The 142,117-nt window shown below is 42.8% G+C and overlaps 9 protein-coding genes across 24 annotated transcripts in view; 7 read left to right on the top strand and 2 right to left on the bottom strand.

Annotated features, from left to right (window-relative positions):
- The first annotated feature begins 4,346 nt into the window (after window positions 1-4,346).
- On the top strand, window positions 4,347-8,099 carry LOC126581377 (uncharacterized). The gene is made up of 12 exons (XM_050244978.1): window positions 4,347-4,417; window positions 4,484-4,573; window positions 4,644-4,842; window positions 4,908-5,075; window positions 5,171-5,268; window positions 5,327-5,442; window positions 5,503-5,689; window positions 5,764-6,007; window positions 6,082-6,353; window positions 6,421-7,067; window positions 7,155-7,488; window positions 7,556-8,099. Exons 1-12 carry the CDS (start codon window positions 4,363-4,365, stop codon window positions 7,840-7,842), a joined length of 2,697 nt encoding a protein of 898 aa, XP_050100935.1. The 5' UTR covers window positions 4,347-4,362; the 3' UTR covers window positions 7,843-8,099.
- A 568-nt stretch (window positions 8,100-8,667) lies between these two features.
- On the top strand, window positions 8,668-12,023 carry LOC126576137 (uncharacterized). Its single transcript, XM_050237284.1, has 11 exons — window positions 8,668-8,695; window positions 8,763-8,964; window positions 9,037-9,204; window positions 9,278-9,372; window positions 9,447-9,601; window positions 9,675-9,858; window positions 9,920-10,166; window positions 10,233-10,498; window positions 10,570-11,255; window positions 11,332-11,662; window positions 11,743-12,023. The coding sequence occupies exons 1-11, from the start codon at window positions 8,668-8,670 to the stop codon at window positions 12,021-12,023; spliced, it is 2,643 nt and encodes an 880-aa protein (XP_050093241.1).
- On the top strand, window positions 11,902-55,222 carry LOC126571963 (zwei Ig domain protein zig-8-like). 3 transcript variants are annotated; one of them, XM_050230896.1, is made up of 9 exons: window positions 11,902-12,026; window positions 17,459-18,082; window positions 43,316-43,384; window positions 51,054-51,406; window positions 51,673-51,789; window positions 52,095-52,188; window positions 52,334-52,461; window positions 54,236-54,404; window positions 54,482-55,222. In XM_050230896.1, exons 3-9 carry the CDS (start codon window positions 43,318-43,320, stop codon window positions 54,583-54,585), a joined length of 1,032 nt encoding a protein of 343 aa, XP_050086853.1. In that variant the 5' UTR covers window positions 11,902-12,026; window positions 17,459-18,082; window positions 43,316-43,317; the 3' UTR covers window positions 54,586-55,222. The 3 variants fall into 3 exon arrangements, with proteins under 3 accessions (XP_050086853.1, XP_050086851.1, XP_050086852.1); XM_050230894.1 differs by lacking the exon at window positions 11,902-12,026 and adding an exon at window positions 16,604-16,813 and having other exon boundaries at window positions 17,446-18,082; XM_050230895.1 differs by lacking the exon at window positions 11,902-12,026 and adding an exon at window positions 16,604-16,805 and having other exon boundaries at window positions 17,446-18,082.
- An 8,183-nt stretch (window positions 55,223-63,405) lies between these two features.
- LOC126571961 (uncharacterized) lies at window positions 63,406-67,145 on the top strand. 3 transcript variants are annotated; one of them, XM_050230890.1, is made up of 13 exons: window positions 63,406-63,486; window positions 63,553-63,642; window positions 63,708-63,909; window positions 63,994-64,161; window positions 64,362-64,456; window positions 64,522-64,673; window positions 64,737-64,920; window positions 65,007-65,262; window positions 65,333-65,601; window positions 65,668-65,925; window positions 66,004-66,320; window positions 66,398-66,728; window positions 66,802-67,145. In XM_050230890.1, exons 1-13 carry the CDS (start codon window positions 63,435-63,437, stop codon window positions 67,080-67,082), a joined length of 2,655 nt encoding a protein of 884 aa, XP_050086847.1. In that variant the 5' UTR covers window positions 63,406-63,434; the 3' UTR covers window positions 67,083-67,145. The 3 variants fall into 3 exon arrangements, with proteins under 3 accessions (XP_050086847.1, XP_050086849.1, XP_050086846.1); XM_050230892.1 differs by having other exon boundaries at window positions 65,668-66,320; window positions 66,398-66,571; window positions 66,661-66,728; window positions 66,802-66,939; XM_050230889.1 differs by having other exon boundaries at window positions 65,668-66,320.
- Window positions 67,146-69,466: 2,321 nt separating this feature from the next.
- LOC126571959 (uncharacterized) lies at window positions 69,467-73,344 on the top strand. Of its 3 annotated transcripts, none has more exons than XM_050230884.1 (12): window positions 69,467-69,533; window positions 69,610-69,696; window positions 69,766-69,961; window positions 70,034-70,198; window positions 70,263-70,357; window positions 70,431-70,582; window positions 70,653-70,836; window positions 70,924-71,182; window positions 71,253-71,521; window positions 71,588-72,255; window positions 72,332-72,656; window positions 72,725-73,344. In XM_050230884.1, the coding sequence occupies exons 1-12, from the start codon at window positions 69,473-69,475 to the stop codon at window positions 72,997-72,999; spliced, it is 2,736 nt and encodes a 911-aa protein (XP_050086841.1). In that variant the 5' UTR covers window positions 69,467-69,472; the 3' UTR covers window positions 73,000-73,344. The 3 variants fall into 3 exon arrangements, with proteins under 3 accessions (XP_050086841.1, XP_050086842.1, XP_050086843.1); XM_050230885.1 differs by having other exon boundaries at window positions 69,766-69,895; XM_050230886.1 differs by having other exon boundaries at window positions 69,483-69,533; window positions 69,594-69,696.
- Window positions 73,345-95,219: 21,875 nt separating this feature from the next.
- Window positions 95,220-107,962, top strand: LOC126571965 (zwei Ig domain protein zig-8-like). Its single transcript, XM_050230898.1, has 7 exons — window positions 95,220-95,286; window positions 104,450-104,802; window positions 105,066-105,182; window positions 105,489-105,582; window positions 105,693-105,820; window positions 107,621-107,789; window positions 107,859-107,962. The coding sequence occupies exons 1-7, from the start codon at window positions 95,220-95,222 to the stop codon at window positions 107,960-107,962; spliced, it is 1,032 nt and encodes a 343-aa protein (XP_050086855.1).
- A 2,989-nt stretch (window positions 107,963-110,951) lies between these two features.
- On the bottom strand, window positions 110,952-114,634 carry LOC126571962 (uncharacterized). The gene is made up of 12 exons (XM_050230893.1): window positions 114,338-114,634; window positions 114,169-114,255; window positions 113,904-114,099; window positions 113,667-113,831; window positions 113,505-113,599; window positions 113,292-113,443; window positions 113,046-113,229; window positions 112,708-112,963; window positions 112,369-112,637; window positions 111,824-112,302; window positions 111,420-111,750; window positions 110,952-111,346 (listed from the first exon to the last, which is right to left on the bottom strand). Exons 1-12 carry the CDS (start codon window positions 114,486-114,488, stop codon window positions 111,066-111,068), a joined length of 2,646 nt encoding a protein of 881 aa, XP_050086850.1. The 5' UTR covers window positions 114,489-114,634; the 3' UTR covers window positions 110,952-111,065.
- A 3,043-nt stretch (window positions 114,635-117,677) lies between these two features.
- LOC126571957 (uncharacterized) lies at window positions 117,678-124,881 on the bottom strand. 9 transcript variants are annotated; one of them, XM_050230877.1, is made up of 12 exons: window positions 124,744-124,881; window positions 124,591-124,674; window positions 121,417-121,612; window positions 121,169-121,333; window positions 121,010-121,104; window positions 120,790-120,944; window positions 120,539-120,722; window positions 120,195-120,450; window positions 119,856-120,124; window positions 119,135-119,787; window positions 118,727-119,057; window positions 117,678-118,654 (listed from the first exon to the last, which is right to left on the bottom strand). In XM_050230877.1, exons 1-12 carry the CDS (start codon window positions 124,802-124,804, stop codon window positions 118,365-118,367), a joined length of 2,739 nt encoding a protein of 912 aa, XP_050086834.1. In that variant the 5' UTR covers window positions 124,805-124,881; the 3' UTR covers window positions 117,678-118,364. The 9 variants fall into 9 exon arrangements, with proteins under 9 accessions (XP_050086834.1, XP_050086838.1, XP_050086840.1 ...); XM_050230881.1 differs by having other exon boundaries at window positions 124,591-124,669; window positions 124,744-124,879; XM_050230883.1 differs by lacking the exons at window positions 124,591-124,674; window positions 124,744-124,881 and adding exons at window positions 121,687-121,770; window positions 121,840-121,977 and having other exon boundaries at window positions 120,614-120,722.
- A 14,655-nt stretch (window positions 124,882-139,536) lies between these two features.
- Window positions 139,537-142,117, top strand: part of LOC126571960 (uncharacterized) — a 4,277-nt gene continuing 1,696 nt past the window's right edge. Inside the window, exons 1-10 of one of the 2 annotated variants that reach the window (XM_050230887.1) lie at window positions 139,537-139,926; window positions 139,985-140,086; window positions 140,153-140,348; window positions 140,412-140,576; window positions 140,642-140,736; window positions 140,802-140,953; window positions 141,021-141,204; window positions 141,291-141,546; window positions 141,617-141,885; window positions 141,952-142,117. The exon at window positions 141,952-142,117 is cut by the window's right edge and continues 487 nt beyond it. In XM_050230887.1, the coding sequence (XP_050086844.1) occupies window positions 139,869-139,926; window positions 139,985-140,086; window positions 140,153-140,348; window positions 140,412-140,576; window positions 140,642-140,736; window positions 140,802-140,953; window positions 141,021-141,204; window positions 141,291-141,546; window positions 141,617-141,885; window positions 141,952-142,117 (1,643 nt within the window). In that variant the 5' untranslated portion in view covers window positions 139,537-139,868. The remainder of the gene's footprint in view (window positions 139,927-139,984; window positions 140,087-140,152; window positions 140,349-140,411; window positions 140,577-140,641; window positions 140,737-140,801; window positions 140,954-141,020; window positions 141,205-141,290; window positions 141,547-141,616; window positions 141,886-141,951) is intronic. The other variant, XM_050230888.1, reaches the window with a different exon arrangement.

Below are 142,117 nucleotides of genomic sequence, written 5' to 3' on the forward strand. Positions count from 1 at the left end.
TCCTCTGACGAGCTATCGGAACAGAATGCCTAACCTCAGCTTGTGGCCCTTGGTAAGCATAGAAAAACCGGAGTGACAAAGGTAAATGAGTGCTATAAATTTTCATTCAAATGACACGACATCCAACATAACTCGCACCGTTCCATCCATACCAGGAAACTCTGATCGGTACTTGCAGCACTTGGGACCATGGAAAACGCCGGCAAGGAAGACAGCACTCGGGTGGTGCCTCGGACGGATGAGTTCGGATCTTGTTGCTTCGTTGGCCTCGGTCTGCAAAGAACGTTTCAAAACCGCACATCATCCGAATGGCAGCTCTAACTGGGTAGCATCCGATTGCTAATGTTTTCAGCCAAGGACCCCTTTACCGGTTCGGATGGGATATATCTGTGAGCTGCAAAGAAAAATGAGATTCACTTGTTGTTGTGAGCAGAAGCATGTCCTGCACGCCACCACTCCATGTGATTAATTATGTTATGGAAATTTATGAAATAAATTTTCATATTTCACCCGTCGTTCAGCATCAATCATAACGGATTCAATGCCATCCGCATCGTATGGACCATGGCTGTGATATGCTCGATCTAAGGATGCGTGTTAAAGCTTTCACGTTTCCGGATTTTACATTTCGGATTATTCCCGAATCCCGGTGTATTTAAGTATGAGTGTATGGTTGATGGAATGGAAGGCGAATGGATGGAATGGATGATCCATTGCTTGAATAGTGCTTTATCGCTGAAAGTGATCCAAGAAGAATGATCTTTTTTAACCAAACGTTTGCCAAAGAGCCTTCCCATCCATTAAATATTTATTTCTCTTCCTTCGACTGAACCTTCAATGAAAGTGACTTCATTTTGCGCCACTAGAACCGCTTGAGAATTCTTTCGATGGCTTGAACCAGGACCAGAACATACGATCATATTTATCATCGCGATCCTGCCACCTCCTTGCCAAACCACCTCCCCCCCCCCCCCCCCCCACAACCAATGGATTGAATTGTTTAACAAAGTCATTTCCATTTCTCTCTGCGGTTGCGCTTCCTAGATTCATAGCAAGCTGGATGCCGGGGCGATGGTTGATGGAGAACTTTCATTTCCTTTTGAGAATGTCGGGTGTTACCAAGGTGACACAGCATGATCGTCGTGCTGAATCGAAGCAACTCAATCCGAAGGTACAAATGACGCAATCAACCGATGCTTTGAAAGCTCTCACGGCCCGACTAAAAGTTTCGCGTATGCGACGGGCGTAAAGTGGTGTGTTTGAACAAACCCCGGAAACTCTACGAGGCTTCGGATCCCTTCTGGTTATCGATGGAAATTTAATTCAGAAATCAATCACCAATACTGTTTTTATGGCTTTCAGAAATCAAACACAGACTGGTGAACTTTGTACCCAGATCCTTATAGCGTTTGCACTACCGTTCCTTTCTTGCCTTAATCGAATCGGCAACAAACGACGACGGCAAGAGGAAGAAATTCGGAATTGGAGGCTGGTTTGAAATGAAAACAAAGCTAATGGCCCGTTTCCTGCTGCCAGTTGGTTGGCTTTAGTCTTGTGACCCTTGATTGGCCTAGGCTTGGAAATAAAAAAGAGAAAAACGGTTACCGTGCAAGAAACTGTAGCGACGGCAAACAGCCAACATCTGGTGCTCGGAGGACCGGTGGCTACACAATTTATTTTTCGTTCCATCTTACGCTTCCAACATCGGTGTGCCCGCCATCCGTTCGCTGATTCGACGCTGAATGTCACGTCCAAGGATGAGATCAATTTGTTTTCGCTTTTCAGCCCAGAATCAGCGCCATTGACCAGTGCATTGCTCGTCTGTTGGAGGACTGGATGATGATCGAAAGGCATGAGCTACACGGTGGCTGGGAAATTGGAGCAATTTGCTTCCAGAAAAAATGGAAACTTTGAATCGCCTGGAAGCTTCTCAATTTGGTCCCCGATTTCTCAATATTAGCTACCTCACCAAATGGCACCACTAGAGAACGACGATTTGTCAAACTGTGCATTGTACTTCTTTTGTTATTCGTTGAGTTTTGATTGATTCAAGGAAAGGGAATGCAAGTATGTTTAAAACACTTTTATGTGTCGAATTTTATCATTGTTGGTTAAAAATAATTCTAACGTGAATTTTCTACAGTAGTCGTTTTACCAGAGAAGATCATACGTGAGATAAAGATTCGCTGCAGCAACACATTTTATAAGAATATGACATAATTCCTGCATGCTTCGTAAAGCAATGGTCGAGAGTATCAATTGGATATTCTTTATTTCAATTAATTTAAAATGAATGAAAGACGAATTTAAAAAAAGATCTTTAATTTAATGCTAAAGATATTTGAGTTTCTTCTTAAACTTTCAACTAGATTCTTTTTAAATAATGTTTCCGATGTTTTGTCTCCTTCATTGTTGAAATAAATGAAGTATACACTGGCAATGGGCAAAATTTACTATCTGTCCGCCTAGCGCTAAGTCTCTTTCGCAAGAAAATAATTACTGTAAACTACGGACGGTGATTTTCTCGAATACGAATCATGCATAATTAGTTACTCCTCATCGGCAGAGAGGCATCTTCTACCGTAGTGACTCAAAAACCGAGCCTAAGAGATGGTGCGCTCAATGGTGAACGAATGAAGCAGGAAAAATATTTCCCTTCCTTCATCTTTTCGACAAGGAAACTCCATGGTATCGTTTCATTCTTTCTTTCTAATGAGTTTTCCGGACAAAAGTGACTTTTGCTTCAACTGTCTGCTGCTGCTGCTGGTTGGTTCTAATGTCACCAATTTATAGCAAAAAGGAACTTGGACCAGCACAGTCATCCGTGGGAATCAGGCAGCAGCTATTAATTGGAGAGCTTAGCGTACTTCAAGGAACTCGTTTGAGGCCCGATGACAGTGACTGTAGGTCGAGCAAATGCGGAAATGTTTAACTTCAACAACGCCGCTCCATGACTTCTGCGACTGTTGGCGTGCATGGTAAAATACGCTGAATACAGGGAGTTTTCTTTTGATGCTCATTAAGCGTAATGGTTACGGCAATGGTCGGCTTGACATCTTACCCAGCGGACTGTTTTGCCAACACCATTTGCTAGCCTGGCCTGGTAGAGTCCGCAGCGCTTGTCGATTGCCGGACAAAATGTATCTTCGTCAACCGATGCTTCCGTCACCAGACCACAGCCGGAACTTTCAGATCAAGTTCGAGGAAAATTCGAGCTTGGAGGAATGCTGAAGAGAAAGTTCTGTCCGGTTGCTTCATCTTTGGATTGTCTGCCAACCGTGACCGTTTTACATTTTATCTACTGCTCCATTGATACTCGCGACATTTCTGCTCTCCAGCCTCTACGCATTGCGACTAGCGCTAATAGCCGCAGCAACATTAATGCTAGTAGCAGAACACTTCCGGTTGGTTGTGCAGCGTGGGCCTCCGAATGGGAAGATCTAGAGCAGAATTTGGTGGTCTGTGTCGATTCTGCTTGTCGTGTCAGTGACGATGATATCATCTGGAAAATTGTGCTCTGCTGGAGTAAGCTAATTGTTAAGCAACGTTTCTTTGTGTTCTTTTTATTATCATATTACGCACTAGCAACGTCTAAGTTTCAAACATACGGCTCGTCCGTCCTTATATATGTTAAAAAAAAAAGTCTAAGTTTTAAATGATGGAGGAACACGGATCATTATAAAGACTCGCTGATCGGACGCAGTAACTCTAAGATCTGTGAGCCCCGTTGCAATGGAAGGGGTGTCGAAGGGGTTAGTGTAGTCGATTCTTTTTTCTGCTATATGATCTATTAGATGTGTTTGATTTGTTTTAAACAAGAAGCTTAACTTAAGATTAACGAAAAATGCGTGCCCTGTCACAACTATACACAACGCACTCACATTCCAAGCTTAGGCTTATCGCACCGCTAAAAATAATGAAACGGACTGATCTGTTTCAAAAGTGGAGTCCAATGAAATACAGAAAATATAAAACAAGTAATAAAAACCAATCTTTTGAAATACCTATGGATATTATCTAAAATAATCTGATTTCCCCATTCTGATCTTGCCACCAATTCATCATCAAAACACGTCGTCGAATGAGAGTAATCACCTAAACCAGTCGTTACGTCTTAGCGGTTCTATACCTGACATTACAATCGTTAATGAAGCACATTATAAAAACCCCCCGCATGCGGGGGGAATGCATCAGTACCGTTATCACCCAGTGTTGTCAGCCAATCGCACTGACCGTGACAAGGCCAAGTTCACGCCGGTCTACAAACCGGTTACGCTCTCGCTGATCGATGCCGGGCGCTCCAAACGGCATTGGTATGGAGAGGCAGATTATCAGTCTCCGTGCGAACTCCGTAGGAGTAAGATGCGTTCCAGCGTGCTTGTTCTAGTGATAGTAGTCGTACTATTTCACGCTCCTAGTAAGTAGATTCATCTGACGCTGGCAATCGTGCGATCAGTTGTATAAAACGATTATTTCGCCATAGCTCATGGCGATCGAAGCTTAACGGCGGCCTTGGCACGCATGCAAACCATTAACGGGGCTATGATGCCAAACATTCGTGAATCGCTTGATGGTAAGTGTTTTTGCGAACAGTGTGTGCATCGGGGAATTTGCAAATGCATTCGGATTTGTTCCTCAACTAGACTGTGCGATGCGTTACTACAAATACGATCAGTACGAACCTGTACGTAAACCCTTGGTACGACCGAGACAAACCGCACGACAGGTTCCTCATCTGGCTGCCATCGGATGGACTGGTGCGATAACGAAGTGGCGCTGTGCAGGAACACTCGTGTGGGAAAGCTTCATATTGACTTCCGCACGTTGTACGGTTGATGAGAAGTAAGATGTGCAGGCAAGGGGGTTTGTTTTGATGCAACCATCAAGCTTCCTTAAAATGCTTCCAGTAATGTGGCTCCCGATGTGGCGCGAGTGGGAGATGTGGATCTCGGCAGTGAGGAAGACAATCAGTACGTCCAGGAGTTGAAGATCGCAGAGGTTATTCGCCATCCGGAGTTTAAAGATGGAGAACGCGATCACGATATTGCGCTGCTACGCCTCGAGACGAATGTGACGTGAGTATGAGAGTGTTGGCCGGAGCACGCCTAGAGTCTAAACGGGAAGTACATGAAAGAGAAACTTGTTCTGGTGGTGTATAATATGTGCTCAGATTGGACTCGACTGTTGTTCCGGCTTGCCTGTGGAATCAAGATGCGGTACACTACCGAGCGATGCATGTTACGGGCTGGCAAACTACCGATCGATCAGGTTTGACTTCAACTGCCTACAGCATCCCTTGCATACACTTAATGATGACTTATTTCAGGGGGATTGCCCAAGCTGTGGAAGGTAGATGTTCGGCCAGCCACTGGGGAATGCAATGGAGCTAACAGTTCCCTACACTTTGCGTGTGTTGAAGGCAGCGAGCCACTAACTTGCTCAGTAAGTAAGCATTTACATCGGGCAAAGGGCAATGAGCAGAACTTAACATTCATTCCGTAGAGCCTCGATGGAAAACTGCTGCAGGTTGATCTGCATCACAACGCAAAGATGACTCCATTCATAGTCGGCATAAGCTCCTCACCGAATGGTTCTTGCGTTCCAAACGGGCCAGCATCTTACACGAAGATTTCATCGTACGTAGCCTGGATTCAGAAAACCATTGAGTCTCGCGGAGAATCGGCTTGGGGTGAGTTTTATCTGCAACACAGCACCTCAGTGCTGAATTGATTTTGTTGTACGGACTTTACTTCCCTTCGGCAGGTTGGAAGTTTAAACCAGCAGAATGTGCCCTGCGCTATGTGCACCTTCGTCAGTATGAACCCAACGTCGTCATTGCCCGGACGGAAACACAAGAAACGGTAGATCCTTCTCGGGCGACGATGCAGATACTGTACTCGGAGGCGGTCGTCGAGATTCGCTTTTTCAGCTTTATTAGCGTCTGCTTCGGCGTCATCATCGATGAGCAGCATGTGCTGACGTTAGCTCAGTGTACCACTCAGTATGGGTAAGCAACTCGCCTTTTGCATCGTAAAATAACGATGATATTATCGACCGGCACTGTTTCACAATATTATGCAGACGACGCGCTAAAGCAGTGCGAAGCGATCTATTAGGGTATACGGAAAAGCCCGTTGTAGACCATTTCAACCATCCCGGTTATATAGAGGGAGAGCATCGCAATAATATTGGCATCTTGAAGATGCGCGATCGATTCGATTTTCGTGACACACTCGTCCCATACTGTATTGGCCATGAAGCGGAACTGCCCCTGAGTGAAGTGAAGGTCGCTGGCCAAGGTCGCTGGGATTTGAATTTCTTCAGCGAGCACAACAAATCGGTAAATGTGTTCCGTAAGTAATGCCGTAATGAAAATGCGAATGGGTGCGAACACGATCTAACGATACCGTTCCTCTGCAGAACCCATGATGGCTCATCTGTTACCCCGTGCAGAGATACTATCGCCAGGCAACTGTTCCTACCGGGACGACATTAAGGTTGGACTTCCGGGGGGGCTTTTCGAGGAACATCTGTGCTATGGTAATGAGCAGTACATAGTGCCAGAAACGTGTAGTCAAGACTTTGGTCGACCGATCGGTGGGTTCGTTGAGCGGTTTGATAAGACCTTCCGCTACGCGTATGCGTTGACATCGTTCGGACAGGACTGTGGTTTCGGTTCACCGGCTGTTGGTGTACGGTTGGCGCACCATGCTCACTGGATCAAATCGATTATGCTGCCAGACTATCGGAAGGATAGTGGATCGGTTTTCTTTATCAATTCGGATTTGCTGGAAGGAGATACGTGTCGGCATGTTGATGGTGCCGGTGGCACCTGTGTAGACGCTAGCCGGTGTCCTGCCATTCGGTACGGTTTCTCTGTTAACCGTCAGGTGGTGTTTTGTACTGGAGCATCGATCGTCTGCTGTCCTTATGAAAATATCGTGAACGAAACGTCAGCAGCGGGAAGAGAGCTGGACGATTGCGCTGGCATGTATCGTGAGGAACGTGACCGAACAGCGGCAATGATGTACAGTAATGGACCCGTCCAGGATGACAATCCACATATGGTAAGAAGTAGATATTCAGTTGGACATTTTCCGAAACAGCCTCTTGCTAACTTACGCGAATGATTTGTCCATACTCTTCTCACTCAGGTACAATTAGGTACAGAAAATTCGGATGGACAGATGCGCTGGAACTGTCGCGGTACAATCATCAGCCGAACGGTTGTTGTAACCGGGTGCCAATGTTTGTTGAGCCAAGGCAGTAAACCAATGGCTGTTCGGTTAGGAATGTCCGAGACGGCATCATCCGTGGAGGTGAAGGAAGTCATCTATCATCCCGACTACACTAATACCACCAAGCAGTTTGATGTGGCTTTGGTTCGGTTAAAGAGCCCAATTGATACAGCAGCATCGGGCAAGTTTCCGGCATGCCTCTGGACTAATCAAACGCACACACCGTTCAAGATGATTCAGACTGTGATCAGTAAGTGGCGTTGGTGTAGTATTTCGATCGAATTGGTAACATTGAGTGCTATTGGTTATCATTGCAGACGAAACGGTCGATGAGTACACTGATGTGACGGCAAAGTACAATTCGGATTGTGCCTGGTCGGCTGGAAACGCCATCAGCCAGAGCCAATTGTGCGTAGCGATGGGGCAGGAAAACAACATCGTTTCCAGTGGGGATCCACTGTTTTGGTCGAACGGCGGACAAGATAATGATCAGCGTGTTGAGTATCTGGTGGGAATGACAAGCTATTCGGCGGCGAAAGATAAATCGATCCATGTGCACAGCCGTATGTCCTGGTTCGCCAGCTGGATCAAGAATATCATATAGATTGTAGACATAAGGTTATCAATTTCTTGAGATACGCATGTTCTTAGAATGATCCGATTTTACCATTTTCAATTAAAAAAAAAATTGCTTGACATAAACGGAGGAAAAAAGGAGCATCAATGTGTAGCTATTCCATGAAGAATAGAATGCCATGATAGAAAGGGGCTAATCTCTGACTATACCTCTGGGGCGATAATATTTTTTTACAACCTAAAGGAAACACCGAATAATCAATAAATAAATGCACGAAGATCAGATTTGACCGACTAACAGGCTCTAGTTGGAATAGTTAGTCGTCGTTCGTCTTTCTCTGATCTTTCCATCGTTTTGTACATCCGCATCTCAACGTATTGGACCATAGCAGAACTGTAGGCATGCGTAAAAATAACTGCTCTCTTGTTGCTTAAAATAGACAAACCAGTTATATGTTGACTCATAAACACTCCGAAAGCCAACACGAGAAACGTAAATATCGATTGTCTGGAGAATTTGAAGGCCAAGGTGTCAATGGATGTCGTCTCTGCATTTGTTGAACACTTGTTCTGCGACGGAAACCGGTTATGTGGTTTTGGGGCAACCGAAGTCGCTGACCGGCAGGTTTAAAGGTAGATTGACATAGTGTTTAGCGTTTCAGTTGGTCCTTAGCCGCGTTGAGATGCGTCCACTGGTAGCTACCGTGAGTGTGTTGTTGCTGGCCAACCAAGGTACGGTGGTGTTTTTTGGTTTGGTTCCTAGCCACGAGTCAATGGTTTTGTTTTGCTTCAAGTTTGGTCCGATCTTCCGGCATCCCGAACACAGCTGAAGGAGCGTCTTCAAGATGCGCTCATGCCAAATGAACGAGAATCGTTGGACGGTAAGATGCTGCTAGTGCTTTTTATTTCCAATTCCTTTCGATGACCGCTGTACTCTTTGTCTATCAGATTGCCACTTTCGATACTATCACTTGGGTGGAGGAAATGCAGTGGCTCCTGCCTTCGGTAGCCCCGCGTTTCTGCGGGAGTTCGCGCATATAGCGGCCATTGGATGGTCGCAGAAGGATGGGCACGTTCGGTGGAGTTGTGGTGGATCGTTGATTTGGGAAAATTTCGTGCTAACGGCCGCTCACTGCGCCGCAGATGAAGAGTAAGAAATAAGGCGATAAGGAAGCTGGAATAACCTGTTCGTGACGGTTATAGCGTTAGTCATCATTTCCAGCAACATAGCGCCCGATGTGGTGCGCCTCGGTGATATCGATCTGTACAACGATACGGATGATGCGTTCGCCCAGCAGTACAGGGTAGTGGAGATCATTCGCCATCCCGACCATCGGTTCATAGCCAAGTACCATGATGTGGCGTTGTTGAAACTTGACCAGCATGTGACGTAAGTTGGGACCGAGGTTCAGTGTGGCGGATAGCCATTTAGCAATTACTTTTCTGCTTCTGTTCTAATCCAGATTGAACGAGACCGTTGCACCGGCATGCTTGTGGAACGAGGAGGAAATTAGATTCCCCGTGCTACAGGCTGCCGGCTGGGGAGCTACTGGTTTCGGTAAGGACTCAACCATTCTCATTGCGGATCCTAGTGATATTGTTCTAAATATTGTTTTTTTTTTCGCTGAGCAGGACAAGCGCAAACTCCGAGCTTATTGAAGGTATCACTCCGGCCCGTTGCGAAGGAGCAGTGCAATCGGCAGTATCAAGCGGGTGATCGTGGCTTGAAGGATGGTCTCAAAGCGGATCAAATGTGCGCTGGTGATATTAGAATGGATACGTGTCCCGTAAGCAAACTGAGTGGATCACGCGGTTCTGATGCACATCTCTTCTATCAGACATTCTTTGCCGTTTATGCAGGGTGATTCCGGTGGTCCGCTAGAGGTGAAGCTACTACACAACAGCAAAATGACCCCCTTTATTGTGGCCATAACCTCGTTTGGTACCGCGTGTGGTCAATCATTGCCCGGAGTGTACACAAAGGTCGCGAGCTACATACCGTGGATACGATCCGTGTTGGAGGCACACGGCGAGGAAGCCCCCGGTATTGTGGAATAAGCGAATCCGAATCCGAATAGATTACCAACATCTTTTTGCATTTTCAGAGTGGAAGTTCCGACCGTACGCCTGTGCACTACGCTATTTGACGTTGCGCGAGTACGAACCAGATGTGGTCGCGAGTAAAACCGACTTGTCAGAGTCGGTGGATCTAGAGAACGTGCATCTGCAGCTCGCCGAACCTACGTCAACCGTAGTTCTTGGTTGGGACACAGAGAGTGCCGACAATTGCCAAGGTGTGCTGATTGATGAAAGTACCGTTGTAACTTTGGCACAATGTACTTCGTTCAAAGGGTACGGACGCGCGCGCACTGGGCAATCGGTTTAAGCGAGCTTAATCCAACACACCTTCACTCACAGGTATCCTCCGACGTACGTGATTGTGCCTGCTAACGGAGACGTTCAATACGATATATCGAGCATTTCTAACCATCCGGAATATCGGAACGGATCGTTGTACAACAATATTGCCATCGTTAAGTTGGACGAACCGTTGAACTTCCACCAGTACCTGTTACCGGCCTGTTTGTGGCCACACTCTGCGCTTCCGGATGATCGATTCGAGTTCCTAGGTCGGGGCCGACGGGATCTCAATGAGCTTTACTTATATCAAACACCGACGATAAGTAAGATGTGACGCGCTAACGGCCTCGAAGAAGGCCGCTCTACAGGTATTCTTTCCACGCTCTACTTACAGACGGTGTGTCAAAGAGTTTGATTTCTCGTGCGGATCTACACCAAGGAGACAACTGTACACTTTCCTCTTTGTATGCGGCTCGTTTAACGACGGGATTGAGCGAGGAGCATCTGTGCTTTGGAAACGAACTCTTTCTGGTGCCGGAAACCTGTGAGCTGATGTACGGTGGTGCGGTACAGCGGAATGTGTTTCGCCTGCAGAAGTACTTCAAGCATCTGTTTGGTCTTAACCTGCTAGGCCGAGACTGTGGGTATGGACAGTCGGCCATTGCGGTACGGATAGCCAGCCACATGGAGTGGTTGAGCAAGATGCTGCTCACCAATCGACCACACGAAGCGGCGAGCGCAGTTCGGTTCTACAACAGTGACTTGGCACCTGGGGATCAATGTCAACTGCCATTTGGTGCCGGCTCTGGCCAATGTACTGAGGTGGAGCACTGCCCAAAGGTCAGCTATGATGTGCAACTAGAGCGACAAGTTTCGTTTTGTGCTAATGCGTCGATCGTTTGCTGTCCGTTGCATCATATACGGAATATTACCCACAAGCTGTCACCTAGTGCTGCCCAGAAGGAGCTCGACGATTGTGCATCGCGATACAAGTCAGTTCATCGTAAGACTTATCTTTTCTATGAAATTCGCGATGACATGGACATGGACGAGACTGGGCGAGACCAGTTCCCTCACGTGGTAAGCATGCTGCCGGTGCTTCGGCATTCACGACAGTACTTAAATTGCTACACCGTTTGCTACCATCGTGTCGCAGGTGATTGTGATATGGCGGACAGTTGATGGAACTCTCTACGAGTGTGTCGGTACGCTGATCACACAAAGTGCTGTCCTGTCGACGGCCGAATGTCTCTCACTGATCGGCACCAATCGGGCGGTGGTGCTGCTGGGATTCAACAGTACCTCAACCACGATTCCGGTGCAAGAGGTCATCATACACCCACAGTACGAAGCGTCTAACCGGCGCAACGATATCGGATTGGTGAAGCTGGAGGGTAAGGTAGAGCCAGCTACGGGCAAAGTACCGGCATGCCTATGGCAGAATCAAACTCATACACCTTTCCGGCTAAAGCAGTTCATGCAAGCGGGTAAGTGTTGAAGACGTTTATTGTCCTGTTGGCTGTCTAAATGTCTTCGGTTTATTTCCTACAATGTGTTCCTACAATAGAGATGCAGTGGCTGAACAGCTATCCAATGTACAACAAGGATTGCGAGAGCTACAAGCACTACGCTAGCCAAAGCATTGAGCCGACGCAGCTCTGCCTCAACCTGGAAAGCGCTAACAATCCCATCGTACCGGGCGAACCCGCGTTTTGGCAGAATGAGCTGGATGATGCGGCCGGATATGTGGTGCAGTACTTGGTGGGATTCGTCAGCTACACGTTTCCGATGGTGACGGTGCACACACGGATCGAGTCATACGTCGACTGGATCAGGAGTGTGCTCTAAACGGTACTGCTCACAGGAAGTAACTTTATTTTTCTAACAAATTTCGCGATGGAATTCGCGACCTTCGATTCGGAAAATGAGATCCTTTTTGCGATTGATAATAATACTCCACGGTAGCCCATGAACTTCATGTTTTTGTAGCTTTTGTTTCGTACAAACGTTGTTTCACTGCTTAACGATATTTTGTTACAGAGTTTCTCGGACAGATGTGTAGCCGGAAGGGGCGGATTTCCTTCCGTATCACGTTTCCGGAGAAACATCGCTTTTGCTCTGCGTCAGCTGCTGACTTGTGTTGAACGCCTCGTTGAACGGAGGCATGTTAATTCCGCAAAAGATACAGAAAACGTTGTCCTACTGTTTGTTTAACAATGGTAAATTTTTGGGCTGTATTTCTATTGTTGTGCATCTTACATTCAGTGTATTGAGTTCTTACTCTCCGTTACATTTGTTTATGGGAGCAAAACTTGCAGCAGCTTCCGGCATTTCACTTCTGATCTTGGTACAGATGTCGACAAGAATGCTCATGGTCATCATATTCAATAAGGATTTCGTAATTCCGGTGTAACCAAGCAAATGTCCGAGCGAAAGGAGACTTGATGCATAGTCAGCATGAAGCATGAATTCATATCAGTACTGATCAAAACAGAACGGATGACAATTCGCTATCTTCGAGAATAAACCAGAAAGGGGGAAGCAGAAGTTAAACTTCGTTGATTCTTCTCGTTTATTACGGTTTCCACGCGTAGTATCTGTCCATCCCTCTTGGTACTGCCCTCGGTTCGGTTGTTTTATGAGTAAGGAATTGATTTCTGGACCTTTTGTTCATTGCTGTGCATTCTGGTTCGGCTGCCTGCCTCGCGTAGTGTCTGTGCCACGATAAATGGCACTACTCCGGGGGGAAGACAATACAATTGCGGGCCAAATGATATCGTTGCGGTGACGAACGTGGGCATAGCAGATTTAATTAAAAGCAATCAAATAGAATCCAACATTAAATCGTGGATACAATTAATCGGATAATCTGGGCTTTTTATGTAAGAAACCGCAACGTTTCGATGCTCCTCGCGCTGTTCACGTTTTGCCATTACAGAGGATTTGTTTGATTGCAGTTTGCGCTTGACCATTCGGCGATTGCGGCCGGCTGAAAGGATTCACTTGAATGTGCGAAGCGCCAATATTCAAAGGCTATGGCGTGGGTTGCTAATGGTTGTTCTGATAACCATCATAGCGCACGTTATCAGTATTTTGCTCCTTAGCCGCCGGTTGTTTGTTCAATTTGTCGACATTATGCTTAGCTTCTCTTATTGAGATACTGTTCATGTGCCACGTGTGTTTACGTTTTCATGTACTGTTGCACCCTAATTCGATGCTTCAGTCTACCCTAATTCGATACGATTAATAATAATTCGACATCATTTACGCATCAGAGATTTTGGTTTCACTCTGGGGACGATCGCGTCGCTATGAGATGAGATGCCGGCTCCAAGAAAGCAAACAACCAACGCTTCCACTGATTTTGGGTACCTTGTATCCACTGGCAGCGTGCTGTGTTTGTGGTATGGTAATGTGTGTGCGAACGGAAATTAATGTCGGCATGTTGGAAGATGTCACGAGGGCGGTTCCGGTGAGATGCTTTGTTGGTTGCCAACGGCGTGAAGCCACCATATTGCCAGCTATTTCGGATAGTGACAGACATGATACATCAGAGCCGACGATCGTGGGCTGGCGCTTGGCACCGGAAGCAAATGAGATAAAACAACAATCTCCCGCCAATTTGCTGCGACAGGACGCCAAGGCAACGTAATTGCTTCACGGCCACAACCAACGAGCATCCTTGAGTATCGTACTTGCGTGAACCGTTTTATTGGAGAAAGGAAGGAGCTTTCACCACTTGCAGCATATATTTCAGACAGAAGCATCTCCTTTCATATGCAACGCCTTCTATATGGCGAATGGGCGGAAATGGCGGTTTGTCGCGGCCAGCACTGCGGAACCTGTGGAATAAAGAAACTGACGCGAAGAAACCAACACGCGACTCTATGGCTTACAAAATACTGGCCTCGATGTATACTAAATTCTACTCCCACTTTCTAGATTTCACTAATTCTAACTCTCCCCACACTCCCACTTTCCGATTCTCCCAGTCAGCCGTTTCGGTGGAATTTCCACTATTTCCGGTGGATCCAACATTAGAACCCCAACATCCACCTATTGTGCGCTAGGTTCGGTAAGCCGTGTCGATTCATACCGATCGTAGAGATTTACGATCGTCCATCATTCGGTTATTAACTTGTCGCTGCATTCTGTTCTCGACGATACATTCATCATCTTAACAAATTCTTTCTTGGCCCAACTTTCCCTTTTGGTTATAGAAAGGGTTCTTGATGACTTCAGCTGAACCCGTGAGCGGTGGTAGCAACATGAACGTTTGACCGAACCTCTTCAATCAGAGTTCATCTGATATGCCTCTTATCTCACGTCGATGGTTTTGACGTTCTCTGGATGTATTGTGATGGCCACCCGTGGACACGTTCTGTTACGAGAAGGATTTATAACCCCGCTTATGTTTCTTAGGCTGTCTGATTAATTGATCGAGCGATCAGCGGTCGAGTTGGATGTAAGAATCTACTCCGATCCACTGGTTCTAATAATTGGTCCGCTTTCTCTCGGTGGTTCTATTTGTAATGATTCTAAAGAATGCATATTTGAGATTAGCATTTAATTGCCATCGAGTATCGTACGTAGCTGGGTCGTCATAAACTTGGGATGCATATTTTGAAGATCTTACTGAGGCGACCGAACATGTGCTGAGCTGGGGTGACGGACGGTGAGGTCGCTTCACATAACCAGAGGTCCCAGTGGCTTCACTTGACAGTGCTTTGAAAACCACTTCTGTTTCTTAAGGTCTTTTTCTCTTGTCTGATGAGCCACCTCTGCTACTAAACTTTTCGCATAAATCTCATTCGCAGCGAAACGAGGTTAACCAAACATTTGTTGGACGAGGTATGCGTTCGTTTATAATCCTTTCGCCTCGTTTCCATGAGCTATTCATGAGGTTGTCTTTTATGTGTTTTGTTGTCGGGGGGCAACAGCGTGTCCAGCTTGAGTTGTATAGTTTCGGGCAAACCGAACAAATTTCGAAGGAGCGAAGTAAGGTTGAAGATAGCGTGGCCGCGATAGTGAGAGGGCTAAACGCTTAGTTGTAAAACTGTTTCTAACTGCTTGCCCTGTCCAGTTGAAGGTCTCTGTGACAACTAGAACCAAGCTCTCCCTCTCATATCACGATGTCATAAGGCACGGTGTACCGGAGTGCATGTTTTGCCATTTCACTCTGTGTCTATTTGGCAACCATTTGGCACAATCTTATTTCCTCGTAATACTCGTAACACATCGACCGTCGGTTTCGAAATGGAAGTTTTGCTCAAAGGACCACGTCCAGGAAATGCGTGCCATGGTTCCGCTCGAATGACATTGGTTCAACAATCGAGAGCGTTTATCAGGGTGTACAGTTTCCTAGGAAGGGCAGCCGTCCTTCGTGTTGTGCAATAATGGCGCCGCATGATGCGTGTGACACTATCAAATAATATTGTTGGTTTTCGCGACACTATCGCTAATGTAATGACGTTACTCGCGATGCGTGTGAAAGCACGAACCATGATGGCCGTTACTCTCCACGAGGTGAGGATAGCGCCAACACTATAAAAATAAATATGTTGTTGTGAAAACATAGCGAAAGTGTTCGATGGGCGTCCAGCTCTTGAGGCAGTTTAAGCTGCTGGATACATAGCTAACACCGACATGGGAGCGATAATTTAATGCAAATGCGATTTTCATGCCTTATTGGGTCCCGATTATAAACATAAACACCCACGTGGCTGTGACGACGGCCGATTTGTCAGTAATGGAAAACAGATAAGAGCTGCTGCTCACAAAGCATCGCATAGAATATCTACCGCAAGGCATACCTGGTGGCATCGAAGATATAGGAAAATTGTGTCACGTGCGTAGTGGATGGCGTTGCGTAGTCAATGAATTCGTCCAACGTTCCAAATCTTAGCTTGGGGCGGTCATTTCACTAGTTTTGGGTTCGCTGTGGACGAAAGCAGAAGGCGGCAGAATGAAAAGCAAATAGCTGATAGGCCTTTGGTTTTCTACAGCACTCAGTTTTGTTGTTGTTACTGGTGTGGCATAAGATTATCAGATCTGTGCATGCAATCTTGCTTCCCTCATGTAGAGAATAGAACAGGAGTAAAATTCATTCAAGACGGAGCTATCTTCAAACGTAAACAAATACTTCGTTCAAGCAATTCGGGATCTCTCCGAAGGACTGGGAGATGGAACTTCGTGCTGAGAGCACTCCTCCATTCACTCAGTGCATTCATAAATCGATAGTAGCCAGGGAGTATTATATTCAAAGGACGTGCGATGAGAGTGAGCTCTCGGGAGGTCCTTTTTTCACTCTCAATCAGCTGTAGCGTGGCGAGCGCGTGCTCCATTTCGTGAGTTTTCCGATTCATGCGAAGCGATGTCTGAGTGTCGACAAGACCGCCGTAGAGCTCAGTTCCCCGGTGACAGCCATTTGTGATGGTTCAGTGTTTGATGTGTTGTTGGAAGTGATTTTTTGATACAGTTTGCTTGTTACGCGACAACCAAAATCAAAACGAAATTCATGTTACGTCAGGAGCGGTGCGGTGAGGTGGACTGTGAGCATCAGATTTTGAGAAAGGCTCCCCTGTTAGTCTGGTTGGGAATTTGTGCCAATTACTTCATCGTTGATCGTAGGTAAAAAGGTAGTTCCGCTTTTCAGTCGTCCTTTCGTACCACAACCAACCGTTTCATCCGCTGAGCAAGTGATTCAAAATCATTTAGCATTCAGAGTGCGTGATTACGATTAATGTGAGGAGAGAGTGCTGCTTCGTGTTGGTGTGAAGTGATTATAATGTTTTGGAAATGGAAACCGTTGGTTGTCGTTAGCAATCCTTGGCATCGTTTAGCAAGGTATTCGTGCATGTTATGGCCACGCATTCGGGTGAGGTGGTATCAATAAACAAGTGGGTTTTTGCGTCTGATCTGCAGTGAAACCAATCAGAAATTCATAGTACCGCAACGTGACCGCAACTGTGAAGGAATAAGGATACAAACGGCCGGATTGTCGCCATGTGAATGTTATTAAACCGGAGCCGCAGCAGCAATTTTATCGCTTCGGACCATTAGAATGTCTCTTCGAATGTCTAAATGTTCAGCTGCATTCTGGTGATAGTGCAAAGTGGATATGTGTCAGGAAGAGAAAGGGTGTTAAAGTGAGGAAACGGAAATGCGGAGCATCGTTGCTCACTTCTCATGCTTGCATGGTTGACGTGTTTGTGCCTGCAGCACTTGTGGAACTCTCGTTTCACTTTTATTTCTTTCTCTCATTTTATAGTATTATCTTGCAGTTGGTGGAGTGATTCGTGTGTGCGACACTGTGGGAACATGTGCAAGTGAGTGACACCACATCCTCCATTCAGCCCTGTGGGAAACAGATATGATATCCCCAAGTGATGTGACGCTTATGGTGCCAACGTTAATCCAATTGAATCCAATTTAATCTGCCGTTACTACCAGTTGGAAGTGGCAAAGTGAAGGAAGAAATGGAAAAATAAAAATAAAGGCAATATGAATTCAAAAGTGAATTTAAAAAAAAAAAGGTTTGATGTGTTGGAAAACCTCTGGTAGCGGGTACCGTGTATGAGTGGGTGTTGTGTGGGTGTTATGTCGAGAGAAGTGTCTGGCACTTCCAGAAGGCGTCGGGTCGGTGGCAGTGCTGCTACCTTCCTTAATCTGCGACATGAATGAGTGCTTCTCGCTGGGAATCGTTCATGTTTCGGTGGTATACCAGAACGTCTGTTACGGTAATTGACAATCTGCGTTGCGGTCAGTGGACCGGAACCACTTGCGACCTACGACCTGAGGCAGAACGACACGCACATTTCCATCCGAGTGACGTGGTGGAAGTATTCAAAGGATCGACAGGGCGCACAAGAAAGATTATAATAACCTATAAGAAAGGATAACATCAGGTAGGTAAAAACAATTAGTCTTGTTTCTAGGATGAATTCACTCATGATCATTTTAATATGGAGTATTTCACATAAATCAAATATTAACAAACGTTTTATTACTTTTCTTACAACAATACTACAGAAAATAAGATGTTGCGATTTGTTTATTATTATACGTGTATTGCTCAATACATTAAAATTTATTTACATTATTACAATGTTTTTCAAAATATATGATTCACTGTTTTATTATGACGAAGAAGAATGTGGACTAGAGCCGAAATAGTGCATCGTGATAAATATTTCTTTGGGGCTTTTATTCGTCTATAGGTACTGGTGGAGATGGTAAACTAGTCTACACGAAAACTAACAGCAGAACTCATGAAAATAGTTTCTCACCATCATTAATAACTAAGAAAAAAACTAGAAATTACACTTCAACGCAGTTTTGAAATGTTTAATTGGTGTAAACAGTTCAAATTAACTCAGTAATTGAAATGTAATGCAGTGATGAAGGAATAAAAACAGGGGTTGATAGCTTCGGTGAGCTGCACCAAATGCATTCTACATTTCACAGAAAGTGTCTCCGTGCATGGGAGATTTGAATACTTATCTGCTATCCAAATAGCCACTATATCTGCCTTAATTACCCTCGCACTAACGGGAATTGTACTTGTTCTATGTAACGCTGCCGCCAACTATACACCGTGGCACTAGTCGAACCACGCGGTGGATGAGGAATGCTGGGATGTAGTTCCGTGTTTTTAATTGGTCGCATGAATAATTTATAAAACCATAGCTGAGGCAGCGGAGTGAGGGTGGAGAACTTGCTTAATGACTGCTTCGTACATGAACCACGCTTTTGAGATGACGCTTGAATTCAAATTTCGCTTTTAGTCCTTGGGTGATTATTTTTCATCGTTTTCGGCTCCCTTTTTTGGAGTAATCCGGAAGGAAAGTGCTGAAGGTATGAAATTTCCGTAGTGAATTTTACGGATCACATATTTAGCGCGTGGCCGCAGCAAAGATGGTGTGAAGCGCACTGGAGTGAGTGAGAATAACGAAACAGTTAACCACGAACGAAAAAATCATAAATATTTATTGGTAGTTTCGGTCCAGCGCTTAGGACGGAGCAGCAGCGTGTGTATGAGATAAATTTACTGGTCCGTACTGGATGAAGATATAAAATCTGGTTTACTGTTTCGCAGAGTCGCGAACACTCTAAGCAGAGTCTATTCTGTCGTTGCGGTACCGGATTATTTAAAATCGGTGCTGAATCATGTTTGAACGATAGCAACCAGCCAATAGCTAGCAAATCGGTTTCCAATATAATAATGATGAACTATTTTAAGCACTCTTATGCTCCAAGGGATACCGTTATCGTAAATTTAATGCATTCCATGCAATGTGATTTGATTTTTATAAACCACGGCAAAAGGTCTCATAATCGTAATGCCTGGTAATGTTAGACCAGCTAGAAATTCTGAGCAATCTCTGCTTGATGAACACTCGATGGTGTTTCACATTATGTAAGGTTGAGAGGATTGAATGTGCTTTGAGTTAATAATGCTCGCTTCATAGCTTGCCGCTGATGTTGAAACACAATTTTGCTTTTAAGTCTGAACGAATGAAAGAAGAAATGAACGAAAAGGCAACAGCTTTCATGTGAATAGGTGTGTTAGGGTAATTGTTTGGATTTTCAATCTTCAAAGGTAAAGTGGATCTGTGGAATTCAATTTCCCATGGAGCCTTACATAAAACATATTAAACACGGTGAGCAAAGATCGATATGAAACGAAATTGTCTTTTCGTTCTTCTTAATTTTGGTCTGCTGAACAATGGCGTTCGAATCAAATTGATGTGAGCATGATTAATGCGCAAAAGATACACCAGTAGCATCCATTATTGAAAGCGATCAGGAATCGCTATCATTTTATCTATCAGGTGCAAGGCGCCTCCATGGCTAAAGCCAACTTATTGCTACCACCCCAGTACCGTGTGTTGTCCATTCACCGGCATTGGCACTGGCAGCGATGAACATGTCAATCGCATACACCATCCGCAGTGCACCATGATCACAATACCATAATCATTCCCCCCAAAGGACGCCAGTGCCATCAATTTCTCGCACCGTTCGCGGAGTACTTTAGCTTTCGTATTGCAATTGGTCGTTGTGAGTTTTTCCAGCCACGTGTATCGTCGATTTTTATGATTACGAGCTGTGAAGGTGAGAGCGGAAAGCGCCGAAGGGTGTTCTTGAGTTTAACGAAGCGATCAGCAAACGATGTCTTCATTTTTCTGCCACCCTGCGCGAAGCGATGTAATGGAACGAGCTCAACAATTCACTTCACGGTTCACATCAAGCGTTGTTTGTAGTAGGAAAAGAAGCGAATGACGCATCCATCAAGCGTGAGTCCACTTTTCGGCCATTTGATGTTCGGTTCGGTTTATGTTCGAACATCAATAGAGACGTATTTCGTAGATTCTTTTTCATTTGTGTTGGACTGCTGGAAAAGAGAAATATTATTGTTTCTTTTGATGATGGTTCTAGCGGAATTGTGTTGGTAAGAAATGAAACTGACGATCAATGTTGTACTTTTGACGCGAGCGGAAGCTCGAGGTCTTTCTCCATTGTGTCACGGTAGCACGCGTTTGACGTCACATTGGACTGTTGAAGATGAAGAATTTCACCAACAGCAGAAACTGTAATAAAAGAGCAAAAGGAAAGGCAGGTGACCATGCTGAAGATGAAAAGCTTGACAGTAAACGGATTTTCTTTTCGGTGTTTCTGTCCCTGTGGTGTGTCCGTGTTGTGTGCTGGTGGCACTTGACAGCATGACCATTGTCGTGGTCGTTAATATTAAAAGCTTGTTTATAAATGGCGTTTCAAGCAAAGCATAACATTCCATATCCGGCTGAGCAACGGCTTGTGACGTAATTTATTCATTCGCTCGGATCTACTTGCTTGGAAGTTGCACTTCCCTGGAGCTTTTCGTTCTTATTTTGCAGGACATTCCAAATGGTGGTATATGGACCGAACTAAAAAACGGGAACAAAATACACCGCCAAGCCATGGTTTAGCGTGGAATTCATGTGGAAGTAAAGCATATCCATCTTGTACCATCATCAACTCTCTAGTCCTCGGTTTTGATATTTGCGTTCTATTTTGAAAATGAAAAGGAGTTTGTCTTGTTTCTCCTAAGCTCATTGCCAATCAATAATGGAAGGACGTTTCCCGTTGGACGATGAGAAGGTACGACAACCTGCCTCGTGATTCGTGTATCGAAGAATGTGGTTCACCTTTTCCTCGTGTCACCTTGACTCTCAGCAATCCATTCCTCTCGCGAAGCACGCTTTTATGTGCTATAGGAATGCGCTGTTTCAGGCATGTTGGCATGCGATTGTGGTGTACACAGAACATTGGCAACACATCGGCGAGCACAACTTGCGGTGCGCACAAAATGTTCGTCAAATGGTGCAGAAGCTGATTGTGGTTCCAGGTCAATCTAAGCATTTGAATTCTACTGCCATGGCTTCGTTGGAAGTCTGCATGATCATATAAATTTAACAATCTGGAGAGCCATAGTGTTCCGCGAGTTGCTGCATGATGTACATTATTGGTTGCTGGTTTTTCCTTTTATAAAACCTGGATTATAATTTACTGAATGCGTACTGATTACGACTATGAATTCGCTTTCATCGGATCTGTTATTGAGGCATGGCAAATTATGGGATGGCACGCATGCTGCAAGCCGAATGTTCCGCAGAATAATTAAGCAGTGGGAATATTTTCACCAGCCACCAGCCTCTACTTGACAATTACGGTTATTCGCCGTACAGTTCATGTGCTAACTTCGCTTCACTTGAGCTTGCTCGAGCTCTCTTCACGGAAGCTGTATAATTAAGAAGTCCGAATAGGTTGGATAAGGTTAATTCGGTTCTCTCTCTCAAAACAGGCTTATTAAAGTTCAAGCAAAGAAACCGTGCGGCCTCAGAATGGACAAATTATACATAAACATCATGCTTCATCGTGAAAGGGCTCTCAAACCGAGCCTATACCGTGGTCTATGGTAAACCGAGCGAGATAGGAGCGTGAAAAAGAAGCAACAGCTAAGGCAGGCATCAGCCATGGTCTATTACTCGTTCAGTCACGCAACAGCAGAACGGGTGAGATCGTTTCGCATAATCGGCTTTGCGGCGACTGAGTAGAAATAGTTGAAATGGAAGGGATGAGCGTGTTTTTTCTTCCCACTTCTTTCGCTTTTCTACTCGAAGCATGAAGGCTGCACTTTGGTTGCACTTGGTGGTACCCCTTGGTGGAAAAGACTCCATCATTGGTTGTTGAGAAAAGTGATTAAGGGAAATTAAATTTTGAGTGGGCAAATATGCCTAGCAGCTGCTATGAGCGGTGGCAACGGTTGCTGTTGTATTATCAAAGGATCCATTCTAGCAACAATTTCGCAATATACAGCACATAGATATGGCGGAGGAGTAAAGCATTACCAACGCTTGAGAAGCTTTGATATTATGATGTTCCCTTCGCGTGTACTGGTTCTTTGAAGAAAGATCAGAATTATTTGTTGTTGGCCATAGCACATCAATCTTGGATCTAAGGATGCGCTGCTCTGCTTGCTCAAAGTGATTGGTACAACGGACAGGCGCACATTTGCCGATATTTGTAATTTTATAGAACGCTCCGTAGTTTGTCAATGGTTTCCAAAGTAAACACAAACTTGACAACTTTGAAACGTTTCCTCTTTCATGTTGAAGTTCAAAAAATGATTCTACTTTTCTTTAAAAAAAACGCGGAATAAACTTTTCCACAGTTTATCCAGACATAAAAACCCTTTATTGAAAGGGTTGAAAGCTGAAGAAAGAAAAGCCGAGAAGCGAAAACGGCGCAAACCAAGAACAGTTAAACGGTCGTAATTGCGAGAACAAATTCAAAACCAAGGGTGAGCAGCCGCAGGATCTCAGTTTGCTTAGCACGGAAAGGCAAAAAAATGAAATAAGCCAGGATCGCAATTTCTTCCGAGTAAAAAGAAGAAAAGAAGTTGCTGCTTTTTTGTCCGCTGTTTTTACCTGAGCAAAATGAACAGTTGAGTAACGGTGGGTGGTATGTTCAGGCTATCCTGGACTTAGAGTAAAACTGTTAGGGTTGACTGAGGTAAAACTGATCAAGTGGTTTGCCAATTTACATGTAAAACTTCACTTAGAACTTATCGAATGATTGAAGCTGTTTCATAGTTTTTAATAGCGGTGACCATCATAGTATCAAATAATTATTGGAAGCTGATTTCTTTAGGCAATGTCTTCAACAGTACACATTTGTTCACTACATCTACCGTAATTAAACGGATCATTACATTCGAATGCATGGAGTAACCAACCATGGTCTACTGTCTAGACAATCGCTTCCACATCGTCCGTTTATCGTTTACATTTCCTTAATTCCTTCTTTCGGAAGAGAGATGACCAAACGGATGACCTCGCAAAAATCAACTAAAGTGCTCTGTTCGCGCTTGACCACCACTAGATTTGCGACCAAGCAATAAAATGCATCATAAATTTCTCTCATTCTTTAACATATTCCCCAGAATGAATCATAAAGCTCCAATGATCGCCGGAAGTCTTGTTTCGCGCCCAATGTAAACGAGAACCAGTGTTCTCCAGTTGTGGCGTAATGGTTGTGGTGTCTAGTCGATAGGAAAAAAGGAGCAAAGTCCATGAAAAAATACTGGAAACATGGTTTTTACTTTAGCGTAGTCGAAAATGTTTGTGTGGAATGCAAGCTGCAATGCCAGCATATTAAGCTGAAGTGTAACGTTCACTGACAAAGAGGCCATATTCAGCGCATAGTGAAAGAGTGTTAGAGAAGGAGAATGTCCTGGGCATTTGTTTTCCGTCTGCTCGCTAAACAACGGACCAAAGGTTCGCGAAACTTGAAATGGTAATCCATTTATCCTGGGCTCGTTTGCGAACGATAATGGTGTGCATTGAGGATTGGGATTTTTAAGAAATTTTGGAAAATCTTCAAACTGCGCTTTGAGTTTCAGACAATCAGGATTGGAGAGCAGGTCTAAGCACATCGTCTCGCCCAAAAAGCTTCTGTATGGCAGTGGAAATTCGAGATAAAGTGTTACTGAATATTTAATGGCATTTATGTATTAGTAATGTTGCGCGGATGTTTCCACCATTAGTCTCACTTGGGTGCATTTGCGTTAACTTTGAGACGAAATAGAATGCTGCAAGGGAATGAGCAAAACGTTCGTTTCATCTTACAAAGCGGTTCCGACAAGAGGTCTCACGATTCTCGAAGGACTGCAATTTGCTTTGCAGCAACTTTGCGATTCCTTCCGCTGCTTTTGGTGTGCAGTTATTGTTCCAGGGCAAAGACTTTTCGTTCTGGTGCTCCCAACTGTTTTGTTTGTTGGTCTCTGTGTGCTGGCTAATAGATGGCGAGACGTCTGTGGAAAGGAAAACTTTTCCATTGAACACTCGAGCAGTAGTCAAGGGCCAGAGTCTGGTCTGCTGTGGCTTGTGGTCGGATCCAGTTGGCGCCAGCTTCGGTTCTGGACCCATAGACTGCAGCGCCTCTGCTATTTTAGTGGCGAACCATTAGTGACAGCGAAAGCCGTTTTAATATTGGTGTGCAAAATACCATTGTTTTGTTCTCGATTCCACTTTACCATCACCGTCTGGAATGCGTTACGCCGAAACGATTTTAATGAAAATTGTTTAGCAGTTGGTGGTCGATGTCTTCGAGAGGCAGTTGGATGTAATATTATGCTGATGTTTTGGATCAGGATCGATTCGAAAATTGTTCCGTTAATTTTAGATTCCAGCGAAGTGTGCACGCTTCGTCCAGCGAAGTGTGCACGATCACTCTAGTTAAAGTGCGGTAAGAGTTAAGATTGATGCAGTTTTTGTCGGATCAATATTTTTATATTTATTTAAAACAGATTTTTTTTGTTGTTGTTGCTCACGATTCTAAAGAAAACTGAGCGATCACTCTAGCTAAAGTGCGGTAAGAGTTAAGATTGATGCAGTGTTTGTCGGATCAATATTTTCATATTTATTTAAAACGGATATTTATTTTTTGTTGTTGCTCACGATTCTAAAAGAAACTGAGCGATCTTGTGTTTCCAAGAAAAGAGGAAAGCGAAAAGGTTGTTTGAATTGGTTTGTGCCTGCGGTCTCAAATTAACCGCGGACCGCGCCAAATTATTTCGTGCGGCCCGCGTCAAGCGGTATGTTGAGTTTGGTCATGATGATGATGATCTGCAATGACAGTAATGCTCGAAAAGTTGAATGAAGAAACATTTTTCAACATATGAACATTTACAGCATAATTGAGATTGATTCCTGGGCTATTTAGTTGATTTATTTATTACAAAAGCCAGAAACTATGCATTTCTACCGGTTACCTGGCGCCTCCATCATAGGGTTTCGGCAACGGAGATACATTTTGTTATCTTTGCAAATGTACTAAATCCTCCATTGATAAGTTTGAGTGATAAATTTTAATTTCTTTAAGAAGCGCCAGCTCTTCTTTTACTGCTATGAAACTTTGAGCAACATCGAAGTTTATCATCATGTTCTGGCGAATATCACATTTTATGAGCATCATATCTCAGCCAGCAACGTGATCTTTTCCTAGAACATTGTTTCTCAAATCACAACAGCCCACTACCTCTTGCAATTTCCATTCTTGCGCATCTGTTCTCTTAACAAAATGCGTTTTTGATAGAGAATCTAACAGAATCTTACTTGACCGTCATCATCAAATTGATTTATCAACTCGCATCTGCCGCAACGAGCATATGGTACTAGAGTAGAGTAAACCTTTGCCCTTCTCCCGCGCATGAAGCAGAAACTCTTGCCAGAAGGTGTACTTATCATTTGTGCCACGTTCAATGCACACAAACATACTCTTTGATGTCGTTCCATCTGCCACGGAATGCTCGTATTAAAAGTTCCAAGAACAACTTATTACGCAACGCACGATTGCAACCTTAGCAGGGAAACTGTAATGAGGGCTTGAAGGAGCAATAGAAATGAAACATTAACATCATGTTGTATGAAGCTAGGCGGAAGCTTCATATTCAACTGCTACTGCTGCTATACCGTTGATTGTGAAGTTTTCCAGGACGATAAGCGTTAAGATAAGTTAATACGATATCCTTTGTCGCTTATTAACTAGAAAAGAAGGAAATTCAGAGGCAATCAAACGATACCTACCGTAAGGGGTTATGAATATTTAGAGGTTTTACTTGAGACAAATTGAATCAGATCCAAGGACAACACTTTTCTAATGGCCTGGAAACCCTAGGGCACACTTTTCTTCGTGGAGATGGCGTTTTGTACCATATTTCTCCATTTTTATTGCATACTAGTTCTCGCCTCAAACTTGTTATGCCAAAGTGTGTTGACTACAGTGAACTGTGTCGTCTGCGCCACTTCGATAGAACAGCATGCATATACCGGAATAAACATAATTCGTATGCTTCCGTCCACGGTTTAGTTTGAAGCGAGAAATGATTTGAATTCACCGGCTTGCGTTCCAGTCGTAAACCTTGTGTTAAGCCAATGAGGTCCCGTTTCGGCGACTTCCGCTGCGCCTCCACCATCGTCCCTGTCCTGTTCCTTCTTTCTGCAAGAAAAGGTGCCAAACGGTTATGCCAGATTGTCCCACTGTCTCATGGGACCTCTTTTGGAGCTTCGCATGGTTTTCTCGCTTCGTGACCGCATTTGGTGACTCTTGGCGCACCAATACGCCAATCCATTTTTCATCCAAAACCAGCGGGGGACTCTTGGTTCTCCAGCAACAGCGTTACGCAAAAGGGAGACGTGCGGAACTGCGTGAAGTAAAGTTTATGGTCTCCAGCGGCTTGGCCCATCCTCGGCCAACAAACTTCAGACCGATTGCAATCGTCTCCCAGAGATAACGCCAGCACGCAAAGCCCATTTGGTTTCACTGGAGGGACTATGATGCTACCGACGCGATGGTATGGTGGGTGATCCAGGATAACCGGCATCACATCGGTGTGAAGCGTGTTGGTGCAAGAATCTTCTTTTATGGTACCCAACGCAGAGGTGGTGAAAGCTCTCTCTCTCTCTCTCTCTCTCCATCGCTGTGTTGTGTTTTCTGTTAAATTACGACAGGTATATAAGTGTGGAAGAAAGAGAAGAAGAAAGAAAGAGAGGAGGAGATAGAAAACAGTCTGAGCAAGACGGAGACCAACTACGCACTGCATGCAACACGCCGTGGGTGCGACGTTGGTGTCCTTCGTTTTTCAGTTCAAAAATAAACTTTTCAACCATCTTGCGCCCACACATAGAAAGCAAACATGCATAGAAGAGGATGGTGGAATGAAGCTTGCGAGAGGGTGCTAATTAAGGACAGATTTATGTCGTGTGTCGACAAACTTTTCTTTATTAAGCTCTCCTTTTGATGGACCGCGCGTAATCATTGGAGGACGATAAAATGAAGCGAGGGCTTAAGGGAACGTGAGGCTGTTATGAGGAATGTGAGGAAAAGCTTTTACGGTGCTTTTGATAATTCCTAGTGCTAATTAGGTTTCTTTCTCGGTATTAATTCACTTTGCGGGATGGTAAGTTTATCAAAAAGTTGACGCAAACACCAGCTAGCTTCGCTAATCGCTTATCGACTTGTGATGACAGAGAGGACCAACGTTTACATTTTACCCAGGAGTTGAGATTCAAATGAAATGCCTCGGTTTAAGTGAGGAAATCTTTCATAATTCTTTAATGACATGTTGGAATAGCACCCATTTGCGTTCTTCGATTCCTTTTAAATCCAAAGTGTCAAATATGACATTGTTCTCTCCGACATTGGCTGCATCCAAACAACAAAATATCATGAAACATCTCAACGACCAACGAAGATAAACGAATTGTGCATTACACGATTGGCCATTGGTCTCTCCACCACTCAGCACAACACTTTCAATGACAATGTTTTATTGGAAACAGGATGGTCCGCATGCAGGACGATGTCATTAAATCACGTCTACCAGTGGACTAGGGCCCGGATCGTTGTTCGTTCGAAATGAAATGTATCTCCAGTAAACACACAATGCAGCTTCACCGTATCCTTTTCATTTATGTTGCTGCCATGTTGAAATATCCGCACATTTTAAAGAAGATACAAGGTTTCTCTTGTTTCATGGGGCGCACGGAAGGTCTGCGATGTACTGAGTGTTAGTGCTGGTTTGACCCCGGTAGCTATAATTCCCGCTGGTTATCATCGGCGGCTGTTTTGGCTTGGAGCGCCTCGATAGATAGCAGGGCGTAATTTATTCCGAAATCCACCTGAAACCATTGGGTATTTTCCGGTTTTTATGGCTTTCTCACACCAATGGAGGGAAACGCGATTTCCAACATTCAACGTGCAACGCCAGGACCGCTGGAAGCAAGATCGTTGGGTCAACTGCATCGTGACGATACCGGCCCTATCGGGTGCCACTGACTGCTACTATGGTGCGTTGCTTACAGAGCAGGAACCCAGTTTTGCCTGTATACTGGACCGATTCGCGTTATCTGTTCTTTGGCTAGAGTGATTTTATCCACAGATTCCATTCGTTAATGGAGATTATACACCAATGATGGTTTCTTCACTACACTACAAATGAAAGGGTAGTAATAATTTCTTAATAACTATTTTATATTCATGATCGTTCATTAGAGCAACTTTTTCTTTCTCTATCACTACCGAAGATGTGAAGTCAGTTTTAGTCCGCATCTACTCAACTTTAACCTATTCAACTCCGTAACTGAACTCGTATAAATGTGTAATAGAACTTCGAAATTCAAGGGCACCATTAATTATCGTAGCTTCAGTTTCTTTCCAGCTATAAATATTATTCTATAAACACCAACGGGCTACCACATCTTTCTCATTCCTTCCATGAAAATCGATTGATAAAACGACGGATCTTCTGTCAAAAATAATTCTGTTTCTGGGACACACGATGGGGAAAGCAAGGAAAGCAGTAAGAGACAATAAATAGAAATGCCTACCGGTCGAGTGCCTTCCGGTAGGTTGGTTGAAAAAACAAATTCTTGAACGGACATCCCTTTGACGTCATTGTTACTGTTGCCACAATGAGTCGCTGTGTTGGGAATGTGTAGCTTCGCCATCAAAGCTGTGACACCATCATAGTGGATAGAGTAAACGGGACGAGTTCCCACACGAGACGAGACACACAGTCCACAAAACGTGAAAAGAAATGATAAGGAAACGATTATGTGATGACTTGATATACTTGAATCTCCGAAGAATTTCTTAATGTATTCCTTAATGTAAAATTTTGTAATCCTCAGCGCTCACTGAATGTATCGTTTTCCCTGTAAAAGGCGCATCAAATGGGTTGTGGCTCGATAATATTATTATTCATGTTCTGAACGGAGTTCAAAGGGGCCGTGCCACGTTTCCAAGATTCCAGTGTTGCAAATTTATGATTTTCGCAAATTTATAGGTCCACTTCAATCGCATGCTGGAATGCTGTATCCTGAATTAGAAATTTAAAATGTTGAAACCATTTCCGTTCCTCCCGGTTCTTAGCATCCGGCAGTCGTTACATCTACTGGCGCATTACTTTTCCTGGTTCGTTAATATTATTCTGAAGTTTTCTATTCTTCATGGCCACCAACGGGTCCGTTCACGCCACCGATCATATTATTCAAATTCTGCCGATTGCTATCAGCCTTAGCGTTCGTTCTACTTCAGCACGTTTGTGGGAAGATTGGAAATTGAAATTTATTCCCCAGCTCATGCTCCCAAACCGATGGAAAATATTTGCTTTTCCTTGGATTCAGAATCTTCGAGGGATTTGAATTGGAAAAAGAAGCGAGTGGAAAGAAGAAGCGGAAAGAATATGAGAAAAAGTACAGAACTCTGAATAAGGATGAAGGTTGTGATTAAATAAAATGACGAAAAAGTAGCTCCATGAAATGCAGCGTTTTTGCTATTGCAGGCCAGCAAGTGTACTCAATCTAAGAGAGTCTGCGATGATACTTTCTCATCATCATCAGCAGTTCAAGATGCTGCTGATCATCTCCTGATGCGGATTGTTATCAGCATGCCGATGAGGATGGTGACGATGGTGTTGAAATCGTCCCCAGTAAGGGCAACACATCGGCGAGTATGCAGTAGATGCAATCCGACTATGCTGATAGCTTCGCCTCCAAGGACAGCATTGCTGGCATACAATTGTCAGAGAGGGGCATAGAATCCTCTGCTTCAGTCATGCAAATTCACCATTTGCATCAACATATCCCGTTCTGCAGCAGTCACAGGTTGAGCGGCAAATGATAGATTACATTGCAGGATGCAAATTGCTTTCCTGACAGCTTGCGTACCTTCCGATGACGCCATAACCCATTGTGATACCCATTTTCCTCTGCATTAAACGTCCGAATAGCTAGCTAGCGTGGTACACACCGAGCAGGTTTCTGTCATATGGTTTCTGGTGCTGATGGTGGAAGGACACAACCGGTTTACCGGTCCGGCATCCGGTGGATCTACGAAGGCGAGGGTTTGGACGACCAGTTGAAAGACAGACGTTAACACTCAGCTGCCTATATTGCCTCCATGCAACGAACTATCGTGTTTGTTGTCCAGTACTCTTGGAGAAAGCAAAGATCATTAAAAGACAATCATTGAGTGTGTGCCAGATGTTGGTTCAATCTACGTGTAAAGTGAGACCAGTGCTGCAGGATTACATCGGTCAGGACAATAAAAAAGGATGTATGACATGCGGCCGTCATCGAATCAAAAGTATTCACATCCTTAGGAAGAGACAGTCTGCATGTTCATTCAACGATGCCACAGTCCACTTCGGTACATGAATGCGTAGTAGCCAGCTGCTGGTTACAGGTCGATAGGCTTCCCCTTTTTCAACTACATGGCATCGCAGTGGCTATAATTCAACAAAGGAAGCAATGAGTTTTCCAGCGGGAATGCAATCTCGGCATATTGATTTACAGGTCTCCGCGGCACATCCATCCCAAAAGGAATCATACTGAAAGTAATCCCTTGCAACGTACTCACTCTAGCCGATCTCACTCGTTTTGCCGATGTTGAAGCAGCCGAACCATTCGAAGGTCCCGGCAAATACTCGGAATGGACGGACCAGGACCAGTACAATAGTAGCGCAGGATCCGATGAGAAGCAGGATGGTTTCCGGTAGTATCCTTGGTTGATGGTGGGCTTCCATTTCATCGCACAGCACACCACAAGTCGAAGCGCAAATCTTGACTTTCTTGACGCGGCGTCTCGGAGCTCACTTGAAATACGATTGTCCCAGAGGCACCAGGGAGCAGTGATGTGGTTCAAGAGGCATTTAACGGAGAGAAGCGGGGAATCGATTTCGAGAGATCCAAGTCATGGTATGCGGCCTCATTCTTCGTCTGGATCATTCCTCTTGGATGCCGTGTTCGTTGACATTTTAGGCCAACGACCGGTGTTTTGAGATATGAAGTACTTCCATGGCCTTCGGTTGCGTTTGTTGTAACCAGACTAAACCATATTTCTGGTTGTTGTTGTTCCTTAATATTGTTTCAACACCGTCATGAGCCGTCGAAACTCTCGGTGAGTAATGGATGGTTAGTCCATCGAAGGAATCCATCATCTATTCCAGTCGATGGGGATCTCAAGATCGGTTGAAACACTATTCCCGGGACGATGTAATTGATATCGCGTTATTTGACATACTAACACTGGGGCTAAGGTCAAATTCCCAAATCGATAATATGTCTCGAAATTCCCATTTTGTTGTCTGGGGCGCTGGCATGCTTAACATAGCCTGGAAAGAGCTATCAACCAGGACCATAAGTGGCAGGAAGTGGTGTGCGGTCTACATACAGTCGAAAAATGCTTCGCTGTTGCTTGCGTTTGCCTCAAACTTTTATTTTTGTTTTTTTAAGCCAGAAAAAGCAGCCGTACAAGCCGCGTCCAAATTGGCCAAATGGACATCAAGGCCTTATACTGTGCGGCCGTCTGTCGCTCTGTTGAATGACGCTAATCGTGACAGCAACAGCAGCGAACTGTAGGAGGAACCGCAATCTGCCATCCAGGCATGTCTTCCAACATTTCGTCGAGCGTCGACAAGAATATGATCCGGATGATAAATGACCACCTCCCACTCGCCCGGTCAGTAGCGTGACTGTAGCCATCATCCATGAAGACAACAAACCATGACACATAGCGTTGTGCCACCAGAGTGCTCCCGGAGTAGATTTGTATTCGTTCAGAGAGGTTTTTTGATTTTACCATTCCCGAACAGAAAATGCCTCATGGAATGGGGATTTTGTTGAAATGGTGGGCGGTAATGTTGCTGTCATTGTTTTCCTATTCGCGGAATATTTTCGAGAGTGCTTATAACGTGCAAAGTTTCCGTCGTCTGGACTTGTTGTGCCGGTATTGTGAAGATGAAATGTTGTTTATCGGACTGATTCATTTTTTTATGTTTCTGCACATCATACCTCAGTCGAGTGATCGTCTATTGAATTGTTTTCCATGATAAAATTGTGCGCTTCGAGTATACAGCAGCAGAGATGCTACAGGGAGCTTCAAATTCATCTGAAGTCAACATGTACTCGCGAGCGAAACGCGAACAATTCGTAATCGTAATTTGATCGGACAGTTACGCGAACAGTAAATATTGAAATGGATGTTTCCGATGAAATTTTACATCGACACCAAATTGCAATTAACATTCGCTTCCTGGAACATCATGCTTCCGTGTTTACTCAAATTCATGGTAGGTGGCAGATTGTGGATGGACCGAGCTGTTTGGAGGGGATGTGAAGTACAAATTGAATTGCAATCTCTGATGTGTTGGATATCGAATTGTTCGTTACGATTCTCTGGACGTCCATACGAGCCGAATGTACATTGTAGTGCTCTTCCTTGTTCAACCGAAATCATGGTACTTATAAGAAATGAGTTTCATTCGCTAAGTCCAACAAGAGCTCTGTTCTGTGTAACCTTGCACTGAAAAATGGAATTGAAATTGTTCATCCTCAAAAGGACCTTTTTGGGATTTGGAGTAAGAACAGGAATTGCTTTCCCACGAATCCAGCAGACATGAATTAATGTGCATTACGTGGGCAGACGATGTAATTAACATTTTTGCTTCAAAACGCAATTATTAACAGCAGAGACGTTTCAGGTGTGCTACCGCTGCTGTCGATGGACCTAGTGCGGTCGGTGTGCGCCGAAAAACGTTTTGAACATGGCTGACAGGCTTATGGTGGTGTTGATGCTGCTGCGTCCCAGTATGTTGGTGCCACAGTGGTCAAGAACCATGGTGGAGAGGATAACTTTTGGGGGCCATAACCATAATTGCCATAAACGGTTGCTATCGGACCCACCACTTATTGTAATTAATTGCTTTAGCACATCGTTTTCCTGTTTTTGCACTTTCCTTTGCCTCCTTATTATTTTACTGAACAACGGCTTCGTCGGTACCCTGACCTAGACATCTCTCTCGCCGCAGTCCGCAAATATGTGAACCCCAGTACTTTTCCAACTCATAGGCAGTCTGTTGACCGGGGATTAGCACCGTGGTGGGAGTTTTATGAAAGATTATATTGCGATGGAATTTCATTACCGGGCACAGTTTAACGGTGAACGCGTGCTGGCCCATTAATGGTTTTTCTTGATGGAGGAGCCGGTGTCACTTATCGTGAAATCGTATGTTGGACGGAGACTGAAACCTGCGCACTCAAAAGGACAGACATTTTAGAAATCTGTATTATTGTACCATCAGTGGCTAGGTAGCATTAATGGAACTGGGATTTCCGGTGAGTGTAATGCTGGTCCTGAGTGAAGGTTATTTGATGTCAACCGGAAAGCACAGTAAACTAAAGAAAGAAAAGTGTCAATCTACTTATGAAGGACTCAGTCCGAGATTTCATCGATACACCTTACACTCATAAAGGAACTGTCTCGAAATGTTGGTCGCTTCGGACGAACGGTGTTTGATTTCTTTGGCGAAAGTCTAATGGACGGGCCTCTTTGTAACGTATTCACTTCTTCTTCTTCTTCTTCTTCTTCTTCTTCTTCTTCTTCTTCTTCGGCCGGTCATTCCAGCAAAAGTGTTGTTTCGCACGTGTCATGCATGTTAACATTAACTTTGCACAGCGTATCGTTCGGTGGTCTGCATCCGTTGAATCTTACTTAAATGTTAGCAGCGCTGGAGAGCTGAACAGAGTTGGCTGAACTGTTTAGGTAGTAAAGTTGTTTTTGCAATAAAAGTTATATTTAGAAAAATACTTTTCATGCTCCCAAAATGTTCTCGTTCATTGAGTTTCAAGTATTTCGATCAAACTCGGTAACTTGCCGATATGAAGGCTTGGCACTTATCAAACTCACAGAACCATTTTTTCTGTTACCTTTTCTGGTAGGACATATTTATACTACAACACCACTCTCACGTGCTACTCGTTATTAAAACTAGCTGATCAGAGTGTTGCACGTTCGACTTTGAACGATTTCGAATCAAATTCCATCTGACCACTGTGAGTCGTAATAAAGTAAGAGTATGTATTTAATGGCCAAAGCCGGAACGAATAAATGGCAGCCAGAAGCGAGGTGGCGGTAAGTTATCTTTGATGAGTTGGGGTTTGATTTATGTTGATTTTGCATTAGGCCTGTGATTAATTTTATGTGACTCTCACTTGAGGCGTGAGAAGTCTAACTGCCGCAAACCACTGAGCATAAAATTAAATTAGAAAATTATACTCAGCAGTCCTGTTATGACAGACGAGTAGCGTCAACAGAATCAATTATCTGAGTCATTTTAGTCACCCGACCAACTCTTAAATTACTCGCCTCACTCTTTAAGAGGCGAGACAATGGCTAAAGCTTTTCTTTAAGGTGGCATGTAGCTAGTATGAGCGGTACTTCTGCTTGAAAACTTGATCATTGACTCGCCGTCTTCCATGGAACGCCCAGAAAAACATGATGTCCGTGTTTTAGACGGCCGGGACCGGTGGCATCATCATCTCAAGAACCGAAAAAGTCGGGAACGTCGTAATGATTCGCTTCATCTCTTGTCGGCTGGACGGCTACCGAAAGAAGCGTGCCAGCGACCGGGGCTGGTGGTTCGTCGCGATAATGAAATGGAATATTCAACACAAAACAGCCAACACGATCACCGTGGGGGAAAAGGCAATGCGGTGGTGAGAGTTGGTGGGAGATTAAATTTAAAACTGTCGTAATTGACTATCGTTGCGTTTCATTGACGCGACAGAAAATTGATTACAAAAATAAATCACCTCTGGCGCTTGGAATGCGCTGGTTCTGCAAGCAGATTCAAGACACTTTTGGTGCCGCAGTAGAAGAGTTTTGATTTCTGAAATACTGACGACATGGAAAGGGGTATAGACGATTTTTAGCTGGAATGTTCATCTATGGTTCTGGTTGAAAGCCGTTTTTCGGATGAATTCGGATCCCAGTCTAAGGGGTTTCAAAGGGAATGCTCCTTTTCGTCACATTTTCTAGTAGGATGCAAATTAAAATGCAAATGTTTTGTAGATAAGAAGCCAACATTTTCTCTGGTGAGAAGTTATTTTAGAGGAATGCCTAGCATTCAAGAAATGTTTGATGAATTTGATGTTTTTGAGTGATAAATATACGACCTGTATTTATGTGGGAGAGTGTTATGATAGATAAATCAATATAGGAGGTATTTTCTCCTGCCGGGGGATTTTCCATTCGGTGCGCGGTGGGTTTGCTATTCTCGTTGATGGATTGCTCGGGTGAATCATTTTGAAAAGTGTTTAACATTGATGTCACTTTCATAAACTCATAAATCGTGTGTTTGGAGCTGATCATTCGCTTGTTTCCCTTAAAATAATAATGTTGCTAATGGAATTATACTTTCACATAGAGCTGAGGAGTTTATTTAAAATAGGTAAAAGCATATTATTTGTGTCATAGTTAAAGGTAAGCTAAACATTATAACAACACATAAGAACCCTGGCATCAAATTGAAACATTATTATTTCAAAATGTTAGAGAAAATGCCAGAGAATAATAGTTTCAAACACAATTTCTAGAAAGAAAATAGAAAGCAGGCATTCATGTACATGTGTCGTGACATATCAGCTACATGTGAGACGATAGTAGGTTATCAGTACGAACAGACACATTAGTAAGGGCGAAGATGGTAACATGGAGCAGTATTCAAAGTACGCCGAGTTTCTACTGTTTCCGATAAGTCACGATGACACCTTGGATTGAATCAATTCGTCTTGCTATTCCCGATCAGATATGCGGTGACGGAATGGCACCGGTCTAGGCAAAACTTATTCATTAGGACCGACACTGTCGAAGCACTTGTCAGTGATGTCAGGCTTCTCTGCCGCACCATTAATTGAGCAGCTTCGCCAAACGTAAGGAAAGTTGTGTGGGAAGTAGCAGAGCTTGCTCGTGTGTTGCTAACGAAATATTGATGGTTTCTCGGTGCCATGCTGTCCCTTTCCAACCATCCCATTCTACTACCGCTCGGCACCTTCATTACTCACGTCGGGCAAATAATTCATGTGAGTATGTCGGTGAAACAAACCATTCGTAAGCTGCAGGCCATCGTTTCTTATGCTGTTGGGTGAGTTCTGGGGAACTAAGGAGAAGCTGGCTGGCAGTGCCACTTGGAGTAAATTATGCAACGCATGTTGGGAAAAGCTTATTTGGGCTGATTTGTTGTCGATTCACCAGCCATTCACCAACCCACTAGCAGGAGCAGGATTCATGGTGTGATACCACATCAGACCAACCTTCAAATTTGTGCTTGTATATGTGTGGGCTCTATCCATTGCTACATTTCTAGATGTTTCGTAGGTCGGCCACTAATATGCGGGTGCACTGTTGCTGGAATAGGATTGCTGATGTTGTGAATGATTTTTACATCTTACAACCGGTTAGCCACAGGACGAGGAACCTTGCGCGGTGACGGGCGTTTGATGAATGTGGCCTCCTGACGATCGGATGCCGTAAATGCCTTCCGGCAAATGCTTATTCAAGGCCCATGTCGTCATTGTGGTGAAGTTGATGTCAATAACAAGGGGAGTGTAGCGGTTCTAGTAGGTGTTAGTTGTGCAAGAACATCGAAACATCCGCAAACCGCAACAGCACGTGTGCTGAATGAGAACAGTGAAATCGAAATTGCTGGTTGCTGCTCGTTTGGGTTTCTGTTTGGAGTCTAGCATCGAATTGCTTGTCATTGTGGCCACACGTGGCAGTGCAAGCAAAAGTAAATATCAATCGATGATAGATAATCATTACTTCACTGGCTGCGAGAAATGATTGATCAAAACGTGACCTCAGCCTCTAGGTCGGAAATGACCGGCAATTGGTTGCATTTGAAGAGACTGATGTAAGTAGTACCAACGATTAAGTAAAAATGCCGCAGTAAAATTGTTAGTCAGTTATAGAAAAAATATCTTGGTCTGCTCTCAGTTCTTCTCAATGATACGCAACTAAAGATGTAGCTCAAATTGTCTTGTCTGTAAATAAAAAATGGTCGCACTTAAATGTTCTGTAATGTTATTAAATTATTTTCAGTTAAATAATAACTATATACTGACTATTGCTGCTTGTATGGGTGATATGCGGATGTTTTCTTGCAGCTAAGGCCTTGGCCCAAATATCTCTATTTTCTAAGTTCTTACGGTACCATCCGTTGTGTCATTAAATCGTTGACCTGACAGCAGTTTAAAGGAACATAAATGTTATTAATTGTTAGATTGTATCGTCCATTCGATGCTCTTGCCTCATAGTTCATGACCACAAAAAACGTGCTGGCTTCGCCGGAAGGCCTGGAACTGGCCCGAAACAAGGTTTCGACGGTTGCTTGCGTCCAAAAGTTTGGTCATTCGAGCGACCGCGGTAGTGTTTATAAACGGTGGTATCGGCGTTGGCACAAACAAATCATGCTAGAAGCCCTTTTAATGCTGAAATTTATGAGTCACATCTTATGCCAACCTATATACCGAGAAGTACTTTCTTCAGGCAGTTTGCGTTTTTGTCTATCGAAAAAGAGAAGGCAGGAATATGACCAACCGATCCATGCTCGGCATGTTATCGATTGTTTTGCCGTGTTTGCGAACCTGCTGTAGATCTTACTCGTTGTAGGATAGTGTAGCTTTCCCGGGGTATTTGCTGTATTGACTTAAGCTTAAAAACTGCTAAAGCTTTCTTTAAAAAATTGAGATAACTTAAACTAAACAACTCAAAGATTAATCTCGATTGATTCTAACCTATAGACTTACTAGTCCTAGTCCTTTCTTTAAATCATTGCTCTAGGTCGTTTTTAACGATTTAAATATTGATCCATTCGATGTAATAACAAGATTGTTTTTCAACGCGATCGATTCAACGGAATGGAGAGAATAATCAACAAACAGATGGTGAAAACGTATAATCCTCTACCTCAAACAACCGGTCCAACTGAAGCAAAATATCGTAAAGCCACCTTAACTTTCTTGATGGTTTCGAGATCAGCAAACCGTTTATATTTGCTGCTGGTTTTGTTTACGTTGGCAGTGAAGCCAGCAAAGGGACTTTTTGTCTTGGAATTTTCGCCTTTACAGTAGCAAACCATCATCCTTGGACATGGAGAATTTTTTGGTGGGCTTAGGGAATCATGATTTTGGGTTTAGTTTGAGTATGTGTGTGTTCTTGTGTGCCCTGGTGTCGTTGTTACCGATCCCATCGCTTCCAATATTATAGCCTTTTAGGCCGTGGACGTTCCGTGGAAAGTTGATCGATATTGTTGACGACTGTTCACCCGTATAGCAGAAGGCACATATCAGATTGAAGGGACATAAATCATTTTTGCAGACCATAACAACGGTGATGTGCGCTGACAAAGGTCCAATCTCATAGCTGTTTTATCTTCATTCAATCATCTTTGGTCAAGGTTGATCGTCAAGGTTGGTTTACTGTTGGTCCTTTGTCTGGACCACACCACGCTAGTGAAGATTTATTATCTTAACAAAACTTCTGCCAAGCCACTGTTTTGCGTTGGCATGATTGGCCTGATACCGCATTTTTACACTCACCGACTGTAGCTTGCAGGATTATGTTTAAATGGACCACAACACTGCGTGTGCGAATGTGTAACTTTCGGTTTATTGATCGACCCAAACGCTGGATGGAATAGGATTCCTGATGTTGTGCGGCAACGATGGAGGCGCATGGTGTTTGAAAAATATGAAAAGATCTACGCGTCGCGTGTGCTACAATGGATTGGTGACAAAACGAGAACGACGTAATTCGTAGATTTGTAGATGGAGGTGTTCAAGAAATCGAGCGGTGATCGGATGTAAAGGATTGAAATTTATTCATGAGGAAAATTGAAAACACAAATAGATTTATGGAAGCCTTGGAGTCTGTATGGGAGCTCTCCTTCCCCTTTCAGTCATTGGTTTAAGGAGCATTTGTAGACGATATGTAGAATCTCTTTGCACACGCTGACATCATCACCTCTCGTAATGGATAAGCTACGATTGTGAGTGTGGAACGGAAGAGCATATTTTCGAGTTTAACTTCGTTCCCAGGGGTTTTGGTGACAATATGACAATAAGTCCTCTTTGATCATTCCATCGCACGAAGGAGGGGCTGTTGAAAGCATATTTCATGTTTATACACGCAAAATTGGAGTGATCTCGAGGTTTTTCGAATCATTTCGCAACCGTTATTGTTCTGACGTATTATTTTTTTAATGCTTTGCATTTTGATACAATTTGGATGTGGTCATGAGAACTTAATACAATGTCCATAAGAAATATTAACCGTTTGAAGGAGAGTCAACTTAATTTTAAATTTTAGGATTAAGAAAAGATTTATCTTCCTTCAGATTCTAATAAAGGTATGAAATCCATTGTTACGACAGCCGACACCTTACGACAGCAATGTTGTTTAATGTCAACATACAAATGTACCTCTAGAAATGCTACTTTTTACTTGCAATATGTTCTGCCTTAGTTGTATCCCTAATTTAGTATTTTTACATAACATTTTCACGTAAGTAGAAGAAGATTACGAAGCGACGACGAGCAATAAGCGGCCTATCGGAATGATGCTGCAAACAAACTATTTCTTGAATAAAAAAGGAGTACCACTTTACTTTTAATTTGTTTCTATAGTTAGGATATTAGTTCAAATACACTTTCATCAATATTTAGGAATTGTATTAATAACTTTTTAAACTACGGTTGGACAGAAATGCAAGAAAACTTTAATTTGTTCTACAAAAGTAAAGTGAACACAGCTTTAAAGTAAAAGCAAACTCTTGCTCGAACGGAACCATCTTGTACCGGCCACTCGTTCTTCGATTTGCTTGTCTATCTTCTTCGTTTTGTTTCCGCTCACGAACGCTAACCATGTTAGTAGAGGAAGGAGCACTTTGCCTCCAGGCTTTTGCAGTTTAGGGGCGGTCCTGCTAACTGTGCGGTTCGATGGTACTGCGCTTACTTTGAAGCTGTTTCCAAAAGAATTTTCAATTTCCTTTTTCAATTTGCATCCGTGTCGTGTATGCCATGTGCGGTTTGATCACACTTGATAAAGCCCCGTCCTGTCAGCCACCTATAGAAATGTTGACACTTCTAGGACTGTCGCTTCTATCTCAGGCCCTGCTCCATTTGGTTTTATCGGCATTCTTTGTTAGTTTCCCTCGAACCCTCGACCTAACGGCACCGTAGTTGTGTCCAGTTGAAAAACTGCAGAATAGTGTTGCCTTATGTTTATGCAAATATCGTTTGCTTCCAGTATTTCTGGATCGATGTGAATAATGTCTAAGGTTTCTAGAAACATGCAAACACAAACCAAATTACTTTATGTGCCATAACTACTACTGAGTTCGAAAGAGATTCATGTTGTATAAATTAAAATACATAAAATATTTTACTGGTCTTTGTGAAAGTGTATAAATTATTACTTATTTCTTCCCATGAAAACTCAAATTTAAACGTGCAATATGATAGGGATTTAGTTTTTTATAAAATGCAATGGTCGGCACAATTAAAAACTAACATTCAAGCATGAAAAATTAAAAGTTTCAGTCGTGTATTTGAGATCGCTAGGAGCGTGCAATATGTAAAACTCCTAGCGCAAACTGTAACTGTATGAAAAATCTTAATTACTTACTTTTATACTTTCCTTTCTAATTAGAATCGTCATTTGATTATGAGTCGGAGTTATTTCAAATCACTTCTTGATGAGTTGATTCTATGTCCTGCGACCACGCGACCATGGTACGGAAATCAATTTTGCCAAAGTGAGCGTGTTTCGATCGTACCGTGCGATGTCATAACTTAATGCCGCTGTTTGACGTATACCGCCTCAGTACTGTATTTCAACTAATTTAATTAGCACTAATATCCGTGTTCCCGCTAAAGCAGGCAGCATCGCTGTTAGTAGTTGTACACCCCGCGCTGACGACATCATTAAGATCAGCACTGTGCTGATGTTGTTGCTCGTGGAAGCATCATCCCCAATTTCGCTAGCTAGACTGCTTTATATTGCCGCATTATTTGAACAACGCGGGAGGGAGATAAATTTTCCATGAATTTTCCATCAAACGCCGTGCGCTTCTCAGTGGTGCCTTCGGGGAAGACTGTGATGGAGGCACTAAGAGCTTCTTGCTTCTACTTTCGGTAAATACTTCTGACGCTGCTCAGTGAAGGTGCTGGTGCTGCTACTTCTGGTGCAATGAAACAACGAGGACGGCCCTGATCAAAGGGGTGTTGTGGTGGGACTCTTTTGGTTTGTTTTTTCTTGCTAACCTGCATTATCTCCAACTGCTCGGGATGAGCGAAAAGTTTCAGTTGGTAGAAGAGGGCGTTTCATGGGGGTGTAGATACGTGCATTTGTTTGGCAATGTAGAAGCGTCGAGACGAGCAACGTGTCCTGTTTTGATCACGAAAGAGGATCAATCTAAAGTTATTACACCAGTAGCTTCGGAAGATTCTGTCGATTTTCTTTTCTCGCATTGACTGGTAGCACCATCACTCTTCTTGAATAAACCACGCGAACTGAAGTTACGACTTGAAAATTATCGAAGCGGGAAGAGTAATGGTTTTCGGGAGTGCAAAAATTCTTCTACCGAGATAAGCAACGGCTGTACGATACTGATGTGTATCGCCGCAGGGCACGTTAGAGATTATTTATTAAACGTTGGACTTCTTGCTTGATTTGGGGAAATGTATCTTAATATATTATTGAGCGAAATGGCGCCCTTCATACCTCCCTCAGGCCTTTGAAAATAGGACTTTAAACTAAAATACAATGTTCAAATAGGTTGAAAACTGTTGCACTATTTTTAAATTAATACCATGTTTATGTTAATATTGAACGGCATAATTTTGAGCGCAATATCACCTAATATTCAAACGCCTTTGGCGTAAGCTTCAACCAGAACCTGCTGTTACGAGGTTGAAAGAAAGATCCACCGAAAGACGTAAAATGCTTTCCTCCGGCACTGCATCACAAATGACAAAATGGCTGCATCCTGTCGCAGTGTGTGGCATCGTTAGCTTACAGACTAACCTGTTTCCAGTGTCAATGAAAAACAAGCAGACATCACCGACACCGCTCCCATGTGAGGCTCAGCGGTGGGCATAGTATGCAAGCCACTTTCATGAACACCAAGTTTGTACCGTACCAAATTCTCCATAGGCACTGTAGGGGTGTACATTCGTTGTCGGAGCTCATTGAATCGAGAAAATATGAAGAACTGCAGCCAACAAATATTAGTTCAAGGGACCTATCTTCTCTGGTGTGTCTGTGATATAGGTCAATAGGTCGTTGCAATGCTGTGTGGGACACACATTTTCAGCTGGAGGAAGATGCTCAGCAATAAATCATTCATCAGCCATCCCATCGTGGAATTCAAGAAAGGGTGCGAATGCAGCCGCCACTGACGAGTGATGACCGAGGTCCCGGAAGTATTTGTTCTGCTCTTGAAAGTAAAGCTTACCGGAAGGTGAAGGTTAACAGCTCGGAGCAGTTGCTGTGTAGTTCCACTGATGCACAGCGTACCTCGGAAGCTTTATTTGTTTTATTTCCTTTTTTCATTTTTTTCAATCGCACACCATTGGCGGTTGTCCTTGGTTTGGTTGATGCTTCGTTTTCATACTTTGAATGTCAATAGACAAATTTATAATATGATGATTTTAGTTCTATAGAAGCGCTGAACGTTTTTTTTCTTCTCTTTTTAGAAATGGCTCAACAGTTGAACCGACATTTAATGAACGTTTTTCTCATTTTCATCGTGTATCTGAATCAAGGTAAGTTGTGAATACGAAACATGTTTCACTCATAATCTAATTCTTAATTCGACCAAACCAAGTTAGAACATATCGATGTCCCAAAGCTCTTCAATTACATAAAACAGTCGCTCCGTGGTGGGTCCATCTGCGGGTAAGGCAAAAAAAAGGTTCATGTATGTTTTTTTGAACCGAACCGAAAGACATTTCAGTACCACGCACAGTCAACATGTAGGTGATTACCGTTTGGGAGGGAATTCAATAGAAAAACACGATTCAACGAAAAATGGTAACATGGGAGCCCCAATGTTCTCAGCATGCCTATGCTTCGTAATTCAATGACCAACCGACCGAGGCATGGAAAAAAGGGTGGAAAGTAGGGTGCCTTGATCAACATCAGCGTATCATGAAAGATTCATGCTGCTGATTCCATGCGTGATTTTGGAATGCTCGAAGGTCGAAGAAAAAGAAAACTTGAGGGCGAGCGCTTCGCTTGAAAAGGGTTTTCAATATGTGTTCTGCAACAGAGGTTTTGTCCTTATCACATACTACTTTCAGTTTTTTTTATTTTAAGCTGAAACATGGTCACTTTTGTTGTGAGATTATATATCGTACTTTCATTAGGTATCTTCACTTTATCATACCTTAAACCGAATAGAAAAAAACGGAGAACCAAACCTGCTGGAGGATGTACTTACAAGCATCACGAATGAACGAGTGTACTTCGAAGGGAGAGTACCTTCATCCAACAAGACATCCTCGGGCCTAATCTTGTTTTGCTGATGCCCCATGAGGGTTGTATGTCCAGGGACCCTTGGTTTGGATACTACAATGTACCACATTTTGATTTATTAGCTTTCTCATCCACCATCTCTTCCTCTTTTAATTTCTCACTCTTCTGCTGGATTGAAAAGGGAAAGCAATGCTCCGGCAACCGAACCATTGCGTTGGGTTCCGCTGGCAAAACTGAACGGTGGTCCCAACGGATGGTACCTTGTTGGAGAACGAGTGGCTTGACACACAACTCCTGGATTGCGTAGTAGAAGAGAAGAGCGATTGCAGTATGGATTCGGTCTGTAATCGTGGAGAAGTTGTGCTCGTGGACCGTTATAACGTCCCACTTGGTATCCATATCTTCATTCCTTCCAAAACATCCATTAGAAAGCGAATGACGCACTAGGAGGCTGGTTTGCATAACCGATGGGTAGTTAAACGGGCTGCGCGATGCTTAATTGTATTAAATGCGATTTCCCTTGGGCCTACGCTCGCAGGTCAAAGCGCGTTGGAGCGGAAATCACTCGCCCCATTCGTCAATGTCAATCAACGTCCACACAACAGCGCCTGATGCCCACGCGGTGTTGTTCCGCGGTTCTGGACGCGTCATATAGAGATACGCCTCTGCACGCGCTCAGAACCGAACTGACCTGGGCATCTACCTTGATGGGCTTGGACGGTTAGTCATTAACAGATTCGTCCTTTCCAACAATTCTTGTATGGTCACATAAAGGGCGAATCGATATTTGGACCATCAAGAAATAAATATATCGGGTTATTGTAGGCTTTTGAGCAGAATCTAATCCGCGACTATCAGCCAATTATGCTTCTTGTGTTGGCCAATAATTTACCGTGTTGTCCTTGAATAAACTCACATGCGAACGACTTCGGCTAGATCTACATTTCTTCTACATACGGAAATTTTGATCATACCTAGTGCACCAATCCGTCTGCCCCTTTGTTCCGATAGCCTTTTCCCAGTAAAGCATACGACATGAAACAACAAAAAAAAAATCCCACGATTCCCACGATTTGTTCTGTTCGACTTTAGCCGGTTGTCACAGCTGGAACACTGCAGTAGGAACCGTTGCTCACTGTTTTCGAAGAACCAACCCCAAGCCAATCCGAAAAGCAACATGCTGAATCAGTGCGACGAAGCCGGAAGGACAGACGACGGCTAACGTCTGCATGGAACAAGTGATTCGATTCCTTGAATGGGTCTAGGTACTCTGTGCAGACGAACGCAACATGAATGGAAACGAATGACTAGATCACGGTAACCGGTCAGCCGGACGACAATCATTTTTTTTTGTGCTCTGCGTTGATTAGCTTTTGCGGTTGTTCCTGACTTGCTGTGATCCATCTGACGACCAGAGGGTTGCAAAATGGCATCGGCAACGCATAGAATGTGAGATGAAATTCCGGAACGAATCGCATTTTTGGAATGATCAAGACAAACCTGGAACAGAATGTTAGCTTCAGATGTTTTTTTCTTTCCGTTTTCATGTTTTCAATAACTGTCGTCGTTCAAATTGAATTTTCAGATAATGATTCGCAACACCTGAAATAAGTATTCTATGGAAAGTAACTAAACTTTTGCAAAGAAGAGCATGAGTTCCTCACCAAACTGACGACGTTCTTATCTCGCGTGTCTTATTGGTGTCATCGCTTATCGCTCTTCACTCGACTGCTCCATTATATTGTCTGATGTGTGATCCTTTCATCCTTCCAGTCAATCAGAATACAAAAGAGATAAAGCTTGAAGAAGACACTAACCACAAGAATGCGAAATTGAATTCCATCATCCTCGCGATGCCGGATGTTGCTTCATCGCCTTCGAGTTTGATGATTCCAACGGCATGAGCATATGGGCCGCTGTCAGCTTGGTTTCAGAGTGGCGCTCCTGTCAATGGCATTTCAAGCGTTTATGGTTTCGGGCATTCAAGCTCAAGCGGCTGTTGGATTGAGGAAGTGCTTTCATTCCACCAACATCCTCTATTAGCTTGGTTGGTTCACCGTGGATGTGATACGGAAGTTGCGATCCTGTGGGTACTTTGTGTAATCTTTTCTCGTACTTCCGAGGGCTTTACACTTTTGGTTCAGAATCTGAGCCGGGGGATTCATGTCACCCTGAAAAAGCATAGATTTAATGGCACTTCACTTACCCGTTTTAGCAATGCCCCGCAAACGATGACAGTGCTCCATAAAACCCCAAGAGAGTAGCTCCACTCTCATAATAAATTGAAAATTTTGGGAATATTCAACATCATGTGAACTGCAGCCGCGTAGGTGGCGTTGTTGGCGAAAATGAAATGTCCCGCGGCACTCAATGAGCGTGAGAAATCGCAAATGAATAGCGTGCAATGCTGTAATTGAAATAAAAATGCCCCATTTACCTCACATTGGCAGAGGGGATTGCCCCGAGGGTGTTCCGGAGCCCAAAAGTGCTCTCCGTGGGCGTATGATTGAAACATTACATTGCCTGCGGGGATAGCATGGGTTTTATGATCCAGAAGAAATCAAAATGGAATAAAACCCTTTGACGTACACATATCAGACATTTTATGTTGTGCGAAGCGTTGTTCAGTTACATTGTGTTGAGCGTAACATTGAGGGAACGTTTGATATTGGTCGATAAGCTGGCCATCACGTTGAATACATTCTTTTGTGGGGGGAGGTGGGGGGGGGGGGCAATGGAAAGGCGGGAATGCCAGTTTGTAATTAATTTTTGAATAAATATTTACACAGGCATGTGGTTTGATTACATTGTGGCCATTGTTTGCATTGTTGTATTGTTTGTTTATTGAAGAATCAAAGTGTATGGCCCCATTTACGCCAAAAACGGGTCTGAAAGGAGCACATGCCGCAATCAACTTGAAATGATAATGACAACGAAATTCAGCGAATGCCGAGGCACCCTACATTTAATACCGGGCCCATCATATCTGTAGCCCATCATAGTCAATTTCATGGAAGAAAACAATATAGATAACATTTTTGTTGCAAACGAAGAAGTAGAGATGGAAGCAAACAGGACTGGATGGCGAATTTCCGAAAATCGAACGACAAATAAATTGGTATCGGCCTGGCCAAACTTGACGAACAAAGGGAGAAAAGTTTATAATCACCTTTATTACCTATTACCTCAGTAAGCTAGGAGTTTATTTTTTAGACTATAAACGCACAGTCTGATTACTTTTTACCAAACAGAACCATGTTATTGGACTACAATTTAACGATTTTGACTTCTCGTCGTTGAAGGCAACAGTTTGATTGGACAAGTTGGTAGATCAAATCGATATTCTTCACTATCAACAAGGTGCACGACCCAAGACTACCCCTTTGAATGGTCAGCAGGCATGCTAACGATGACCCTTCCCCAGGTTCAGAATATTCATGAGCATCGCAGAAATATGCGCAAAGCATATTCAACGGACGCCACGGGTCGGTGAATTTGTTTGCAATTCCTTTGCATGGAACCAAAGGCAAAAAATGAAAAGCTTCGTGCAAACTGATCCTGGCTACTAACAGGCGATTCGGCACAGAAACCCGAGATGAAAGGTCGGTTGGTTTTCGTAGCACACCGATTTCCACGATGGGGTAGAGGTTATTTAATGCTGCATCTATTAATGCTTTGCTCTAGTAGGATTTGAATCGGAAATTTGTTAACTCTTTGGTGTGTTTCGGTAGAGGCGGTGCATTTGTTTAAATTTCTAGATCAAATTGGATGTAAGAAAAGGGATCAAAAGGTTTCAGCGAAACCCTTCCAATCGAGTGGAGCACCCAATTAAGAATCAGGACAGGATGTGCTATACCTTTTCATTACAGATTGGCTATTTATCGCGAAAACACCAACAATAATACAGCCGCATCGTGTTGTATTTCATTTATTTCTTCACACAATTTGAATTCCGCACCAAATAAAATGAATCTAAACGCTTCAACTGATCTTATTTTGAAGGAACAATCGATGATTAGTAAATCCTTTCATTTCTTGATAAATGTGTTCTTTGTCAACGTCATCTTTGGCAGCGAGCTGTTTAGTTCTTAATTGTGTGCTTCCTGAACAGGACTACCAAGAAACGCTAACTGCAGTGGTGGAAGGATATTATTAATTAGATGATTTTATCATCATTTATGAAGGATATTTTATCATTTTATCAGTGCACCCTAGCCATCTCCTCATAATTTACGCCCTAACAAGTCTGATACAAGCAAGTTCAGGAGTAGGAAGAATGAAATGAAATTGGGAATCGCATGCCACCCAGTTCTATTCGCTACACCGGGGCAGATCAATGGCATTTCTATGGATTTTGCGTTTTCTATTCGTTGCTCCTAGCGTCTCGTTCGGATCGTTTGGATTCGTTGGTGCGTTCCATAGGAGCATGCAATCAAGCCACTGAAAACACAATAAATCATGTTGTTTCATCATATTTTCGTAAGAACATGAATTCAAGTGGAATTTTTCAAATCTCGCTCGGCCCTCTAATAATTTTGCCACCCTTATGAAAACACCATATTCTTCGGCAAATTCTACGCATATGCATCACGGGTTATGTAAATGAATCAGGGAGGCATAGATAATAGAAATCATGAACTCAGCCTCAAATCTAATGCCAGACGAGACTCATTCGAGCAATACCTCTTCGATAAATAATTCATCATCAGCCATTAATCGTTGGGCCGTCGTCGCAGCTGTTTCATTCACAGCGTTGTGATAAGCTCCAAATAGCAAAACCCACGTTCCTCGAATGGGCGGCACCGTGAAGCTGTGATCCCTTAGTTGGAATGAGGCTTCGTTTTCACATAAAATTTAGAAGCCCTCGAAATCGAGCGACCAACCGAGAAGCATTCTTGTGATTTGAAACCGACACATTTCACCTGCCACATTCATCGACAACATTCATCATTTTAATCAAAGCCCTAATATGTTGTTAACGTTCTGCAATCGAAAGGAGAAATTGGAAATCTATTTTGCTAATTAACAGCATATCGATTAGGAAACAAATATTTTCAATTTGATTTGGAGTTTTTGAAGGGTATCACGAAGGCAATATTTTTTCAAATTCAAACGTTTCTGTGTGTCAGCCATCTCTATCAGTTATATCAAATCCTTTTTATTTCCTACCTTTCGATTTGCTTTACCTAGCTTTTTGACTTGACGACATAAAACTTCTTATCCCTCTATGAATTCAAGTGTCTGATTTTTTTTTAACATATATAAGGACGGACGAGCCGTATGTTTATTAACAATTAACAAGTAGTGGGGTAGGAAATTTCCTTTACTACCCATCGCCATATCCCGGGCTTGCTCGGTTGTGTATAGGCTTAATAAGCCTGCTTTCGCGATCTGGTGGTGCCGAGTGCCTCTTTCGATGTGCATTTGCAAGAGGTTTTAGGCTGTGTTGTAGGAGCTATTGGCAGGCCTTGCCTGCAGTTCCATCATCGTGTCACCAGCCGTAATTCTGGGATCGAGGCTCCGCAATTTCTAATCCGTGCATTCAGCGGTCCTTCAAGCGTTGCGGTCTGTGGGATCAGATAAGAAGCCGGTGTCGTAAGTTTTGTGTGTAGTTGTCAAGTGTCTGATGCAGTCACAGAAAAAAACCGTTGAAACATATCCGTGTCCCCAAATCTAATGTCTTGCACTCTCCGAAACTCTGCATCTTCTTCATTCTCCCACGAGCCAATAAGGCTGGAACAAGGAAAAACGAAATATAGGATCAAGTCTCAGGTGGTTCAAGTATTGAGCCATCCTTTCCACCTTCTCCTTCTTTTCGATATAACAAAGCGTGGAGTAATGCCTAATCCGTATTTCATCCCACAAGCGGCTCAATCAATGCTTTATTAAATCGCTGCCATCGTCAACCACATCAATATGGTCCACATGTGGACTCAGATATGATGAGTGATTTATGGGCCTTATCGCCAGCATCAGGTGACAGCACAACGTTTTCTTCACGTGCTTCAATCGTGGGTTTCCTGTATCCGGTAGCTTATTACTACTCTTCCGTTTGTGGCCGACTATGCTTCCATTCCTTTTCGTCGCACCACCACTAGAAGTTTGTTTCGACTACAGATGAGAACCTGAGCAAAGGATGTATGATGGATTCCAGGTGATAAATTAATTCTCGCCTTCAACGTGCGACACGATAGTCACACACAAACATAACATGAAGCGCCGAGACAAGGCTAACCGATACACGGAGACTCAATATCGCAGAGGTGCAAGCGTAAATGAAGTGTCTCTTTTCATATCTGTACGAATCGCACGCACTGTTTGTTGCCTTCACGATGTGTCGCCTTCAATGTTGCTCGAAGCTATGCATCCTCTGGAGAACAGCATCCGGTATCGCCCTTAGTGCGTTGGAGGCTGTTCCAGGATAGAGATTGTCACTTGTGTTTCCGGGAAGTAATTAATGAGGAAAAATGGCTTAAGGGTCTCTCCGATGGCTTCGTGTGAAGAAAGGATGAGTGTATTTTTGGAATAGGAAAAAGGTTGAACAAAGTGGTTGTATACGTTTTTGATTAGCCAGCAGAGACGTTGGGAAGGCAGATTAGCCTTCGAGTTGCTCGTTGGTCTGTCTATCGGATCGAAGGGCGATGGTCTGTTCGAACTTTGTTCTTAGAGGTGTTCTTTGGTCGAGGTGTCTGCGTGATCAATTGAACGACTTCAGTGTGATCAATTGAACGACACAGCATCTAGTAGGATATAGTACTGTGCTCGAAGTTTCTTTTTGGTAGTCTTGTGCCTTAAAATATTTTCACTTGAGACAGCAGAAAAAGAAAGAGTAAGAGAAAAACTATTTCATATTCATTGCTTCAAACAGACCAATCTTTTGCATGTTTCTCATTTTAATTTTCCTAACATCTTGTGTTTTCCTTCTTCTTCTTCTTTTGATTTTCTCTCTCTTTTCAGGGCTCAGCAAATCGTTCCAGAGCTTGTCTGAGGAACAGTTCCTTTTGGAGCTGAGTGAGGATCGAGCAACGATGGATGATCGAAGGCCAACCCGGCGACCATCGTCACAACACCGGAGTCGGCCACCGTACCTCGGTATCTACGGTAGTTCCGGCAAAATCAGCCAACAGTTTCATCCCAGCGCAGCGGAGATGAGCGAGAACGAAAGTTACGACTCGGACGAGAGTAATCGGTTAAGGACACCGCTTGACCGAGGTCCACACTTTGATCTATCCGCTTCGAAGAACATTACGGCGCTCGTCGGCAAGACGGCGTACCTCAATTGTCGCGTCAAAAATCTGGGCAACAAAACGGTAAGTCACCGGTTCGGATATCCAGGCACATAACGGTCAAGGAACATTCGTGTACCAATTATGACAAAGGAAAATTGGGTTAACCAAAGAAGGAATAATATGACAAATGATGGTATATTGTTAGCGAGTCTAATGACTTCCGGTGAAGGACTGAAATTGTAGTAAACCTGTTTCGGCAGGATGCTGCGTCCTGTTTATCGCAATTTATCCATGAAGTGATTTGGTTGTCCTGCAAAAAATTGTCAACGATCTCACGCTTTCCACAGGTTTCATGGGTGAGGCATCGTGATATCCATCTATTGACCGTTGGAAGATTCACGTACACATCCGATCAGCGGTTCCAGGCGGTGCATAATCCCGTGCACGATGACTGGTCGCTTCAGGTAAGTGCTGCCACCTCTAGGGCTCTTCGATTCTTTGTTTTTGCCAGCGTTTTATGTTCCATTCTGGTCAACCGTAATCCAATTTCATCCATTACACCTTCTCTTTTGACTGGCCACAAACGATGTGAAGGTGCAGGATTTTCTGCATAGCCATTGATAGCATGTTGCACCTCATCGATCATTCACTGGTGGTGGAATCGTTCTCGAGCAAGCGAAAGCTTTGCATCTGTCTACCATATTATGTTTTATTTTGTTTCGAGTTTAATGCTGCACTCTTTAAAGTCTGTCGGTCGTTGTACTTTTAGATTCGATATCCTCAGAAGCGAGATACGGGAATGTACGAATGCCAGATTTCCACGACACCCCCGGTCGGCCACTCGATGTACCTCTCTGTTGTTGGTAAGTGTGAATTTTACCATGGAGCGTTACGTCCTACCATTACTTCCGGTATCACCACTTCTTGTGGGACTTATCATAGTGTGAGATTCGATATACGATGTGCATATATTTTTTCTTTTATTTTCTCTCTCGGTATACACAATAGAGCCCATCACCACCATAATCGGTGTACCGGATCTGTACATCAACACTGGTTCAACTGTAAACTTGACCTGCATCGTACGGAACTCACCCGAACCACCATCAACCATTATCTGGACACACAACAATCAGGTGAGTGTGGGATGCACTTCACTTTCGCTTTGTGTTTTGAAGTATTTGTGGGTGTTTTTGGAGTGCTAGCGCTTCTGGACTCACGTGTTGCTGCATTCATTAGGAATGTGTATCTTTTTTTATTGCTTTTTGCATAACAAGTGCCCGCTTACGGTTCTTCAGATTGTGGTGGTGGGAAATTCTGTTCATTTTACGGATTCATCATCACAACATCGAAGAGCATGAAGAACTCGGTTGGAGTAGCACCACCTTGTTGTAGCAGCATTTAGCAGTTAATAGTAAAATGGGGTTGATGTATCAGGGAGAATATCCATGAATTTTAACATGATTTGATGAGTGTTGATGGGCAACACTCTGTGCAAAAGAAACCGTTTGTTGGAATTTATAAAAATCAATACGTTGATAGTCTAGCTGAAGCAGCTATCATAATTCCGTTGTGCATTTTCCATTAGAAAGAACAAAAAGCACTCTCTTACTGTAGCCGCAGTTTTTGCGCTTGCCAAAATCATTTAATCCTCTCCTTGTTTTTCTACATAAAACATCAATGCAGCGTCGCATGATCACCGCGACCTTCCCAATCTATTTTCTGCATCAGTTTTTTACCATCTTTTTACCAGTTTTTGGCAAAGGAACAGATCAGGTCGATAATGCAATTGACATCTCTCGCGGCTCGTACCGAGAGCGCGATAGAAAATGAGGAAAGGTGCGCGATGAAAATGCAAAGCGCGCCAAGCTTGGTCCATAAAAAGTACCAGTCGAAGGCACTCTGCCCGCTACTCGCTATGCATCACAGCGCAGCTGACAATATTGAAGTTGCCAGTTTGAAAAATGGATCCTTTAATGCACGTTTCAGTGAGGGATGCCCAAACGGGATCGTGGGTACATGTGTGGGTTGGAAGCGATGGAAGCGATGAAGCGACTCTTTCCCTTAATGTCCGCTGTGAGCAACACAGTCCGTTGGTCTACTTTTCAGCAAAGCTGCTCTCGCAGCTGGTAAAGGGTTGCATAACATCATGCTTTTTTTTGTTTTGGGTTTCTCCTTGCATTCTGTGTATCTGATGCAGATGTGCTCAAAGATAGTTGAGCAGCTGGAAAAAAAACATTGTGCAGCATCAGAAGCGAGCATCGGAACAGAGCTCAGTGTATGGTGAATCGATGAAAGGGAGCAGCAGGAATTCATGCCAACGTGATTTCAATATCAATTTTACGTTTGCACTCGCGCCACCAATCGAATTCCAGTCCTTCGGTGAGTTTGCATATGTGCTTTCATATCTCATGGCTCCTGCTGGGTCGTATGCTAGATAAATTGGAACCATGCAAGCTGTTTTATTTAAAATTTAAAGGGCAAGGTTAAGTAAGTGAATACGACGATTCTTCCTTTTTAATACATCGTTGTTATTGATTTTTGCAAAGTTATTGTTGATGAAAGTAAGGGTTGGCAGAGGGTAGAGTCTCTGCCTTGCTTCTTCGGAGTGAATTCTATTCTTTGTTGTATAATAATTATTCAATTCAATAATAATAATAATAAAAATAATTGACATAAAATGATTTCAGGTCTTCTTAATACAGCCATGGCAGTATGTGCTTAATGTACCATAAAATAAAACCCGTGATGGAAGTCACATAACACTCATACTACCTAAATCAATCTACTGACCTGTTATGCTAGTAGATAGTGTAGATCAATCGCGAATAATCGATTATGATCTCTGTGTGATCGTGGTCGTAAATGTCAACTATTCATCCTTTGATTAATTCTCTTATTTCTTTTCAGGAGATCAACTATGACTCACCAAGGGGAGGCGTTTCCGTCATCACGGAAAAAGGTGAAACAACCACCTCCTATCTGCTCATTCAACGTGCTTGGACAACCGACACAGGCAAATACGTTTGCTCACCATCGAACGCGGATTCTGTGACGATCAATGTGCACATCTTGAACGGTAAGATGTTCTTCTTTTTCATTTTTGCACTGTTTTTTAAACTTCTCTTCGTCGTTCTGCACCATCATCCCCTCCAGGTGATCATCCTGCTGCTATGCAGCACGATGGCCAGCTACGGATAGGCGATTCCATCAACGTGCTCGTCCTCTGCTTGATCAGCTATTTTCTTGGATGCCGATGAAAATGGATGTAGCTGATCATCACATGACATCACAGCAACGAAGGGAGTTTCGGATCAAACAGTTCAAAGAGAGACTGTGCCCATTTAGCCCTAATTAAATGGAATGTCATTTGATGATGACCAATAATGAGTGATTGAATGAGTGCGTATGAATGGATGTATGTGCGTGTGTTCGTGGAATAGAATAATATAATAAGCACTCAAAACAGTATCTTTGACTAGGGAGCATTTTACCTGATCGAATCATGCCGAGGAAGGGACGGCTCATTAGCAGAGTTAAATTGAGGGAACTTTATTCGCCGCAGAAAATCAGTATCATTGGTTTTGGGGGTTTCCTTCACTCTGGCATACGAAAATCAAGAGCTATGTCCTGAAAGTACAGTGAGAGTAAATAGCTTCATTATGCGGTTTCAATTGGTTCGGTTTATTGGATTCCAGGAGGGTTTCAACTAGTTTTTGGTATGGAGTTGATGGTTAATTTGTGATGATGATTAATTTTGAGTGCGAATGAATGTTTTTTTTAAATCAAATTTAGCATACAATGCTACCGGACAGACAGAGCATATGATTATTTTTATTGTTAATGTTCCATGGCTAATCAAATAAAATGACAAAAAAAATATGTTTTGAAATTAATCACCGCTCTCAATAAAAACAGTTTGATAATGTGCTGAACAATCGGATTTCTTTTTTTATTATGTTTACGCAGGTATGCGGTTTCGTCGCTGTTTCAACCAAAACACTTCAATCGCATTTAGTTTGTGAATCTTTAATAACTATTCAAACATAAATTTATAAACAGCGGACCTAATTAGAAAAAAAAATCCTTCAGTTTTGTCTGATATTTTGTGACAAGGAATTGAGATTTGAAGAGGCACGATGGGTTCGTCGAATAAAACCGACCACACATCACCGACCGACCCCCGATTTCATCCCTGCAGCCTGTAATATAACGTTTATTAAGTATTAAATAATAAATTGAATCTAAAATCATAACCCAGGTGACAGTAGCAGAGCAGAATGGAAAAGATTCTGAACGTAAGTAGCATGAGTATTGAATGATGACATCTGCGTAATCTTGGATGTCGGTTGAATCTATTAAAAGTGAAAATGTGAACTAATAGACCCATTTCCATACGCACTGATAGAACATTTGTGTTCTTGCTCATTCGAAATCGCATTGGTCAAATCACCGTCGGCAGCACGCGCGCTGTCCGTTTGCGTGCCATCGATCTGCGCCGGTCGTTAACTTCCTCGTGCACATTTACACGATCCTAATTTTAGTTTCATCCTGTTTTCCTATCTTGGATCCGTCGACCCTGCACATGTAGCTCCAGTTGACAGTGGTGGAGGGTACCCACAATTTATTAACAACAATCGTCGCGTCGGGATTACGAAAAGATGATGATGGAGGCGCCAGGTAATATTGCATACTTTCAGGGGTGTATAATAGAAATTGAAATGTTGAAAAAAAGTTTGTTCAATCAATTTTTCCAACGCCACTATCATTGCAGTTATATTACCATACTTCAACTTCAACATTACATTCCAAATTACATAGAACATGCAATGAATGACCAATGCGCTGCCTGGAGGGACGTGGAATGCACACGTTTCGAAGTCGACGCATTACTTAACCCATTTACACAGGAAAGACACATGCGATGCCATACCCATACCAAAGTTCCGTCGATGTTGCCTTCAGGGAACAAATAGATCCACATCACATTCATGCACTTTCTGGAGGCGTTTAAAACTGATGATGTGGCAAGAAGCAAACAACGGAAGTTGCTTAGGGTATTGTCTTTCATGAGAAACATCATCTCTTGAGGTGTCGACGATGGGGTTTTGACGTGCATGGATCTATCAAAAGATTATTTTGGAAACCATTGATTACTGATCTGTGGAGGTCGCTCTACCGGCATGTTTGTGTTCGTGTTGTCTTTGAAGATAGGAAATGAGGGATCCAAGATGCTTCATTGGAACGGTTGATCAAGTATACAAATTCTCACCTTCTGGGCATTCATCCTTACCACAACATGCTGGTAGCTGGAAGGCTGCCATGCCATCACTCCGGGTTGCTTCTGAAGGAAGGAGAAGATTCACATCCCATCGAGGCGTATCTAAATCGATTACCAATCTTCTGCCATCGACGTTGAAAGAAGAGCATGAAATCGGTGGCTTACAACCGAATATGTCTATTATGTATGAGCATCTCTATGTCGCCTTTCATGGGGAAAACACCGCTGAGCGACATTTGTATTGTGGACGTGCTGGACGAGGAACAAATTGTATATTCTCTTTGATTTGCTCACCTTAGGCTCCATTCGAGGGAAACGTTAAACAGTCCCGAGAGGCACGTTCGGATTCCGAATCCAGTCTATCGTAGAATCTCTTCCTCAAACCGCTGGCGATGGGGTTTTGTCTTCTTTTACGGCTGGAGCAGCTCCCAGTGGGACGCAGCATGTGACTAAAGTGCCCAAAACAACAAAAGTGTTTTGACGAAGAGCCTCTGCAATGGTCCCGCATCCCTGCTTAATTCTATTCACTTGGGTTCTGGAATAACAATAAGATGTTTCCATCTTGTGAATAAGCCTGCCTGTCGTCAGTCTGTTTTTATTATTTTTTGTTACAGGACGCAGCAGCGTGTGTATGACGCCTCCGTTGGTTGGACGGGGGGCGCAAGGGACGGTTTTGCTTTTCATCAGTTTTCAACCTTCAACCGGATTAGTTCTCTTCAGTGTTAACCGTTTATCCCTTCGGCTGATAGGGTTTCGGTTCGTATGAGGTGTAAAACACAGGTGTTGCTTGGACAAGTCTGGAAGACATCACGAGGGAGTAGAATGTAGATGGCGATTTCTTTGTGCGACAATGTGCTTAGCTCCACGCATCACACCGAATAGGAAAGTTCATGAAAAGATTAGACAAAGATGGAAAACAAAGCCGTGACCAGGCCTTTGTAGATGACCTTAAAAATGCATGCCAGCGAGAAATTCTCTTGATTTTCTGTATGCTCTGGGGTGCTCAATGGTAGGAGGAATCCGTGTGAATTCATGAAACGATCGACGAAGAAAAACGAATCGACAGAATATAAAATCAGGAAGCTTTATCTCGAGTCCTGGGCCTGTTTTTCTACATCTATCACATTCTCAGCATCTCAAATCAAAGTTCTAGATAGATTAAGGCGTTTAGCTGGTGGTGACGGTGGTTATGCTGCTGAGGATTGTGAGTGTAAGCATTGTACAGCTCCGTTTTTTTTTGCTTTAACTCAGAGTATATTACAGGGATTTAGACAGATGGTTCACCAAAAATACTAATTTCGCACCGGAACTGAATTTACTTCCGGAACTGAATTGTTTTTTCTATTCGAGACCCAGGATGATGGTATACAGAGAAGCAGCATTGGCTTTTCTGGACTCAGGACCATTTAGAGATTACGGAACACATCCGTAGTTGGGGATCAAGTGGGACGAGCAACCCTAACTTTGCCGTACCTATTTTTGGCGTAGGTTGATTCAGTGGAGGATTTCGTTGCCTTGAGGCCACTGAGAAGAGAGGAAATTGGATTATAAACTAGTTTGTAGACGGACCTTAGGCAAGGGTTAATGGACCAGTTGGTGAGGTGAGTAGTGCTGTACACACTGTGCTAGATGGCTTGGTGCAACATTACTGCAGACGAAAATTGAAACTTATCGAACGAATCCGCCGCAAAACCACAATTGCTGCCCGCTGGATTACATACACCATGGCTTAGAAACCATAGTTCTAACTAGAAGCAAACGAGTGCTGTTACCCTTCCTTAGTTTCTACGTTGAACCTCACGGAGCCAGTTCCGGGATCCTTACAACTTTGGTGGTTAGACACTAATAACCGCAAAGCGTTTCGCTATAACATTATCTCATGCCAAATATAGCACGCTTCACAGTAATTCCGGACATGCCCTTGCATTAAAGAGTCAAATTAGGTGCAAAGGCTATGCTTTCGTGTGTCAGTAAAAATCAAATGTTATGAAAATATAAGCTGATGTGCCTGATTATTCGAACGACCGTATATTTAATGGGGATCTGTAGTTATTTGTCCCAATGCAGGTGATTTTGAATGTAATTAATATGTTTCATAACTCGATTTTTATGATTGAGCCACGAACACGTTTTATTGAAAAACGGTGTACAGTAGCAGAAACAAATGTAGCATAGACAAGCAAGGTCGTGCTGGAACTCCATAGAATGAATTGCACCATGAAAGTTAACTTCAATTTTCGTATCGTCTAGCTATTTGTGAGAGGGGATTCCTAGTTTCAGATAAGTTTTTTTTGTTAACTGGTATTCCGTTTGTTATATATAGTCGCCCTTTACCAATGGCACCCCTTTATCAATCGCCGTGGTCGGTGGTGGCATCGAATGTCCCAGCGTCCCAGCTTTCTCAATGCGTTGATGTGCACACTTTATGTTGCGTCCATTTTGTTGAACTCACCGGAGCATCTCTAAGGAGTTTTAGTTTTAAAATGTGTTTATCAAAATGATGATGATAGTTTATTATATTACTCGTTGAAACTGTAAGCCTCTTATCGTAATAACAGGAAATAAAATTAGCATCTATTCTAAAAGACCATACAGTCCACGTACATTGACATTGGCGCTCAGACGTATCTGAACGAGGACAAGGGAACGAATGGTGAATGCAAACGACACAAAGTACAATGTTTCCGTTCCATTTTAATTTCCGCTCTCCTTCTTTTGGTCCTTTTGTTGTTTAAAAAGATTCCTCCCTCAATCCATCTCACATTTGCTTCTTTGCAGCATTTTGTACCCACCGTAATCTAAACATCTGACAACAGTGATGCAGTGATGCTTCTGCTTCCGCTTTTGAAATTAGAAGGAAATGTTTCCGGCAGGTTAGCTACATCCTTTCCGCTGAGGGATTGCTGGTTTTGAGTTGAAATAAAATTACGATCTCTCGCAGTGCTGGTGCTGCACATTATAGCGCTATGCTGGACTTTTAATTACTACCCCGTAACGGACGTAAGCAGCTTATATACAATCACGACATCTACATCACAGGCATCCTCATTCGGTATCATGTGGTACATCCCGGGTGACACGAACTACCCTTGTGTGATGATGTCAACGGATTCAGATGAGAACACTTTATGAGCATCATCGAGCTTTCCTATATTTGTTCCGGGACCTGATGCTTCGGGTCCTGGCATGTACAGAACAATAGAGATTGGCGAGATGATAGGTGATGTTAATTGTTTTGTTTATTATATTTCCCGAAAAGTTCTGTCCATTGCACGTCACTTCCAATGCTATTCCAGTGCCCGAAGGCCGATCCTGCCCCGAAGCGTCTCTCTCCGTGACGAGCGGGATCCAGAACGGGAGCTTTTTGGTTGTGACTCGCTCTATGTTGACAGTATCCTTTTTCACCGCCCTTTCATCCACAAGCGTGGTCATCGTGGTCTTTATGAAAATATTTAATTTTCCCCCAACGATGGTAATGAGCATTGTTCACCGACGCATTGACCACATGGTGATGGTGGAAGTGGAGGTGAGGGTCGTGTTGGGGTGGATTTCTAATTATTATTTCAATCTTGCCCATCCCGTACCCTTCTACGCCATTTGTCGCTTGTACACGAACAATGTGTGTGGACCACAAGTGTCCGGTTGAGGCGAGTGTTCGAGACCGTGTTATATTACATGGTTGTCATATGCAAATGAGTTTCTGGGTTGGATTGGACTCATGTTAATGCTGTTGCCAAGTTAGCCATACGTGTCTGTCGGTGAACAATTTTAGGATACTTCATAGATCTTGGTTTCTTCGAACAGACTGATACTGACATGCAGAATGTAAAGCAGATAATTAAAATCAATACAATTAAAGATTGTAATGTTTGTGAAAAAAACGGTTGTCCAACAAATTAAGTTGAACTTATTATCAAAAATAACGGATATGGCTACGACAATATGTAGATTCAAGATGATTGTGTTGTTAGGAGCCAGTTCCTTAAATTGAAAGTGTTTCTTTCATAGAACTGTGGCTCACCTTTTTTACTGCTTCAGAGGGTTGGAGAAAATCAAGTCAATTAACGACAGTATCGCACCTTATTTCTTCTGTTGTCCAACCAACAAGTAGCTAACATACCTTAACATGTTATTAATCTCCTGCGAGGATATTATTTTGAAACAACAACATGACCAACGATGGATGTCTTGGTTGCCTCGAATTCTATGATTTGATGGAAAAATTATTGGCCAGTGGGTCGGCTTTCCTCGCGAAAGCTTGAGATCGTTTCATCTTAATTAAACCAAAATTCTGTCCGACTATCGAATGGATCGAAGGACTGGTACCGTTCAAACATTGAATTTACTTCAACTTTTTAGCTTTTGTTTCTTAGGAAAGAAATCACACATGCCATTTTCACACGAACATACACAGTGTCCTGTTATGAGAATAATAACAGAATAGATTTCAAGCAACAATGCTTCTGTTCGTTCCGGTATCAGGAATACTCGCAACAAACAAGAATGGAACAGCATCGTCCTTTTGAAAAATCCAAATCATCATCCTCACCTCCCACCCTTCTACATTCCTTGCTGACGGTCGATTGTCAAGCGTTCAAGTGTTAGTTTGAGCAACAAGAAGTCTGTCTAGATAGTGAAAGTGCATCCTGTTTTTAAGTCGTTTCTGGAAATTAAATGCGCTGTTTATTGTTTTTATCACGTGCTGAGCTCTAGTCCCGGAGTTTTGCCCAAGGTGACAATCGTGATGTGATTGTGTGCGGAGTGTTCCGTACCAAGGGCTCGAATCGACTGCGCTTTCTATTGCCGATCATTGAAACGTAGGAGGTCGTTGAGAATGGGAAATGATATACCGCTCTGGGACATTTCTGCGACATTTAATCGCTAAACGAGCCAGATTTGGGTTGATATTGCTGTCGCTGCTGCTGAATCCAAAGAAAAGCAATAAACGATGGTGACGAAAGAAGTTTAAAAATGTTTGAGCGGAGAAAGGTATGGGCCAGAAAGGGTCTGAAAACGTTCGTGCTTCACTCGATTGCGAGCTGCTGTTTCCCAAGAAATCTCAACCTCTTTGACAGAACAACACACCATTGAATCATGCGAGCAACTGGCAGGGGTGACAACTCAATCGATTGATCGTCGCATAAACCATTTGAAGCCCAACCTTCCGTACTTGGTCTTAGTAAGGATTGTTTCAACTTCTCAACACTTGGTTTACTTGCAAGTGACAGGCATTACGACGAAACCATTTACCTTTACCTACCCAAAGCGGGACCAATCTAATGCTTCGGGATTGAGTTTTAATTAATTCTTATCCTTCGGGGGCGCAAGCATCAACCAATCGACGTGGTAAACCAGTTTCATGTTGCAGTATACTGTTGCTTGAAGCTTTCTGTCGCTGCATCATGCTCCGTTCGTAAGGGAACCAACAACTGACGCCCTCAGGAGAAGATGAAGTAATCAGCAAAACTAACTCTGTCGGAAGGTAGCACAAACATTGAAAGGTGCATTTTGAGCAATTCTTTACCGTAGCGCTACGGTGCAACTTGGGTAAAACTACTCCTTGACGTCTTACCAGTACTTACACGAAGAAAAATGCTCCAAGAAGATTGGTTTTTGGAAACTTTTGCGAGTGAAATGCAACGTGAGTTTGCTTACTTCCTGCCTTTCCCTAACTGCAAGGACACAAGCACACTCGGCGCATGGATTGCCGGCGGCAAATGAATCACATAGAGCAGTTGTAGTTTTGCCTCACGTTTGCTAACGAGATTGGTGGTTCTAACATTTTCTGTGTATTTGAGTGTATTGATTGATAATTCGAGTTTGGTGACCATGTATCATCGCCGCACTGAAATGAGTATTAATGCGATATAGTAATATTCGCGATGCACCAGGTGCGTTTAATTAGAGTGGAAATGATTCGTATGCGAATTAACACTTTTTTATCAATCGTCCATTGTATCTTGGGAAAGGATTTCAATGGTCTTATTGAGTTAGTTGTTTTGAATATGTTTGGTTAGAAATGATGAAGAGCAGCGCTATCCGGTTACTTCGTCTCCGGTTTGTATGACAACTGTGACCGTTTTACATTTCATCCCCTGCATCTCCTTCTGGATACTCGCGGCAACAGTCTACAGAAGAGCTGTTACAACCGCAGCAGCATTATCGTAGAAAACTTCCGGTCGTTTGAAACGAAAGAACTATTAGATGGAATGTGGAGGTTCTTGCCAATTTTACTGAGCAAGCCAGTGTCGAAGGTATCGTCAGCACAATGCTACACTTCAGTTTACAATGAATGATTGTTGTAGAATGGTGTACGCACACTGATAATTAAACTACCACTTCATTCGAAGAAAATGTACAGTCTCGTCCTTCCATCAGACTAAATGAAACGGTAGCACCAGCATGTTTCTGGAACGATGATGAGATCCGCTTCAAAACAGTGGAAGCAGCTGGTTGAAAATCTATTGCGCAAGGTAAAACACGTATATGCTACGTGAGCGGGAGAGAAGCTTCTCTCTTGCGTTCACGGCAATCGAGGAGTTGATTACTGGTAGATGATCAGAGACTTGTCTCTCAATTCCGAGCCTCTGTTACTTTATTTAAAAATGAATAAACTGAAGCAATAAAGTTGTACAATGATCGTATAAACGCATACTAAGTGGAACTGATAATTTGCTTGTAGTGGTAATGAACCTTGCAAAAGAGAGTATTGAGAGCCAGATGCACTGTGACAGTCGTCATCTCTCGATGGCCTTAATTGAATAACAAATATATTGCAAACGGGTTATCGGACCGGTTAATCTCAGTGCAGTTCTACCGCTTCTAGCAATGGGATCGTCATTTTGCTCCACGCTTTTGCTTGTGCTAATCTGTGTGATTGGTAGGTATAAAATGTTCTTCGCGGCAACGGCGATCCATTGTTTAAGTGTATTTCTTCAACGATCAGTCCAAAGCCAAATATTGGATTCGAACTTCAACATCAAGGAAAATGAACCTGCAGACTTAATTTTGTCAAATCAGCCTCAGTCTCTAGACGGTATGGATCACGTAGATTTGTACTCTATCGATTTTTATAACGAATTTTAATCTTTGCGTTGGTAGACTGTCATTTCAGGTACTATGAGTTTGGCAAATCATGGGCCATTAAGCCAGCGTACGGTATTCCCGCTTACTTGCGCGAGTTTGCACACATGGCAGCCATTGGGTGGTTGCAAACGGATAACACAACAATGTGGAATTGCGGAGGATCATTGATCTGGGAGAATTTTGTCTTAACGGCGGCACACTGCACAGTGGATAGCAGGTAAAAGTTCACAATCGAAAGTTGATGAAAAAATACGTAGCATGATGGAGACATCGTTTTTTTCTGTTAAAACGATATTTGCAGCGACCTCCCACCGGATGTGATCAGACTAGGCGACATAGATCTGTTTAATGATTCAGATGACCACTACGCACAGCAGATAAGAATAATAGAGATTATTCGGCATCCGCAGCATCGCTTCAGTGCTCGTTATCATGATTTAGCTTTGTTGCGACTTGAACAAAAAGTTGTGTAAGTAAACTAATGTGTACACAGAAGGATTGCGCGGAGAGCACACAAAACTGTAGCATTTGGTTTCATCGGTATTATTTGTCAAGTGTTACACAATCAAGCGTTACACTATTTACACCTTCCCAGATGGCCTATCTGGACAGAGTCAGGACGCTACATGAAGTATGTATAATATAAACCCATTTTTCTCTGTCCGATAGACTACATGACACGGTAGCACCAGCATGTCTGTGGAACGGTGATGACATTCGCTTCAAAACGCTGGAAGCAACCGGTTGGGGAGATACCGGATTTGGTAACACAAACAAGGGGCTATGCAATGATTAATAATTCAGCGAAGAAATTGATGTTTCATTACAGCTCAGTCAAGAACACCGACACTGTTGAAGGTGCTGCTTAGACCGGTTGATCGAGACGAATGCAATGATCACTATCAAAATATTAGAGGATTCCGTGCCGGGTTGCATGATTTTCAAATGTGTGCAGGGCATGATCTCATGGATACCTGCCCGGTAAATAGTATTTGGAGACCAGCTGAGTAATTTAACACTTTCTGATTGTTTCACGCTATTCAGGGTGACTCCGGAGGCCCTTTGCAGGTGAAGCTACTTCACAATACTCGTGTCACACCGTTTGTCGTAGCTGTGACGTCATTCGGTAGTGCATGTGGCCTTTCAGTACCTGGTGTGTATGTTCGAGTTGCCCCCTATATTCCGTGGATAAAATCAATACTGAAGGCAAAAGGTGAAGATGATTCTGGTAAGTACACTCCGCCATGTATAAACAGGCAGTTAGCATCTGCGAATTGATGATTAAACATAAAACGGAAATCTTTGGGATACAAGATTGGTTTCTGGAGCCTCAGGCATGTGCGCGGAAGTATGTGGATCTACGTGAATACGAACCAAGAGTAGTGCTGTCGAAGGATAATATGCAGGAGAACCTTGACCTGAGTAAAGCGCATTTGCATAGGGGTTCATCGCAGCAGTTAGTCGGGATTCATTGGAACAGTCAGCCGACGAATAGCTCAAGCGAATGCTATGGTGTCATCATTGATGAGACTACTGTCCTGACTCTTGCTCGCTGTACTATGGTCAATGGGTCAGTTGGAATAGTGGACCAGTTGGAATTAGTGTGATAAATACGAATAACGATTGTTTGACATTTCCAGATCAGAACCAACGCACGTCACATCTGCAGGGAACAAAACCAACATCATCACCAATAGCCATAAACATCCCGCGTATGTAGAGAGCTCATTTCGGAATGATATCGGTGTGCTGAAGGTGAAGGAACCCTTCGAGTTTAATGACGACTTTACACCTGCTTGTGTCTGGACCAAAGAGAGCTTCCTTGAACCAGCAATGGAGGTCTCGGGTAGAGGTCTTCGGGAACTCAATGAATTGTATACAGAATCAGCACCCGAGATTAACCGTACCTGTGAGTATTAGTCAGAAATCTAGCCCCAGACGCCAGATCATTAACAGCTCGAATCCTTTCCATTAGCTATGCTGAATACAGTGGATGTGCTGGGTATAGTCAATGAGCAGAACGAAACCAACTGTTCATTGCCCACACAGTACGCAGACCGGTTGCCAAATGGACTGACACAGGAACATGTTTGCTTCGGAGCAGAACCGTTCCTCGTACCCGGAACGTGCAACCAGGCATTTGGAGGGCCTTTGCAGAGAGAGATGTTTCGCTATGGGCGAAGCTTGATGTATGTGAACGCCCTGAACCTGTTTGGTAGAGACTGTGGATTCGGTGAGTCAGCCGTAGCCGTCCGTCTGGCGCATCATAGACGATGGCTAGAATCAGTTCTTTATCCTTCGAAAAAACCAGAAATACCAGATGACTCGGACCAGGTTATATTTCTGAACGAAGCACTGGAGGAAGGAGATAACTGTACAGCACCGAACTATGTCCCCGGTGTTTGTGTAAACGTACGTTTCTGTCCGAAAGTGGTGCTAGACTTTAAGAGTCGCCGTGAAATGCATTTCTGGAATACGGGGTCGCTGGTATGCTGCCCGCATCGATACATACGCGAAGAAAAAAATGATGATGCCGAGGAGATAGACGCTTGTGAACGTCATGAAGATACAAACATCGATGAAGAAGAAGGAAGCGAAGACTACAGAAGTGCATCGTTATCGCATGTGGTGCGTATTGCACTCTGTACATGACAGCGGACTTATTTCTGTTGTTCAATAGTAAAGTTCGTCTCTAATCTTATTAGGTTTCAATCGTTTGGCAATATGGTAATGAGGAACGCATCTGCAGTGGAACAATCATCGCAAATCGAACGGTGCTAACAGCTGCGAGCTGCGTAGATGCTTCTGCTCTTCCAGACTATATTCAAGCTGACCATCCTTCTCTAGAGATGCAGTTGCGGATGATCCCGGCAGAAATTGTAATACACCCGGAATTTGATAACTCAACAAAGACTCATAATCTGGCGGTGATAAGAACAATAGACATAATTGCTGATAATGATTTTAGGACGTCTCGTGCTTGCTTATGGAGAAACGTAACGCACACACCATTCATGATGGAACAACTCGTTATAGGTGAGATTTACATAATAAGAAGTTCTGATTTCATTAGCAATCTGACTCAGCCGAAAACCTCCAACAATTTTAGCTGACATTAATCTGGACACGATGCAGGCCCATCTGAAGTACAACACCGACTGTCGGCGTGCTCTGGGACGTGTTCTGGCACCCTCCGAGTTATGCTTGCAGATAGTGAATTTGCGCAAATTAAACATATCGCTTGACGATGGAATGCCAGCATTCTGGTTGAATCGTAATAGAAGATATCTGGTTGGAATAGTTAGTCGCCGGTCGTCTTTCTCTGATCAATCCATCGTTCTGTACACTCGAATCTCATCCTATGTCGATTGGATTAAAGCGGTACTTTAAGTATGTAACGAGAAAGCTGAATAGAATTGATCTATCATTGCTGGACTAGACGTATCGCTCAAATTTATTGATTTTTGAAAACACTGAAAGGTCAATGCTAATACGACAAACGAGTTATCGATGGACAAGAGAATCGATCTGTTGGTATGATGTTTACGCCTCCCGACGAAATCATGCCGCTTACGTGATGTTATCTCTGTAAGTCACTTAACACTTAAAAACTGGATGCAAACGTTGTTAAACAAATAATTTAATTGTCTTATTGACCTAAGATATTAAAACTAGGGCCGCTCATGTTTTAGCCATATCGTAATGTTGATCGCTCCTTGTGTTTCCACAGCGCTCCCTGGCCATAATAAACGGCACAATAAACGACGAGGGCAAATACAATACGCAATTGGAGACTGGTTGAAATGAAAACAAAGCTAATGGCCCGTTTCCTGCTGCCAGTTGGTTGGCTTTAGTCAAGTGACCCTCGGTTGGTCTAGGCTTGCAAAGAGAAATGAAAAAGAGAAAAACGGTTATTGTGCAAGAAACTGTAGCGACAGCAAACAGCCAACATCTGGTGCTCGGAGGACCGGTGGCTACACAATTTATTTTTCGTTCCATCTTACGCTTCCGACATCGGTGTGCCCGCCATCCGTTCGCTGATTCGGCGCTGAATGTCACGTCCAAGGATGAGATCAATTTGTTTTCGCTTTTCAGTCCAGAATCAGTGCCATTGACCACTGCCGCGCTCGTCTGATGGAGGACTAGATGATGATCGAGGGCCAAGAGTTACACGGTGGCTGAGAAATTAGAACAATATGATGAAGATATGCGAATGATATCAGCGATCGCTGTTCTAGAAGAATCATCATGAAGTCACATATCATAGCTACTACCGTTGCTGCTCGTTATGAAAAGCCGCGAATTTGTAGCAAAACGCAGCTTTGGTTTGACGGGCCATCTGAATGAATCTGCGAATAAGCCAGCTATTAATTGGAGCTTCAAGGCACAAGAACAAAATTTAACCGGAAGGTTTTCCAAGGCCTGATGCAGAAAAGCAAAATTAGTAAAACGCGAACACGGGTTGCCGTTTCCATGGCTATAATAATTCTGACCTAAATTATTTCATATTTTGGCTGTCCTTAGAACACATATTCTTGATTCCTTCAATCTTCTATTCTTACATTCTCCGTGACCTTCGCTTTCCTCCTCCACACAGCCACGCATGCTTCACTTATCGCCGTTTGACCTTTTCTCCGTTTTTGGTGTACGAAAATAATCAACTCGAGTTGTTTCGTCTTATCGGTAACAAGGAATCATTGGACCCAATAACGTGGATTGTTCTTAGTTAATCGCATTGTACGCGGTCAAGTTCAAACCAGTCCGTAAACCACTCGCGCTGAGCGATAATCTCCGGGCCATAAACCGTGTGTGTTTGTAGAGTAGAACATCAATCTGAAATGTGCACCTTACACGAAGATTTGATGGTGGGTGGATAGAATTTGGAAGGCGTTTCCCGAACGGAAACACAAGAAGCAAGGAGACTCTTTTCATTTCTTTCTCTTTTGGGGATGTAGGAGGTATGTTCAAGGTGCGATATGATCGATTTAAGTACGCCAAAATATCCGTTGCAGATCATTAAAACCATCATTGCTGTAGAATGACACACGGGAAAGGGTTGATGGGAATAGAATTTCTTGGGCGAACAGAGTTAGTCGGTAACACAAACTCAACACCCGGTAGCTTGGGTTGATAAGACTCCTTATCAGCCAGGCTGGCTCTAATCTGTGTATAGCACGACGCGTTCCGTGCGGATTCACTATAACGCTTCATGGCCGTTACGCATTATTGTGCTAAGCGATCGCAATGAATATATTCTATTAACATGTTAGTGTTAGTCCGCTGTTCCGTTGGGTGAACGAGTTAGATGATATTGATAACGGTGAAGCACTAACATTATGTCTCATTAACATTATACCGCATTAACATTATCATATCTATTGGTGGTAGATAAGCAAGTTATGAAATAGAGATTTATGATACCATCTGCATGAACCACAACTAATTCGCAATTCTTTCTGTTGCTCAATGCAAGTCAAAACTAATAAATCCAATGGAATAGAAATTCCGGCTTTTCCCCGGAAATCCCGGTCCGGACACAATCACGACTGAATGAAAAAAATAAAATCGCAAGACAACTGACAGGCAGAATGGTAATTTCATACAGTGTAATCAAATGAACAGTGTCCAAGCTTGCTCAGTGATTATAAATACATAAACTTTGTCTATATATGATTCCAGCGAGTATGCATGTGTAGTGGTATAAAAGAAATCATTCGCTGAACCTTCTTCTTCAGACAGTGTCTGCGGCTCATCTCAGAGTTGTTTTGGAGTCGAGAGCGATGGCATCATCGTTCTGTGGTGCTACGGTAATCGGTTTGCTAGCTCTAGCCCTAGCAGTTGGTAAGACTATAGACTTCGTCTAATTTGAGGTGCGCTTTGAAAATTGCACATTTACTGTAGTTCCTCTTCGAAAAAGTTCAAGGCCAAAAATTGCTGGCGATGTTCGATGATCCCCCTAATGCGGATGATGTGATTGTTTCAAATGAACCCACGTCTCTTGACGGTAAAGAACGGTTGCAATTGCATTTAGTTGATTTTTAATTAAAAAAAAACATAATCAACGCTTTGTTAGACTGCCACTTCCGGTACTACGAGTACGGGAAACAGAATAACTCAAAACCTACGTCTGGCACAAGCACCAAGTTGCGTGAGTATCCACATATGGCAGCCATCGGATGGACACAACCGGATAAAACCATCAGGTGGGATTGCGGAGGATCGTTGATTTCGGAGAAATTTGTCCTAACAGCAGCTCACTGTTTTGCAAAGTAATCATCGTTTGAACACACAAAATAATATGGAAAGATTCTTTGTTTTACCCACTTTCAAATCTTTTACAGAGTTTGGGCAGATTTAATAAGATTAGGAGATATTAATCTGCCTGATGGATCAGATGATGAGTACGCACAACAGGTAGGAATAGAGGATATTGTTTTTCCGAAGGGCCATACTTTCAAAAATTATTATTTTGATATTGCTCTACTGGAACTGAAACACAATGTTGTGTAAGTAAACTGATAAATATTGCGTACGATTTGAAGCACAGCTATATTCAGACGCTTCCAACAGATTAAATGAAGCCGTGACACCGGCTTGTCTGTGGATCGATGATGATATCCCTTTCGAAAAGTTTACTGCTACTGGCTGGGGAGACACTGGACCGTGTAAGGCACGCATATTCTGTTGATTGAACTTTCTGTAGCTATCTATGATGACAGCTTAATTTATGATTTCCAGACCTACCGAAAACACCAAATCTCCTGCAGGTGTTGTTGGGCTTTATTGATATAGACACATGTAACAAGTCTCACCAGAACAATAAGTGGCTTCCTGGTGGATTGCATACCAACCTCATGTGCGCCTCAAATGACACACAAGACACGTGTCAGGTAAATATGATAAGCCCAAAGATTGACTCCGATCCGATCCGACTTATTCCGATTATTTCACACTGTTTAGGGAGACTCCGGTGGCCCTTTGCAAGTGAAGTTGCTTCACAACTCTCTTCTCACACCGTTTGTGGTAGGTGTGACTTCGTTCGGTAAGCCGTGTGGGATGCTTGTTCCTGGGGCGTATGTTCGCGTCGCTCCTTTTTATGAGTGGATAAAATCGACACTGAAAGCAAGGGGTGTAGCTGATGCGGGTAAGCTTACTTCCATTGGCTCCGTCAATTTAAAATCGGGACATGAGGGTGACGATTGATGATGCTATGCCGGCCTTGAAATTTCAGATTGGATTTTGGAGCCTCAAGCATGTGCGAGAAATTACGTGAAGTTTCGAACCGAATACGAATTGAGAGTGGAATTGTCCAAGACCGCCTCAAATGTTAGGCTGGACCTGAATAAATTACATTTGTATAGAGAATCATCGAGACAGTTGGTCAGAATTCACTGGAACAACACGGTAATGAATAGCTCAAACGAATGTTATGGCGTCATCATTGATGAGACTACTGTCCTGACTCTTGCTCGCTGTACTGAGGTCAATGGGTAAGCGGACTAGCTACACTTATATTGTGATAAATACGAGTAACGATGCACGATTGTTTGGAATTTCCAGAACAAAACCAACGCACATAACATTTGGAATGAACAAAACCAACGTCATCACTCATACTCATAGGAAAGACTCGTTTAAAGAAGGCTCTTTTAGGAATAGTATTGGGGTTCTTATACTTGCGGAACCCTTCGAGTTCAATGCCAATTTTACACCAGCGTGTGTCTGGACCAAAGAGAGCTTCCTTGATCCAGAAATGGAGGTGACGGGAAGAGGTCTTCGTGATCTCAATAAATTCTTTATCGACTCAGTACCCGAGATTAACCGTACCTGTGAGTATTAGTCAGAAATCTAGCCCAAGACGCCGGATCATTAACAGCTCGAGTCCTTCCCAACAGCCTTATCGAATACAGTGGATGTGCTGGGTATAGTCATGAATCAGAACGGTACCAACTGTTCATTGCCTCAACAGTACGCAGATCGGTTACGAAATGGTCTGACACAGGAACATGTTTGTTTCGGAGCAAAACCGTTTCTAGTACCCAGAACGTGCGATCAGGCATTTGGCGGGCCACTACAGAGAGAAGTGGATCGCTATGGACGCACCTTGATGTATGTGAACGCCTTGAACCTGTTTGGTAGAGACTGTGGATTCGGTGAGTCATCCGTAGCCGTCCGTCTGGCGCATCATAGACGATGGCTAGAATCAGTTCTTTACCCAAGAAACCCCCTTCACTACCCGAGAAAAATCGAAATCGCGAAAAAACGACAACCAGTTGCGTTTCTGCATGGTTCGTTTTTTGAAAACGACGACTGTACTACACCGGAGGGACTACAAGGTGTTTGTGTTAACTATAGGTTATGCCCAAAAGTGACTGATGACTTTAGGAATGGTGGTGACGTGAAACACTGCAATACAGAATCATTGCTGTGTTGCCCGCAGCGATACATACGAAATGAAGCAAATAGTGAAGCTCCGTCGATAGACTCTTGTGAAGACAGTCGTGGTAATATCGATGAATGGCAAGGAATTGGCGGCAACCAAAGGGCATCATTTTCGAATGTGGTACGTGTTGTATTGGGAGATGTTTATGAACTTTTCACTGTCGTTTATAAATAACAATTGTATTCGCTATCATTAGGTTTCAATCGTTTGGACAAATGATGGGGAGGAACGCCGCTGCATTGGAACGATCATTTCGAGCAGAACCGTACTGACGGCAGCAACCTGCTTCCATGCTTGGAAGCTTCCATCGCAAGTAGAATTACTAAAGTCAACTGGGAGGGTCCGAATTATTGTGAAAAAAGTGAAAGTTCATCCGGAGTTTAATAACAAGACGAAGAAACATAACGTGGCGTTGATCAAGACAAAGGACACAAGCAATCAGGAAGAGTTTCTGAAGCCGAGCGCTTGCTTGTGGAGAAACACAACGCACACACCATTCATGATGAAGCAGCTCGTTTTGGGTAAGTTGGTCGGCAGCACTCATGACATAAAAGAATGTGATTACCTCGAAAATTGTATTTATTTGTAGTTGACCAAATCTACGAAACTAAGGATGCCCATTTGAAGTACAACACCGACTGTCGGCGTGCTCTGGGACGTGTTCTGGCACCCTCCGAGCTGTGTTTGAAGATAGTGAATTTGCGCAAATTAAACATATCGATTGACGATGGAATGCCAGCTTTCTGGCTGAATCGTGGTAGAAGATATCTGGTTGGAATAGTTAGTCGTCGATCGTCTGTTTCGGATCGTTCCATAGTTTTGTACACTCGAATCTCATCTTATATCGATTGGATCAAATCGTAATTGTAGCAATGCGAAGAAAGCGTTTAATAGAATTGGTTGCTCGTTACTAAATGAGACATATCAGAGGTTTTTCATTATTATTTACAAACACGAAGGCGAGCTCTCGGTTGTCGAGAGAATGAAGATATAATGCGTTAAGGTACAAGTTGCTTGCAGAGTAGGAAACGCCCATTCCTAGCTAGTGCTATATAAATCTCAATTAATCCTTTCATATAGATATCATCGGTTGGGGGATCAGCAAGATATGCTGATAATGATAGTAAGAGCCTGAAAGACTCAGAAAATTGTGCGTTGTCTGCAAAAAGCTGGAGCCCTGAAGCAATATTAATAAAATTATTAACAAGCCACCACATTTAATTAAACGAACAATAGGTATTTTATTTTAACTGAAGATTTTTACTGCGCGATCGCGCTAGGTGCAAGATTTGCCAGGAGGAAACGATCACACGCCATAAGTACCAGTCTACCCTAATTCGATACGATTAATAATAATTCGACATCATTTACGGATCAGAGATTTTTGTTCCTCTCTGGGGACGATCGCGTCGCTAAGAGATGAGATGCTGGCTCCAAGAAAGCAAACAGAGTCTCTCAACCTCTCTTTGGTCTTGCTTTCCTCGCATGTACGCATCTCGGACGCCAAGACGCCAACGGCTTGAGCTGCCTTGACGCAGCTGTACTGTTAGTGGACCAACGCTTCCACGGATTTCGGGTACCTTGCATCCACTGGCAGCGTGCTGTATTTGTGGTATGGTAATGTGTGCGTGAACGGAAATTAATGCCGGCATGTTGGCCAAAGTCACGAGGGCGGTTCCGGCGAGATACTTTGTTGGTTGCCGACGCCGTGAAAGCGCCATGTTGCCAGCTATTTTCCATAGTGACAGACATGATACATAAGCACCGACGATCGTGGCTGGTGCTTAGCACCGGAAGCAAATGAGATAAAACAACAATCTCCCGCCAATTTGCTGCGTCAGGCCCCAAGGCAACGTAATTGCTTCACGGCCACAACCACGGGGCATCCTTGAGAATCGTACTTGAGCAACGCGTTTTATTGGAGAAAGGAAAGAGCTTTCACCACTTGCAGCATATATTTCAGACAGAAGGATCTTCATTCATAACCAGAGGTACCTGTGGTTTCACTTTACAGTGTTTTGAGTGTTGTTGGCGTCGTCAGCTGAGTGAAGCTCGAAGTTGAGTACTCGTCGAGAATTATCATGATAATTCAATTTTCGAGCAACTGATTTTTGCAACGTACGCTTCGTGCTACACAGTCCTATTCCTCGAATGAATGTCTATATTTAAGCACATTCAGTACTTTGAAATACAATGTTTTTACTCCTTTCAAAAATCGTGAAATCACAAAAGCTTCTGTGAATGTTCCTCCTAGCTTTCACCCTGCAAATCGTCTCCGTATCGTGAGCGTATACGTATCCATTAGGGGAGCCGACACGTGCAAGTAATTGTTTCCGTGCAACGGGCCATAAATCAGTTACATAACCGGATTGGGTGAAAAATTAAAAATAACACTCCAGTTGCTATTGCATTTCATGTTGAATTGGTCTCAGTTTGAAACCAGCATACCTCAGCGTCATTAAACTGTAGTTCGTTGTAGCGACGTTGTTGAGAACTCCCCTTAGAAAAAAGCTAGCAAAAGATGCAAACGTCAACTGGCTTTATAGTCTCAATAGCTCGCTTGCTCGATTGCAATAAAAGTCTACCTTCTACAAGATTGACCGGTCTACATGAAGTGGATCGTTGACTTAAGGTAAAAGTGAAGCGTCCGAATGATACTGACGATCAATGCTATCATCATCGAACCTTTCTGCTTGCTGCAAGTTTTGTCTATTGTGTCTCGCCGTATTTATGTTGCCTCAGCTCGCCTTCGAAAGTCACAAAAGGATGGACAGTGCTGTTATCGATGAATTAGCTGCTCTAGAATGATTGGCGCTAAATGAACATTCATAAAGTCTCTGAATCATAAAACATACCCCTGAATAAATTGTTACGAATATGATGTAGAAAGCTGAATGCTTGGCGTATACAACCTTTAACCTAAGTTAAATAAAAGTAAGCAAAAGTAGTTTTATCATTGTTTTGTTAGATAACTGTTTGCATGTATGTTTTATTAGTTTCCTGTTCCTTGTTGTACTTTACCTATGAATATGATAAACATCAGCATCAGAAGCGCATTGTATTGTTTGTTACGTTATAAGTGATTTTAAATACAATTTAATTTAATTTACATGTTATGCCCCGCTTATCTCTCCATTATTCGGAATGGTAGAGCTATGAAGCAAACTAAAAGAAATAAATAACGAAATCCAGATTTTTCTAGGAACAACATTCAAGTCCTCATTTTGGGTGCTCCGTCTCGTGTGGATTAAACTGATTCATTTGACCTACCACTGCGAAAACGGTCACGGCGAAGACAAATTGTGTTTCTTAAGGTCTTTTTCGCTCGTCTGTAGAGCCGCCTCTGCTACTAAACTTTTCGCATAAATCTCATTCACAGCGAAACGAGGCGAACCAAACATTTGTTGGAAGAGGTATGCGTTCGTTTAAAATCCTTTCGCCTCGTTTCCATGAAGCATTTATGAGATTGTCTTTTATGTGTTTTATTGTTGCCGAGCAACAACGTGTCCATCTTGAGTTGTATAGTTTCGGACAAACCGAACAAATGGCGAAGGAGCGAAGTAAGGTTGAAGATAGCGTGGCCGCGATAGTGAGAGGGCTAAACGCTTAGTTGTAAAACTGTTTCTGTCTGCTTGCCCTGTCCAGTTGAAGGTCTCTGTGACAACTAGAACCAAGCTCTCCCTCTCATATCACGATGTCATAAGGCACGGAGTACCGGAGTGCAAGTTTTGCCATTTTACTCTGTGTCTATGGTTGCCAAGTCTTATTTCCTCATAATGCTCGTAACACATCGAACGTTGGTGTTTAGGTCAAAGGACCACGTCCAGGAAATGCGTGCCATGGTTCCGCTCGAATGACACTATGCCGGGTTCAACAATCGAGAGCGTTTATCAGAGAGTACAGTTTCCTAGGAAGGGCAGCCGTCCTTCGTGTTGTTCAATAATGGCGCCGCATGATGCGTGTGACACTATCTAATAATATTGTTGGTTTTCGCGACACTATCGCTAATGTAATGACGTTACTCGCGATGCGTGTGAAAGGACCATGATGGCCGTTACTCTCCACGAGGTGAGGATAGCGCAAACACTATCAGTAGGTATAAATATGTTGTTGTGAAAAGATAGCGAAAGTGTTCGATGGGCGTCCAGCCCTTAAGGCAGTTTAAGCTGCTGGATACATAGCTAACACCGACATGGGAGTGATAATTTAATGCAAATGCGATTTTCATGCCTTATTGGGTCCCGATTATAAAAATAAACACCCACGTGGCTGTGACGAAGGCCGATTTGTCAGTAATGGAAAACAGATAAGAGCTGCTGCTCACAAAGCATCGCATAGAATATCTACCGCAAGGCATACCTGGTGGCAACGAAGATATAGGAAAATTGTGTCACGTGCCCAGCGGATGGTGCTGCAAAGTCTATGAATTCGTCCAACCTTCTAAATCTTTGCTTGGGGCGGTCATTTCACTAGTTTTGGGTTCGCTGTGGACGAAAGCAGAAGGCGGCAGAATGAATAACAAATAGCTGATAGGCCTTTGGTTTTCTACAACACTCAGTTTTGTTGTTGTTACTGGTGTGGTATAAGATCATCAGATCTGTGCATTCAATCTTGCTTCCCTCATGTAGAGAATAGAGCAGAAATAAAATTCATTCAAGACGGAACTATCTTCAAACGTAAACAAACACTTCGTTCAACCGACTTGGCATCTCTACGAAGGACTGGGAGATGGAACTTCGTGCTGAGCGTACTCCTCCATTCACTCAGTGCATTCATCAATCGATAGTAGCCAGGGAGTATTCTATTCAAAGGACGTGCGATGAGAATGAGCTCTCGGGAGGTCCTTTTTTCACTCTCAATCAGCTGTAGCGTGGCGAGCGCGTGCTCCATTTCGTGAGTTTTCCGATTCATGCGAAGCGATGTCTGAGTGTCGACAAGACCGCCGTAGAGCTCAGTTCCCCGGTGACAGCCATTTGTGATGGTTTAGTGTTTGATGTGTTGTTGGAAGTGATTTTCTGATACAGTTTGTTTGTTACGCGACAACCAAAATCAAAACGAAATTCATGTTACGTCAGAAGCGGTGCGGTGAGGTGGAGTGTGAGCATCAGATTTTGAGAAAGGCTCCCCCCGTTAGTCTGGTTGGGAATTTGTGCCAATTACTTCATCGTTGATCGTAGGTAAAAAGGTAGTTCCGCTTTTCAGTCGTCCTTTCGTACCACAACCAACCTTTTCATCCGCTGAGCAAGTGATTCAAAATCATTTAGCATTCAGAGTGCGTGATTACGATTAATGTGAGGAGAGAGTGCTGCTTCGTGGTGGTGTGAAGTGATTATAATGTTTTGGAAATGGAAACCGTTGGTTGTCGTTAGCAATCCTTGGCATCGTTTAGCAAGGTATTCGTGCATGTTATGGCCACGCATTCGGGTGAGGTGTTATCAATAAGCAAGTGGGTTTTTGCGTCTGATCTGCAGTGAAACCAATCAGAAATTCATAGTACCGCAACGTGACCGCAACTGTGAAGGAATAAGGATACAAACGGCCGGATTGTCGCCATGTGAATGTTATTAAACCGGAGCCGCAGCAGCAATTTTACAGCTTCGGACCATTAGAATGTCTCTTCGAATGTCTAAATGTTCAGCTGCATTCTGGTGGTAGTGCAAAGTGGATATGTGTCAGGAAGAGAAAGGGTATTAAAGTGAGAAAACGGAAATGCGGAGCATCATTGCTCACTTCTCATGCTTGCATGGTTGACGTGTTTGCGTCTGCAGCCAACATTAGTCGGCGCATCCGGTTTGGTCTGAGCCATTGTGCAGCACTTGTGGAACCCTCGTTTCATTTTTACTCATTCATTTGTCCTTTTTATTGTATTATCTTGCAGTAAGCGGAGTGATTCGTGTGTGCGTCATCGTAGAAATGGTGTCAGTGCGTCTGTATTTCCTGTAGCATGAACCAGATGGAGCCCTCCATTGGCACCGCACGATAGGGATATGATATCTTAAAGTGAGGGCACATTTTTTTCGGCCAACGTTAATCCTATCGGATCCATTTTAATCCACCGTTACTGCCAATTGGGAGAGGCACAGTGCAGGAAATTAAAAATTAGAAGCAATGTTAAATCAAAAGAGTCATGGTTTTAAAATATTTATATAGTGGTTTTGTGTTGGAATACCCGTGATAGAAGCAAAAGAGTATGTGTGGTGTTATGCTGAGAGAAGTATCTGGCACATCTAGTAGTCGTTTTAGTGGAGGCCCTGATGCTATGCCGATCTACCTTAATCAGCGACAAGAGTGAATTCTTGTCAGTGGGAAAGGGTCGTGTTTCGGTGGAGTAGCAGCACGTCTGCTACGGTAATTGACAATCTGCGTTGCGGTCAGTGGACCGGGGCCAGAGGCGACCTACGACCTGAGACTGAACGACACGCACATTGACATCTGGTGGTCGTAGGAGAGATATTGAAAGCTACGCCAAGGCGCGCATGAAAGAATTGCGTACATCGTATAAAAGAATAATATCAGGTAGGTAAAAGTATAGGAGATGATAGATCGTTAAGTTTAAAACCTCTATTATAAATGAAAAAAAGGAAGATAAAAGCAATTTTGAAAATGGAGTTTATAGAATCCTTGGCGTGAAAAAGGCTGACTATTTTGTTTTAATTCTTGAATTAATAATGCTCGCTTGATGCTGCGCCACTTTGTACCGATGCAAGAAGAGATTTCCTGTGAAGATTTGACTGAGCTACTGATACAAACGAACACAATGCGGTGTGCGGTTTGATATGAGCAAACAAACAACATTACCAATGAAGGTTGAACGAAACGATTATTCCCATCAAGCGGATGGAGAGAGAGCGAAATCAACCCAAAAAATCTGCAAAAAATGGCATACCATGCGCCTCCATCGCTAAGAGCAACTAGATCTCACCAACAGCACCGAAGGTTGTCCATTATCATTACGCCGGCGTCATCATTGACATGTTCATCGCACACACCCTCCCCAGTGCACCATGATCACAACACCATAATCATTCCCCGAGGGCGCCGTGAACATCAACTCCATGCAGCATGTACGGTGCACGAAAGCTTTCCACTGGGTCGCAGTGCAATCGGATGTCGTGAGTTTTGCGAGCCACGTTTATCGTCGATTTTTATGATTACGAGCTGTGAAGGTGAGAACGGAAAGCGCCGAAGGGTGTTCTTGCATTTAGCGAAGCGATCAGCAAACGATGTCTTCATTTTTCTGCCACCCTGCGCGAAGCGATGTAATGGAACGAGCTCAACGATTCACTTCACGGTTCACATCAAGCGTTGTTTGTTGTAGGAAAAGAAACGAATGACGCATCCATCAAGCGAGAGTCCACTTTTCGAGCATTTGATGTTCGGTTCGGTTTATGTTTGAACATCAATAGAGACACATTTCGTAGATTCTTTTTCATTTGTGTTGGACTGCTGGAAAAGAGAAATATTATTGTTTCTTTTGATGATGGTTCTAGCGGAATTGCGTTGGTAAGAAATGAAATTGACGATCAATGTTGTACTTTAGACCCAAGTGGAAAGTGTAACGTCCTTGTATGCTTGAGATCTTCCTCCATTGTGTCACGGTAGCACGCGTTTGACGTCACATTGGACTGTTGAAGATGAAGAATTTCATCAACTGCAGAAACTGTAATAAAAGAGCAAAAGGAAAGGCAGGTGACCATGCTGAAAATGAGACGCTGCACCAGAAGATTCTCGACAGTAAATGTTTTTCTTTTCGGTGTTTCTGTCTTTGTGCTGTGTCCGTGTTGTGTGTTGGTGGCACTTGACAGTATGACCGTTGTCGTTGTCGTTGCGTGTTTATGAATGGCGTTTCAAGCAAAGCATAAATTTCATATCCGGCTGAGCAACGGCTTGTGACGTAATTTATTCATTCGCTCGGATCTACTTGCTTGGAAATTGCACTTTAATCCCAGGAGCTTTCCGTTCTTATTTTGCTGGACACATCAAATTGTGGTGCCTGAAGCGAAATAAAATGCTGGATTAAAAAACCGCTTTGGTTCAGTGTGGAATTTAGGAAAGCATATCCATCTCGTTTCATCAACAACTCTCTATTCCTTGATTTTGATATTTGCGTTCAAATTTGAAAATGAAAAGGAGTTTGTGGTGTTACTCTCATTGCCAATCAATAATGGAGCATCGAGGTATCGTCAGTTTCAACCGAAAATAGGTCGTCTCCCGTATGACGATAGAAAGGTTCAACAATCTGCCTCGTGCTTTGCTGTTCAACTCAAGCTGAAGAATGTGGTTCACCCTTTCCTCATGTCACTTTGTCTCTCAGCGGTCCGCACCTCTCGTGAAGCATGCTTTTATGTGCTATGGGAGTGCGCTGTTTCAGGCATGTCGGCATGCGATTGTGGTGTACCCAGAACATTAGCACCACATCGGTGAACACAACTCGCGGTGCGCTCAAAATGTTCGTCAAATGGTGCAGAAGATGATGAGGTTCCAGACCGGGCGCAGTATTTGACTCCTCTCAACATTTCTCAGGTGTAGAGACGAAATGGCTGATGGTAGGAGGGAATCTTATGAACCAACACTGAAGAGATGACAAGGATAGCATAAAGACTCATCAATAGCTGGTAATGGTGGGTTCGATAACATCCATTACTGCTCTTCTTTTACGATCTGCTCGGGAATGATTAAAACCATGAAATCGAATTCGTTAGTTTACCGTTTGTTAGTTCAAAATATGACAAAGAAATTCTCTTTAATGTTTTCAGTAGTTATTCCAGAAAGTCATTAACAACATCTGGTCAACGACGTTTGACTTGCTGCCGTTCATTAAACAGATTGTTCACCTGATTATCGCATTGATTAACGACACCAACATCGTTTGAGAATGAAACCAGCTGTCAAGCTCCCCATGAAAACTCAAGGCCGCAAGGTGATAAGAGCTTCCAGCGAAGGTGGCAATGACTTAACACAATCAGTGCTCATTCTACCACGCAAGTGATGGAAGTAATTGTTCTCTGATTAAGCAAGCCGCTTCACGAAGATGATGATGATGACGATAATAGTGATGATGCTGGATGATGAGGAAGGTCTGCTTCTTTCTAGCCGAGATTGCCATAATTGGTTTAGCTTGTCGATGAATGCTGCCTTCCACAATCGTCTGTCAAGGGCATTTCAGTGCCGAGGAATGATGTAGATGAATCGAAGGTTTATCTCTTCAAACATCATGCGCTTGGTGTCGTTTTCAATATCTTCGAACTGGATGTTTCTTGCTCATCATGGGAATCAACAAACGACATTTCAATTTTTAAAATCAAAATGAATTGAGGAGCGGATGGAGTTCGAATGGGTGCGTGGTTTTGTAATTGAACTTCGTTTGGGGCGTAGTTTAGTCCGGGAATACCAAGAAACCCGAACACTATTTTGTGTATACTATGGAGCCTAAATGGCTTTTTAGAGAATTCAAAAGAGAATAAGTCTCCCTCTAGTTCATTTAGAAGTCTGCTCGTTAGGCGACGCAAATTGTTTAGTCTTTTTTTGCTTTTTTTTAAAGAAACTGTTTTCCCGTTCCAGTCCATACAACAGGCATGGAAGTATTTCACGTAATGCAAGCTAATCTTAGGTTTAATTTTCATTCCCTCGCCACTTGTCATCTGTTATCACAAGCACGAACTCAACATACGCATCCTAATGGAATCGGCGCAGGTGGAAAATATTCTCCTACTAAAGCTCTTCTTGAAAAATGTCGTTACGTGCCATTCAGTTCTAATGCCAACTGCTCACTCACGCGAGTTTGCTGTTGAAGCTAAGTTCAAGCCAAGTTCTGAGTGAACTCAAAATGGACAAATTATACCAAAACATTGTGTGTCTCTGTCGAAAGGCTCTTGATCCGACCCAAATGCTGAGGATTGTGGTGGACCTCAACTCATTCAAATGCAAGGATGTTGCGGAATGCGAAAAAAAGATTATGCTTAAGCAGCAGCTAGAGTAAGCATGAGCCATGTGGTGCAAGTACGCAGCTATAGGATGGGTGAGATCGCCTGACGCCGTGTAATCTGCTTTCCGACGGAGGAACAGGACTAATACTTTCCCCGTTGAGTTTGTGGGCACTGTGGAGAATGATCTGGATTTTTCTATTTGCACCGCCTCAAAAATAAGAATGATTTATTTTTTGATACATACATACCTCTTGTTCTCGCTCATAATGCTGTCCAAATCTGTCCAGACAGGTCCTTCGGAAGAAACACGAACAATGCGTTGACATGTCCCAAAATTCATTCAAGTGCTTCGCTCAAGCTAGACGATGCCACACTATAAAATGCATCATAAATTTCTCTCATTCTTCAACATCTTTTCTAGAATGAATCATAACGCTCCAATGACCGCCGGAAGTCTTGTTTTCGTGTCCAATGTAAGCGAGAATCAGTGTTCTTCAGTTGTGCACTTGAGTTCGCTCGAATTATTTTTCAAGTGGAGATGGCTGCTGGGTTCGGTGGGTTGTGGTGTCTAGTCGAAAGGAAAAAGAAGCAAAGTCCATGAAAAAATAGTGGAAACATGCTGCAAAGTGCAATGCCAGCACATTAAGTACAAGAGTATCATACACGTACAGAGAGGTCATATCCAGCGCATAGTGAGAGAGTGTTAGAGAAGATCCCGGACATTTGTTTCCCATCTGGCTAGACATGAGCCATGAGTCATGGGCCATTGTTTCCATGTTTTCCGTGATTGCCGTTTCGTCCTTCTCCCGTTTCCGAAGGCTATAATGCTGCAGCAAGTAATAGACGCAAGTGCTCGCTAAACAACGGACCAAAGGCTCGTGAAACTTGAAATGGTAATCCATTTATCCTGGGCTCGTTTGCGAACGATAATGGTGTGCATTGGGGATATGGAATTTTAAGAAATTTTGGAAAATCTTCAAACTGCGCTTTGAGTTTCAGACAATCAGGATTGGAGAGCAGGTCTAAGCACATCGTCTCGCCGAAAGAGCTTCTGTAAGGCAGTGGAAATTCGAGAAAAAGTGTTATTGAATATTTAATGGCATTTATGTATTAGTAATGTTGCGCGGATGTTTCCACCATTAGTCTCACTTGGGTGCGTTTGCGTTAACTTTGAGACGAAACAGAATGCTGCAAGAGAATGAGCAAAACGTTCGATTCATCTTACAAAGCGGTTCCGACAAGAGGTCTCACGATTCTCGAAGGACTGCAATTTGCTTTGCAGCAACTTTGCGATTCCTTCCGCTGCTTTTGGTGTGCAGTTATTGTTCCAGGGCAAAGACTTTTCGTTCTGGTGCTCCCAACTGTTTTGTTGGTTGGTCTCTGTGTGCTGGCTAATAGATGGCGAGACGTCTGTGGAAAGGAAAACTTTTCCATTGATCACTTGAGCAGTAGTCAAGGGCCAGAGTCTGGTCTGCTGTGGCCGGTGGTCGGAACCAGTTGGCGCCAGCTTCGGATCTGGACCCATAGACTGCAGCGCCTCTGCTATTTTAGTGGCGAACCATTAGTGACAGCGAAAGTCGTTTTAATATTGGTGTGCCAAATACCATTGTTTTGCTCTCGATTCCACTTTACCATCACCGTCTGGAATGCGTTACGCCGAAACGATGATTTTAATGAAAATTGTTTGGCATAAGGTCGTTGACTGCATCGAGAGGCATTTGGATGTAATATTATGCTGATGTTTTGGATCAGGATCGATTCGAAAGTTGTTCCGTTAATTTTAGATTCCAGCGAAGTGTGCACGCTTTCGGCGATCACTCTAGTTAAGGTACATTAAGAGTTAACTGTTCTGTAATGTTCGAAAAGTTGAATGAAGAAACATTTTTTTCAACATAGCAACATTCACCGCATAATGGAGTAAGAGGTTCTTGAGTTATTCAGCGATTTAAATTTCTATTACAAAACTATGCCATTTTACCAGTCACCTGGCGCCTCCATCATCTGGTTTCTGCGACGCTACATTTTTTTTCTCTGCAAAATTTTGTATTGATTGTAACACCTGAACATTTCATTGACAAGAAACTCAACTTTATTTATGAAATGGCAGCTCTTCTTTTATTCCTATGCGATTTTGACCCATGTTTTTTATCACCATGTTGTGGCGAGCGTCACTTTTTATGAGCCATTTCTCATCCAAGAAGGTTATCTTGTCGTAGCACATTATTTTTGATGTGACATGAGTCTATTCCCCTTTACAAAAACCTTTCCAGTGCATCTGTTGTTGAAACAGAACGTGTTTTTGATCCTTTCATCTAAGCTGCTCTTAGAATCTTACGTGAGCGACAAAGTCAAATTGATTTATTAACTCACATCTGTTGCAACCAGCATACGGTATTAGAGTGCTCTTTCTCGTGAATCACAGAACCTTGCCAGAAGGTATATTTATCATTTGTGCCACATTCTATACCAGCCTTAACAGCCGCTCCAGCTGGCACTCAGTCAACATGACGCAACAACTGTAGCTTTCTCAAAAAGCAACTATAATGTGGGTTGGAGGGAGCAAATGAATCATCCTGGTTCATGAAGCTGAGCTTAAGCGTCTATTGCAACTGTTACTACTTAAACTTTAACACGTTTACTCACCGTGTTCCGAGAAATGGCACCAACACGATAAACGTCTTGGGAGACGGTGGGATAGCGTGTGTGTTACTGAACTTCATCTGTTTTCTGCATCAGACCTGAAATAGCTAGCTCGAGATGAAGAAAGCAAGGAAGCGAACAATCTTCATCGGGTCGCTAGCCGTAACTTTATATTTTAGGCAAAATTAAGGGATTCGAAAAGCAGAGTTGGGAAGCAAACGAGACCTTCCGAGAAGTGTGTTTAGATGTTAATATTTTGCTTGAGACAAAGTGATACCGTTTTGAGGGTCGCACATTTCATGCAATCATTATTCTCTAGAGTACACTTCGCTTCCTGGAGGTACGTTTGATGCTTGCGTCTCAACACATTTTTATCCATTTTTATTGCAAACTAGTGCTTGCGGCAAGTGTCGAGTGTTACTCTTTGGTGTACCGTACGCAGTGAACTGCCAAACAGTTTACCTTTTGTACCAATCGCATCACTTCGTTCGAGCGCCAACAACAAGCCTATACCGGAATCGAGTCTTTCCAGCCCCGGTATATTCGAAGCGAGAAATGATTTGAATTCACCGGCTTTTGTACCAATCGTAAACCTTGTGTTAAGTCAATGCGGTCCCGTTTCGGTGATTTCCGCTGCGGCTCCGCCATCGTCCCTGTCCTGTCCCTTCTTTTCGCAAGAAAAGGTGCCAAACGGTTATGCCAAATTGTCCCACTGTCTCATGGGACCTCTTTTGGAGCTTCGCATGGTTTTCTCGCTTCGTGACCGCATTTGGTGACTCTTGGCGCACCAACACGCCAATCCATTTTTCATCCAAAACCAGCGGGGGACTCTTGGTTCTCCAGCAACCGTGTTACGCAAAAGGGAGACGTGCGGAACTGCGTGAAGCAAAGTTTATGGTCTCCAGCGGCTTGGCCATCGGTTCTCGGCCAACAAACTTCAGACCGATTGCAATCGTCTCCCAGAGATAACGCCAGCACGCAAAGCCCATTTGGTTTCACTGGAGGGACTATGATGCTACCGACGCGATGGTATGGTGGGTGATCCAGGATAACCGGCATCACATCGGTGTGAAGCGTGTTGGTGCAAGAATCTTCTTTTATGGTACCCAACGCAGAGGTGGTGAAAGCTCTCTCTCTCTCCATCGCTGTGTTGTATTTTCCGTTAAATTGCGACAGGTATATAAATGTGGAAGAAAGAGAAGAAGAAAGAAATAGGGGAGGAAATAGAAAACAGGCTGGGAAAGACGGAGATCAACTTCGCACTGCACGCACCACGCTGTGGGTGCGACATTGGTGTCCTTCGCTTTTCAGTTCAAAAATAAACTTTTCAACCATCTTGCGCCTACACATAGAAAGCAAACATGCATAGAAGAGGATGGTGGAATGAAGCTTGCGAGAGGGTGCTAATTAAGGACAGATTTATGTCGTACGTCGACAAACTTTTCTTTATTAAGCTCTCCTTTTGATGGACCGCGCGTAATCATTGGAGGACGATAAAATGAAGCGAGGGCTTAAGGGAACGTGAGGCTGTTATGAGAAACTGAAAAGCTTTTGCGGTGTTTCTGATAATTCCTAGAGCTAATTAGGTTTCTTTCCCGAGTTTTATTCTGTTGGAGTGGTGCTGAGTTCATCAAATTCGAGGAGAGTAATTCAAAAGAATTGCTTCCGCTCTCCTATCGAAAGAGGAGCAGCATAATGAACGATGCATTCAGTTAGAGATTTTACAAGTGACAATGATGTTGCTGATCTAAAACAGGTGCAATAGACTGGGCCTGTACCCGTATGAAAGGAAAAACAACCTTTCTAACTGGATTATCACGATGTGATGTGATGTTGTTTTATGTGTTATATGTTAATTTCACTTGACTTTCGAGAAAAATATTGCACAAACGAATTGCGCATTACGCGATTGACTATTGGTGTCGCCACCACTCAGCACAACACTTTCAGTTACAATGTTTATGATTTCAGCAACAATGACAGTTTTATTATAAACCTTCTCCTTCCCTACTCCACAGTCAATCTGGAATAACTGTGCGTTATACAGCTTCAAATATCATTATTTCCCAGACAACATTTCCTATAGAGGCGGGTCATTGTCGTGGCAAATTATCAACTTCTTTCTACCCATTAATACCATAACATACCACGATACCCAAAAGGCCACCGCATCATACTCATTCCTGCCATTACGCTCGAATGATAAAATGGCAGATATTCTGCTAAAATAATTTCTGCTTCTAGGATACACGGTTGAAAAAACCCGGAAAATAGTCGAAGAGCATACATAGAAAAGCTAAAAGGCCACCAACCTACGTCAGTCTGGATGGTCAGGTCCAGTAAGTTGGCTGAAAACCCTAATTCTTGAACGGAAATCCCTTTTGACGTCATCATTATTGTCGACATTTAATGAGTGGTTGTGTTGGGAACGCTTGTGTCGTCGGCCCCACCGAGGTCACGTTGTATGCTGAATTGGGATAGTCCCCTTCGTTCTTTAGTGTGGTGGTGCCTTTTGAGCCCAAAAATGGAGACTGAAAATGCGTGTTCCGGTAAACGCTTCTCTGGTAATTTGCATCAGCTTATGTATTCTGACTTTAGTAGCGGTCTTTTACACATTTTATTTGTTACTTTGTACACGTTCTATTACGATGATAGGATGACCAAAGGTCTAACGATTCAACGTTTGACCAACGAGGACAACATTTCATTTTCATGCGATTACGAGTAAGAAGCGAGTTTCGAAATATAAAATCCTCAATCCATTGTGTTCACTGGTTAAAGGGTAGGTCCTCAAAGCGTGAAATGAAAGAACAAAAAATGTATTTTGCGAATGGAATGCCGTACCCTGAATTTGCGTTTTAAATTGTCGACACCATTTCCGTTCCTTCATGCTATTACCATTCTGTTGTTCTTACATCTACTGGTTTTTGCTTTTCCTTTTCCGATAATACTATTCTGAACTTTCCTTTCATCACGGCCAACATCACACCACCGATCATATTACTCAAATTACGTGTCGACTTACAGCATTTCTGTTCGTTTTACTTCAGCACGTTACTTGGAAGTTTCGAAATTGAAATTTATTTTCCAACCGACGCTCCATGACCATCGGCAAGAATTTTCTTTTCGTCGGAAGTGGATCGATATCGTTAAAACAAATAAAACAGTGCATGAGCGCGAACAGAATGGATGGAAATGACGATAAAGTAAAGAATAAGAAGATCTCTGGAGTGCTTTCTTAGTCAGAAATTATAGTTTAGCGTCAGTGTTTGGTTTAAGATAATCCGGCAGGCCAATTTTCCGTCTTTGCATCCGTCGTTCATCATGCTGCAAACCATTTTCTGACGTTCGTTGTCACCATGCGATGACAACGATGATGATATTGAAATTGTTCCCTAGAGACAAGCACAAAAAGGATTATGAATTATGATCGTCGCATGACGGCTACGAAGAGTATTGAGCATTCAGATCGAACGTACGGGTACAAAACCGGTTACATCCAACGGCAGTGAGTTCCAATTTAGTCATGCAGCCATTTGCATTAACATATTCCGTTTAGGTCGGTCATACGGCAGCACCAGTTTCGCTTGCAAGACAATCAACCGGTACGCCACTTACATTGCAAGATGCAAACAGCTTGCCTGACAGCTTGCTACCTTCCGGTGTCGCCATAAACCATTACTCTACCCCCCATTTTCCTCTGCATTAAACATCAGAATAAACGCATTGATTCTGCTGTTGATGGTGGTTGGACACAACCGGTCTACCAGTCAGGAATCCGGTGATTTCCGTCGATTCAACCGGATATGCGTATTGTCATATGCTATGGCGAAGGCTTGGACGACGAGTTGAAAGACAGACGATGTCACTAGGTTAGGTTGCAGAATAAGCAGCCATGTTACGAAGCAATCGCCATCGGTTTTGTTGTCCAGGACTGAGGGAGATGAAGGAGATCATTAAAAGACAATCATTGAGTGTGTGTGAGTTCATGGTAGAATCTTTGTGTAAAATGAGTTCAGTGCTGCAGGAATACGCCCGCAAAGACATGAAAGAGGAGGTATGACATGCGGCCGTCATCGAATCAAAAGTTTTCTCCTGATATCCTTAGGAAGAACCAGTCTGCATGTTCATTCAACGATGCCTCAGTCCACTTCGGTACATGAATGCGTTGTAGCCAGCTGCTGGTTACCGGTCGAAAGGCTTCCCTTTTTCAACTACATGGCATCGCAGTGGCTATAATTCAACAAAGGAAGCAATGAGTTTTCCAGCGGGAATGCAATCTCGGCATATTGATTTACAGGTCTCCGCGGCACATCCATCCCAAAAGGAATCGAACTGAAAGCGAACTCCCTTGCAACGCACTCATTCTAGCCGATCTCACTCGTGTTGTTAATGTTGAAGCACTCTATTGCCGGTTCCCCTACCGGCAAGGGTTCTTCTTCGGATTTCGGGCGTCAATTTCGAGGAAAAGGCTGTTTTTGAACTCAGCTCTGGGCCGCGCTAAAAAGCGTGCCTGCCTCCAGTCGCTGACGCTATTCGACTCAGCGCCGGCGCTTTATTCTTAATTTTTTACTCTCACTCTCTCTCATTTGTCAGGTGAGCTACCTGTGGCCGCTCACAGGCCCTACCGATAGCTGTCGCTACCGGTAACACACTCGAACCATTCGAAGGTCCCGGCAAAATCTCAGAATGGATGGGCTAGGACCAGTCCTACAGTGGATCAATCCGATGAGAAGCAGGATGGTTGCTGGTAGAATCCATGGCTGATGGTGGGCTTCCATTTCAACGTACAGCACACCACAAGCCGAAGCGTAAATCTTGACTTTCTCGACGCGGCGTCTCGGCGCTCACTTGAAATACGATTGTCCCAGAGGCACCAGGGAGCAGTGATGTAGTTCAAGAGGCATTTAACGGTGGGAAGCGAGAAATCGATTTCGAGAGATCCAAGTCATGGTATGCGGCCTCATTTTTCGTCTGGATCATTCTTCTTGGATGCCGCGTTCGTCGACGTTTTAGGGCAACGACCGGTGTTTTGAGATATGAAATACTTCCATGGCCTTCGGTTGCGATTGTTGTAACCAGACTAAACCATATTTCTGGTTGTTGTTGTTCCTTAATATTGTTTAAATACCGTCATGAGCCGTCGAAACTCTCGGCGTGTAATGGATGGTGAGTCAATCGGAAGAAACAATCATCCATTCCAGTCGATGGGGATCTCAAGATCGGTTGAAACACTATTCCCGGGACGATGTAATTGATATCGCGTTATTTGACATACTAACACTGGGGCTAAGGTGGAATTCCCAAATCGATAATATGTCTCGAAATTCCCTTTTTGTTGTCTGGGGCGCTGGCATGCTTGACAAAGCATGGAAAGAGCTATCAACCAGGACCATAAGTGACAGGAAGTGGTGTGCGGTCTACATACAGTCGAAAAATGCTTCGCTGTTGCTTGCGTTTGCCTCAAACTTTTATTTTTGTTTTTAAGCTAGAGAAAGCATCCTGACAAGCCGCGTTCAAATTGGCCAAATGGACATCAAGGCCTTATACTGTGTGGCCGTCTGTCGCTCTGTTGAATGACGCTAATCGTGACAGCAACAGCAGCGAACAGTAGGAGGAACCGCAATCTGCCATCCAGGCATGTCTTCCAACATTTCGTCGAGCGTCGACAAGAATCTGATCCGGATGATAAATGACCACCTCCCACTCGGCCTATCAGTAGCGTGGCTGTAGCCATCATCCATGAAGACAACAAACCATGACACATAGCGTTGTGCGACCAGACTACTCACGAAGTAGATTCGTATTCGTTGAGATAGGTTTTATTTTATTTTACCATTCTTCAACAGAAAATGCCTTGTGGAATTGGGATGTTGTTGAAATGGTTGGCGGTAATGTTGCTGTCATTGTTTTCCTATTCGCGGAATATTTTCGAGAGTGCTTATAACGTGCAAAGTTTCCATCAGGACTTGTTGTGCCGGTATTGTGAAGATGAAATGTTGTTTATCGGACTGATTCATTTTTTTATGTTTCTGCACATCATACCTCAGTCGAGTGATCGTCTATTGAATTGTTTTCCATGATAAAATTGTGCGCTTCGAGTATACAGCAGCAGAGATGTTTCAGGGAGCTTCAATTTCAGCTGAAGTCAGCGAGAGAAGCGTGAACAATTCGTAATCGTAATTTGATCGAACAATTACGCGAACAGTAAATATTGAAATGAATGTTTCCGATGAAACTTCGTGCTGAAATCAATTCGCAATTAACATTCGCTTCCTGGCACATCATGCTTCCGTGCTTACTCAAATTCATGGTAGGTGCCAGATTGTGGATGAACCGAGCTCTTTGGAGAGGATGTGAATTACAAATTGAATTGCAATCTCTGATGTGTTGGATATCGAATTGCTCGCTCGATTCTCTGGACGTCCATACGACCCAATCGTACATTGTAGTGCTCTTCCTGGTTCAACAGAAATCATGGTACTTATACGAAATGAGTTTCATTCGCTAAGTCCAACAAGAGCTACACTGTTCTGTGTAACCTTGCACTGAAAAATGGAATTGAAATTGTTCATCCTCAAAAGGACCTTTTTGGGATTTGGAGTAAGAACAGGAATTGCTTTCCCACGAATCCAGCAGACATGAATTAATGTGCATTACGTGGGCAGACGATGTAATTAACATTTTTGCTTCAAAACGCAATTATTAACAGCAGAGACGTTTCAGGTGTGCTACCGTTGCTGTCGAATCAAAGATCTATCGTGGTTCGTGTGCACCGAGAATCGATTTGAACATGGCTGACAGGCTTCTGGTGGTGTAAATGCTGCTGCGTCCCAGTATGTTGGTAGCCGTAGGGGCCGCGAAACATGGAAAAGAAGATTTTGATTATACATGGAAATGGAAACGGCATTCAGCTTCAACGGCGTGATACTCTTGCAACTATTAACGGTAACTTTCGGGTGCCATGATTGCCATGAATGGCTACTATTGGACCCTCCACTTATTGTAATTAATTGTTTTAGGACGTTTTATCTTCATTCAATCATTTTGGGTCAAGGTTGATCGTCAAGGATAGTTTACTGTTGGTCCTTTGTTTTATTAACACACCACGCTAGTTAAGATTTATTATCTTAACAAAACTTCTGCCAAGCCACTGTTTTGCGTTGGCATGATTGGCCTGAACCGCATTTTCACACTCACTGACTGTAGCTTTCAGGGATATGATTAAATGGACCACAACACTGCGTGTGCGAATGTGTAACTTTCGGTTTATTGATCGACCGAAACGCTGGATTCACATACAGCAACGATGGAGGCGCATGGTGTTTGAAAAATATGTAAAATCTACGCGTCGCATGTGCTACAATGGATTGGCGACAAATCGAGAACGACGGAATTCGTAGAGCTGGAGATGGAGGGTTTGAAGAAATCGAGAGGTGATCGGATGTAAAGGATTGAAATTTATTCATGACGAAAATTGAAAACACAAATAGATTTATGGAAGCCTTGGAGTCTGTATGGGAGCTCTCCTTCCCCTTACAGTGATTGGTTTAAGGAGCGTTTGTAGACGATATGTAGAATCTCTTTGCACACGCTGACATCATCACCTCTCGTAACGGATAAGTTGCGATTGTGAGTGTGGGACGGAAGAGCATATCTTCGAGTTTAACTTCGTTCCCAGGGGTTTTGGTGATAATATGACAATAAGTCCTCTTTTATCATTCTATCGCACGGTGGAGAGGCTGTTGAAAGTTGGAGCGATCTCAAAGATTATCGAATCGTTATTCAACCATTATTGTTCTGGCGTGATATTCTGATAAATGCTGCGATCTCCAAAGCAAGGAGAATGTAATTGTCATAAAAATATTGTTTTATCTTTGTATTGTAAATTTTTGAGTCGGACATACATAATGAATCATTAAAATTTTGCAGAACATTGAACAAGGATCCATGTGAACGAGGAATTGGACAGTATATCAAAAATGGTATCTAGCAGCAGCAAGATATCTTCTTAATCGCTGGTCTTTACACTGCTTTTTGTTGTGGTCTTATTTATTTCCTTTTCCATTTGCTAGTTGAGGCTTCTATGCCATATGCGCTGCAATCAAACTACGGCTGCAAAGCGCTGTCCTTTCAGACGTCCATCGAAATGTGTACATTCCTATCGTTGCCGCTTTGATCTTGTTCGTTCAATGGTATCCCATATTTCCGCTCCATTTTGTTCTATAAACATTCTTAGCTAGATTAACAAACCCTCCAACAGCAACCTTCATATCTTAGTGCAATGCTTAATTTTTTATTGATTTGAACCACCAAGAACACTTTTCTTAGGCATCCACTATCTGCACAGACATTGCTGTTCTTGTACAGTTGAACGAATGTGAAATACCGCTGCCTTATGCTTTTGCAAATACGGTGCGGTTATGGTTTAGTTCTGCTTATCCAACATTTTCTTAGGGTACCGGGTAGTCGATCGGGGGGAAATAAGGTTTGCCATCTCTACACGCGACAAACGAAATGTTTCGCTTGGCATAAGCGTGCTGTCCATGTGTGGTAGGCATATGCATTTGCTGCACAAAACTAGACGCGTAACACGCCCAGTACCGGACGTGAAAGAGGATCGGACTAACGTTTTCACTCAGGATTAACGATAACTCACTACGGTTATTCAAATCCTTAATTCTCTGATACCACCAGACCTTGAATAAACTACGCGAACTGAAGCTACGACTCGAAAATTGTTGAAGACTTTTGAGTTCCTTACCATACATGAGGCAGATAGCAGGAGCCGTATTAGTATAAATATACGATTGCATTGTTCTTGAGTATCGGCACCATGTTGAGGGAGAAAGAATAACTTATTTCGTTAGTTTAGTGCCACATTTGAGATATGGAATGGATGCGCGGTGCTGATGTGAGTTGGATCGTTGGGAGAGAAAGAAGGATATTTATCAAACATTGATTTACAGTTTGGCTATTGAAACCAATAAATAAGGGGTTTGAATCACTTCATTGTATCATTTTATTAATAGAGGCTGCTTTCAAATATATTGATAGCATCATTGTTCCGAACACAGTTACAAGCTTTGGCTTGCACCACTTTGAAAACCAATGATGCATTGCATAAATTTGATAAATTTGGTCGTAACATATCATGTATAATCAACAAGAAATGAAATGAGTACTATAAAGTAAAAATTTAGTTTCTTTATAAATTTTTCGTTTTACAACAAGCAATAAGCTAAGCGTAAAATGTTTTATCATAGTTCACATTATCTACATCAGTGAATTTCTACTGCTTTCGTATATACTGTATTATACTGTAGCAATGTTGCATAGCATGATGCTGCCATGACATTATTTACCACTATACAAAGCGGTCAAACATCCGAAGCCCATGATTGTGTTAAAGATTATTTTCAACCCAACAGCCTTAACGTGATCTACCTTCCTATCTTAAATGATAGTAAAGGTTTGCCCACGTTCCCGGCCAACCGTAAATTAGCGGTTGCCACAGTGTCGTTTACGTTCTCATGCATCATGCTACGCAGAGATGCTACGCACCAGAGCTGGTACCTGCTTTCACCGGGTTGAAAGATAATCCACCCATCGGAAGCATAAAACATCGTTCTGAAATTGCATCACAAATGACGACGTGGCCGCATCGTGTCCCAACGTGCGACATCCTCAGATCGCACGGCTTCACGCAAACCTTCGTGCGTGGTGTGCCTTGCGACGCTACGATCACGCTCACTATTAATGAGTTTCCGGTGTGAATGTGAAATGTGCAAACACCACAGCGACCGCCGTGGGGACGAACTGTGTCACCAGCTCATACCAGCAAGTGCATTCCGAGTCCTCGGTAAGCTCGGATGCGGCGGGCAAACGTTGTCAGTGCTCATCGAATCGAGAAAATATGAAAATTGCTCCAACCACGAACCGAGAACCAAACTGCCAGTCTAAAGGTCTCAGCACCACATGTCACTCCCATCTCCGATGTAGTTTTTTTCTAGGCAAGAAGTGTTGGTTTATGGTCTGCTCGTAAAGTTGGCCCGTAAAGTTGGTTCGTCGCTATGCTGTCATACATAAGGGAAACCAGCAACCAACGCACTGCAAGTAGCAACTGCTCGGCAATAAATCATTCAACAACCATTTCATCGTAGAATTCAAGAAATGGTGCGAGTGCAGCCGCCACTGACGAGTGATGACCAAGGTCCCGGAAGTATTTGCTTTGCTCTTGAAAGTAAAGCTCACCGGAAGGTGAAGGTTAACAGCTCGGAGCAGTTGCAGATGCATCGGTGAAAGCACAGTGTACCTCGGGACCTGAATTTGTTTTATTTCCATTTTGTCATTTTTTCCAAACGCACAAAGACTGTGTTGTTGGTTCTCCTTTGTAGGTTTGATGCTTCGTGTTCAAACTTTGGATGTTGAGATGATTGAACAATAGACCTGATATGAGGATTTTAGTTTTTTAGAAGCGTTGATAGTTTTGTTTTATTTTTTTTTCTCTTTTCAGTAATGGCTCAACAGTTCAACCGACATTTAATTAACGCTTTTGTCATTTTCATGATGTATCTGAATAAAGGTAAGTTGTGATTTGTATTCAAAAATACAAAGCTAGAACATTTCGATATCCCAAAGCTCATCAATTACATAATAATGTTGCCCCATTGTTAGTTCCTTTGCAGGTAAGCCAAGAAAAAGGCACATGCATGTTTTTCTGAATCGAACCGAAAGACATTTCAGTACCACGCACAGTCAACATGTAGATGATTACCATTTGATAGGGATTTCAATAGAAAAATTCGATTCAGCGAACATTCTGACATGGGAGCTCCAATGTTGAACGAAACGGTACGGAACAAAAAACGAGAGAAAGCGAGGCCACCTCGTTCAACATTAGCGTTTGATGAAAGATTCATGCTGCTGATGGTTGAAATGGTTTTTCAATCTGTGCAGTGCTAAGCCCTTCTCACTTACTGCTTCGTTACTGCTTTTTGGTTTTGTTTTTACATTCAAACATGTTCTCTTTTGCAGAGACATCCTGTTCAAATGTTTGTTTGATTTTCATAGGAAAGCACGCGATAACGACGAAAATTTGGGTTTCAACAAACTGCAACGATGGTCATTGATAAAATGTTGTTTCTCGTGTCGAAAATCTATTTATGTTACATTCCTCATTCTGTCATTTGACCACAACTGAGTTGAGCTGTTCACTACTCCTACAAAATTCGCTGAAAAAATGGTTCATCCGTCGCATCGGAACTGGAAAGTGGATGTAACGCGCATGGAGAACACAACCTTCCGACAAGGCAACTTCGGACGTAAGCATGTTTTGCTGATGCCAATACCCCTTGTGCGCTGTAGGCCTAGGGGCTTGTGGTTTGTGAAATGTACCACATTTTGATTTATAAGCTCTCTTATCTGCCAGCTCTACGTTTTTCTTTCTCTGTATCTTTTTCCATTTCTGTCTTTGACTAACATTGTAAATGGAAAATGTTAACGCAACCAACACAGAGCCTCGAGTACCAATGGCAAGGCTGAACGTCGGTCCCGGTCAGTGTTGATAGTTAGTAAACTGACGAACATGCTCTCGATGGCGAGGTAGAATAAAAGCAGGGATTGGAGTTTTGATAAATAAAAAGTACAGAAGTTCATAAGAATGAGACCAAACTGTTGCGATGCAAAACAGCAGCGATCTGTTTGAACAAAAAAACTCAATAAAAAGTGAGGGTCTTCCGGTTAAGGTTTGACCGGCAATTCTTTTTCGATGTTAATACACCTCCAAAATAAGTGAAGAACGTATGGCGTAGCAGATATTGCTTTTAGAAACTACATCGTTCTTGTTTGATTGTTTGAACAATAAACAATAAACAATTGTTTGTTTGCGTGGTTACACTTGACTTTACGTTCAAAGTTTATCGAGCCCTCAATAATAGACTCCAACCATTCGTTATGCTCGAGCTGTATCATCGAAGCCTCGTTGAGTTGAGGGAATGTTATCAGACGTGAAAAATGTAAAGCATCAACTGGAACCGTGTGTTTCATGATATTCGTTTGAAGATGTTCGGAGGCTGCCGATATGATTCCCGGAAATACCAAGTCCTCAGAAAAACAAAGGCAGACAGTTTCCGATTAATAGAAGTAGCTAGAGTGATACACTGTTTGATACACCGACATAGTTTTAAAAATGATTTGATACCAACAAAAACAGTTTCGTAAGACAGCTTAAGAGTCCATGGTAGGCTTTCTATCAAACGCTATCGCCATCAAAGCGAAACAAAGGCAGCGAAACAGCGCACCAAATGTCAGCCATTATTCTCTTATGCTGCTGAACCGACAGACAACGTATGATGTTCAAGTGTTGCCGTAAACCAATTCACATTCAGTGTGCAACAAACGTTCGCAAATAGCGAGCTGTTCAATAGCTGTTTGGGTTGCTCTGCATTTCTCATAACTGAGCATAGAACGGCATACCAACAAGGGGAGTCTTCTTATTCCATTTGTCCCGAATGTCTGACAGACGTCTGCTGCTCTGGTCGAGCCTTTCCCTGAAAAACCTACGCAACGAAACAAAAATATTCTAGGAACGAATCGAAAGCACATGCGTTTTAACCCTCATCGGTTCTTTGTATGCGCGCGCATACAATTTGGTCCGAAAAAATCAAATTATCCAAAAACGGCTCGATGAAATTTTCTGAATTTCTTCAAAATAGATTTATTTTAATCATAGAATAGAAATATATCACTCAAAAATTTTAGGCATGTGTAGTATCGCCTGAGCAGAAATAGTTACGAATCGGTTCCTGTGTATGCGTTCGCATACACATACGTCCACCATATGTATTTAGCCGAAAAAAATCATTTTTGAAGCTCTGAAAAAATGATTTCAGGTAAAAAACATCTCTTGTCAGATATGGTGAACGTGTTGCTCAAATTTCAAACTGATCGAGCAATATTTGGAGCTATGACGCCGTTATAAACCTTCAAGCGATTTCATGGTTGCATCCGATATGATGATCTAGAGGAATGTTTGATTTATGATAAATTCTGATCGATCAGAAATGTGTTCTAAAGGTGCAATAATAATTTGAACACTATCTACAAACCAGGAAAAAATGTTACAGTCGATGAACAGTTTGTTCCATTTCGTGGATGGTCTCCGTTTCGTGAATATATTGCATCAAAATCTGCCAAATATGGCATGGCAAATTTGGTTTATGTGTTTCAAAAGATGGTATGCACACAATACACAAATTTATAATGGTCGTGATCGATACACCACTCCCAAAAGTAACTTAGGCCGCCATTGTTTTGTGTTTTGACAAAAAAAGAATGTCCGATCAAAGTGTAACTTGCGACAATTTCTATTTCATATGATTTGGCTGAAGAATTAAATAAAAATCGTATGGCTTTGGGAACGATTACTGAAAATAAAAAACCAATTCTATTAGCCTTGGTTGATATGCGCACAAAGCTATTATATTCTACTGAAGCTATGTATGACCACAAATTACTAGCCATTATGTTGCCGTATATCCCCCGTCATTACCAAGTTGTTACTTTGGCGAGCATGTTCTATAGTGCTGTGGGTATCAACAATCATGAAAAAAGAAAAAAGCCAAACTTAGTTGAGTAATTGCAAGAAGACTAAAGGAAGAATTGACACCATGGACCAATGGGCTAGAACCTTTACTTGCAAATGAAAAATAAATCGTTGGCAAATGGCTCTGTAGTATGCAATATGAGTATGCTATTATTACGCTCGCCGAATTGTTTTCGGACTGAAAAAAAATAAAAAAGCATCCATAATATTTGTCGTCGGCTGTTTATCGAAACATTGGGAATGGCTTTTGTTGATTCACACATAGTAAGACGCAAAACAAAACCGACTGATAGTGATGCTGCTAATGTTTCTCATAATGTTCGTCCCATTCGCCATTTGACACCAACACCCAAAATCGGCCGTTGTCAAGTCTTCACATACTAAACTAACCAATTTTTTTTTGCTGCACGTTGTGAAAGTGTGCAAAATTTGATTGTGCTAACCATCGACATGATATTTGCAAGAAATGTGCCAAAAAAATTAGGAAACACTTGAATAATGTACTTTTTCACGGTTTTTCGCATTTTTCTCAAAAAACATGATTTTATAATTGCCAATTTTACTACAGTATTTTAAGAATTATTGACTTGTAGTAATTTTTTTTCGATAAAGAACATTCCAATGAATAAATAAAAAATATCAGAAGTGATTAGTTTTAGTTTTGGATTTTTTGGAACAGGTTGGAAAAATGAGTGTATGCGCGCGCATACAAAAGAACCGATTCGATGCAATTCTGGAGGGACCGATGAGGGTTAACATAACGTCCATGTGTTCGGTTCGTCATGCGGTGGCTGTCGATTTTTGATCACAGCACTAGGGACCGTTGCTAAATGTGTTCCACGATACGAAAACCCGGCCAAGCCGTTAAGCAACATGCTGAATCAGTGCGAGGAATCCAAAAGGACACAAAAGGACTCACGACGGCTGACTTCTGCATCGGACAAGTGATTCGATTCCTTGAACGGGCAAACTATGTACCCAGAGCGAACGAACGCACAATGAATGGAAATGACAGAAACCACGATAAGCACACAGACGGACGGAAATTTTTTTTTATGTACTACGTGTAGAAGCTTTCGCGGTTGCCTCGCGGTTGACTTGTTATGATCCGGCACAAAAACAGAGCAAAAACAGAATCGGCAGCGTCCAGACTTTGAAATGAGATTCCGGAGCGAATTGTATTTACAGAACAATCAAAACAAGTATGAAGGCGTAGAAAGTTGGCGGACAATGTTGCGCCTAAGCTAACCATCATGGATGCTTTTGCCTTACAGTTTACTATTGTCCTATCCGTTATTGAGCTTATTACAGTAATTGTGACCATTCAAATTGAACATTTTCAAAGTGAACCCTGTTTAAATGATTCGCGACAACTCAAATCCGCTTCCATACTTTTGCGTTCCAAGGGACACAGATACACATTTGTTTTTGTTGTGCTGGAGTATGAGATTCTCACAAAAATGTCGACGTTCGCATCTCGCGTGTTATCGGTGTCATCGCCTATCACCTTTCACCCGACTGCTGCGTTGTCTGATGTGTGATCTTGTCATCCTGCCAGCCACAATGTGAAAGAGATACAGCAAGCAGAAGCCAAAAACCATGACCTTGCGACTGGAAATTGAATTCCACCATCCTCACGATGTCGGATGTTGTCTCATCGCCTTCGAGTTTGATGAATCCAGCGGCATGAGCATATGCGTCGCAGCCAGCATGGTGTCAGAATGGTGCTCTTGTCAATGGCATTTCAAGCGTTTATGGTTTCGGGCATTTATGCTCAAGCGGTTGTTGAAGTCGGAGACAATGTTTTTTATTCCACCAACTTCCTCTATTAGGCTGGATGGAACGATTTCACAGTTGGTTATGTGTCGAAAGTTCCTCGGAAAATGCGAACGTGCAAGTACTTCGTGTAACATTGTGTCGTATTTCCGTGGGCCTACACTTTTGACTGAGAATGATACACAGTAACCGGTACAGAGAAGCACAGATTCAACGGCATTTCACCTAGCCGAGTTAGATAATGCAGCTGAAACGATAAAAGTGATTCATAAAACTCCATAGGAAGGTACTCGGAACACACGAGAAGAGGTGAATGTTCGGAATTTTCAACATTAGTAGAGCTGTAGTCACGTGTATTGTTATTGACGGAAGTGAAATATCCTGGGTCGCTCGCTGAGCCCACAGAATCGCGAATAAATAACATGCAATGTTGTTATTGTTATAAAAATGCTCCATTTACTTTTCAATGGCGGAATGTATTGCCAGGAGCGAGTTCAAAAAGCAACAATACTCGCCTTGCCCTCTCGATATAAATGTTACATTCCCCGAGGGGAGATGGCATCAGCTTTATGACTGAAAAGAATTAAAAATTAATGTTAACGTAGTGGAGGGGTTGTTTAATTAACAGTTAATCTGAACAAATAGAATGAATTCACCCAAGAACACAAAGATAATTTATAGAACACAAAGAAAATTTGTAATTAATTTTGGAATCAACATTTGTACCAGCATGCGGTCTGATTGAATTGTGGTCATAATATTTATCGCAAGCTGCAGGCAGCCCTGAGGAATGGATTTTGTAAATTCTGCGCTGCAATTTACCGTGCACAAATGACACGAGTGCGTGGTAGTCATCGTTACATTGGAAAAGGTATTTTTTTACACTCCTTTCCACTACAACAGCAATGTCGATCACAAAGTGAAACGAATCTTCACATTTGTTAACAGTTCTACATGGAAAGTTCAAATAGATTCACCAGGTATTGTGAAGTCCATTGGTTATACTAACGGTAACGATTTAACTTTGCATTTTGGGTCAATAAGTGAACCTGAACGATAGTGAAATGAATCACTGATAAATAAGATGATTAAAAACTCCATAACCAGTTCTTATCTGAGAACTCATCATCGGCAACGAGCCATTTCGATGCTTTATTTTCTGATTCCTGACTTGACAAAGATCCGATTTACACCTTGTCCCATGAGGTCGAAGATTTCATTTTCGGCTAACGACCGCCAGAGACACTCATTACAGCGGCCATAGATAACGTTAATTAGATGCTTCTATCGGTTCCTCGTAATTATCACCTAAGCTGGTTCAAATGGAGCATGAGGAGGAATCGAGGGAAATAAATTAAATTTGGAATTGTATCCCCAATCCATTCACTGCTCGGGGCAGATAAATTGCCTCATAAAAAATGTACGGATGTTCCGTCGAATGTTCTGGCTGTTTTGGAAAGGGAAAATCAATATCGAAAATGGCAAAGCAATAGGTTTGTAATTATGATGCATAAGCGATAAGCGATGAAATCACCTCCATAATTTCGCAAACGTGATAAGATGCCATTATGCCGTAAAGTTCCCAGTGCTGTGTACTCGATTGAATCCCTCGCAGATCGATACTTTTCCCCAAAAACCCATTATTCCGATGTTTTGCTGTCCAGGCCCAGAGGAATATCTATTCCGGTTCAAGTGAGGGAATGCTCTTATTTTTCTTTTGAGTTTCCATTTTCATTCATTCGCTTCTTATTTCAAAGTACGGTGTGCGTTAAAAAACGATTGAGGAGAACACAAAATATCAATTTAAATTCGAGTTTCCAAACATGTAAAACGGAGATGAGGCGAGGAATGTGCGATTAGAGTGCTTGAGAGCTGAAAACGGTTTCTCGTTTCTTTCTTTTGTCCTAAAGCTCTCGCGTGTCTCGCATCCGATACGCGGAAATTTGCTCCATCAAGGGTTTTTCACGCATCTCAGCGAATTCATTCCTCAAGTGAAACGGGGGCGCCAGGTTTTAGGCACAAAAATATCCGAAATGAAGAAGTACTCTTTAGGCAAGGAAATGACTGGGGGTAGGGGAGAAACAGGACTGGAAGTATTTTGGAAAGTACGGGGAGATCAGTGTGAACGAGGCGTTTCGTTAGCATCATTCGAGTTCACTCGTGCATTCCATTCTGCACTCTGTATATAAAACACAAGTCCGTCTTTGTCGTCTTTCAAAACTGCGCAAAATCGAAAAACTGTGTTTTGCTCTGACAAAAGGATCATTTTTATGATAATTCTGGGAATCTCCTTGGGTGATAGCAATCACATTGAGTATCATTTCATTCTATTATTATTTGATGCAACAATGGTTTCAATTGGAATGTTTCAAATAGCGATCGACTTCTAAATAATTTGGATAGCAAAATGTATCGACCACATCACGGTGTACTTATAAAAACATGATATGCTTCTGCGAACAGAAAGCACATGCAGCATTAATTATGCATGTGAGAGAGGAAGAGCATAGATAATAGAAATCATGGAATCAGCCTCAAATCTAATGCCAGACGAGTCACAAGCAATCAATTTTCCTCACATAAATAGTTCATCAGCACCTGGTAACCGTCGAGCCATCGTCGCAGCTGTTCCATTCACGACCTTGTGATAAGCTCCAAAAATTGAAATCCACGCTCATCCTATTGGCAGCAATGTGTAGCTGTGAGCCATCAGATGGTATAAGGCTTCGTTTTCACATAAAATCTAGATGCCCTCGCAATCGAGCCACCAAAAGAGAGCATTCTCGTGATTTGAACCGGACACATTCCACCTGCGAACTCACCAAATCAACGACAACAATCATCATTTCAATCAAAGCCTCAATATGGTATTTCGATAGCATCAGGGATCTGCAGTGGGAAAGGGTGAATACGAGATCTACTTTGCTAATTAACCACATATCGATTCCAACTGTGGTCTGCTTCGAAAAAGGCTTTTCGATTTGGTTTGGATTTTTTGAATGCTATTGTGATGCCAATCTTTGTGGAATTTGTTGCTAAATTGTAAATGTTTCTATGTGTTTATACGATCTGTATCATTTAGTTGCCCATAATATTGTCCATTGCGATTGGTCATTTCAAGCTTATTGACGTGATTAAACGGATGATTTGTTGTCTATTCATCACTCCGACCAGATGTTCTTATTTCAAATGGATCAAACTTGCTGATTCTGTCAGAAAAAGAAATCGAGAATCGTTGAAATACTTGGGAATTTATCAGAACTACCTTCACTTCAATCTGTGTTTGAAAAAGTCGAATGTTATATCGTCTTCTCAGTTCTGTATGGTTGGAATCAAACCAGAACGAAACATAAATCTCCGTATCTCTGACGCTTCACGTATAAACCCATCATCATTTTCACAGACCCCTTATCCATGTAACAAAGCATGAAAATAAGTGGTATCGGTTTGAGGAATGGATAATCTCTATTTCAACCCAATCGATGCTTTATTGAATCAATGCCATCGACGACCATATCAATGTTGTTCACTCAGATATGACGAGTGATTTATGGGCCTTATCGCCAGCATCTAGTGACAACATTGCGATTTCTCCACGTGCTTCAATTATGGCTTTCCTGTATTTGGATTCAGCTTATTATTGTTCTTCCGTTTGTGGTGAAACATGGTTACTTTCTTTTTCGTCGCATCACCTCTTGAAGTTTGTTTCGGCTGCTGATGAGGACCTGAGCAAAGGATGTATGATGGATTCTGGGTGATAAATTAATTCTCGCCTTCAACAATAACATGAAGCACCGAGAATTACCGGAGACTGAATATCGGAGAGGTGGAAGCGCAAATGAAGTGTCTCTTTTCATATCTGTACGAATCGCATGCACTGTTTGTTGCCTTCACAATGTATCGCCTTCAATGTTGCCCAAAGCTTTGCAACCTCTGGGGAACAGCATCCGGTATCGCCCTTAGTGCGTTGGTTCCTGGATACAGACTGTCGCTTGTGTTTCCGGGAAGTAATTAATGAGGAGAAATGGCTTAAGGTTCTCTCCGATGACTTTGTGTGAAGAAAGGATGAGTGTCCTTTTGGAATAGGAAAAAGGTTGTACAGAGTGTATACGTTTCTGATTAGCCAGCAGAGACGTTGGGAAGGAAGATTATCCTACGAGTTGTTGGTTGGTCTGTCTATCGGATCGAGATGCGGGTCTGCTCGATTTTTTTTTTGTTGAGATGTCTGCGTTAGCAATTAAACGACTTTGGTTTGCACAGAATCATTGTGTGGCATGTAGGTTGAGTTGGGTGCAGTGATTTGATTCTTTCTGATAGACTTAAACTTTCTCTTCAACTTTTTCTCTTTATCGATATCTCTTCTCAGGGCTCAGCAAATCGTTCCAGAGCTTGTCTGAGGAACAGTTCCTTTTGGAGCTGAGTGAGGATCGAGCAACGATGGATGATCGACGGCCAACCCGGCGACCATCGTCACAACACCGGAGTCGGCCACCGTACCTCGGTATCTACGGTAGTTCCGGCAAAATCAGCCAACAGTTTCATCCCAGCGCAGCGGAGATGAGCGAGAACGAAAGTTACGACTCGGACGAGAGCAATCGGTTAAGGACACCGCTCGACCGAGGTCCACACTTTGATCTGTCCGCTTCGAAGAACATTACGGCGCTCGTCGGCAAGACGGCGTACCTCAATTGTCGCGTCAAAAATCTGGGCAACAAAACGGTAAGTCACCGCCTCGGATATCCAGGCACATAACGGTCAAGGTTCGTGTGCCAATTATGACAGAGGGAAATTGAGTTAACCAAAGAAGGAATAATATGACAAATGATGGTATATTGTAGGCGAGTCTAACGACTTCCGGTGAACGACTGAAATTGTAGTTAACCTGTTTCGGCAGGATGCTGCGTCCTGTTTATCGTAACTTGTCCATGAAGCGATTTGGTTGTCCTGGGAAAAATCGCCTAACGATCTGACGCTTTCCACAGGTTTCATGGGTGAGGCATCGTGATATCCATCTATTGACCGTTGGTAGATTCACATACACATCCGATCAGCGGTTCCAGGCGGTACATAATCCCGTGCACGATGACTGGTCGCTTCAGGTAAGTTCTGCCACCGTCTAGGGCTCTCCGATTCTCTGTTTTTGCCATCATTTTATGTTCCATTCTGGTCTAGCGTAATCCAATTTCATCCACTACACCTTCTCTTCTGACTGACTACAAACGATGTGAAGGTGCAGGTATTTTTGCATCACCATTGATAGCATATTGCACCTCATCGATCATTCACTGGAGGTGGAATCGTTCTCGAGCAAGCAAGATCTTTGCAACTGCCCACCATATTATGTTTTATTTTGTTTCGAGTTTAATGCTGCACTCTTTAAAGTCTGTCGGTCGTTGTACTTTTAGATTCGATATCCTCAGAAGCGAGATACGGGAATGTACGAATGCCAGATTTCCACGACACCTCCGGTCGGCCGCTTGATGTACCTCTCTGTTGTTGGTATGTGAGAGTTGGACCTTGATCCTATTTTCCATGAAGCAATGCAAGGTCGCCCAATATACTTTTTGTGATACACTTTCTCTCTTTTCCTTTCTCTGCACATGAAATAGAACCCATCACCACGATCGTCGGCGTTCCGGATCTGTACATCAACACTGGTTCAACTGTAAACTTGACCTGTATAGTACGAAACTCACCCGAACCACCATCAACCATCATCTGGACGCACAACAATCAGGTGAGTGTGGGATGCACTTCACTTTCGTTTTATGTTTTTTTGGTGCTGGGAGATTGTTTTGTGTGTTTGCGGAGTACTTGAAAGAATTGTTGCATTTATGAGGTGTTGGTGGCTTAGTTTATTGCTTTGAGGCTTTTATTGAATGCCAGATCAGTAAGTGTTGAGGTTTAGTGTTGTTGTTGAGTGTTTTTGACTAGGGGAAAGAATTGGAAAACCTGGTATCTGATGCACCTGGCGAAATGCTTGTGTATTTTATACACTTTAAATTTTATACATTCATTGCGTAGCTCCAGTGGTAAAGTTCACCTTGCATTTTTTCGAACGCTACAGAACATGAATGCTGCGCTGCAATATCATCATAGACGTCCCTTCGCCAAAGCTTTTGCCATTTTTTCATCGGTTTTAAGAGAGGAACATAATCGATAATTCAATTGTCACGCGTTACCTTTATCAACTGATATCGAGAGCGCGATAGAACACGACGAAAGGTGCGCGTTGATAATACAAAGCACACCCAGCGTGATTTATAAAATCCGCCAGTCGAGGGCACTTCGATCGCTTCTTGGTATGCATCAGAGTGCAGCTGACAATGTTGGAATTGCCAGTTTGAAAAATGTGTGCGCTTGTGAACGACGGAATAGGGCAGCCACACTTTTTCATCACCTTTGCTCAATCGTTGCCACCGATGTCCGGTGATTCCTTTTCGGTTTTTTTGTTTTGTGTTTACCCTTACATTCTGTGTATGATGCAGATGTGCTTTAAGTGTGTTGCACAGTTGCAAACATATTTTGCAGCATCAGGAGTGACTGATGAAACAGGTCGGAGCTAGGGAACCGGATGAGTTGGAGGAATCCATAGTAACGTGATTTCAATATCAATTTTTCGTTTTCGTTTTCACCACCAATCGAAAGCCAATCTATCGTTGAGTTTGCATATGTGGTTCCATGATAGCGAGACGTGCATCAGGATGAAAGCTCTGGTCGTTGGAATGCGTTTTCCCTTGTTTCAGGGAGCTGCATTAATGAAGAAAATTCTTTCGCACAGAGCATTACGTGACTGTACAAAGCTGGAAGCCTTGTTGCTCTTGATCAGTTCAATGTACAGATACATACAACGTTCTGTATTGTGATCTGCCTTAGGTAATCCCACGGCTCATGACGCTACTTAACGCGAAGATCATAAAAATGGCGACAGGGCTGATCGTCGTTTGTTTAATAAACAACGCGCTTGTGAAACCTTTGAGTACATTTGGATCAACATGTAGTCGTTCAGCCGAGCAGACGCTTTTCTTTATTCTCTCTGTTTCACTTTTCACAACGACCATCATGAAAAGGCGAGTCAAAAGCGGCGAGCCAAACGACAACCCGCAATAAATTATGCTCGGCGAATTTGCTGACAGTGACGGACGGCAATCGAGTGCAACAACCGTCAACAACACGTACTGTAGGTTGATTTGTGGCCTTCGGCGAATGGAGGGGCATGTAATGTAGCGTTCACCCTGGATCTATCACAAAGAAAAAAAAGAAAAAAACCACCACAATCGCAAACGATCCGGAAAAAATGTGCGATGTTGTTGAATGAAGCAATTATCACATCGAAAACGTTGTATTACGGTTGTACTGATTTGATGTAGCTTTCACCTGGTGAATTTCATTCTCTATCAATAAAGTAATTATTTCACTGTTTATAGTTTTAGCAGATACTCAGATCTGTTTTAAAAACTAATTACTAAAAAGGAATGTCTTTTGTACTGTCACAGACTAGTTAAATGCACATCATATGTATCGTATTGCGTTTCAGGATATCAACTATGACTCCCCAAGGGGTGGTGTGTCCGTCATCACGGAAAAGGGTGAGACGACCATCTCTTATTTGCTCATTCAACGCGCTTGGACGACCGACACGGGCAAGTACGTTTGCTCACCGTCGAACGCGGATCCTGTTACCATCAATGTGCACATTTTAAATGGTGAGATGTTCTTCTTTTTCCTTTTTCAACTGAATCTCTACACTTCTCTACCTTGTTCTGCACCATTAGGTGAACACCCTGCTGCTATGCAGCACGACGGCCAACGGCGGATAGGTGATTCCATCAATATGTTCATCATCTGCTTAATCAGCGTTTTCCTCGGATACCGATGATATTGAATGCTGCTGAAGATCACTACACTGCTCCGTGGAGTATCGAAGAGATAAGCGAAACCAACTAAGTCATGTAGGTCCAATTAAAATTTGTACGAAAGTTTACGAGTACTAATTAGGGATTTATGTTTGCATTAACGGGTACAGTTTTGCATGAGCGTATATGAAATAGAGAATGAGTGAGCGTGTACGTTTAATAGATTAGTTTATCACTCAGAGCTTTATCAACAGAGACAAGCGAGCGTTTTATTATTAGGGAATCGTGTTGCCTGATTGAAAAACGGTGAGGGAGGAAAGGCTATAGTTATCGGTTTGTTAAATTGTGAGTTCTTTTTGTTCATACAACCCTTCGTATGAGTGCCGATTGCAAATTGGTGTGTTTGGTTTTTCACTCTCTCTCTTTCTCACTTTCTTATTAATTTAAGGCCAAGAGCTGTGTGTTATGAATAAATAGAGAGTAAAAAGTTAAGTTAAGCAGTTTTATATGATGCGATTTGTTTGATTCCTATAGGAATTTAAATAATTTTGCTGTCTAGAGCTTGGTTGGATGATTAATTTGCTTTGATTATCAATCAATGGCCAATTGCTTTTGTTTCAAATGTTGTTGAATTGAAAATGTTTATAGAACGTTTTTGATTTAACTAAATATTTTGGATGACTGTTCAACGCCAAAGAATGTAACAAGTCAATGACAGCACAAGTGATATCGCGAACGTTGTATCAAGGACGGAAGTAGAGAGTTTCAATCGGATGAAACAATTTGAAATAAAAGAGACTAAAAATGTGCATAACTATCAACCCTCAAGGTAAATAATGTTTTTTTTTAATGACGCTGCTTAAATATTCCACTAGTTCCATTGAAACACTTAAATCGCAGGTAAGCATCCAAGGATTTAGATGATTTTTATAGTTGAATGCGTGGTTTTAAAGCCAGTTAATTGTTTGGCATACAGCATATGGGTTTAAAGTGGATTTTTTATCGCAATACATTCCGTTACATCTGCACAAAGAGTACTGGAAATGATCATAACATTCGCGTAGTTTACTAGTGCTGTAATACCCGCAGCAGTAAACGGAGGGGCCTATGATGGTGGCGAATGATAGCAGCTATAATGAATAAAATTGAAGAGAAAAATGGAGAAAAATGCAAACCACAATCTCCAATTCGCCACCAGATGCGCCATTATGATAGCGTTGGCTTGCCTTTTGGTGGTTATGATAGTGATGGTGGTGATCATGCATTCACTTAATCAGCATAACACTAGCATGCACGGGTAGTAAATCCTGCTTCAGTTCCACGAACACAGCGCTCATAGTTATCTGTTGCTCCTAACAGATCCTACCATGCGTTATACAAAGTGGTAGAGCTGTTCCCCATTTACGGTCGTTTCGACTGGCGGGCTGCAGAAGAGGGATCGTTACTATACGCACGGTAGAGGTGGAGGAACTCTGGAACATGAAATACGATTCACTCCAACGGTTGAGCCTACAATTTGTCGGCAATCAAAATTTCGCCCAAAAAATTTGTCCAAATTGCACAATAGAATAACGGAGAATCGACCCAAGTACGTCGCCTATTAAACGTGTTGGTGTAGCTCCTAGAACCCGAGAAGAACTTGTGGGAGAAGGGATGAATCATTTAGCTAACGTTGCATCGCGCACATCGAAAAGCAATTCGATTAAAGGTTCGCTGTAGAGAAAAAATTACTTGCACGTGTCCGTTGCTTCCCGCTTGAGAATGAGTGGTTCTGCGCCGACCTGTTTGGTGGAAGCTGCCAAGCATTTTCAATGAGGCGTTTCTAACTTCCCAACACCTACACTCCAACCTATGAGTGACAAAATGCAGAGTATGTTTAAATATAGACATCCATCGGAGGAACGGAGCACATGCGAAAGAAAGAATTGTAGACAGTCGGCGAAAGGGATGTTCGAGCAACGTAGCATGCAGAAGCGATTGATGCAATCAGTTAGAGGACAATTGTATTGCCATGATGATTCTAAATGTGCGCTCGATATCGTGCTGAGTTCGAGATCCGCTTACTCAGCTGACGACGCCACCAACACTCAAAGCACTGTCAAGTGAAGCCATAGGGACCTCTGGTTATGAATGGAGATCCTTCTGTCTGAAATATATGCTGCAAGTGGTGAAAGCTCTTTCCTTTCACCAATAAAACGGTTCACACAAGTACGATACTCAAGGATGCTCGTTGGTTGTGGCCGTGAAGCAATTACGTTGCCTTGGCGTCCTGTCGCAGCAAATTGGCGGGAGATTGTTGTTTTATCTCATTTGCTTCCGGTGCTAAGCACCAGCCCACGATCGTCGGTGCTTATGTATCGTGGCTGTCACTATCGAAAATAGCTAGCAACATGGTGGCTCCACGCCGTTGGTAACCAACAAACCATCTCACCGGAACCGCCCTCGTGACTTTGGCCAACATGCCGGCATTAATTTCCGTCCGCACATTACCATTCCACAAACATTGAACGCTGCCAGTGGATACAAAGTACCCAAAATCAGTGGAGGCGTTGGTTCACTAACAGTACTGCTGGTCCAAAGCAGCACAGGCCGCCGACGTCTTGGCGTCCGAAGTGCGTGCAAATGAATAGAGCAAGACCAAAGAGAGGTTGAGAAACTCTGTTTGCTCTCTTGAAGCCAGCATTTCATCTCATCGCGACACGATCATCCCCAGAATGGTCCTGCTCACTGTCGCGGTAGTCATGGCTCTTCCAAAATCTTTAATGCGTAAATGATGTCGAATTATTATTAATCGTATCGAATTATGGTCGACCATCAATCAGAACATGAAAACGTAAACACATGCTTTAACTGAAACTACAATTACTGGATCTGTAGTTATGCTCCACCTTTAAGGGGATGAGTGTGTCAAGAGGAGAAAAAAGCTGTCCTCGAAGCTGTTTCAGACTATGTGCAACATTATACAGAAATGTATCGTAGTATTGGAACTCGACAACCTAATTTAACTTTTGGGTTTGTATTATCTTCTAACGAAACTATAGCGATGCCTCTGACTATCGTTTTAAAAATGCATTGAAAAAAAGGCGATCTTCTTCTTTCACTTAAACAATACCTTTACTTGTATTTCTACAGTACGGAATAGATCCAATCGACATAGGATGAGATTCGAGTGTACAGAACGATAGATCGATCAGAGAAAGACGATCGGCGACTAACTATTCCAACCAGATATCTTCTACCACGATTCAACCAGAATGCTGGCATTCCGTCGCCAATCGATTCCACTGAATCGTCCCAATCCTCTACCTTCAAGCATAACTCGGAAATTGACAGAACACGCCCCAGAGCACGCCGACAGTCGTTGTTGTACTTCAGATGAGCTTGTGTCGTGTCCAGAACCTTGTCGGCTACAAATGAACCAAATTCTCGTGTGAGTCAGATTGTTTATGCAATATGCACTTCTTATCATGCTAAACTCACCCAAAACGAGTTGTTCCACCATGAATGGTGTGTGCGTTGCGTTTCTCCACAAACAAGCGCGCGTTTTCTCGAATCCTTCCTTCATGGTTGTGTTGTTTGTTTTTATCACCGCAATATTGTGCTCCATCGTTGCGTTATTATAATCCGGATGAATAAGCACTTTTTCCACTGGTGCAATAGGCCGTAGATGTCCCGTTGCATCTACCATTGCCACATGCGATGGAAGCTTCGAGATATCTGTGCAGCTCGCAGCCGTCAACACGGTTTGATTCGCGACGATCGTTCCGATGCAGATGCGTTCCTCATTACCGTATTGCCAAACGATTGATACCTATGGACAGCCGAGGGGAATGTTATCAAACGTCGACAATAAGAAGTTTTGTATCTGTCGGTTCACTACGTACCACATGCGAAGTTGATGGAAAGCTATTTTCGCCGCTTTCAGCGTTATCAATCTTACTTGGCTCAGTGCAGGTGTCTCTTCCAATCTTTTCTTTTTCCAATCTTTTCTTCAGAAATTCACCCTGCTGTATGTTTTTTGAGCTTACAACCTTTGCCTTCGGGTACAGAATTTTCTCTAGCCATTGTTTATGATGCGCCAGACGGATAGCTACGGCAGATTCACCGAATCCGCAGTCTCTACCAAACAGGTTCAAGGCGTTCACGTACATCAAGCTTCGCCCATAACGATCCACCTCCCTCTGTAACGGTCCTCCAATTGCCTGATCGCACGTTCTGGGTACGAGAAACGGTTCTGCACCGAAGCAAACATGTTCCTTTGTCGGGTTACTACGTATCCGACGTATTATCGGTGACGGTAGTGAACAATTGTTACAGTTCTGCTCCTTGACTATACCTAGCACATCCACTGTATTCGATAAGGCTATTGTAGAAGACTCGAACTGTTAATGATCCAGCGTCTTGGGCTAGATTTCTGACTAATACTCACAGATGCGGTTGATCTCGGGGGCTAAGTCGATAAAGAATTTATTGAGATCACGAAGACCTCTTCCCGTGACCTCCATTTCTGGATCAAGAAAGCTCTGTTTGGTCCAGACACACGCTGGTGTAAACTTGTCATAAAACTCGAAGGGTTCCGCAAGTATAAGAACCCCAATACTATTCCTAATAGAGCCTTCTTTAAACGAGTCTTTCCTATGAGTATGAGTGATGACGTTGGTTTTGTTCATTCCAAATGTTATGTGCGTTGGTTTTGTTCTGGAAATTCCAAACAATCGTGCATCGTTACTCGTATTTATCACAATATAAGTGTAGCTGGTCCGCTTACCCATTGACCTTAGTACAGCGAGCAAGAGTCAGGACAGTAGTCTCATCAATGATGACGCCATAACATTCGTTTGAGCTATTCATTACCGTGCTGTTCCAGTGAATTTTGACCATCTGCCTTGATGCTTGGCTAAACAAATGCGCTTTAGCCAGATCAAGCTGCTCTTGCGTATTATCCTTCGACAGCACTACTCTTGGTTCGTATTCACGGAGGTTCACGTACTTCCGCGCACATGCCTGAGGCTCCAGAATCCAATCTGATATTCCAAGGTTGAAAAAACATTATCAATCCTTCATGGCTATTTGATAGTTTAATGAAACTATTAACCGCATGCTTACCTGCATCAGTAACACCTTTTTCTTTCATTACCGATTGTATCCATGGAATGTAGGGTGCAACACGGACATACACACCAGGTTTTCCCATGCCACACCTCATCCCGAACGAAGTCACACCTACCACAAAGGGTGTGACACGAGTATTGTGAAGTAACTTCACCTGTAATGGATTCCCTCTGCCATCCTGCGCAGCGTGAAATGCTCAGAAAGTAGTCAGAAATCAACGTTGAGCCAAATCATATTTACCTCACAAGTATTCTGTTCGTCATGTCCGTAGCAGATTTGGTTCTTATCCAATCCCTTAGGTAATCTATGTGGATCTTTGTGGCATACACCACATTCCTTTTTGTCAACAGGACCCAACGTAATCTTGGATAGAGAAGGCGGTTGACTCTTGACTGTAAATCATAAACAATTTGTTACTACAAAGCGATAATGATACCGTTTACGTAGCATTACCTTGCGCATTGAATCTCCATCCAGTTGCTTCCATTGTTTTGAAGCGGATCTCATCATCGTTCCACAAACATGCTGGTGCTACCGTTCCATTTAGCCTGATGGAAGGACGAGACTGTACATTTTCTCCGAATGGTGTGATAGTTTCATTATCAGTATGCGTACACAGCATTACGTTCCAGTTGCAATAGAGCGATGTTATGATAACCACGCGTGAAGTTATGTTTTGGATGATAGATGATGTCCACTATTTTTATCTGCTGGGCATGCTTATCATCTGAATCATCGGGCAGATTGAGACTTCCTAGTCTGACCACATCTGGCAAAGCCCTGTAAAAGATGTGAAAGTGGGTAAAACCAAGAATCTTTCCATATTATTTTCTATGTTCAAACGTTCATTACTTTCCAAAACAGTGAGCTGCTGTAAGGACGAATTTCTCCGATATCAAAGTTCCACCACAATCCCATAAGATGGATTGGTCCGGTTGAGTCCATCCGATGGCTGCTATGTGAGCGAACTCACGCTGGTAGGTGGGTCCGCGAAATGAAGTTCTCATGTACGATTGTTTTCCGTACTCGTAGTACCGGAAGTGGCAGTCTACGAAAGCGTTAATTTTGTTTTTTTTTTATTAGAAATCAGTAAAATGCAACTGTAACCGTTCCTTACGGTCTAGAGACGTGGGTTCATTCGATACAACCACATCTTCCGCATTAAGGGGATCATCGAATATCGCAAGCAGTTTTTGGCCATGAACTGTTTGTAGAAAATAATTTGTAAAGTACAATTTTCAAAGAGCATCACACATCATCTAAAGTCACACCAAGCCTGTACTTACCAACTGCTAAGGACAGAGCTAGCAAAAGGATAACCTCAAAGCCACCGAACGAAGATGCCATTTCTCTCGACTTCAGAACCACTTTGTGATGAATCGCAGACGCTATCAAACGGAGGAGGTTCAGTGAATTAATACTTTCGTGACAGCACATTTAAACAAACGAATGAGTATCAAACACAATCGCAGAACGAAATGTGTATACTTTTTTGCCGTTTCATAGTTTTACCGTTAATCTGCTACGACGAGAAAAATCTTCTTCAGTCTTCAGAAGTGACTTGCCAACTGTTGACTTGCCGAGTGCTCTCACATAAATGCGAAACCTACGAACGCAAACCATAAGGCACACAGCGGTAACATGAAACATGACTATCAACCAGAACTGGAAATACCCCGACAAGAAACATTTCAGAATCATAACTTTCCCACAATCGTAACTAATACGTCAAGTGGCGATTCAGAAAATCCCAACTCGTTGGACGTACGATGCACTACTGTTTGCAACGTGTTGCCGCCACTTGGGTTTGTTTATATACCACCAATACATTTGAGACTATTGACATAATGTTAAAGCATCACCGTTATGAACATTAACCAGCTCGATCACGCAACGCACCGTAAAGCAAACCAACACAAGCTACTGTAACATCTCGTCTTCGCAAGTAAGATCGCTTAGCATAATAATATGTGAGCGTGATTGAAACAAATGAAATGAAACAAATAGTGGCACACGTTATTGCTGATCACGAGTTATGGTTACCACGACTGATAAGGCGCCGTATGAATTGTGGCAGCAGCTTGGGTGCGGGTTTGCATTATCGACTTATTATGCTCGGTCAAGAAATTCAATTCGCACCGACCGATTCCCTTGGTGAGATGTTCACCCTCTCTGTAGCTGAGATGGTACCATTTACTGCGCAAAGTATCTGCATCATTCCCCGAGAAGATTCGTGCGTATACGTTCGAACAATGTTCTCTGAATTCCATCTGCATTAGAGATCGATGATGCATTCTACGTATACACGACTCACGGCTGGTCGTGATCATCGATCAGCGAGAGTGAAACTGGTTTGTAGACTGGTTTGCACTTGACCAAGTGGCGTTACATGACAATTAACTAAGAACACTCCCTGATAACGGATCCAATGGAGGCCGCGTGCTTTGAGGAGTGTGTCATTGCCAGCTTGTTCTAACCGTTTTGAATATTTTATTTGTCTTGAATTTTTAAATAATCGGCAGTTATTCTTTCCCATTCACCTAATACAACTGAGGCTGGTTCTTGGTAAGTGTTTTTAGAAATTTTATTAAAGCATCTGTTAAATATCACTAAGAAAACTTAAATGATCATGCTGGTTCATTATCTCTGCAATCAATAAGCCAGCACCTTTAGACGACATGCATTCTCCAACGTTTATTACACCTCCACCATGTTTAACGTTGCCCTTATTATTAATTGCAGTGACTTTTGATAATTAAACTTCATCCACAGAGGAAAATTGTCCTTTAATTGAAAGAAAGAAAAGTTATATCAAAATAAACTCATTTGAGCTGACGATACCTTTTGCCAGATCATATAATCGTCACAGGCAAGCCAAGCAGAATCGGCACGGACCTGCAAATCCTGTGCTAGAGCTTCCCATTCCGAGGCCCACGCTGCAAACCAAGCGGAAGTGTTCTGCTACTAGCATTGATGCTGCTTCGGCTATTAGCGCTAGTCGCAATGCGTACAGGTTGGAGAGCAGAAATGTCGCGAGTATCAGTGGAGCAGTAGATAAAATGTAAAACGGTCACGGTTGGCAGACAATCCAAAGATGAAGCAACCGGACAGAACTTTCTCTTCAGCATTTCTCCAAGCTCGAATTTTCTCGAACTTGATCTGAAAGTTCCGGCTGTGGTCTGGTGACGGAAGCATCGGTTGACGAAGATACATTTTGTCCGGCAATCGACAAGCGCTGCGGACTCTACCAGGCCAGGCTAGCAAATGGTGTTGGCAAAACAGTCCGCTGGGTAAGATGTCAAGCCGACCATTGCCGTAACCATTACGCTTAATGAGCATCAAAAGAAAACTCCCTGTCTTCAGCGTATTTTACCGTGCACTCCAACAGTCGCAGAAGTCATGGAGCGGCGTTGTTGAAGTTAAACATTTCCGCATTTGCTCGACCTACAGTCACTGTCATCGGGCCTCAAACGAGTTCCTTGAAGTACGCTAAGCTCTCCAATTAATAGCTGCTGCCTGTTTCCCACGGATGACTGTGCTGGTCCAAGTTGCGTTTTGCTATAAATTGGTGACATTAGAACCAACCAACCAGCAGCAGCAGCAGCCAGTTGAAGCAAATGTCACTTTTGTCCGGAAAACTCATTAGAAAGGAAGAATGAAACGATACCATGGAGTTTCCTTGTCGAAAAGATGAAGGAAGGGAAATATTTTTCCTGCTTCATTCGTTCACCATTGAGCGTATCTCTTAGGCTCGGTTTTTGAGTCACTACGGTAGAAGATGCCTCTCTGCCGATGAGGAGTAACTAATTATGCATGATTCGTATTCGAGAAAATCACCGTCCGTAGTTTACAGTAATTATTTTCTTGCGAAAGAGACTTAGCGCTAGGCGGAAAGATAGCAAATCATGCCCATTGCCGGTGTATACTTCATTTATTTCAACAATGAAGGAGACGAAACATCGGAAACATTATTTTAAAAGAATCTAGTTGAAAGCTCAAGAGGAACCTCAAATATCTGTAGCTTTAATTATTGGATTTTTTTTAATTCTTCTTTTTTCATTTTAAATTAATCGAAATAAAGAATATCCAATTGATACTCTCGACCATTGCTTTACGAAGCATGCAGGAATTATGTCATATTCTTATAAAATGCGTTGCTACAACGAATCTTTGTGTCATGAATGATCTTCTCTGGTAAAACGACTACTGTAGAAAATTCACGTTAGAATTATTTTTAACCAACAATGATAAAATTCGACACATAAAAGTGTTTTAAACGATTTTAAACGATTCGACACATAAAAGTGTTGTTTTTAAAAGTGTACTTGCATTACCTTTCCTTGAAACAACCAAAACTCAACGAATAACAAAAGAAGTACAATGGACAGTTTGACAAATCGTCGTTCTCTAGTGGTGCCATTTGGTGAGGTAGCTAATATTGAGAAATCGGGGAACAAATTGAGAAGCTCGTACTACTTCCAGGCGATTCAAAGTTTCCATTTTTTCTGGAAACAAATTGCTCCAATTTCCCAGCCACCGTGTAGCTCATGCCTTTCGATCATCATCCACTCCTCCAACAGACGAGCAATGCACTGGTCAATGGCGCTGATTCTGGGCTGAAAAGCGAAAACAAATTGATCTCATCCTTGGACGTGACATTCAGCGTCGAATCAGCGAACGGATGGCGGGCACACCGATGTTGGAAGCGTAAGATGGAACGAAAAATAAATTGTGTAGCCACCGGTCCACCGAGCACCAGATGTTGGCGGTCGCTACCGTTTCGTGCACGATAACCTTTTTTTTGCTTTTTTTTATTTCCCTTTGCAAGCCAAGCCAACCGAGGATCACAAGACTAAAGTCAACCAACTGGCAGTAGGAAACGGGCCATTAGCTTTGTTTTCAATTCAACCAGCCTCCAATTGCGTATTGTACTTGCCCTCGTTGTTTATTCTGCCGTTTATTGTGGCCAGGGAACGCGGTGGAAACGCAAGGAGCGATCAACATTAGGATATGGCTAAAACATGAGCGGCCCTAGTTTTAATATCTTAGGTCAATAAGACAATTAAATTATTTCTTTAACAACGTTTCCATCCAGTTCTTTAGTGTTAAGTGACTGACAGAGATAAGATCACGTAAGCGGCGTGATTTGAGCAGCGGGGGGCGTAAACATCATACCAACAGATCGACTCTCTTGTCCATCGAAATCTCGTTTGTCGTATTGACCAATCAGTGTTTTCAAAAATCAATAAACGTGAGCGATATGTCTTATTCGGTGACGATAGATCATTTCTTTTCAGCTTTCTCGTTACATACCTACACTTCCGATTTAATCCAATCGACATAAGACGCGATTCGAGTGTACAGCACGATAGAACGGTCAGAGACAGACGATCGCCGGCTAGCTATTCCAACCAGATATCCTCCATCAAGTCTCGCCCAAAATGCCGGCATTCCAGCCTGAATCGATGCGGTCGGCTTTAACAGCTTATCAACCTTCAAGCACAGCTCTGAATCTGTCAGTACCCGTCCCATGGTTTGTCGGCAGTCAGTGTTGAACTTTAAATAGGCTGACTTTGCTTTTTGTTCAATTGTAGTCTTATTGACTGTAAATGAATCAATTTCTCAAAGGATGCATATTGTTTATGTATCATTTGCACTTATCATGCTGTACTCACCAAAGAGAAGCTGCTCCATCATGAATGGTGTGTGCGTTGTGTTTTTCCATAAACAAGCTGGCGACTTCGCAAACCCATCGATTACAGTTGTGTGTTTGGTTTTTATAAGCGCCAGATTATGCTCACTCGTTATACTATCGTACTCTGGGTGAATTATCATTTCTTCCACAAGTATGAAAGCTCGAATTTGTTCCGTCGGGTCAATCAATTCTACGTGCGATGGATGCTTCGAGGGATCTACGCAGCTGGCAGCCGTCAGAACGCTTCGCTTCGAGATGATCGTTCCAATGCAAGTGTGTTTAAATTTCCCATAGACCCATACGATTGAAACCTTATGACATTAGAGACGAATGTTACTATTGAACGCCTGAAATAATTTCACTTTCATCTATCAAGTACAATACGCACCACATGCGATGCTGATGCAATGCCGTAGTCGCCGCTTCCTTCTTCTTCATCCATATTTGCTTCTTCTATGCGTTTGCAAGCATCTATCTCTCCGGCATCATCATTTGTTTCATCGCGTATGTATCGATGCGGGCAGCACACCAGCGATCCTGTTTTACAGAACATCACCTCACGGCTACTCTTAAAGTCGAACGTCACCTTCGGACAGAAACGCTCGTTAACACAAACACCGGGGAGTTTGTTCGGCGCCGTACAGTTATCTCCTTCCTCCAGTGCTTCGTTCAGAAATATAACCTGGTCCGAGTCATCTGGTGCCTCTGGTTTTTTCGGAGGATAAAGAACTGATTCTAGCCATCGTCTATGATGCGCTAGACGGACGGCTACGGCTGACTCACCGAATCCACAGTCTCTACCAAACAGGTTCAGGGCGTTCACGTACATCAAGCTTCGCCCATAGCGAAACACTTTTCTTTGTAGAGATCCTCCAAATGCCTGGTTGCACGTTCCGGGTACGAGGAACGGTTCTGCTCCGAAGCAAACATGTTCCTGTGTCAGTCCACTTGGTATCCGGTCAACGAAGTGTTTAGGCAATGAACAGTTGGTTCCGTTCTGCTCCTTGACTGCGCCCAGCACATTCACTTTGTGCTGTAAAGCTATTAGAAAGGACTCGATTTATTAACACCACTAGATGGTGAACAATATTTTGACGTTTGGTACTCACAGATACGATTGAATTCGGGTGGTGAATTGGCATAAAATGCATTGAGCTCCAGAAGGCCTCTTGCCGTGACCTCGATCTCTGGCTCAAGGAAGCTATGTTTGGTCCAGACACACGCTGGTGTAAAATCGGCATTAAACTCGAAGGGTTCCTTCACCTTCAGCACTCCGATATCATTCCGAAATGAGCCCTCTACATACGCGGGATGCTTATGACTATTGGTGATGATGTTGGGTTTATTCCCTGCAAATGTTACGTGCGTTGGTTTTGTTCTGTAAATACCAAACGTTCGTGCATCATTACTCGTATTTATCACAATATAAGTGTAGCTGGTTCTCTTACCCATTGACCATAGTACAGCGAGCAAGTGTAAGCACCGTACTCTCATCAATGATGACACCATAGCATTCGTTTGAGCGATGCACTTTCAGGTTGTTCCAGTGAATTCTGACTAATTGCTCAGATGATTCGTCAAACAAATGCGCTTTGGTTGGGTCAATCTCTTCATTTGTTTTATTCTTCGACAGGAGTACTCGTGGTTCGTATTCACGGAGGTTCACGTACTTCCGTGCACATGCCTGAGGATCCAAAAGCCAATCTAAAATTCCAAAATTTAATGAAATATCGTCTATCGTTAGCTAAACATCTAACCGAAAGTTTGGTACAGCTTCTAGCCATTGGCCCACCTGCATCAGCTACCCCCCTTGCATTTAGTACCGATTTTATCCATGGAATGTAAGGAGCAACACGGATATACACACCAGGTTTTCGCATACCACACGGCTTCCCGAACGAAGTCACAGCTACCACAAATGGTGTTAGGCGGGTATTGTGGAGTAGCTTCACTTGCAAAGGACCTCCGGAGTCACCCTAGATAACGTGAAGAGATCAGAATATATCGGACACTGAAATAAGTAACTCGGCACATCATATGTACCTCACAGGTATCTTGTCTCTCGTCTCCGGCACACATTTGGTTACTATCTAATCCATAAGGTAACTTTCGATCATCTTCGCCAATTAGTTTGTTACATTCTGAATTTTCAAAAGGGCGCAGAGTCACCTTAGAAAGTGTAGATGTTTTGTTTTCACCTGAAAATAGAAAGTGAAGTGTTTTCATTAGGATAGATTAAAAAACAGCTCATTGCATGTATTACCAAACCCAGTAGCTCCCCAACCAGCAGCTTCCAACGCTTTGAAACGGATCTCATCATCGTGCCACAGACACGCCGGAGCGACCGTTGCGCTTAGTCTGCAATACAAAACTTGGCTGTAGATGTTTTTGATCTATGCGGGGTGCTTATCAGTCTACTTACTCAACTTTTCGTTCAAGACGCACTAAGGCAATGTCATGGTAACGAAGCCTGAAGGTATGATTCGGATGCCCGATGAACTCCAGTATTTTGATATCTTTTTCCGGCTGATAATTTGGATTTTCAGACAAATCTATATCGCCTATTCTGACCACATCTGGATCTTTTCTGTAAATATTTTGAAGTGGAATGCATCATTTATTTGCTATTTTCATAATTTTTATTGATACGTTCATAATTTAATCACCTACATTTCCGAGCAGTGCGCTGCTGTTAGGACAAAATTCTCCGAGATTAACGATCCTCCACAATCCCATGTAATATTATTGCCTGATTTAATCCATCCGATAGCTGCCATGTGTGCAAACTCACCCAAATAAGCTGTTGTGCTGCCAGTTGGCTTAATATCTGTCGTTTTACCAAACTCGTAGTACCGGAAATGACAGTCTAGAACAGTGAGGATTGTGATGTATTCGAATGAAGCTATAGCGCACAGTTTTTGAGGTAGAGTCCTATCATACCGTCAAGAGACTGGGGTTCATTTGGCACCACCACATCTGTTGATTGGGGAACATTATTATCCGTGACACTCTCCAATATCTGAGCTTGAAATGTTTAATAACGAAGTACAATTTATAAAAAAAATTCTGCGCATGCAAAGCGATCCATCTTACCATCTGCTACGACCAGAGAGAGCAAAAAAATTACCGCAACGCTACCGAACGAAGATGCCATCCGTGTGAATGCTAGAATCACTCTGGGATGAGGCACAGACGCTGTCAAACGAAGAAGTTTCGTTCATTGCTTTCGTGCATTCGACTGTTTACACATTGATACAAAGCAGTTATACGCGCAGCATATGTATGTATGTTCATAGAACGCACTTGGACGTTGTACATTTGATTACACTCTAGGGACTTCCCCAACGGGCTGCGTGCTTATCATTATCAGTAAGCGGATGTTGTGGGATTCCTTTAAAACATTCTTGCGAGCAATTGGTAATGTTTGTTGCTAATTCTGATTACTCTTTTAACAGTTAAATGAGCACCTAATTCCCCTCAAATTACAAGACTAAAAATGTGTTACCTTTTTTAAAATGTTATAATCAACCTGTTTCGGGCATTGCCGATTTAACCACTTTTTTTTCGTATCAATTCGTCACAACTTTTATTGGACGATGCATAGAAGATCAAATATCGTGCGCGCTTTCGGCCTGCCTTTGCCCTACTGACTCTCTACATACTTCTCTTGTTTTCCTCTCCGCTGCCGCCATCCTGCCGTTCGGCAAATCCCATAATTCAACCGCCAGAGGGGCAAGTCTTCTAAGTTCCTCAGGGGCAGTTCGCAACACAACCTTTATTACGAGATACTTCTTCCCGTTAAATTCGGCTACACATTCAACGGGATCGTAACTTCCAAACTGAATGGGTTCAAGGCAGTGTGCTGGGCTAGGAATCAAAATCGCTTTACGGATCGGGACTACCGCAAACGACACTGATACGGCAACCGTAGACACGCGAAACATCGTTATCGTCTTAAGACGCTGATAGCGTACCGCCTTTTCCATTACATACGGTTTATAATTAGACCACAACCGAGGCGCTACCGTAATTAACATCAATCAGCAGAGGAACAGCGAACCAATACTTCTGACAGGATCATCTCATCTTCGTTTATTGATCGCATCCACTTTATTCGCAAAGCATAAGAAAGCGTGAGCACACCGGACAAGAGTGTGTGGCTCTCGTGACTGATAAGACCTGTGGTCAGTTTTGGTGGTAACTTGTTTTCAGTGAGACGGTTCGCAGCGATCATAATGCTATTGTAGTGTAGTTGTATAAGTTAGCTCTAGGTATAGAGTAAGTGTACGTTAGGTGATAAGAGGAATGTGTTTAGGTGTTAAGAGTGAGTCGTAATAAAGAGTCAGTCGAGTACGGAACAAGGAAAACGGCAAGGAAACGGGAAAATCATACCATCAAGAGACTGGGGTTCATTTGGCACCACCACATCTGTTGATTGGGGAACATTATTATCCGTGACACTCTCCAATATCTGAGCTTGAAATGTTTAATAACGAAGTACAATTTATAAAAAAAATTCTGCGCATGCAAAGCGATCCATCTTACCATCTGCTACGACCAGAGAGAGCAAAAAAATTACCGCAACGCTACCGAACGAAGATGCCATCCGTGTGAATGCTAGAATCACTCTGGGATGAGGCACAGACGCTGTCAAACGAAGAAGTTTCGTTCATTGCTTTCGTGCATTCGACTGTTTACACATTGATACAAAGCAGTTATACGCGCAGCATATGTATGTATGTTCATAGAACGCACTTGGACGTTGTACATTTGATTACACTCTAGGGACTTCCCCAACGGGCTGCGTGCTTATCATTATCAGTAAGCGGATGTTGTGGGATTCCTTTAAAACATTCTTGCGAGCAATTGGTAATGTTTGTTGCTAATTCTGATTACTCTTTTAACAGTTAAATGAGCACCTAATTCCCCTCAAATTACAAGACTAAAAATGTGTTACCTTTTTTAAAATGTTATAATCAACCTGTTTCGGGCATTGCCGATTTAACCACTTTTTTTTCGTATCAATTCGTCACAACTTTTATTGGACGATGCATAGAAGATCAAATATCGTGCGCGCTTTCGGCCTGCCTTTGCCCTACTGACTCTCTACATACTTCTCTTGTTTTCCTCTCCGCTGCCGCCATCCTGCCGTTCGGCAAATCCCATAATTCAACCGCCAGAGGGGCAAGTCTTCTAAGTTCCTCAGGGGCAGTTCGCAACACAACCTTTATTACGAGATACTTCTTCCCGTTAAATTCGGCTACACATTCAACGGGATCGTAACTTCCAAACTGAATGGGTTCAAGGCAGTGTGCTGGGCTAGGAATCAAAATCGCTTTACGGATCGGGACTACCGCAAACGACACTGATACGGCAACCGTAGACACGCGAAACATCGTTATCGTCTTAAGACGCTGATAGCGTACCGCCTTTTCCATTACATACGGTTTATAATTAGACCACAACCGAGGCGCTACCGTAATTAACATCAATCAGCAGAGGAACAGCGAACCAATACTTCTGACAGGATCATCTCATCTTCGTTTATTGATCGCATCCACTTTATTCGCAAAGCATAAGAAAGCGTGAGCACACCGGACAAGAGTGTGTGGCTCTCGTGACTGATAAGACCTGTGGTCAGTTTTGGTGGTAACTTGTTTTCAGTGAGACGGTTCGCAGCGATCATAATGCTATTGTAGTGTAGTTGTATAAGTTAGCTCTAGGTATAGAGTAAGTGTACGTTAGGTGATAAGAGGAATGTGTTTAGGTGTTAAGAGTGAGTCGTAATAAAGAGTCAGTCGAGTACGGAACAAGGAAAACGGCAAGGAAACGGGAAAATCATACCGTCAAGAGACTGGGGTTCATTTGGCACCACCACATCTGTTGATTGGGGAACATTATTATCCGTGACACTCTCCAATATCTGAGCTTGAAATGTTTAATAACGAAGTACAATTTATAAAAAAAATTCTGCGCATGCAAAGCGATCCATCTTACCATCTGCTACGACCAGAGAGAGCAAAAAAATTACCGCAACGCTACCGAACGAAGATGCCATCCGTGTGAATGCTAGAATCACTCTGGGATGAGGCACAGACGCTGTCAAACGAAGAAGTTTCGTTCATTGCTTTCGTGCATTCGACTGTTTACACATTGATACAAAGCAGTTATACGCGCAGCATATGTATGTATGTTCATAGAACGCACTTGGACGTTGTACATTTGATTACACTCTAGGGACTTCCCCAACGGGCTGCGTGCTTATCATTATCAGTAAGCGGATGTTGTGGGATTCCTTTAAAACATTCTTGCGAGCAATTGGTAATGTTTGTTGCTAATTCTGATTACTCTTTTAACAGTTAAATGAGCACCTAATTCCCCTCAAATTACAAGACTAAAAATGTGTTACCTTTTTTAAAATGTTATAATCAACCTGTTTCGGGCATTGCCGATTTAACCACTTTTTTTTCGTATCAATTCGTCACAACTTTTATTGGACGATGCATAGAAGATCAAATATCGTGCGCGCTTTCGGCCTGCCTTTGCCCTACTGACTCTCTACATACTTCTCTTGTTTTCCTCTCCGCTGCCGCCATCCTGCCGTTCGGCAAATCCCATAATTCAACCGCCAGAGGGGCAAGTCTTCTAAGTTCCTCAGGGGCAGTTCGCAACACAACCTTTATTACGAGATACTTCTTCCCGTTAAATTCGGCTACACATTCAACGGGATCGTAACTTCCAAACTGAATGGGTTCAAGGCAGTGTGCTGGGCTAGGAATCAAAATCGCTTTACGGATCGGGACTACCGCAAACGACACTGATACGGCAACCGTAGACACGCGAAACATCGTTATCGTCTTAAGACGCTGATAGCGTACCGCCTTTTCCATTACATACGGTTTATAATTAGACCACAACCGAGGCGCTACCGTAATTAACATCAATCAGCAGAGGAACAGCGAACCAATACTTCTGACAGGATCATCTCATCTTCGTTTATTGATCGCATCCACTTTATTCGCAAAGCATAAGAAAGCGTGAGCACACCGGACAAGAGTGTGTGGCTCTCGTGACTGATAAGACCTGTGGTCAGTTTTGGTGGTAACTTGTTTTCAGTGAGACGGTTCGCAGCGATCATAATGCTATTGTAGTGTAGTTGTATAAGTTAGCTCTAGGTATAGAGTAAGTGTACGTTAGGTGATAAGAGGAATGTGTTTAGGTGTTAAGAGTGAGTCGTAATAAAGAGTCAGTCGAGTACGGAACAAGGAAAACGGAGTATACGTTACAGTGGCGACGAGGACATAAAAAAATAGGAGGATAAAAAGTTACGAGAGAAAAAGTTGTGAGCACGAGTATAAAAAGTTTAGTCAAAATGTCGTTAATAGGAGATATTGAATCCTATGTTATGGGTGAAAGCATTAGAGAATACCTGGATAGAATAGACATATTCTTTGTCGTGAATGCAGTAGAAGAGAAAATGAGGACAGCAATGTTGTTAACGCTTGGGGGTGCAGCTTTGTACAGCTTGGCTGTAAAGTTGGTGTTCCCGGACAAGCCGAAGGAAGTGGCATATGAAAAACTGTGCATCAGATTAAAGGAGCACCTAGAACAAAAGGTGAACATAGTGGCGGAGCGGTTTAATTTCAGAAATTGTAAGCAGAAAGAACAGTCGGTAGCAGATTATATTGTTGAGCTAAAAGCGCTCGCGCAGTCGTGTGAATTTAAGTGTTGTCTACAAGACTCGCTGCGTGACCAGCTAGTTACGGGAGTGGCGGACGATGGTTTGAGAAAACGGCTGTTGCGTGAAGTGGATCTGACCTTCGCCAAGGCAGAAAATATCGCAAGGTGCTGGGAGGCAGCGGATGAACAAAATGAGGCCTTCGCTACGAAAGACAAGCAAGGCGAATTAGCTGCATTAAAATATGCGCAAAAAAATAGCGTGGGTACGAGCGTGCGTGGGAGCGTGGGTACGAAGATGGCGTACTATCACCACAGTTCCACAAAACACAGTTCCAGAGACGTCTAGAGAAGAAGGCTATCAGTACGAGGAAGAGGAAGGAGTGTATTACCGAAATCATTTTAAGGAAACGGTAAGATGGATACCGGCGGTCGTCAAAAAGAAGATTAGTAGATTGCGGTATTAGATAAGTGTAAATGGGTTAGTGAGAATGGTACATCAAAACCAGATACGGAAGAAGCACAGTGCACGGGAGATCCAGGCGTGGATCTGCCCGAGGCGATCAGGTCAACTTAAACGTACGGAAAAACGGAAACGAAGTGAGGCAAGTCCACCACCGTTAAGACGATCGAAACGGTTGGAAGGGCAACCTAGATTTAAGTATCCGAGATAGTAAACTCCGTTTAAGGGGGAGAGTTGTAGTGTAGTTGTATAAGTTAGCTCTAGGTATAGAGTAAGTGTACGTTAGGTGATAAGAGGAATGTGTTTAGGTGTTAAGAGTGAGTCGTAATAAAGAGTCAGTCGAGTACGGAACAAGGAAAACGGAGTATACGTTACAGCTATGAGCTCTTTTTGCCAGCATTGCAAGAATCTAGAAACAAGAATCATCAAATTAATAACCAAACGTGCCGTGATGTAACCGAAACAATGTGTTGTAGAAGCAGTAATCAATGTTGTCAATCCAGATCCAAATGAGATCGATCCAGTGGTTTTGATGCTACGAAGGGCACAGGCTTTTAATACTTTAGTTTTGGAAACACCGTTTCATAATTATGAGTTTTAGAATTATTAAAAATACTGTGGCTAGAATAACCGCCCGGCATACATACCATAGTGCATGTATGTATGACGGACGGTTATTCTAGCCACCGTATTTTTATTCGTAAAGCTTCAATATATTTTAACATGTTACTCATTTTTTATAAGACGCTCGTATTTCATGAAACACTATTTGAACAAAAGTCATAATTTTCGATCGTGTTTCTCAAACAAAGAACGGCCATAAACATTGCACGTACCATTTTCGCTCACAAATTATGAAAATGCTCAACGGATAGTAATGAATATGTTGCGACTGGGTCCGTAATCATCGAACAACTTGTGCTAATGTAAAAATTTGATCGCAAGTTATGGGAATAAAATACAACCTATTTGAGTTCGTGAGCAGCGGTGCACACGGTGCTGGTTGCGGACTGAAATAAAGTATGTTCTGCATTATCCTGTTCTGCGTTTCGGTCCACTGAACCTGGTAGCTGCGAACGAATCGCTAAAGTGGACTACTCTGACACAGAATGACTGGTAAGCGCATGGTGGGGAACTGATGCAGCTGATGAAGTGTGACCGAAGTTATTATGGTACCTCATGCACAGAGCGTCGTGGACATGATTGCATCGTCGCGTGCATCACACCGAATGCACTAGATGCTGTACATGCTTTAAAGGCGAGGGAGTGACGTGCTCATGTAATTGCGGTTTTACGACAATGCTTGTCGGAAGTTTTGTACATGAATGTTATCTAACGTGGCATGAACGATGTTTTAATAAAAAGAAAATGAAATAAAATGAAATGATAAAATGATGCAATGATAGACTGGTTACTTTTGTATGTTAAAGATAATAAAAATACAATAAGTTTGATTGGCTTGTATTACGTCGGTCACTCAAAGAAGCATCAGCTGGAACTCCATTGTTGCTAAGAACGTTGTCTTATTTCTTGGTGTATACGTTGTAACCTTTAGAGATGTTTCCTGCTCTTGATTGGGTTTACGCTCGTTCGATGTATCGTTTGAGTGCCACAGCTCTAACCCGCCAGTGGAAGCTTTTGTTAGAATGTTTATCTGCGAAAGTTTTCCCATTTTACACTGTGTACTCCATCTAATACCAATCAATTACATGCGCCAGAGGACAATCGAGACGAGCTCGTATGCTCTTCATGCGAGTCCTGACTGGTTACACTCTTTGACAACGACATTCTAGCACTGTCATGGCCTTAAACTGCATACTGCATATTAGTTCGCCACTCCAACCACAGTCTATCCAACTCCTTTGTCGCTGGATGGACCATGAAAGAGGCGGAAAATGGATCGACATCTACGATCCTTCACCGTCCGTAAGTGCAATTCTTTTTCGTGGGTTCCGAAAAGTGTTACCTTGTTGTGTATTGTGCTGCTATTCCTTTTCGCAGTTCTGTGTATCGAAAGAATAAGAATAAAAAAGTTTCTACCAATTTTTGTCCAACGGCACCCAGTGTGCCCAGTGATTGGCATCCAATCTAAATTCCTGCCGCAAATTCCACTGAAAGCTTGTTCCGCGTGGATGCGTTTTCCACATTTATACTTGTACTGTTCAGACTGGAGCATTGTAAAGCTGCCATTAAGTCTTTCTGGATTGCAGCGTGAAAGGGAAGTTCTGAGAAGAGGTGTTCGTTCTAATATTACCAAATTGGCACCTTACTGTCCCTTCGCTCAGGTTGTTCATCTCGAAAGTTGCTGATCAATGAAAGCCCCGTCACTTTGATGCCTTCTCTTTTGTTGCTGTTGATCTGCCCGTTCCAAACGAGATATAGAAGAGTTAATCCTAACAGAACCTGCTCTCTTTTCACGGTGTATAGTGTATCATTTCGTAGAACGGCATTGGACAAAGGCGTGAGAGGTGTAATCATCCTTGCCCGATTAAAGGGACAAGTGCCATTTGATGTGTGCCTAGAGCTGAAGATGATAGGAAGTTCGGAACAATCGATGAAAGGCACGCCACCTTAGGAGTATCAGGGTCATGAAAGCAAACAACTGATGTTGCTTTCGAGCATGCGAGAGACGCGCTTGATGAAGCATTACAAACTGGTTTGGGCAGATCCGGTCGTCGACAGATAACCCAAGTCGCTTGCAACCTTTTTTGTAGAATATCACCTCTTGAGGTGTCGACAACGTGGATCCGATGCTCATGGTTCTATCAAAGGACAATATTGGAAAGCATTGATTACTGTTTGATGAAGGTACAAACCGGATACGATGTGTGTGTACGTGTAGCCTTTGAGGTCAGAAATGCCTGTGATCCAAGATGCTTCATTGAAAGGATAACACAGGATGACAAACTCCCATCTTATTTTGGGGGTTGCTTGAAATCGGGGGTTGAAAGATGTCATGCTCATGGATTCCTTTTGAAGCAATCGGGGGCGTTAGTGGTCGTTGTGGGGTTTCTCATCCCTTCGAAACCAATCTCCATCGATTAGCAATCTTCTAAGCAACGTCTAATACGGGACGGGTAGGACGAGGAAAAAATAGTAAATTATTTTCTTCCCTTTGATTTCTTCGACGACAACCAAACTTGGGGAAATGGCAAACAAGAGACACAATCGAATGTAGGCACATTTTAGAGCTTGTGTTTCGTCTTATTGTAAGGGCTGAGCAGTACCACAGCCCTACCTGCCCTGGACCGGGCTATCATCAACCAATGTTATACATTGTTTTTACAAAGCTCTACAGCACCGTTATGTAACGTTGTGTAACAGCTCAACGAATAACACTTACGCACATTCTAGTACATGTTGAAAAGTAGCCAACGGCTGGGATGAATTTGCGGTGGATTCTAGGTGCCTCAATAAAGGCTAGAATTAAAGTAAACCTTCTAGGTAAGTACCGTTCCGACAAGGGATCCCATTTTTCCGTAGGCACCAGGCAGTTCACAAAATGTATCTGAATGATTTCTAGTAAATCTACCATTTTCGATTGGGTGCGGCAGTGTGTTTGTGTAGGTGTGGTGGTGCAACATGGTGGTCAACCAGCACTTAGGCTTGATAACGACAGACCAAGATGAGGTTCCAAATTGATTGCAAAACATTTCATGAATGCGGATTCGCGTACCCTCTTAACAAGTAATCAGTACTCTGAAACATCATTCAAAGCGAATGCAACACTGATTCCTGCTTTCTGCAGCGATGCTGCTTTGAATGAATGTTACCTAATGGTTTCCATTGGCGAAGCAATCATTGCATTTTCGATCGATTAGAAAGCAACAAAAGAATAAATTAACAAAGTGGTTGAGCTGTTAATTGGTCTATCCAGATTCTGGAAGCAGCATATCTTACTGTAATGCGATTAGGATTCGAAGGATCCATTTTTCGATCGTTTTCATCGTCGATGGATTATAAAATCAGGAGGTTAGAGCTTCCTGTTTTTTTACTTCAACTAACGACCTGTTTTTGTTCTCTTTGCGCAAATCCAAGTTCCCAGAGTTTCATCAAATATCAAAATAGATTAGGGCACTTCACTGATGCACTCTACTGAAGGAAATGAGTGAAAACATTGTGCAACGTACTATAAGAATATTTACAAGCGACGTTACTGCAACTCGTGATGATACTCAGGGTGGGAGAAACACCTTTGTATATTGCTGCTTTCATTTAATTAGATCATGCTTGTATTTATTTTATTACTCGTTGAAACTGTAAGCCTTCTATAGTAATAACAGGAAATAAAATTAGCATCTATTCTAAGTGAAGACACAGTCCTTGCACCTGGCGCCCACACCGGGAGCGTATCCGAACGAAGGTAAGGAAACGAATGGTGTATGCAAACGACACTAAGTACAATGTTTCCGTTCCATTTTAATTTCTGCTCTCCTTCTTTTTATTCTCTAAATCTACTCTGGAACGCTAACTGTCCATGCTATCATGATGACTGGAACATCCGATACACGGTAGACGGTTTCGGGAATTGTGGGTGCTTTTGTTGTTTGAAATGTTTCCTCCCTGAATCCATCTCACATTTCTGTACAATATTTTGTACCCACCGTAAACTAACCAACTGACAACATAATGGACGACAGTGATGCTTTAGTTTCCGGTTTCGAAGTTAGAAGTGAGCGTTTCAGACAGGTTAGCTGTATCCTCTCTGTTTCGGGATTGCTGGTTTTGAGTTGGAATGAAATTACGATCTGTCGCGGTGGCAATGCTGGACGTTTCAGCGTCGTTTTATGAATTACTAGCCCGGGACGGACGGAAGCGGCTTACATGTGATCACGACATCCATCATGAGTGAGGCTCTCTCATTCGATATCATGTGGTACATCCCGGGAGACACGAAGTACCCTTGAACGATGATGTCAACGGATTCAGATGTGAATGCTTGGTGGGCATCATCGCGCTTTCATACATTGGCATGTGCAGAGCAATAGAGGTCGGCGAGATGATTGCTGATGTTAATTGTTTTGTTTATTATATTTCCCGAAAAGTTCTGTCCATTGCACGTCACTCCCAATGCTTTTCCAGTGCCCGAAGGACGATCCTGCCCCGAAGCGTCTCTCTCCGTGACGAGCGGGATCCAGAATGGGAGCTTTTTGGTTGTGACTCGCTCTGTGTTGACAGTATCCTTTTTCACTGCCCTTTCATCCACAAGCGTGGTCATCGTGGTCTTTATGAAAATATTTAATTTTCACCCAACGATGGCAATGAGCATTGTTCACCGACGCACTGACCGCATGGTGATGGTGGAAGTGGAGGTGAAGTTCGTGTTGGGGTGGATTTCTAATTATTATTTCAATCTTGTCCATCCCGTACCCTTCTACGCCATTTGTCGCTTGTACACGAACAATGTGTGTGGACCACAAGTGTCCGGTTGAGGCGAGTGTTCGTGACCGTGTTATGTTACATGGTTGTCATATGCAAATTGAGTTTCAGGGTTGGGTTGGACTTATGTTAATGCTGTTGGCAAATTAGCCATACGTGTCTGTCGGTGAACAATTTTAGAACCATGCTCCTCACAAGTTTCTTCGAACAGACTGCAACTGACATGTAGGTTGTAAAGTAGATAATTAAATTCACCAGAAGTAAACGGAAGGATTGCGATGTTCACGCTGCACTTGTGAAGGATTGAATTGAAATGATTGTAATGTCTATAGAATAAAACGTCTGTTAAACAAGTTAAGCTTAAGTCATTACGGAACATGTTTGAATTTCACACCGGCAAACTAAATCGAAATGCGATTCCCTTCTCAGCTCTTCAACAAACGGATTTTGTTTCTATGAGAGGTAGCTAATTACTAACCTGTGGGGATTAGAAGGAGCCAATTAGAAGACTTCAATTGAGGGCTCGTCTGCTGTGCAGTTTAGGAATGGTCGAGAAAGTAAATTCAATCATCGTCACAATCACACCGTACTTCCTGTGTTGACAACACAACTAGTAACTACCATACATCAACAAGTTATTCTGCTCCACATGCAAGGCTATTAATTTAACCAAACAAACAGCATCAGTAACAACGAACCTCTGAATCACTTTGAGGTATTTGATTTGTATGAAAAGTTATTGTATGGCGAATCAGTTTGTTCGATTGCCAGTTCGAAAGCCATAGAAGCGATCGTTTCATCTTAATTAAACCAAAACCACCGCGGACTATCGAGTGGTCCGAAAGTAAGGCAAAGGCATGGCAAGGAGATTCCTTGGGTAGCACATGGTGCGATGGCACTGGTTTTCCCATTCGAGTCGTTCAAAAACCCAATTAATTTCAACTTTTTAGCACTTTTTTCGCCGGAATAAAATCGTTCATACGATTTCCACACATACAAGCACAGTGTCCTCTTCGGACGACATTGTTGAAAACAGGAAGAGCAACCAAGCAACAGTGTGTTCAATTCGCTACGGTTTCGGACAAAACAAATTCATCATTTGCAATAGAAAGGATTTGAAGAGCGTCGTTCATACCAAAAAAATCATTCAACGCAATTCCGCCCCTTCACAAACATTCTGCTACATTCCTTGTGCTCTTAAGGCGGTTTTAGAAATAAACAGCGCATTTACTAACATTTTTTTTTTATTTTTGTATAATTGCAGAGCTCCTGCTCTGGTTGTTGATGCCAGAGGCGTCAATTGTGATTTGATTGCGGACCTTGCAGTCACACCAACATCTTCTGAGCACATTGGGATTACTGTTTGTGTGAAGAGTTATCGTACAATCTCTAATCAAAGGCCTCGAATTGCACGAGCTTTCCATTGCCGGTTCCTTGCAAAACCGCCATGAAAGGGAAATATGAGGCCGCACTGGGATTGATATTTAATCGCCGAGTGAGTTCGATTTACCTTGATACGACTGCTGCTGCTGAGTTTTGGAATGTAGAAAATGGTAAAAAACGGCAACGGAGACCGGATATAGGCAAATTTGAGCATAGAAGAGACACGGAACTCTGAAAACTTTCGCTCGAATCGATTGCGATTTTCTCAAGAAATCTCAACAACTTTGAGTGCGACCGTGCGACGTGCCAAGGGGTGATGACTCAATCGTCGTTTATCGTCGGATAAAACCTTTTGAAGCCCTACCCTATTTTCAGCCCTTACCTAGCTTATTTGAGTTGCTTCCGTTCCCAGTTCCAACTACTCAACACTTGGTTTGCTTGGAAGTGACAGGCATTTCGTTGAGACCATTTACCTTTACCTACCCAAAGCGAGAATAAACTAACCCTTCGGAATTCAGTTTTAATTATCTCTTTCCCTTCGGGGGTGCCAGCATCATCCAATAGACGTGGTAACCCAGTTTCATGTTGCTGTACTGCAGCTGGAAGTTGTCTGTCGCTGCATCATGCTCCGTTCGTAAGGGAACGAACAACTGATGCCCCCTGGAGAAAATGAAGTGAGCAGCAAAACTAACCCTGTCGGATGGTAGCACAAACATTGAAAGGTGCATTTTGAGCAATTCTTTACCGTAGCGTTACGATGCAACTAAGCTGCAACTACTCCTCTATGTGCAGTTACACGAAGCAGGATTGAAACGTCCTCCAAGAAGACTGTTTGTTGATAACTGTTTAGATTTGATAGACAATTTAAAGTTTCGTTATATCTGTCGTATAATTATATCATATAGCAGCTGGCAAGCATATGAACCGTAATTCTAGGGCGAACAACTAGGAGTTGGGGGTTCTAGGGGTTGACAACTGAACTATACAAAACAAATGCAACGGGCTATGTAATAACAACTAACTACTCCCCAGTTTAAATGTTTAAGAACAATAGGAAATGAATTGTTTAAAAATCATAATAAATTCTTTTTTTCTGAAATTAATTACTGATCTTGTCCGTAATCGTCCATTACAAAAATGTAACAGATAACCATAGCGAAGCACATTGGTCGCATTTCTCCTCCGAAAGGAACTAAAAATTATTCTAATGGCATGCCTACCCAGATCATTTGAGCAGAAAGAGAAAACAAACTCCTCACCATTGATTGTCGTTTCTTTTGTTTTGCTTTGTTTGTTATGCTTTTAAATACTTATGCTTATTTGCTTACACCCTTGAATGGCAAAATAGGGCTTCACGAAGAGCTCAAAACCTTTTGGATTTTACTTTTATTAGCTGCTGTGCTGTAAGCTAATTGTTAATTTGTAGTAGCATGTTGGGCTGGAATAGAGAACCCAGTGTTAAAAAGCTTTCAGGCGTTGTTTTTCTATCCAGATCCCTGAGCACCCTTGCTCAGGCTTGGGATGTCTAATCTCACCACCACCACCACCAAGGGAAACTGTAACCATCAACACGGTCTGATGGCTGCTGTGCGATGGCCGGTTCCTTTTCCCGAACAATCTTGTTAATGTAGCACCCTAGCATGTTTATTTACGGACTAATAGAAGCCAGGATTTACGCCCAACTGAGTAAAAACTATCTTTCTGCTCTTCGAGAGCTCATCCGACATTATTCACGGCACGAATTTGGCTCGAATTCACTGACGCTTGTGCATCAGTCGTTGCGTAGGAGTTTGCGGGAAAATCATGATAAGAACATCACGAACACCCACACACGATTTCGGAATAGAGTTTTTCGTATGGTTACTTCAATCACTTCTAGGCACAAAACTTGGAGTTTGATTAGCCAGACAGCGGAGTGGTGCGGTCAAACACCAACAATGCCAGCGATCACGTGCTTGTAAGAGTCGTTAATCAATTAAAGTTAATCAATTATCCTTAAAAAGTCATTCCATTCAATTCGAACGTGTGTAGGGGAATCTTTTCTACTCCCAATTCCATTGGTTTCGAGGGATTTCTCTACACCATGACTTTAACGAGCATCGGCAACACGAAGGACCCCGGGAAAGAATCCCCGAAGTGGTGAGTGTAGCATAAAGATCACTGCATGGATTGAAAGAAGAAAAAAAACTGGTCAACGTATTCGATGTGCACAAGTGTTGAAACGCAGTTTCAAAAAATTGCCCGTATTTTAACATAAAAATTCTCTAACCTTAGTAATCTTGGACTACCTGCCAATACTAAGGCGACAATCTTGTTTTCAATAAATTCATATTTTAGCATAAGATTATGGGCTTTTGCATCAAATATTAAAATTGTGTCCGGGTCCATCTATCGATACAATGGGGCAATGGTGCAGCGTCCGCATTCAGCGTTGGGAACCCTTGTCAAGAGATTTAATGTTTAGTTTATCTGCATTCTAGAATTTGGAGCCAATTTATGAGTGGGTTTGGTTCTAAAAGAGATTCAACGATTTTTACGGCATTACCTTAACGTCCCTTCCGCGTAAATATCGAATATGAACAGTGTTTAGGCTTAGTAGGATTTCTGGGGCTGGGTATCTCTGAACACGGAACTTAAATTTGATATTACTAGAGGCTTTTCTGGGTGATGAAAACTGTGCGAGGCACAAACAATCTTCTTATGTTTTCTTATGGTTCTTATGTTATGTTTCTAATTTTTTTATAACATACATAAGGACGGACGAGCCGTATGTTTATGTGTTTCTAATTGATAACTAGAATATTTAAAATGTATTTAAAAATATTGGGTGTCATGTCAGTGCTTTCCATACATTTGGTCAGATAATCTACTGGTGTGGATGCAAATGTACACACTATATTTTTCATCAAAAGCCAGACGCGCGATAGCGGTTCCATTTGAACTACAAAAATCTGCAACTATTAAATAAAATGTCACTCTCGCTGGTGTCAATCGACTATTGGTAGAACGATAAAAAATCTTCTTGCTTCACGTACAGTTCGAAAGGGTTGCCCTAGATTCTTCTTTGTCCAATAAAGTAAACTTTGGAACGAGGGGAATGCATTATTTAAGACATTATTACGAATTTTCATATAAATGAAACATAAGAAAACATAACTCTTACCATCTATCCATGCATAATACTCCGAGCGGTGTTTAAATACTTGAGTCTCTAGCTTGGCAACAACACCCGATTTTTGTGTAACAGAAAAGGATAGCATTCGGTGAAAGGTTTTCGAACGAATTGAAGTTGAATTGTATCCATCAATCATTTGCATTGTTTTCAGTCCCAATCATTCCTACTGTCCCTGGAACGGAAACATGGAAAGCTTCAATTCTTCTGTAGTTAATTCTGTAGTTGATTTTATTTTCGTTTTAGTAAAATGTTTGTCTAAGAACCTTCCCATCCCATAAATATTTAGTTCTCTTCATTCGACTGAACCATGACTAACGGAATGGAAGTGACTTCATTCTCCACCAATAGAACTGCTCGAACAAATCTTTGGTTAGCTTGAATCAAGACCAGAACTCACGATCCTATTTATCATCGCTACCCTGCCACTCCCTTACTCCCTTCCCTTGATCAATAGGTTGAATTGTTTTTACAAAGTCATTTCCACTCCTTTCTGGGGTTGCACTTCCTAGATATATTGTTGGTTCTTGCGACGGCCAACAAACGTCATTGCTTGCCGCGTTGCCGGGACGATGGTTGATGGAGAGCTTTCATTTCCTTTTGGGAGCCTCGCGTGTTGCCATGGTGACACCGCATGATCGTCGATGTTCAATGTTTTTAACTTAATTCGAAGCTATAAATGACGAAATCGTTTGCTGGTCAAAGCCCAACTAGAAGTTTCGTATATGCAAATGGCGCAAAAAAGTGTGTTTGAACTACAAAAATTTCGGAAAGTAGTCACCAATATTGGTTTTATCGATTTAGGAAATCAAAGTCAAGTTAACAAAGTTTTTACCTGATTATGTATGAAATTATATGCTGTAAACCATTATAACTGCTTCATTCAATTTTCAATCATTTTCTTTTGTTTAACCACGCTTTGGTAAATAACTTGAACATCTGTTTACCTAAACTAGCTGCTGCTCATTTCTCAAGTCGCTATTTTATAGCCTGACGCAGGATGGAACAACCATGCGGAACGTAACGGAGGAATGGATTAAATGAGCAATAAATTAATTGGAGCACTTGGCGAATTTCAACGATCTCAATGAGGTGGCCTAGTCGGAGTGGCCATGGCTCAAGCAGATGCGGAAATCATGACGAAAACACGATAAAGGCACAAAGCATTCGTTTGATGCTCATTAAGTATAATGGTTACAGCAATGATCGCTTTGGAAGCGTAATGTCATCTCACTTACCGGTCTGTCTGCCAACGCTATTTGCTCTCAGGCCTACGGCTCGAAAGAGTCCGCAGCGCTTGTCGATTGCCGGACAAAATGTATCTTCGTCAGGGCTCCATCCGATGCTTCCGTCAACAGACCACAACCGGAATGTACGGAACATGGTTGAAAAGGGTAGTTTGGTGGAATGATGTAGAGCAACGCTATCTGGTTACTTCATCTCCGGTTTGTATGTCAACTGTGACCGTTTTACATTTCATCGTCTGCACCTTCATCGTGCTACTCGTGGTAACAGTCTACAGAAGAGCTGTAACAACTGCAGCAGCAGCCATGTTGTAGAACACTTCCGGTTGGTTTGAAACGAAAGAGCTATTACACGGAATTTTCCTGCCAATTCTACCGAGTAAGCCAGTGGCGATGGTATCGTCGGTATTTCACTTCAGTGAGCTAATTGTTGGGCAACATTTCTTTCGGTTTCCCTTTAAAATCATATCAGCTTTTTCGTTGTGTTGAAAACAGCTGAGTTCCGTTATTTTTATTAATTGTTCAACGAAGACGATTTGATTGAGAAACGGTCGTTCTATATTATCTGTTTTATAGCATCCACTACTTTTAGACAAGAAGCCCAGGCCAATAGACTGCCAGCAATAAGTTTTATCAACACTCTTTTGCACAGAGAAGTCTTGTAACAGCTGTCAAAGGTTATTTGTAAATCAAGAAGCTAATTCAATACCTGAAAAGCTAGAGTGATTTTTACTTTACCGACGCTATTCATTGAATTTGTTTGATGCACAATTCATGAGCAGAGCAATTCGGCTTTTGCAGAAAATATTAGGCTAAATGGACGAAATCATGTTTTAAAAGCAAATCCATTAAAAGTTATTCAAACATAATTGTATTTGTAAAAGACATTGCGTGAAACTGAATGCAATGTCTCAACTACTCATCATCACTGAATCATATCAAGACACTCGTGATACGCGAAATTGAACGCATCGTTACGCCATATCGCCGTCCAGCATGCACCCTGATGGTCAATACACTTCCGTCGGTAATGGGACGTCAGCGTCACATGGTTACGGGGAGCGGAAGCCATCAAAGCCGTTATCTCGCAGTGTTCCCTGTGAGGCGCACTGAGCGGCATAATGTCAAGTTCAAACCATCTTAACCAATCAATTATCGCTCGTGACGCTCTCGTTAATCAATGCTGGCCACTCCGTGAGGCGCGAGCACATAAAGGAATTTATTAGTGTTAGTATAGCAACGCGATCATAAGATGAAACAGTTCTGGTGATAATAGCAGCGCTGTCAGCAGGGTCAGTAACGAAAGAGCGATAATAGATATGTAGGTCAATGGGCAAACTGACTGGTCAATGGGCGACAATCGTTTTCAGGTGTCCCAAAACCATAGATTAACTGTGAATGTAGAACGTTGTTCGCATGAATCAATCCTGTGGACAAATATTACTGTAAACCTTCACCAGTGTCAAAATAAAGCCATTTTCAACCGGTAAAACCCGCATAAATGAGACAACACCTACACACGTGCAGTAGATGTACTGGCGGGCAGATGATTGGCCGGCTGATGTTCATCATGAAGGAGCATTGAATTACCGTACATTACAAGATTTACGAACAACGACAATCGTATAATCACACAGTATGGAAGGAGCACAGCGAAAAGACCTTGCATTCATAAAGTTTATGTAAACATTCAGATACGATTCGATTGTGTAAGTGTAGTGTCGCAAAAAGAAATATTCATCGATCCATCATCTTTGGTAGTGTCCTAGACTTAACTCAGAGTGATTCTAGAGTCGAGAGAGCGATGACATCGTTCCGAAGTGCTGCTGTAATCATTTTACTAGCTCTGGCTCTATCAGTAGGTAAGTACATTCTTCGATTTACTTTACACACTGTTTGCTAATTGTACACTCACTGTAGTTTTTCTTCATGCAGTTGAAGACCAAAGATTGATCCCGACGTTCGATGATTCCCCTAATGGGGAGTATGTGGTTGTGCCAAATGAACCCAAGTCTCTCGACGGTAAAACCTCCATTGCGTCACATTCCGCTGACTTCCCATAACAAATCGTAATCATCTCTTTGGTAGACTGCCACTTTCGATACTACGAGTTTGGAAAAGATTCAATTAACAAGCCTACGTTCGGCATTCCCGCTTACCTGCGAGAGTTTGCACACATGGCAGCCATCGGATGGACTCAACCGGACACAACCATCTTATGGGATTGTGGAGGATCGCTAATCTCGGAGCAATTCGTCCTAACAGCAGCCCACTGTGCTCAAAGGTAAGTAATAGAATTCTTTACGTAAGATATAGGATGTGGAGAAATTTTCCATTTATGCCACAGAAATGTGCCAGACTGGGTTAGGCTAGGGGATATAAATCTGCATAATAACACAGATGACCAGTACGCTGAACAGATAAGAATAGTGGAATTCCTGGCTCATCCGAATCATAGTTTCCTCTATGAGTATAATGACATTGCTCTGCTGCGACTAGAACACAAAGTTAAGTAAGTAGCCTGATAAGCGCTCCATATAACTTGATTAGTCATATACAGGTTGATCATTCCAACAGATTACATGACACGGTGGCTCCGGCGTGCCTGTGGAACGATGAGGAAATCCGTTTCAAAACATTAGAGGCAGCTGGTTGGGGAGAAATAGGGTTTTGTAAAGCACCAAACGAGCTGCTTGCTGATCTATCTCTCTGTAACTAATTCCTTTCCGATTTACAGTCCAGGGGAATACACCAACGCTGTTGAAGGTGCTTTTAAGCCCACTTGCAAGAAACCGCTGCAGCACTTTCTTTGATTCTAATCATCGATTACCCAATGGATTAAATAACCACCAAATGTGTGCGACACATCCTTTAATGGATACCTGTCGGGTAATTGTACTATGTGGTGTGACTGATTTCTGTGTCTGAATGAATATGATTCTTTTTTGGAATCCAGGGTGATTCTGGAGGTCCTTTGCAGGTGAAGCTACTTCACAATGCCCGCCTTACCCCTTTTGTCGTAGCTGTGACATCTTTCGGGAGGCCGTGTGGTCAAACTGTCCCCGGTATTTACACTCGAGTTGCCCCGTATATTTCATGGATACAAGCCGTGCTGAAAGCAAGTGGTGAAAATGATACAGGTAACATAAGGAACAATAGCAGCATCGGAGAGTTTCAATTATCTATTTGATAATTGATAATATTTTGTGTAAACGTGGAATTTCAGATTATATGCAGGAGCCTGAGTCATGTGCGCGGAAGTATGTGGATCTACGAGAATACGAACCAAGAGTAGTGCTGTCGAAGGATAATATGCAGGAGAAGCTTGACCTGAGTAAAGCGCATTTGTATAGGGGTTCATCGCAGCAGTTAGTCGGGATTCATTGGAATAGTCAGCCGACGAATAGCTCAAGCGAATGCTATGGTGTCATCATTGATGAGAGTACGGTACTTACACTTGCTCGCTGTACTGAGGTCAATGGGTCAGTTGGAATAGTGGACCAGTTGGAATTAGTGTGATAAATACGAATAACGATTGTTTGACATTTCCAGATCAGAACCAACGTACGTAACGTCTGCAGGGAACAAAACCAACATCATCACCAATAGTCATAAGCATCCCGCGTATGTAGAGGGCTCGTTTAGGAATGATATCGGAGTGCTGAAGGTGAACGAACCCTTCGAATTCAATGCCGATTTTACACCAGCGTGTGTCTGGACCAAAGAGAGCTTCCTTGAGCCAGAAATCGAGGTCTCAGCAAGAGGTCTTCTGGAACTAAATAGAATATACATCGAAGCAGCGCCCGAGTTCAACCGTATCTGTGAGTATCATTTAGAAATCGAGTCGAAGACGCCGGATCATTAACAGCTCGAGTCTTTTCCAACAGCTATGCAAAATACAGTTGATGTCCTGGGTATAGTCAATGAGCAGAACGAAACCAACTGTTTATTACCCACGCAGTACGCAGACCGGTTGCCAAATGGACTGACACAGGAACATGTTTGCTTCGGAGCAGAACCGTTTCTAGTACCCAAAACGTGCAAACAGGCATT

The sequence above is a fragment of the Anopheles aquasalis genome, chromosome 2, assembly GCF_943734665.1.
Source record: "Anopheles aquasalis chromosome 2, idAnoAquaMG_Q_19, whole genome shotgun sequence".
Classification (NCBI taxonomy): domain Eukaryota; kingdom Metazoa; phylum Arthropoda; class Insecta; order Diptera; family Culicidae; genus Anopheles; species Anopheles aquasalis.

Excerpts from the sequence above, each read along its gene's own strand:
- LOC126581377 (XM_050244978.1), top strand. The coding sequence starts at position 4,363 with ATGCGTTCCAGCGTGCTTGTTCTAGTGATAGTAGTCGTACTATTTCAC. Across the intron at positions 4,418-4,483 it reads CGTACTATTTCACGCTCCTA|CTCATGGCGATCGAAGCTTA; the intron begins GTAAGTAGATTC and ends ATTTCGCCATAG. Across the intron at positions 4,574-4,643 it reads CATTCGTGAATCGCTTGATG|ACTGTGCGATGCGTTACTAC; the intron begins GTAAGTGTTTTT and ends TTCCTCAACTAG.
- LOC126571965 (XM_050230898.1), top strand. The coding sequence starts at position 95,220 with ATGGCTCAACAGTTCAACCGACATTTAATTAACGCTTTTGTCATTTTC. Across the intron at positions 105,583-105,692 it reads GATGTACCTCTCTGTTGTTG|AACCCATCACCACGATCGTC; the intron begins GTATGTGAGAGT and ends CACATGAAATAG. Across the intron at positions 107,790-107,858 it reads CAATGTGCACATTTTAAATG|GTGAACACCCTGCTGCTATG; the intron begins GTGAGATGTTCT and ends CTGCACCATTAG.
- LOC126571962 (XM_050230893.1), bottom strand. The coding sequence starts at position 114,488 with ATGTGCTGTCACGAAAGTATTAATTCACTGAACCTCCTCCGTTTGATA. Across the intron at positions 114,256-114,337 it reads AGCTCTGTCCTTAGCAGTTG|TTCATGGCCAAAAACTGCTT; the intron begins GTAAGTACAGGC and ends TTCTACAAACAG. Across the intron at positions 112,303-112,368 it reads CCCCGAGATCAACCGCATCT|CCTTATCGAATACAGTGGAT; the intron begins GTGAGTATTAGT and ends CTTCTACAATAG.
- LOC126571959 (XM_050230884.1), top strand. The coding sequence starts at position 69,473 with ATGGCATCATCGTTCTGTGGTGCTACGGTAATCGGTTTGCTAGCTCTA. Across the intron at positions 69,697-69,765 it reads TGAACCCACGTCTCTTGACG|ACTGCCACTTCCGGTACTAC; the intron begins GTAAAGAACGGT and ends ACGCTTTGTTAG. Across the intron at positions 70,358-70,430 it reads CTGGGGAGACACTGGACCGT|ACCTACCGAAAACACCAAAT; the intron begins GTAAGGCACGCA and ends TATGATTTCCAG.
- LOC126576137 (XM_050237284.1), top strand. The coding sequence starts at position 8,668 with ATGCCAAATGAACGAGAATCGTTGGACG. Across the intron at positions 8,696-8,762 it reads TGAACGAGAATCGTTGGACG|ATTGCCACTTTCGATACTAT; the intron begins GTAAGATGCTGC and ends TTTGTCTATCAG. Across the intron at positions 11,256-11,331 it reads GAGACCAGTTCCCTCACGTG|GTGATTGTGATATGGCGGAC; the intron begins GTAAGCATGCTG and ends ATCGTGTCGCAG.
- LOC126571961 (XM_050230889.1), top strand. The coding sequence starts at position 63,435 with ATGGGATCGTCATTTTGCTCCACGCTTTTGCTTGTGCTAATCTGTGTG. Across the intron at positions 63,910-63,993 it reads CACTGCACAGTGGATAGCAG|CGACCTCCCACCGGATGTGA; the intron begins GTAAAAGTTCAC and ends CGATATTTGCAG. Across the intron at positions 64,162-64,361 it reads CGACTTGAACAAAAAGTTGT|ACTACATGACACGGTAGCAC; the intron begins GTAAGTAAACTA and ends TCTGTCCGATAG.
- LOC126571963 (XM_050230896.1), top strand. The coding sequence starts at position 43,318 with ATGGCTCAACAGTTGAACCGACATTTAATGAACGTTTTTCTCATTTTC. Across the intron at positions 51,407-51,672 it reads AAAATCTGGGCAACAAAACG|GTTTCATGGGTGAGGCATCG; the intron begins GTAAGTCACCGG and ends CGCTTTCCACAG. Across the intron at positions 54,405-54,481 it reads CAATGTGCACATCTTGAACG|GTGATCATCCTGCTGCTATG; the intron begins GTAAGATGTTCT and ends CATCCCCTCCAG.
- LOC126571957 (XM_050230877.1), bottom strand. The coding sequence starts at position 124,804 with ATGGCATCTTCGTTCGGTAGCGTTGCGGTAATTTTTTTGCTCTCTCTG. Across the intron at positions 120,945-121,009 it reads TTGGGGAGCTACTGGGTTTG|GTGAAAACAAAACATCTACA; the intron begins GTAATACATGCA and ends TTCTATTTTCAG. Across the intron at positions 120,125-120,194 it reads CGCTGTACTATGGTCAATGG|AACAAAACCAACGCACGTAA; the intron begins GTAAGAGAACCA and ends TGGTATTTACAG.